General features: G+C 34.7%; 10 protein-coding genes, 3 long non-coding RNA genes and 1 other non-coding gene across 17 annotated transcripts in view; 4 read left to right on the top strand and 10 right to left on the bottom strand.

Annotated features, from left to right (window-relative positions):
• LOC142606520 (uncharacterized) overlaps positions 1–9,738 on the bottom strand; it is a 9,847-nt gene extending 109 nt beyond the window's left edge. The window contains exons 1-4 of the mRNA XM_075777853.1: positions 8,597–9,738; positions 8,425–8,470; positions 373–1,610; positions 1–212 (exon numbers count right to left, since the gene is read on the bottom strand). The exon at positions 1–212 is cut by the window's left edge and continues 109 nt beyond it. Of these exons, the coding sequence (XP_075633968.1) occupies positions 399–1,610; positions 8,425–8,470; positions 8,597–9,666 (2,328 nt within the window). The 5' untranslated portion in view covers positions 9,667–9,738 and the 3' untranslated portion in view covers positions 1–212; positions 373–398. The remainder of the gene's footprint in view (positions 213–372; positions 1,611–8,424; positions 8,471–8,596) is intronic.
• A 5,418-nt stretch (positions 9,739–15,156) lies between these two features.
• LOC142605671 (uncharacterized) lies at positions 15,157–17,474 on the bottom strand. The gene is made up of 3 exons (XR_012839102.1): positions 17,122–17,474; positions 15,978–16,053; positions 15,157–15,794 (listed from the first exon to the last, which is right to left on the bottom strand). It is a non-coding gene; the product is annotated as an uncharacterized LOC142605671 (long non-coding RNA).
• A 305-nt stretch (positions 17,475–17,779) lies between these two features.
• Positions 17,780–18,490, top strand: LOC142606521 (uncharacterized protein At4g02000-like). Its single transcript, XM_075777854.1, has one exon. The coding sequence runs from the start codon at positions 17,780–17,782 to the stop codon at positions 18,488–18,490; it is 711 nt and encodes a 236-aa protein (XP_075633969.1).
• A 5,489-nt stretch (positions 18,491–23,979) lies between these two features.
• On the bottom strand, positions 23,980–25,366 carry LOC142607308 (uncharacterized). Its single transcript, XM_075778750.1, has one exon. The coding sequence runs from the start codon at positions 25,273–25,275 to the stop codon at positions 24,319–24,321; it is 957 nt and encodes a 318-aa protein (XP_075634865.1). The 5' UTR covers positions 25,276–25,366; the 3' UTR covers positions 23,980–24,318.
• A 3,273-nt stretch (positions 25,367–28,639) lies between these two features.
• On the top strand, positions 28,640–30,507 carry LOC142608138 (uncharacterized). Its single transcript, XR_012839432.1, has 2 exons — positions 28,640–29,051; positions 30,103–30,507. It is a non-coding gene; the product is annotated as an uncharacterized LOC142608138 (long non-coding RNA).
• An 876-nt stretch (positions 30,508–31,383) lies between these two features.
• Positions 31,384–31,879, bottom strand: LOC142608445 (uncharacterized). The gene is made up of 3 exons (XR_012839497.1): positions 31,858–31,879; positions 31,697–31,782; positions 31,384–31,523 (listed from the first exon to the last, which is right to left on the bottom strand). It is a non-coding gene; the product is annotated as an uncharacterized LOC142608445 (long non-coding RNA).
• A 3,188-nt stretch (positions 31,880–35,067) lies between these two features.
• Positions 35,068–36,856, top strand: LOC142606522 (uncharacterized). Its single transcript, XM_075777855.1, has 4 exons — positions 35,068–35,225; positions 35,650–35,880; positions 35,953–36,085; positions 36,596–36,856. The coding sequence occupies exons 1-4, from the start codon at positions 35,068–35,070 to the stop codon at positions 36,854–36,856; spliced, it is 783 nt and encodes a 260-aa protein (XP_075633970.1).
• Positions 36,857–42,806: 5,950 nt separating this feature from the next.
• On the bottom strand, positions 42,807–44,186 carry LOC142607307 (uncharacterized). Its single transcript, XM_075778749.1, has 2 exons — positions 43,119–44,186; positions 42,807–42,996 (listed from the first exon to the last, which is right to left on the bottom strand). The coding sequence occupies exon 1, from the start codon at positions 44,099–44,101 to the stop codon at positions 43,145–43,147; it is 957 nt and encodes a 318-aa protein (XP_075634864.1). The 5' UTR covers positions 44,102–44,186; the 3' UTR covers positions 42,807–42,996; positions 43,119–43,144.
• A 2,765-nt stretch (positions 44,187–46,951) lies between these two features.
• Positions 46,952–60,327, bottom strand: LOC142607334 (xanthine dehydrogenase 1-like). The gene is given in 14 exon segments (XM_075778782.1): positions 46,952–47,434; positions 48,559–48,732; positions 49,146–49,382; positions 49,641–49,775; positions 50,475–50,636; positions 51,483–51,704; positions 51,845–52,129; positions 53,324–53,563; positions 54,813–55,127; positions 55,271–55,513; positions 55,896–57,398; positions 58,172–58,280; positions 58,412–58,511; positions 59,930–60,327. Coding segments are annotated over 14 exon segments (4,098 nt in total). The 5' UTR covers positions 60,060–60,327; the 3' UTR covers positions 46,952–47,191.
• Positions 60,328–65,852: 5,525 nt separating this feature from the next.
• LOC142608146 (1-acyl-sn-glycerol-3-phosphate acyltransferase 2-like) lies at positions 65,853–72,243 on the bottom strand. The gene is made up of 11 exons (XM_075779857.1): positions 72,022–72,243; positions 71,026–71,148; positions 70,214–70,253; positions 70,029–70,102; positions 69,421–69,480; positions 68,356–68,433; positions 68,117–68,275; positions 67,657–67,782; positions 67,236–67,328; positions 66,641–66,727; positions 65,853–66,557 (listed from the first exon to the last, which is right to left on the bottom strand). Exons 1-11 carry the CDS (start codon positions 72,100–72,102, stop codon positions 66,336–66,338), a joined length of 1,143 nt encoding a protein of 380 aa, XP_075635972.1. The 5' UTR covers positions 72,103–72,243; the 3' UTR covers positions 65,853–66,335.
• A 4,750-nt stretch (positions 72,244–76,993) lies between these two features.
• On the top strand, positions 76,994–82,620 carry LOC142608032 (polyadenylate-binding protein RBP47B'). 3 transcript variants are annotated; one of them, XM_075779734.1, is made up of 8 exons: positions 76,994–77,290; positions 79,133–79,613; positions 79,815–79,888; positions 79,964–80,094; positions 80,482–80,578; positions 81,071–81,229; positions 81,821–81,921; positions 82,024–82,620. In XM_075779734.1, the coding sequence occupies exons 1-8, from the start codon at positions 77,093–77,095 to the stop codon at positions 82,112–82,114; spliced, it is 1,332 nt and encodes a 443-aa protein (XP_075635849.1). In that variant the 5' UTR covers positions 76,994–77,092; the 3' UTR covers positions 82,115–82,620. The 3 variants fall into 3 exon arrangements, with proteins under 3 accessions (XP_075635849.1, XP_075635850.1, XP_075635851.1); XM_075779735.1 differs by having other exon boundaries at positions 76,995–77,290; positions 79,824–79,888; XM_075779736.1 differs by having other exon boundaries at positions 76,995–77,290; positions 79,830–79,888.
• A 732-nt stretch (positions 82,621–83,352) lies between these two features.
• LOC142606866 (origin of replication complex subunit 1-like) lies at positions 83,353–91,607 on the bottom strand. Its single transcript, XM_075778229.1, has 16 exons — positions 90,694–91,607; positions 90,440–90,575; positions 89,700–89,849; positions 89,461–89,604; positions 89,225–89,376; positions 89,042–89,141; positions 88,797–88,919; positions 88,554–88,715; positions 88,391–88,448; positions 88,039–88,217; positions 87,769–87,883; positions 86,481–86,551; positions 85,796–85,891; positions 85,187–85,263; positions 84,659–84,742; positions 83,353–83,703 (listed from the first exon to the last, which is right to left on the bottom strand). The coding sequence occupies exons 1-16, from the start codon at positions 91,500–91,502 to the stop codon at positions 83,640–83,642; spliced, it is 2,520 nt and encodes an 839-aa protein (XP_075634344.1). The 5' UTR covers positions 91,503–91,607; the 3' UTR covers positions 83,353–83,639.
• Positions 89,715–89,792, bottom strand: LOC142608502 (small nucleolar RNA snoR28). Its single transcript, XR_012839531.1, has one exon. It is a non-coding gene; the product is annotated as a small nucleolar RNA snoR28 (small nucleolar RNA).
• A 3,463-nt stretch (positions 91,608–95,070) lies between the features above and the next one.
• Positions 95,071–101,040, bottom strand: LOC142607911 (aldehyde dehydrogenase family 3 member F1-like). 2 transcript variants are annotated; one of them, XM_075779579.1, is made up of 10 exons: positions 100,795–101,040; positions 99,941–100,009; positions 98,082–98,178; positions 97,466–97,672; positions 97,084–97,208; positions 96,851–96,955; positions 96,575–96,747; positions 96,095–96,185; positions 95,784–95,933; positions 95,071–95,599 (listed from the first exon to the last, which is right to left on the bottom strand). In XM_075779579.1, exons 1-10 carry the CDS (start codon positions 100,990–100,992, stop codon positions 95,351–95,353), a joined length of 1,464 nt encoding a protein of 487 aa, XP_075635694.1. In that variant the 5' UTR covers positions 100,993–101,040; the 3' UTR covers positions 95,071–95,350. The 2 variants fall into 2 exon arrangements, with proteins under 2 accessions (XP_075635694.1, XP_075635695.1); XM_075779580.1 differs by lacking the exon at positions 99,941–100,009.
• Positions 101,041–105,721: the final 4,681 nt, after the last annotated feature.

The raw sequence follows: 105,721 nt of genomic DNA on the forward strand, positions 1-105,721 counted from the left end.
CAACTCATTAAAATTAAATCATATATATATTTTGCTCAAGAACATGCCAAAGCATCAATGTCCATCAAATTCAGCCTTTGTTTTATTCCCTCTTGTCTCAACTGGGTTGCCTTGATTGACACCAAACCAAAGTACATAATAATAAACCAAACCCGACGACAGTATTTGATTACTTCAACAGAAATTATTCTTTTTTTTTAACAATTTATAATCTGCAAAACAAAATGGAACAAATTATTATTATAAATTAATGATGCGAGAAAGTAAAAGTAAAATTAAAAGAAAGAAAAAAGAGTTAAGGTAAAAAGTTAGAAATGAAAATAAAAGAGGGCTTCCATCTAATATACTTACGTAAACCTCTAATATACTTACGTAAACCTCTAGCTAGTATACTTGAACTAGTAACCAGTGGGAGGTGGTGGAGATTTGTAGTAGTAGGAATGTGGTGGTGGTGGGGATGGTGGTGGAGGTGACTTGTAAACATAAGGAGGAGGAGGTGATGGGGAAGGTGGTGGAGGTGACTTATAAACGTAAGGAGGAGGAGGTAAAGGGGATGGAGGAGGTGGTGATGGAGATGGGGGTGGTGGAGATTTGTAGACATAAGGAGGGGGAGGTGAGGGTGATGGTGGGGGTGGTGACTTATAGACATAAGGAGGTGGGGGTGAGGGCGATGGTGGTGGTGGTGACTTGTAAACGTATGGAGGAGGAGGAGATGGAGATGGTGGTGGTGGTGATTTATAAATGTAAGGAGGAGGTGGTGAGGGTGATGGGGGAGGTGGGGACTTGTATACATAAGGAGGAGGAGGGGATGGTGAGGGAGGTGGAGGTGACTTGTAAATATAAGGAGGAGGAGGTGATGGTGATGGAGGAGGTGGGGACTTGTATATGTAAGGAGGTGGGGGTGATGGAGATGGGGGAGGTGGTGACTTGTAGACGTAGGGAGGAGGTGGTGAGGGTGATGGTGGTGGTGGTGACTTGTAGACGTAAGGAGGTGGGGATGAAGGAGATGGGGGAGGTGGTGACTTGTAGACATAGGGAGGAGGAGGTGAGGGTGATGGTGGTGGTGGTGACTTGTAAACGTATGGAGGAGGAGGAGATGGAGATGGTGGTGGTGGTGATTTATAAACATAGGGAGGAGGTGGTGAGGGTGATGGAGGAGGTGGGGACTTGTATATGTAAGGAGGAGGAGGTGAAGGTGATGGAGGTGGAGGTGACTTGTAGATATAAGGAGGAGGAGGGGATGGTGAGGGTGGTGGAGGAGATTTATAGATGTAAGGAGGAGGAGGTGATGGTGATGGAGGAGGTGGGGACTTGTAGACGTAAGGAGGGGGAGGTGATGGAGATGGGGGAGGTGGAGACTTGTAAATATAAGGTGGAGGAGGTGATGGTGAAGGCGGTGGTGGTGATTTATAGTAGTAAGGAGGTGGTGGAGGAGATGTATAAACATAGGGCGGTGGAGGTGGAGGTGGAGAAGCATAAATGTAAGGCTTGTGATCGTCGGCAGCTACATTGGTAGCTAATAAGATTAGTGCCAATGCATAGACTAGGTGAGGCCAAAGATTGGCCATTTTTTGAGCAACACTAGAGAAGTCACAACGCTTTGGTGACTTCTATGGCTTAGAAAAGATTTAAGACTAGTTTGTGAGTGAACACTGAGGCAAGGCTCACACTTTATATTGCCATCCCTTCAATGAGTAATTCATTTGTTTAATAATATATGATGCTTCCAGTCTAACTAATCATGAATTAACCCATTAATATAATTTTGAAAGTTTCGTACCTTTTTTGTAATTGAAAATAGAGGCCAATGGATCCCACTATCCCAGTAGCTTCTAAATCTATCTGTACCTGTGCTCTGAAATAGTCCAGACGAACAATAAGGGAAAAAAAAAAAAAACGACTATATTACTATTTGATCTGGTTTTAGAAGAAACTTTCTACTGTTGTTAAAGTCTTCGGTTGGTCTTTTAATGAAAATTACACTGAAGATTGGGACCATTTAGACTAATTAAATATTGGCATTGATCTTGGACTTTTGAACATTCTCTTATTTGTGTTGCAGAAAGGGTCATATATGATCGTTTCAGACCAAGCGCAAGCAAAAACTCAGTGGCAAACTATCCTAGCAATATTAATTGCCTGGTCCATGCATGTTATTATAATTAGCACCAATATAACGCGTCGACCATATGTAAATGATGTCTACTATACGTTATTGATCAATTTCTGGACAGCTTCTTCTTCTTAATTAATTCATTTTTTTATAATAAAATTTTCATTATTTTTTTAAAAACTAATTAATGGTTTGTATCATTGTAAATGTATGTTGGCCAATTCTTATGGGTGCTCATTTGAGCCGATTACTAACATCATTTTTTTCACTTACCAATAATAACTCACCACATCAACAATTTGTAAAAAAAATTGTAAAATATTTTTTATCTCTAGCATTTTCCATAAGTTTTTGGTCAAAGATAATTAAGCTATGAAATTAATGGAATGAAAATAGATGTATATTTGATGAGAAATTTAAACCCTGGTTTATAGAATTAACAAGTTTTAAAGTCAAGTTGTAAATTAGATCTATTATAAATCTTTCTTGATTAAATAAACAAATATCAATATTATTCATAGTGGAGATAGTAAATAAGATAAGATATGAGGATTCAATAAAACTAAGGAAACAAACTAGTATCACAATAAAAAACTTAGGAGAAAACCCTCCCAAAAAACAATCCACTATAATAAATTAAAAGAAGTTTAAAATCCATTACAAAACCTTTTTCCCTAAACTCTACAATCTCAGTAGATGAACTTATAGTAGAATTAAACTTTCTACCACTTCAAGACCTCTGAACTCTCTAATATATGAACGCTCCACCCACAATCACAATTGAAACCTCCAATTGACTTCAAGAACCTCTTGAAGGTTTTCTTCACATGTATATGATGGCTGCTATAACTTCAGCTTCTTCACCAATGTATATATTTTCAGATTTTCTTTGAAACTTTTAGGTATAGTGAAATAGAGAAATTGGTTACAAAACCCTAGTCACATAAATAGAGTGCTTCTCTCTCTCTAAAAAAGTCTTTTAATAGATGACTTCTAATGTCCTTTAAATATCAATTCAAACAGATCTCAATTCGGGTTTCAAAAAATAAGTTATGGGTTTTCTCGTGTTGTTGATTTTTGCAGATCTGCAAAGCTCGATGTATTGAGGTAGTATCGAGCTTGTATTGAGGAGACAGTAGGTTTTGAGGAGGTATCGAGCTTCTATCAAGATACATGCTGAAAATGTGCTGAAAATGTGCTGAAAAATCACTTTTCTTGAGCAAATTTTGCATCTTCAATTACAATTTTAAGATATATCAAAACTCAATAAAAGACATATAATTTGGCATAGTTTGATAATATCAAAACACATAACCCTAACAATGTTAAAAACTATTATTACTTAGATTTGATGTATATTAAAAAATATTATTACTTAGATTTGAATTCTAAGTTTAAAACGAAAATGCTATCAGTGATAGTAAAGCTAATTTCATATATTCACTTAAATGAATGTTTAATCAAAATTTAAAATAAATTATTATACATTTTACAAAAATATTTCAACATTACGTAAATTAGACACTGAAATCTTTGAGATTAATTAAAATAATTAGATTCGTTATACTTGATCTTCGAGAAAATACACAACACCCTCAAATTATCTAAATAAATAAATAACACTATAATCCCTTTGGCCCCTCATGATATACGACGTCAAAATTCGTCAATATGCTATGAGGATCGTAGTAGGCCATTTAGGTTGTGGATTTGCCGACCATAGTTAGGTATATATGGTTGAAAACTGAAGGGCTATGAAGTATGTATGAATGATAACTTTGTGGTTTTGTTTTTATATATGGATATATGAGCGGTGATAGTGTGGAATAGTGAGTGTATTTGGATTTTGAATAGGTCTCGAATGGGTTGGATTCAGCTTTATGTGGTTGTTAGCACAAGGAATATGATCATATATATGACAGAGAACCCTTTGGCTATGGAGGTAGCATTGCTTTGTCATTTGTGTAGATGTGTGATCACTAGAGTGCATATATGTTTACTAGTCCCTTTGGCTATGAGAACATTGAGAAGATGTGAGTTTTTTTTTTTTTTTGGGACCATTTGGTTACAATTTACTTTATAAATTTTAAACTCATGTAGTCATGTGACCTACCTGAGTTAAGGTATTAAAATGTGTTTTTACCTCTCTCTTTTTTTTTTTTTTTAATTTGGAATATCACTAAGAAAAGATATATTTCTTTTCTTGTGTTGACTTCAATCATCAAAAGAAGGGCAAAGGGGGAGTATTAATTATTTTGATAATTTGGGGCACAATGAAAATCAAGTAGAACTCGTTTAGTTTTGTAGTAGACTTTAGAAGTCTAAATGTAATTTATACTTAAACATTTTATAGATGAAATAATTATTAATTTCTAATCATTTTTCAATTTTGCATGGGACATAAGAAAACAATATACCTAATATATTAAAAAATCATATCCAATAGAAAATAATTGTATTAATATTAGCATTGACAAAAGTTACATTAATTAGATAAATCTTGAGCCCATCTTGAATATTTTCTATCAAACAAAAAAAGTATTCACACTTAAAGGTACATGTACAATTACCACCGCATACTTTTAGTCAATGATTATTCCACAAGTATAAGTGCTTGTGGAGTGTGGAGGGACAAGGGCCGAGGTTCAAGTCTTCAGGAGAGAGTTTCACACACATATACATTTAGATTAGACCAAAGTAAAATTTTTATCTTGTAAAAAAAAAATACATATAACAATTGTAATTAATCATATTAAATACACAGTTTTACTCTCTCTCTCTCTCTCTCTCTCTCTCTCTCTCTCTCTCTCTCTCTCTCTCTCTCTCTCTCTCTCTCTCTCTCTCTCATATCAGTTGTGCATAACAAAAGTTTTGACATAGACCTTGTAGAAGCAGTGGATTTTAAGATATCATTCAAATACTAACAAGAGCTTAACGGTGATTAAAATATTGCTAATCATTTATAATAATATGCATGAAATTTTGGAAAACGATAGTGAGACCGAGATTTTTTGTTTCATTTCTTGCCGGTGGATAACTTAAAGATTAATGTTAATGTATATGGTTCTCAACTTGTCATGATATATTATTGGAGGCCAGTGTTCACATCACAATCAGTTAGATATATGTACCCTTCATTAATCAGTACTTGAAGTTGAAGACGAAAGGCTAGTTGAGAAAGAAAAAAAAAAAAACATTTTGATTATTGATGAATTTGATAAAGACAACTACATATGGTGTCTAACTGGCGAAGGTTTTGGAGTACTTGTTGGTCTTGGTCAAATTATGAAAAACAAGCTGGTAGGTCAAGTTTAATTTAAATTTTATGGTACTTGTCCCACAACGTATTTAAGCAATTTAAGAGCTACTTGCTTCCTTTATCCAATTCTGAATGTACGTGGTCCATTATTTTAAAAAAATAAGAGCATATGAGGGCAGGAGGATCTTTCTATTTACTTGTGCTAAACTAATATCCAATAATTCAGCTAATTTTCTGTAAAAATTCAACTAAACTTTGTAAACGAATTCAAAATTGTTTTGAGAACATGGAATCACACGAGAAAATCATAAAAATATGCATCATTAACAAATAGACATATGTGAATCATGAGATAGCTTGACTTGAATGGATTTGGGTTGGATAGGAATGCATGAGTGTGTTTTAAGGGCATGCGATGAGTCTCAAATTAGGTGTTTAGCAAGTAGAAATGAACTATATAAATAATTATAAGGAGCCTTAATTAAATTTTAACTTGACTACTCTATTTTTTAAGTATAGCGCATGCAAATTAAGGCCTACATTCACGTACAATACTAACAAAAATCTATTATTAATTACTTATTAGTATTACAAGTTACCACTAGTGCTCTCATACTAACACAATAGTCTATGCCTACATTCATATATAGGTATTAGGTAACACCAACAAAAATCAACCATACTTAACAGAGTCAAAATCAGATTTACACTTTGAACCCTTCAGACATTATCCAAAGCTTGATCCTAAGCTACTTTTGGACTGCATTCCCATTCCCTACATAAATTATATTGTTTGGGCTCAATTTGGAGAATAAAGCATCATTGTTCTTAGTGGGCTTGAACTATCACATTTTGAGTACTTACAACTATAATGTAACAATTTCAAAATAAAATAACTCGTAGAAGGAAATTATAAAACTTCATGGAATTGAGTTTTTTTTTTTTTTTTTTTTTTTGTCGATAATTTTCAAGTTCACTTTTTATTAAATTTTGTTTAATTTAAGTTTTTTAATAACCTCCTAAAAAAACTTCTAGAGTCATCACTGATACCTAGCATTTTTTTTAAGACAAAGTAGCTTTCTTTCTTTCTTTCTTTCTTTTAATTTCAAGTTATAGAATCATCTCTCTCTCTCTCTCTCATTGATTTGAGCAACTCAACACAAATCTTTGATGTTGTTTAGAAGAACTCTAAAATGTCTCTTTTGATTGACCTCAATTCCAGCACAGTCGTTATCAACACAAATTAATCACAACATATGGGTTCAAAGTAGATTTGTTGCTTAACACACCAAGCATGTGAGGAGGAAGACTGCCAACACATTTTTCACACACGTTTTTTTATTGATACTCTTAGAGTCCATTTGGATACAGCTGAAAACCGAAATACAAATTTTGTGTGTTGCTTGAAGAAAGAGCGGAATTAAGACAAATACAAATCAAATTAAAGATATTAAGCATAACAAACTTTTTTTTTCTTTGTTCCTAAAGATATTTGTATTTATTTTGACTGAGTAATTATAATCTCTTTTTTTCTTTGAATTAACCCAATAAAAAATCCTTCAATTCTCAAACCAAAAGAGAATAGAAAAAAAAAAACCATTATTTCTTACAATATCTTAATTGAATTGTATGTAAAGATCAATAAATGACATTTAATTCTCTATTCAAATGTCATTCCACAAGTATAAGTGTTTGTGGGGTGTGGAGGGCAAGGGCCAAGGTTCAAGTCTCCAAAAGGGAGCTACACACATATATACTTAGATTATGCTAAAGTAGAAATTATATCTTGTATAAAAAAATAAAAAATAAAAAAATTTACATGATACATTGAGACAATCATTTTGAATATTGAATGATTCCTAAAAGTGGATTCATTCCCTTTTTCCCTATTTGTATTTGCAGTTATTTTATTAATTTATTTGGTAATAATAATAAAGATAATAAAATAACAAATAGAATAGAAATTAATTAATTTTAATAGCCTGAATCATGTATCAATAGTCAATAATCATTAATGTTAGATTTATGTATTTTGGGTGTGAATTTTTCTGAGATTTTTCCTTCTCTTTGTTCAAGCTCATTAGCCGCCGAAGGCTCAGCCGTCCACCCAAATGTGGGGTGTGGACAGTTTTGTCCGATTGGTTAGTTGTCATGCTATCAATAAAATTCTTAGGGATAAGGTTTTTGAAATCGAATCAATCTAATTTGAAATCAATGGATATATTGGATTTGCTCACGTTATTAGTGAGTTAAATAGATGCTATATGGTAATGAATAATGTTACATCCATAATAAATCCTACAAATTGTTACGGATTATAATTTAAGCAAACTAGTCATTTAGGATTTGTTGTAATATTTTTGTAAAAATATCATAAACATAGCATTTTTCAAATTAAAATAGCTAAAATTTGTTAAATGTTGACAATGAGTCAAAATCCGATCCACTTAATGCAATATGAATGGATATGATTTTATAAGCTCTCTGTGTAGTTCTACTAAAAACTCTAGAGAATCTTAGTACATATTTTTTTTTTATTAAAGTTTGTAACCTAAAATATTTATAAACTGCTGACATGGTCAGTAGTTATTGGTAAATGAAAAAATTATGTTAGTGGTGAACCAAGATGAGAATCAGTAAAAATTTTCTATTACAATAATTTGTCAAAATATTGTAAAATAATTTGTGATTGTAGTATTACTTATAACATTTTTTAAGTCAAGAATAACCATCCCTCATTCCCTGGGACTATGCTCATGTTTCCCAAGTTCATACATCTTATTGATCTTGATTACGATTATAGCAATTGTCCATTGCCTAAAATAGTAAAAATATGAAAGAGAGAGAGAGAGAGAGAGTCAACCACAAATGGAATGGAAGAACATGATCCAATTATAGAAAAAGAATTACAAGAGACATTATTATTCATACGTGCATGGAACTCGTGTCCAATTAAAGAAATCACAAACTTATATATTATTAGCTCATTACAATAAAATTATATATTTTTGCATAAGAACGTGCTAAAGCGTCAATGTCCTTCGAATTCAACCTTTGTTTTATTCCCACTTGTCTCAACTAGGTCGCCTTGATTGACACTGGACCAAAGTACATAATAATAAACCAAACCTAATGACAGTATCTGATTACTTCAACAGCAATTATTCTCTTTTAACAAATTATAATCTGCAAAACAAAACATTACAAATCATGATTACTTTAACTAGTAACCAGTGGGAGGTGGTGGAGATTTGTAATAGTAGGGATGTGGTGGTGGTGGGGATGGTGGTGGAGGTGACTTGTAAACGTAAGGAGGAGGAGGTGATGGGGAAGGTGGTGGAGGTGACTTATAAACGTAAGGAGGAGGAGGTGAAGGAGATGGAGGAGGTGGTGACTTGTAAACGTATGGAGGAGGTGGTGATGGAGATGGGGGTGGGGGAGATTTGTAGACGTAAGGAGGGGGAGGTGAGGGTGATGGTGGGGGTGGTGACTTGTAAACGTAAGGAGGTGGGGGAGAAGGAGATGGAGGAGGTGGGGACTTGTAGACATAAGGAGGTGGGGGTGATGGAGATGGGGGTGGTGGGGACTTGTAGACATAGGGAGGAGGTGGTGAAGGTGACGGGGGTGGTGGTGACTTATAGACATAAGGAGGTGGGGGTGAAGGAGATGGGGGAGGTGGTGACTTGTAGATATAAGGAGGAGGAGGTGAGGGTGATGGTGGTGGTGGAGACTTGTAAACGTATGGAGGAGGAGGAGATGGAGATGGTGGTGGTGGTGATTTATAAACGTATGGAGGAGGTGGGGATGGTGATGGGGGAGGTGGTGACTTGTATACGTATGGAGGAGGAGGGGATGGTGATGGGGGAGGTGGGGATTTATAAACGTAGGGAGGAGGTGGTGAGGGTGATGGAGGTGGAGGTGACTTGTAGACATATGGAGGGGGAGGTGATGGAGATGGGGGTGGTGGGGACTTGTAGACGTAAGGAGGAGGTGGAGATGGAGAAGGAGGGGGTGGGGACTTATAATGGTAAGGTGGAGGAGGTGATGGTGAAGGTGGTGGTGGTGATTTGTAGTAGTAAGGAGGTGGTGATTCGTGGTGTGGAGGTGGTGGTGGTGATTTGTAGTGGTAGGGAGGTGGTGATTTGTGGTGTAGAGGTGGTGGTGGCGATTTGTAAACGTAAGGTGGTGGAGGTGGAGAAGCGTAAATGTAAGGCTTGTGATCATCGGCAGCTACATTGGTAGCTAATAAGATTAGTGCCAATGCATAGACGAGGTGAGGCCAAAGATTGGCCATTTTTTGAGCAACACTAGAGAAGTCCCAACGCGTCGGTGACTTCTATGGCTTAGAATAGATTTAGACTAGTTTGTGAGTGAACACTGAGGCAAGCCTGACACTTTATATAGCCATCCCTTCAATGAGTAAATCATTTTTTTAATAATATATGATGCTTTCTAGCCTAACTGATTATGAATTAGTCCATTAATATAATATAATTTTGAAAGTTCTGTACCTTTTTTTGTAATTAAAAATAGAGGCCAGTGGGACCCCAGTAAACTCTAAATACATTTTGTACTCTCTGAAATAGTCCAGATGAACAATAAGATTAAAAAAAATATACCGGTAGATTACTATGTGATCTAGTTTTGGAAGAAACTTTCTACTGTTGTTAAAGTCTTTGGTTGGTATTTTAATGAAAACTACACTGAAGATTGGGACCATTTAAACTAATTAAATAGTAGCATCAATCTTGGACTTTTGAACATTCTCGTATTTGCATGTGTTGCAGAAAGAGTCATATATGATTGTTTCAGACCAAGCAAAAATTTCATTTGCAAACTATATATCCTAGTAATATTAATTGCCCGGTCCATGTTATTATAATTAGTACGCGTAGCCCATATGTAAATGATGTCGGCTATGCATTATTGATCAATTTCTTGACAGCTTCTTTTAATTAATTCTTTTTTTTTAATGTGGTAAAGTAGGTTTCAATCCACGTGTATATTATTCCACAACAAGAGATTTTAAGTTTTTGAAACTAATTAATGGTTTGTATCATTGTAAATGTGTGTAGGCCAATTTCTTTTTTCTTTTTTATTTTTTCTTTTGAATGGAATTATTGGCCAATTTCTTGACACATTTAGTTTTTGAAAATAATTAATTTTTTGTATCATTGTAAATGTGTGTTGGCCAATTTTTTTTTTCTTTTTTTGAATGGATCTATTGGAAAATTTCTTGACAACGTTAGTTTTTGAAATAGTTAATGGTTTCAATCATTGTCATTACCTAATTATCTGCTTCTCTTCTTCTTTTTTCTTTTTTTTTATTGAAAATCTTATTTATCTAACCCCACTGCAAGGTTGTCAAGTTGATGGCCTAACGTACAGCTCCTACTCATAATGCACTGGGGTCTACGTACAAATCACACTTCCGACAAAGGTTAACATTGACAATGTGGTTTTTATAATTAATTAATATAAGGCCCAGTTCATATTAAAACAAATTTGTGGGGACTAGAACAGCGTGGTTAGGTGTGAAAACCTTGAAATCCACGTCCATTTAGTTATACAATATTTTTTTTTGATAATCCCATTTAGTTATACATTATTCTGCACATTACGTTTTTTGAGTTTATTGCCAATTGCATCTCATTCTTATTTTCATGTGGAAAATTCCAAGTGATGGTCAAGTACAGTCTGTAGTTTTGATTTGCCGCCTAAGCTGACTCCAGTACATAGGACATTTTGTTGGCTTGCTCATAATAGATTGCATTATCTACCTTTCATAGAAGTGTGCATAGATCGGGTTGAGTCAGATTAAAGAGATTTTTTGACCCAATCCATCATGGTGGGTTAAAAAAAATTCAACCCAACCCAACCCATCACATAAGTTCAACCCAATCCATATGGGTCGGGTTGAACCTATGGGTTGTACCAATTTTTATTATTATTATTATTAAATTGAGTAGAAAAAAATATAAATATAAATATATTTAAAAAACTTAAAGATTAGTATCAATGTAATTCCTTAAAGGCAAACAACACTAATGACTAAACAATAATAGTAATTTACTAGGATTTGTGTAAATTAATTAGCTTTTATATAAGATAGGAAGAACTAATTATTTTAAAAATTTTATTAAATATATGGGTGGGTCGGGTCGGGTCGGGTTTGAAATTTTATGACCCAAACCCAACCCGACTCACTATGAAAATAAATAAAAAAAATTAGTAACCCAACCCAACCCACCAAGCCCTAAAAACCAACCTAACCCAGCGAGTTGAGTTGGGTCGAGTCGGTTTTGGCGAGTTAGTGGGTTCGCTGCACACTCCTAACATCTCAAATGAAATGGTCAATTGTGCGACATACAAGGCATTTTCTAAACATTTGGTTAAGCCAAATTGGGAAAATTTATTAGCCAGTTTTTGCCTCTTAGATACAAGATCAAAGTTGGTTAGAAAATCTCAAGGAACTCTCAGAGTATTAGCGAAATAGTGCTCCCTCTTTTCACAATCATGGTGAATCACAACACGAATTTAATGAGTAGACCTCACTATACATACGAAAAGAAAGAGCATCATTCATTGTGTGCAAAGAGTGTCTAAGAATTACTCGTGTTGGTAGAGTTTGGTGTTAATTATGCAGAGATTATGGATTTGAGAGTGTTTTGAAATTAAATGCTTGAAAGAGTTATACATTCTCGATTCCAATAGTCATGCAATTTTGGGAAAGGATTCCTAAATCCTAATGCGCACACACTTCAATAATTTCTAACAGTCTTTGAGAGAGAGAGAGAGAGAGAGAGAGAGAGAGAGAGAGAGAGAGAGAGAGAGAGAGAGATTTCTGATGGCCTGAATATGACTTATTTTATAAATGAGAGACAAAACTCGAAAAAAAGGCATGGGTGAAGATGTATTGTAACTTTTCTTTTCAAAGTTTCATCCTTTAGATTTCTTTTTTCGTTCTTTATCCGCATACATTGCATATGTTTTATTAATATATTCTCCAAATAATTGTTAGGTAATTGCTTTATTTTGTCCGTATTTCCAACCATGGAACTTTGATTTTTTGCCTTCTTGATTTCTTAGGTTACACACCTGTGGGATTTGAAAGAAAATTTACTTAATTAAATAAAGGCAAAAAGTCAGTAAAAATCATTGGATAGCTAACACCCTAGGAATTAGCATTTGAGTTAAAAACTTATTGTTAAAGTTTGATTTTAAGTCATTGTACATGGATCATTGAAAGTTTAAAACCATGAAGATTAGTTAGTCAATCGGTAATTATATCCTGTCAATTTTGAATATGATGTAAAAAGTTTCGTGAAAATGAAATTTCAATGATTCCATATTAAACAGAGTAAATGCATAACATTTAGCACCAACTAAAATAAAAAAAATTCAGTGTTGTTGAGTCATCCCACATCAGCAAGGTGTGATATTGAGAAGGAGTTTATCACTTGCTCCGCGACACTAACTGTCGCATTCAGTGCAATTTTGGTATTGATATATGACTGCATTTTCCTATCTCATCTCTCTTCTCCTATATGTGTGTTTTTCAAATTAAAAAACTAAAGTCAAAAAAGAACAAAGACAAGCAATAAATACATTTGACTCTGTACAAGGAAGCATTGTAATGCTTTTCTTGTTTCATATCAATATCGTGGCCGATTAAATGTCTCACCAATTCAAGCCTCTCTTCACTGCAATCATGATGTAATTTGCTTGAGACAATTTGCTTGAAAGATTCCAAGTAGAGCTAATTTTGAACACTATTTAGTGACAAGAGAGAATTTCTACCAACTTAAACTGCCCCCTCCTTGACAATTCTCATGATGTCATGCCATTGTGTCCTTTTGTCCGGAGCTCGTTTGTGAGAATTTATTTGCATTGAATTATTGGACTAGAAAAACAAGTTTAAGCCAAAATATAGTTTTACTTTGAAAAAGTAGAAGTTTTAAGAAGTTGTATATAAACTAGATAAGTTGAATGAAATTTTGCAGTGTTTTAACTGGTCAAAAAAAAAAAAGACTGCTTGAAATTACATTTTACTTGTAAGTACATCTTGTACCTTATACTAAACAATGGGATTTATATCCCGTGCAATACTCTAGGTATTGCACGGGGTGCAATAGCTTAAATCATAACCTTCCATTAAATCTAATGGCTCTAAAATAACTCTACGTCATCAATTCGCGTCACTTAGAAAAAAAAGAACAAAGTTTCTTTACAAACTTTTTGTATATCTCTATATTAAGTGTGAATTTTGAAAATTTAACCGTTAAATTGCATGTTTTTATTATATTCTTCATGCATGTAAAATTTTAAGAAGATCAAAGATCAATTGTTATCTCATCAAACAAATGTTAAGATAACAAATTTTTATGATCTAAAATTATGTATAAAAAATAAGTGTTTTGATCAAATTGTAAATAATATCCAATTTGAACGAAATTTGATATGCATGTTAAGAACATAAGGAACATAATATTCAACGATTAGATTTTCAAAATTTACAAAAAAAAAAAAAAAAAAAAAGATATACGAGGAGTTTGTAGAGTTTATCTCCAAACTAATTTGGAGAGAAACTTTGTTGGAAAAAAAATCTAATTCACTCTCTCTCTCTCTTCCTGTTCATTCCTTTCTCTCTCCAACTCTGCACTCCTCATAGTCCTCTCCTCTATTCTCTCTAATTTTCAAAAAATCCCGATGTTGCTGTTGCCGCTTCCGCTCTAGCGCCAAACCACCGTCATCATACGACCAAGTCTCGAACCAGCCACCATTGCGCCACCCACCGGCCAGCATTTTTCTCCTCCAACGATCTATCAACCCTTGCTACACCTTTGCCGGCTCCACTGCTTAGCATCTCCAAACTGCACCGCCAGCCCAATCAATTCCCAGTAAGTTCTCTCTCTCTAACTTTTCATTGGGAACACGAAAGAAAATAAATTGACATTGGAATTTTTTTGAATTTTTTTAGTTAATTTTGAGATTAACGATTGAAATTAGATGGTGGGTTTTTTTGGCTGTGGGATTTATGGGTTCTTTTAATTTGGGTCTTTTTCTTTTCTTTTCTTTTTTTATAAAGTTGTGATTTTTAAAAAAAAAAAAAAAAATTCATTCTCATGGTGGTGATTTGTACCAAGACCCAAGAAATTGTTGATGGGTAAATTGTTTTGCTCGGTATTATGGGTTGGATTATTTATCTATTTTTGTTTAAGTTTCACTTGTTGGTTTTTCTATTTGATGGTGTGGGTTAGGATGGAAAAAAATGAAGAATTTAGTTTGTAGTTGATGTCACTGGTAATACCAATTAGAAAATTTTGTTTTGATTTTCTACATGTTGCTCTCATAATTTCTTCAAGAGAAGATCACTATAATTTGAGTGTTTGGGTTCTTGGTTTTCCTTTGAAAAACTTGTCTTCTGAGTTTTCTTATTAATTTCACCCATTAATTTGTTAATAGTTCTATCATTTTAACTAACTCCTAATAACACTCAAATTCAATCTAATGAGGAAGGCTTCATATATGTGCATGCATCACACTTGGTCTTGATTTTGCCAAGGATGTGCTCATAGACAAGGCTGTTTCTTCTATTAATTCTGTTCAACTACCCGATATTGTGAAGTTTGTGAAAACCCCCCATTTGTTGGCAAAGAGGATATTTTTCGTCCAAATATTAGAATTTCTCATCTTAATATTGCCTCCTTAGGTCTTTAGATGTTAATAATGGAGAGATATGCATTGTCTTAGTTGCTTCGGGTGCCACTACAAATTTGAGCATGAGTTGGCAGTTTTCTTACATCACTTGCTTGGTTCAAATTTCAATTACAAATGATGGGGGTGCATTTGTTCAAGTATACAGCAACTAGGCTAAAATTTGCCAATCCAGTTCTATTTTTGTATTCCAGTGCAGAATGAAATGATCATGAAATGCCATGTCAACAATACCATAAGCAGACTTGGATGGTAAATTGCAATGCGTGCAAACCGAAGGGCAATAATTTTGAGATCTCTCGAGGCACAATTTTGGTTTTATAAGTCTGTGGAATACGCAGAAGGCAATAAAGGATAAGCCTTGCAGTTTGCCACCATTTCTTCACGCCAGTACAGATTTTTAATACTTTGTCTATTTTTTTGCATATGCGATCAACATTGGATTCTGTTGGGTTATCTTGAGACCTTGGAGTGCCTGCATCGCAACTGTAGATTGCATCTCATCTGTTTACTCCACAAAGGCAATTCTTGCTTTGTTTCCACCATTCTAACTTCCTTAAAACCATGATATTGGTGGAAGAGCATTTGCAGCATCATAGGGGTTGTCTCATGGGGAAGATTCTGCACGAACAGTATGTTGTTTGGTGGAGCAAGTGCCTCTGGTACCAAAGACTTTACACCACCCGGATAGGGTATTTGAGATAGCTGCACCATTTTGGAGAGAGAGTGAGAGAGAGCAACATGATAAGGATTGAATTACAAAATATAGAGTAGTGACACGCCCATATGAAAGCATATAGAGCACAAAGGATTAAGAAAAATGACTAAAACATGAAACTACATATCAAATGAACTTAGAAGTGGTCCCAAAAAAGAAAGCATGCTTACTGGAGGCGCAGCTCAGCATAAGCAGGATTCAGACCCAATCCAGCTTAAGCATCATGTTGTTCTTTTTTCTTCTTTCCTGCAACAATAGGAAACATGTAAATCTCAGTAAAACAAAAAACAAGTCATAAGAAAACCAGGTGTAGGCCTTACATTTGCCACTCTAGCTAAAAGAAACAAACAAGGGAGTGTCCAGTACTTCTTATATACTCCAAGATAAGCATCCAATACTTAAAATTTTATTTTAAAAATAAAAATTTTAATGTTCTGAACATGTGGAATAACTTCTTGCATCGGCCTGAACATGTAACATTAGGACATGACCTTCAGTTTAAAGGAACATAATTACAAGTTAAAACATGAGAAAGGTTTAAAACATATGTTCTGACCAATGTACAAAGAAGGGATGCTTGTCTGATTAATATAAAACAATAAGTTATTATGTTAAGCATTGTATCAATGTCCAGTTCATCCTACTTATGGAATTTTCACATCAAAATATCTATATCTTACTGAATCCAAATCCTGAATCCACATCAATGCTTCATAGTCAACACTTGATTTACCCTAAGAACCATGACAAAAACTTCAAAAAACTGCCAAATAATATATAGTGAAAAACTTCATACAACAACAATAACAACAAAAAAGCTTAGTCCTAAAAATCAGAGAGAGACAATAACAAAATTTTCTAATTGGTATTACCAGTGACAACCCTTATTTCAACAATAACAACATTTATTGTTTTCTAATTGGTATTATTGGTGACATCAACTATAGACTAAATTCTTCATTTTTTTTCCATCCTAACCCACACCATCAAATAGAAAAACCAACAAGTAAAACTTAAACAAAAATAGATAAATAATCCAACCCATAATACCGAGCAAAACAATATACCCATCATCAATTTCTTGGGTCTTGGTACAAATCACCACCATGAGAATGACTTTTTTTTTTAAATCACAACTTTATAACAACAACAACAACAAAAAGACCCAGATTAAAAGAACCCATAAATCCCACAGCCAAAAAAACCCACCATCTAATTTCAATCCCACTAACTAAAAAAAATTCAAAAAAAAATTCTAATGTCAATTTATTTTCTTTCGTGTTCCCAATGAAAGTTTAGAGAGAGAGAACTTACTGGGAAGTGATTGGACTGGCGGTGTAGTTTGGAGATGCTAAGCAGTGGAGTCGGCAAAGGCATAGCAGGGGTTGATAGATCGTTGGTGGCGAGAAACGCTGGCCGGTGGGTGGTGCAATGGTGGCTGGTTCGAGACTTGGTCATACGATGACGGTGGTTTGTTGCAGGAGCAAAAGCGGCAACAGCATCATCGGGATTTTTTGAAAATTAGAGAGAACAGAGGGGAGGACTATGAGCAGTAAAGAATTGGAGAGAGAAAGGTATGAACAGGAGAGAGAGAGAGAGAGAGAGAGAGAGAGAAGGAATGAAGTGAATTAGATTTAGAAAGCGTGAGCATGTGATCATCATGGTCCATGACCAATAATACTGAATTGCTAATAAGAGTTTTTTTTTTTTTTTTTTTTGTGTAAGAAGAATAAGAAAAGCTAGGCCAATGGAGCGCTCTGTCTCTCTCTCTAGGGAAGAGCGAGAGGAATTAATACATAGCAATAAGAAGTTAAAAGATGTAAACCATGCAAGATTTTAGGAAGGACAGGATTCATTTTCGTCATCACCGAGCCATGATTTTAGCTCATGGCATCGTGTAACATCCTTTAAGGATAAATTGATTAGAGAGATCCCAGGAGCCTTTACACAAGCCTTTAGTTTCAAAGACTTCATGGAAGATGACGTGGAGTCAGATGATGAGATAGAGGCTCTTCGAGAAGGTCTGGTGGCGGTTATGTTCTCGAAGGGTTTCAAACAGCAGATTAGAAGGCTGTGGGCACGAGCGCTTATTGTAAAGGTGTATGGACATTCGTTTGGGTTTAACTATCTTCAGAATAGGTTGTTGTCATTATGGAGGCCTACTAGGAGGTTAGATTGCGTGGACTTAAGGCATGGCTTTTTCCTCACTCGTTTCTCATTACGAGAGGATTATGAAGCCATGCTAAAGAAGGGGCCATGGTTCATTGGGGAGCACTTTTTATCAATCAGACCTTGGGAACTAGACTTCCGCCCGGTGATGGCAAATATATCCTCCATTGCAGTATGGATAAGATTGAATGAACTTCCGATTGAGTATTATAACGAAGGAGCTTTACACCAAATCAGAAAGATGATTGGTAATATCCTAAGGGTGGATACGCACACCACTTCTGAAGCGAGAGGGAGGTTTGCTAGGCTTTGTGTCCAAGTTGACGTGAATAAACCTCTTGTTACAACCATATTGATCGGAAAGTTCGAACGGCCTATCTATTATGAGGGCATTCAAAAGCTATGTTTCGGGTGTGGAAGAATGGGGCATAAACATGAGCATTGTCCGTACATTATCCGACATGATTTGCCACTGAGGACAGCAAAAACAATTGTAGAAGGTGAGCTGGTTTAGCGATCATGCGAAGAGTGTGACACGGATAAGGACAAGCGTGGGAGGGGGACCACAGAGAGCGTGCCTGATAGTGAGCATGAGGTTGCAACGGGCAGGGGATATGGACCATAGGTAGTGGTTAACCGAAAGAAAAATGGGACAAGAAACCAGAAGAGTGGTGGGCCCTCTGCTGCTCAGGAAGTTGGGCAACCACAACAAGCTTAGGGGAGAAATGGGAGTGCGCTAAAGACAAATGTGGTTCGTGCACAAGATGATTCCAATAGCGATTCTGCTAGAGAGACTAAAAGGAAGTTGCCACCACAAAGGGCCGCAAATGGGCCTTTATTCGCTAAGACTATTTAGCACATAGGGAAGGAGCATAGCCAACGGGCCCATAGTATCTCAAAAGGCAGCCATATTTTTCCTAGTCCAGAATTTGTAGAAACACAGGTTAGGTTAGAGGCAAATAAGCCCAAGCCCAACCGTAAGGATTCAATTAGGGGTAAGAAGGCATTGGCTCGACTTAGGGTAGCTTAGGTTTCGTTATTGAGCACCATTGGAGATACTAAGTCAGGAATAGCAGCGCTTCTGCACATCACCTCCCACGAACAAGCCGAGCACACCGTTCACAGTAAAGACATAAGCCACAAGAAAAATGGAGACCAACAACTGAGAGCTTATACTAAACTTCAATCCACAACTATGCCACTACCAAATATGGGTTTTGAGTTTAGAGGGGCATGTAGTCAAGGTTCCAGAAGTAGTGCTTGCCAAAATTTAAGCGAATCCGAACCATGTCTTGGGATGACACAACGAGAAGCTCAAGAAAGCAGGGGAATTTATTTTCCTGTTGACGGAGGTGAGTGCAAGGATGGGCAATCTACCATTATCGGACCCAGCGTGGATGGAGGCCAAAAATCCTTGGTGGCAACTTCCGATGGATGCGCAGATAGAGGCACCAGTCCCTGTGTTATGTGAAGTAAACTCGAGAGAATGTCTAGTAAAGAGGAGGTTGGAATGGTAACCAATTTCCACACTCCTCATGGGGAACAAACTCAGTATGAAGCTAATTCAAGGGCTCCAACCAACCAAGGTTTTCAATTTGCTAGTGGCTTCACAGGAGATGGAGATGGGTGTGTTTCAACACAATTTGATAATGTTGTCGAGCGAAGGTCAGATGAGGGATATGTTGAGGCAAATCGGATGGAGTTTGAGGAAGGAGGCGAAGCCACTGCTACTTGTTGATGAATGCCTCTCCTTAAACCACAATCTTATCATGAATATAATAGTATGGAATTGCAAGAATGTCCGCAAATTGGTTCACAACCATAATCTAGCGATCTTAGTGGTGATGGAAACCCATATTAGGGGTGAAAGGGTGAAGGAGATTACTGATCAATTGCCTTTTGATGGAGTTGTTCATACGAAGACTATTGGTTATGCAGGTGGGCTCCGGATGCTCTGGAAATTGGAGAGAGTGGAGGTCACTCCGCTATCCAACACGGAGTAGGAAGTACATGTTATAGTTAAGGTACGTAATTCTGATGCTAGCTGGATGTTTACTGCTATTTATGCTAGCCTAGGACTACTGAAAGACTTATATTATGGAATAATTTAATTAAAGTTTCAGAGCTGCATAACATGCCTTGCTTTTTAAAGAGTGTTCGGATAAATGTAGTACGATAGATATTAGGTTTTCTAGACCTCAGTTCACTTGGACTACCAAAAGAGACATCCAAGCACTTATCCAAGAAAGGATAGACCGGTTTTTTGTTAACCCCAGCTGGTACCTTTTGTATCCAGAAGCAAGAGTGGTTCACCTCACTAGGTGCCACTTAGACCATTGCCTTGTATTGATGGAAATGCACCCTAGGAGGGGTGCTGGGAGGAACAGACCTTTTAAGTTCCAAACATGCTGGCTTTCGAACCCATCGTTCCCCAACAAAAATCAACCATACTTAACAGAGTCAAAATCAGATTTACACTTTTAAAATTTTCAAGTAATCGAATAGGTGGTGGATCTAATAAAAATTTACCCGACCAACCCAATCAGGCCATTTAGGACACCTAGTAGGGGCGGCAACACTTGTTGTCTAGAGGTTCAACCCGTTGACTTCAAAAAAAAAATTTGAGTTTATTTTACCCTCAAATATTTTTTACACTTTGATAACAGATCTATCCAGTCCAAAATCAAACAATAATTAAACACTAAGTGTATGTTAGTGATTCAAGAAAAAAAATTATAAAGTTAGTGATAATTCGAGCATTTGATTGGTGAAGTAAACATTTAATGTAATATTTATATATGGGTAAGTGTAGCTATGTAGGTCAATAAATAATATAATGCTAGTAGGTTGCATTTTGTCATTTAATTTAACATATTTTTATAAAAATAATAGCAATTGCATAAAAAATGTTATACAAACTTAATAAAATAAAATGGTCATGCCTATCCACATTGACAACTAGTAATGACTTTTGTAGGGGGTCCAAGGACCGAAGATAATTGGAATACGAAATGTCTTGTATAGTAAAAGGGTGTATGACCCAAAGACATCACCAACCCAAGGATGTGAGGGAATACAGAATGCAGAGTAGAACTACGAGAGGGCTTATGGAGAAGAGAAAGAACCATAAAGGGGGGGGGGGGTAAAGATGATGGGAGGAAGCTTCCTGGAGAGTATACATTCCCCCTCCGCATTGAATACCCTGCAACAATCTTATCAACTGTATTAATGAAAAAATGACACCTGGACAGTAACTTCACAGCTAGCAGCTCCTTCTACCACCTTCAATAGGATTATGATGGGACAAGTATTCTAAGAAAAGCCCTGAAGCATACAGATGGAGGGTTAGGATGCAAGAGAGAATGATACATAAGGAAGGGAAATCTCCAAATTAAGGGGTTGGAACATGTTCTACTAGAAGAGGAAAGAAAGAAAGGAGAATAGGGAAAAAGAGAAGGCAAACTTAGAACATTTGTGTTTAAGTAACCAATTCTTGGGCAAGTTCGAGGAGAGTATCACTGGTAAACAATTTCTTAAGGGGATTTCAATAACACTTTGAACTCTTCAGACATTAACCAAAGCTTGATCCTAAGCTACTTTTGGACTGTCTTCCCATTCTCTACATAAATTCTATTGTTTGGGCTCAATTTGGAGAATAAGGCATCACTGTTCTTTGTGGGCTTGAACTATCACATTTTGAGTACTTACAACTATAATGTAACAATTTCAAAATAGAATAACTCATAGAAGGAAATTATAAAACTTCATGGAATTGAGTTTTTTTTTTTTTTTTTTTTTTTGATAATTTGATAAATTCAAGTTCACTTTTTATTAAATTTTTTTAATTTAAGTTTCTTAATAACCTCCTAAAAAAACTTCTACAGTCATCATTGATACCTAGCATTTTTTTTAAGACAAAGTAGCTTTCTTTCTTTCTTTCTTTTTTTAATTTCAAGTTATAGAATCATCTCTCTCTCTCTCTCTCTCTCTCTCTCTCTCTCTCTCATTGATTTGAGCAACTCAACACAAATCTTTGATGTTGTTTAGAAGAACTCTGAAATGTCTCTTTTGATTGACCTCGATTCCAGCACAGTCGTTATCAGCACAAATTAATCACAACATACGGATTCAAAGTAGATTTGTTGCTTAACACACCAAGCATGTGAGGAGGAAGACTGCCAACACATTTTTCACACACATTTTTTCATTGATACTCTTAGCTTGAGGACTTGTAGTGTGCGTTTGGGAGGGGCTGAAATGCCCAGCGTCTGCGTTTCAGCCCCTTCCCTTTTCTTTTTCTTTTTTTTCTTCACTGGGACGCGCATTGTGTACTGTTCATTGGCCATGAACAGTGATTTTAGGCCAATGAACAGTAATTTTAAGCGTGACCAATGTTTTTTATACATTAAAAAATTATTTTACTACAGTGTTTTTCAATTTTCAGTTTCAGTTACATCCAAATGGACCCGTTATACAAATTTTGTGTGTTGCTTGAAGAAATAGTAGAATTAAGACAAATACAGATCAATTTAAAGATATCAAGCATAACAAACATTTTTTTCTTTGTTCCTAAAGATATTTGTATTTATTTTGATTGAGTAATTATAATCTCTTTTTTTTCTTTGAATTAACCCAATAAAAAACCTTCAATTCTCAAACCAAAAGAGAATAGGAAAAAAAAAACCATTATTTCTTACTATATCTTAATTGAATTGTATGTAATGATCAATAAATGACATTTAATTCTCTATCTAAATGTTTCAAAATCCTCATTTTAAAGAATTTACATGATACCACCGCGCACCCTTGGTACGGTGGTCACTCTACAAGTAAAAATGCTTGTAGGGTGTGGGGGACAAAGGCCGGGGTTTAAGTCTCCAGAAGAGAATTTCATACATATATACACTTAATTTAGACTAAAGTAGAAATTATATTTTGTGTCAAAAAAAAAAATTACATGATACATTGAGACAATCATTTTGAATATTGAATGATTCCTAAAAGCGGATTCATTCCCTTTTTCCCTATTTGTATTTGCAGTCATTTTATTTATTTATTTGGTAATAATAATAAATATAATAAAATAACAAATAGAATAGAAATTAATTAATTTTAGTAGCCTAAATCATGTATCAATTGCCAATAATCATTAATGTTAGATTTATGTATTTTGTATGTGGATTTTTCTGAGATTTTTTCTTCTCTTTGTTCAACCTCATTAGCCGCCTAAGGCTTAGCCGTCCACCCAAATGTGGGGTGTGGACAGTTTTGTCCGATTGGTTAGTTGTCATGCTATCAATAAAATTCTTAGGGATAAGGTTTCTGAAATCGAATCAATCTAATTTGAAATCAATGGATATATTGGATTTGCTCAGGTTATTAGTGAGTTAAATAGATGCTATATGGTAATGAATAATGTTACATCAACAATAAATCCTACAAATTGTTTTACGGATTATAATTTAAGCCAACTAGTCATTTAGGATTTGTTGTAATATTTTTGTAAAAATGTTGTAAACATAGCATTTTTTAAATTTTAATAGCTAAAATTTATTAAATGTTGACAATGAGTCAAAATCCGACCCACTTAATGCAAAATGAATGGATAGGATTTTATAAGCTCTACTGTGTAGTTATACTAAAACCTCTAGAGAATCTTAGTACATAATTCTTTTGTATTAAAATTTATAAACTAAAATATTTACAAACTGTTGATGTGGTAAGTAGTTATTGATAAGTAAAAAAGTGATGTTAGTGGTGAACCTAAATGAGAATCAGTACAAATTTGCTACTACAACAATTTGTTAAAATATTATAAAATAATTTGTGATTGTAGTATTACTTATAACATTTTTTAAGTCAAGAATAATCATCCCCCTTCCCTGGGATTATGCTCATGTTTCCAAAGTTCATACATCTTATTGATCTTGATTACGATTATAGCAATTGTCCATTGCCTAAAATAGTATAAATATGAAAGAGAGAGAGAGAGTCAACCACAAATGGAATGGAATAACATGATCCAATTATAGAAAAAGAATTACAAGAGACATTATTATTCATACGTGCATGGAACTCGTGTCCAATTAAAGAAATCACAAACTTATATGTTATCTGTTCATTACAATAAAATTATATATTTTTGCCTAAGAACGCGCTAAAGCGTCAATGTCCTTCGAATTCAACCTTTGTTTTAACTGGGTCGCCTTGATTGACACTGAACCAAAGTATATAATAATAAACCAAACCTAATGACAGTATCTGATTACTTCAACAGCAATTATTCTCTTTTAACAAATTATAATCTGCAAAACAAAACATTACAAATCATGATTACTTTAACTAGTAACCAGTGGGGGGTGGTGGAGATTTGTAATAGTAGCGATCTCGTGGTGGTGGGGATGGTGGTGGAGGTGACTTGTAAACGTAAGGAGGAGGAGGTGATGGGGAAGGTGGTGGAGGTGACTTATAAACGTAAGGAGGAGGAGGTGAAGGAGATGGAGGAGGTGGTGACTTGTAAACGTATGGAGGAGGTGGTGATGGAGATGGGGGTGGGGGAGATTTGTAGAGGTAAGGCGGGGGAGGTGACTTGTAGACGTAGGGAGGTGGGGGAGAAGGAGATGGAGGTGGTGGGGACTTGTAGACGTAAGGAGGTGGGGGTGAAGGAGATGGGGGAGGTGGTGACTTGTAGATATAAGGAGGAGGAGGTGAGGGTGATGGTGGTGGTGGAGACTTGTAAACGTATGGAGGAGGAGGAGATGGAGATGGTGGTGGTGGTGGTGATTTATAAACGTATGGAGGAGGTGGGGATGGTGATGGGGGAGGTGGTGACTTGTATACATAGGGAGGAGGCGGTGATGGTGATGGGGGAGGTGGGGATTTATAAACGTAGGGAGGAGGTGGTGAGGGTGATGGAGGTGGAGGTGACTTGTAGACATATGGAGGGGGAGGTGATGGAGATGGGGGTGGTGGGGACTTGTAGACGTAAGGAGGAGGTGGAGATGGAGAAGGAGGGGGTGGGGACTTATAATGGTAAGGTGGAGGAGGTGATGGTGAAGGTGGTGGTGGTGATTTGTAGTAGTAAGGAGGTGGTGATTCGTGGTGTGGAGGTGGTGGTGGTGATTTGTAGTGGTAGGGAGGTGGTGATTTGTGGTGTAGAGGTGGTGGTGGCGATTTGTAAACGTAAGGTGGTGGAGGTGGAGAAGCGTAAATGTAAGGCTTGTGATCATCGGCAGCTACATTGGTAGCTAATAAGATTAGTGCCAATGCATAGACAAGGTGAGGCCAAAGATTGGCCATTTTTTGAGCAACACTAGAGAATTAAGTCCCACAGCTTCGGTGACTTCTGTGGCTTAGAATAAATTTAGACTAGTTTGTGAGTGAACACTGAGGCAAGGCTGACACTTTATATAGCCATCCCTTCATTGAGTAGAACATTTTTTTAATAAAATATGATGCTTCCAGCCTAACTGATTATGAATTAGCCCATTAATATAATATAATTTTGAACGTTCTGTACCTTTTTTTGTAATTAAAAATAGAGGCCAGTTGGATCCCAGTAAACTCTAAATACATCTTGTACGTATGCTCTGAAATAGTCCAGATGAACAATAAGATTAAAAAAAAAAAACTAGTATATTACAATGTGATCTGGTTTTGGAAGAAACTTTCTACTGTTGTTAAAGTTTTTGGTTGGTATTTTAATGAAAACTACACTGAAGATTAGGACCATTTAAACTAATTAAATAGTAGCATTAATCTTGGACTTTTGAACATTCTCGTATTTGCATGTGTTGCAGAAAGAGTCATATATGATTGTTTCAGACCAAGCAAAAATTCATTTGCAAACTATATATCCTAGTAATATTAATTGCCTGGTCCATGTTATTATAATTAGTACGCGTAGCCCATATGTAAATGATGTCTGCTATACATTATTGATCAATTTCTTGACAGCTTCTTTTAATTAATTCATTTTTTTTTTAATGTGGTAAAGTAGGTTTCACACCACGTGTATATTATTCCACAACAAGAGATTTTAAGTTTTTGAAACTAACTAATGGTTTGTATCATTGTAAACGTGTGTTGGCCAAATTCTTTTTTCTTTTTTTCGAATGGAATTATTGGCCAATTTCTTGACAAATTTAGTTTTTGAAAATAATTAATTTTTCGTATCATTGCAAATATGTATTGGCCAATTTTTTTTCATTTTTTGAATGTAACTATAGGAAAATTTCTTGACAACGTTAGTTTTTAAAATAAATAGGATATGTTTGGCATGTGAGTTTTAACATTACAACTCACATTTTAAAAAATATTACACATATTTTTACATGTATATTAAAAATACCCTAATAATATCACTCAAACTACTCTACCAAACACTTTTAATGGTGTCAATCACTGTCATGACCTAATTATCTGCTTCTTTCTCTTCTTTTTTCTTTTTCTTCTTTTTTTTTTTTATTGAAAACCTGATTTATCTAACCCCACTGCAAGGTTGTCAAGTTGATGGCCTAACACACAGCTCCTACGTCTCGTAATGCACTGGGGTCTACGTACAAATCACACTTCCGACAAAGGTTAACATTGACAATTTGGTTTTTGTAATTAATTAATATTAGGCCCAGTTCACATTAAAACAAATTTGTGGGGACTAGAACCGCGTGGTTAGGTGTGAATACCTTGAAATCCACGTCCATTTAGTTATACATTATTCTGTACATTACGTTTTTTGAGTTGATTGCCAATTGCATCTCATTTTCATGAGGAAAATTCCGAGTGGTGGTGAAGTACAGTCTATAGTTTTGATTTGCCGCCTAAGCTGACTCCAGCATATAGGACATTTTGTTGGCTTGCTCAGAATAGATTGCATCATCTACATCTCAAATGAAATGGTCAATTGTGTGACATACAAGGCATTTTCTAGACATTTGGTTAAGCCAAATTGGGAAAATTTATTAGCCAGGTTTTACCTCTTACATATAAGATCAAAGTTGGTTAGAAAATCTCTAGGTACTCTCGGAGTATTGGCGAAATAGTACTTTCTTTTTTCACAATCATGGTGAATCATACCACAAATTTAATAAGTAAACTTCACTAAGAATATAAAAGGAAAAAGCATTATTTATTGTGCACCGAGAGTACCTAAGAATTGCTCGTGTTGGTAGAGCTTGGTGTTAATTATGCAAAGATTATGGATTTAAGGTTGTTTTGAAATTAAATGCTTGAAAGAGTTATACATTCTCATTTGGATAGTCATGCTTTTGGGAAAGGATTCCAAAATCCTAATGCACACACACTTCAATAATTTCTAATGGTCTTTGAGAGAGAGAGAGAGAGAGAGAGAGAGATTTCTGATGGCTTGAATATGACTTATTTTATAAATGAGAGACAAAACTCGAAAAAAGGCATGGATGAAGATGTATTGTAACTTTTCTTTTCAAAGTTTTCATCCTTTAGATTTCTTTTTTCGTTCTTTATCCACGTACATTGCATATGTTTTATTAATATATTCTCCAAATAATTGTTAGGTAATTGCTTTATTTTGTCCATATACCCCACCATGGAACTTTGATTTTTTGCCTTCTTGATTTCTTAGGTTACACACCTGTGGGATTTGAAACCATTAACTAACTTTTTTTTTTTATTATTCTATGAAGAGGGAATTTACTTAATTAAATAAAGGCAAAAAGTCAGTAAAAATCATTGGATAGCTAACACCCTAGGAATTAGCATTTGAGTTAAAAACTTATTGTTAAAGTTTGATTTTAAGTAATTGTACATGGATCATTGAAAGTTTGAAACTATGAAGATTAGCTAGTCAATCAGTAATTATATTTTGTCAATTTTGAATATGATGCAAAAGGTTTCGTGAAAATGAAATTTCATTGATTCCATATTAAACAAAGTAAACGCATAACATTTATCACTTGCTTCGCGATACTAACTGTCGCATGTAGTACAGTTTTGGTGTTGGCGTGTGAGTGTATTCCCTTATCTCATCCCCTTCTCCTATATGTATGTGTGTTTCTCAAATAAAAAAACTAATGCTAGAGAACAAAGACAAGCAATAAATACATTTAACTTAGTACAAAGAAGCATTGTAATGCTTTTCTTGTTTCATATCAATATCGTGGCCGATTAAATGTCTCACCAATTCAAGCCTCTCTTGACTGCAACGGTGCAACCATGATGTAATTTGCTTGAAATATTCTTAAATAGAGCCATTGAAAGCAATTTAGTGACAATAGACGATTTGCTTGAAAGATTCCAAGTAGAGCTAATTTTGAACACTATTTAGCGACAAGAGAGAATTTCTACCAACTTCAACTGCCCCCTCCTTGACAATTCTCATGATGTCATGCCATTGTGTCCTTTTGTCCGGAGCTCGTTTGTGAGAATTTATTTTCATTGAATTACTGAATTAGAAAAACAAGTTTAAGCCAAAATATAGTTTTACTTTGAAAAAGTTGAAGTTTTAAGAAGTTGTATATAAACTAGATAAGTTGAATAAAATTTTGCACTGTTTTGACTGGTCAGAAAAAAATGACTACTTGTAGTTACATTTTGCACTTATAAGTACATTTTGTACCATATTCTAGTCAATGGGATTCATATCCCGTGCAATACTTAAGGCATTGCACAGGGTGCAATAGCTGAAATCCTAACCTCTTCCATTAAATCTAATGGCTCTAAAATAACTCTACGTCATCAATCCACGTCACTTAGAAAAAAAATCTAATTCACTCACATTCCTTCTCTCTCTCTCTCTCTCTCTCTCTCTCTCTCTCTCTCTCTCTCTCTCTCTCTCTCCTTTCTCTCTCCAACTCTGCACTCCTCATAGTCCTCTCCTCTATTCTCTCTAATTTTCAAAAAATCCCGATGTTGCTGTTGCCGCTTCCGCTCTTGCGCCAAACCACCGTCATCATACGACCAAGTCTCGAACCAGCCACCATTGCACCACCCACCGGCCAGCGTTTCTCTCCTCCAACAATCTATCAACCCTTGCTACGCCTTTGCCAGCTCCACTGCTTAGCATCTCCAAACTGCACCGCCAGCCCAATCATTTCCCAGTAAGTTCTCTCTCTTTGAATTTTCATTGGGAACACGAAAGAAAATAAATTGACATTGGAATTTTTTTTAGTTAATTTTGAGATTAACGATTGAAATTAGATGGTGGGTTTTTTTGGCTGTGGGATTTATGGGTTCTTTTAATCTGGGTCTTTTTCTTTTTCTTTTTTTGTAAAGTTGTGATTTACAACAACAACAACAAAAAAAAAAAAAAATTCATTCTCATGGTGGTGATTTGTACCAAGACCCAAGAAATTGTTGATGGGTAAATTGTTTTGCTCGGTATTATGGGTTGGATTATTTATCTATTTTTGTTTAAGTTTCACTTGTTGGTTTTTCTATTTGATGGTGTATAATTTGAGTGTTTGGATTCTTGGTTTTCCTTTGAACAACTTGTCTTCTGAGTTTTCTTATTAATTTCACCCATTAATTTGTTAATAGTTCTATCATTTTAACTAACTCCTAATAACACTCAAATTCAATCTAATGAGGAAGGCTTCATATATGTGCATGCATCACACTTGGTCTTGATTTTGCCAAGGATGTGCTCATAGACAAGGCTGTTTCTTCTATTAATTCTGTTCAACTACCCGATATTGTGAAGTTTGTGAAAACCCCCCATTTGTTGGCAAAGAGGATATTTTTCGTCCAAATATTAGAATTTATCATCTTAATATTGCCTCCTTAGTTCTTTAGATGTTAATAATGGAGAGATATGCATTGTCTTAGTTGCTTCGGGTGCCACTAGAAATTTGAGCATGAGTTGGCAGTTTTCTTACATCACTTGGTTGGTTCAAATTGCAATTACAAATTATGGGGGTGTATTTGTTCAAGTATACAGCATCTAGGCTAACTTTTGCTCTAATTGCAGTAAATTATAGATAATTTTTGTGAATTATGGTATATGTAGTTTTTCTTCTGTTGGGTTGTCTTTGTCATGGAAATTTCTGTCTGTTTTAGCCAAGCTTTAAATAAAGGTTGTTCTAATTTCAAAAGGTGTGGGCTGTTATTGTTGAAATAAGTCATTTTCATTGTGATTTCTGCTTTTATCAGGAGATTGCTATGATGGAGGAAGAATTAAAGGTAAAGACTGAGATTATCAAGAAGCAGGAGAAACCGATCCAAGGATGGAGAAAAGAGCTGAAAGACCAGTTGGACAAGCACAATGCCGAGTTGGAGAGGGTATAGAGTGTGGTTTTTGAGCAATAAGCTTGTAGTGATTCTTCCAATTGGTGGCTAACTTTTCTTGGTGCATCATGCTCCTGGAACTTCTGATGGCATTTTTTAAAAGATCTTGTTGCCTGTGTTACTTGTAAATGTGAATTAGAAACATTTCTTGAATCCCTAACAATTTTAAACTCGAAGTTTTGCAAGCTGTAGCGTTCTATGCAGCGCAATGTATGTGATTTGCCTTTAATGAGCAAAAAAGTGAACGGTCATCTTTAAAGACTAATTTTCCTAACATTCTTCATTATACATTGGCCAATTGACAATTTCAATTGGCACCTGTTGGAGTTTCCATCGCGTCCTTTCTCCTTTGTATATATTGAAAAAAAAAAAAAAAAACAATCAACAACAAAATTTGCCAATCTAGTTCTATTTTAGTATTCCAGTGCAAAATGAAATGATCATGAAATGCCATGTCAACAATACCATAAGCAGACCTGGCTGGTAAATTGCAACTGTACAAGCCCAAGGGCAATAATTTTGAGATCTCTCGAGGCACAATTTTGGCTTTATAAGTTTGTGGAATACGCAGAAGGCAATAAAGGATAAGCCTTGCAGTTTGCCACCATTTCTTCACGCCAGTACAGATTTTCAATATATGGTTAAAAGTTAAAACCATCATCGTGTTCCAAACAGTTAAGATGTCACTAAATTTCAAGGCACATGAGAGGCAAAACGGAAATGAAACTTAAAGGGGGTTGATAACTCAAAAAGGAGTCAGATAAGCTACTTCATTCTTTTTCAAAGGGGTAGAACAACAATGAAAAGATTACAATTACAATGATACACAATCACTTCTAAAGGCTACTTTTGAAAAATGAGAATGTAACGAAGATAACTAGCAAATGAGAAGATATCACATCTAATTCAATAGGTAATATCCTAGTTGAAAATGCATTTCAGCCTTCCCCCATGTGGATAGAAAAGGTAAAACCTAATTTGTCTATATCATTGCATACATGATCAACATTGGATTCTGTTGGGTTATCTTGAAACCTTGGAGTGCCTGCATCGCAACTGTTGATTGCATCTCATCTGTATACTCCACAAAGGCAATTCCTAGCTTTGTTTCCACCATTCTAACTTCCTTAAAACCATGATATTGGTGGAAGAGAATTTGCAGCATCATAGGAGTTGTCTCATGGGGAGGATTCTGCACGAACAATATGTTGTTTGGTGGAGCAGGTGCCTCTGGTACCAAAGACTTTACACCACCCGGATAGGGTATTTGAGATAGCTGCACCATTCTGGAGAGAGAGTGAGAGAGAGCAACATGATAAGGATTGAATTACAAAATATAAAGTATTAACACACCCATATGAAAGCATATAGAGCACAAGGGATTAAGAAAAATGACTAAAACATGAAACCACATTTCAAATGAACTCAGAAGTGGTCCCAAAAAAGAAAGCATGCTTACTGGAGGCGCAACTCCATAAGCTCCAGCATAAGCAGGATTCAGACCCAATCCAGCTTGAGCATCATGTTGTTCTTTTTTCTTCTTTCCTGCAACAATAAGGAAACATGTAAATCTCAGTAAAACAAAAAACAAGTCATAAGAAAACCAGATCTAGGCCATACATTTGCCACTCTAGCTAAAAGAAACAAACAAGGGAGTGTCCAGTACTTCTTATATACTCCAAGATAAGCATCCAATACTTAAAATTTTATTTTAAAAATAAAAATTTTAATGTTCTGAACATGTGAAATAACTTCTTGCATCATCCTGAACATGTAACATTAGGACATGACCTTCAGTTTAAAGGAACATAATTACAAGTTAAAGCATGAGAAAGGTTTAAAACATATGTTCTGACCAATGTACAAAGAAGGGATGCTTGTCTGATATTTTCACATTAAAATATCTATATCATACTGAATCCAAATCCTGAATCCACATCAATGCTTCATAGTTAACACTTGATTTACCCTTAGAACCATGACAAAAACTTCAAAAAACTGCCAAATAATATATAGTGAAAACTACATACAACAACAATAACAACAAAAAAGCTTAGTCTTAAAAATCAGAGAGAGACAATAACAAAATTTTCTAATTGGTATTACCAATGACAGCCCTTATTTCAACAATAACAACATTTATTGTTTTCTAATTGGTATTACCAGTGACATCAACTACATACTAAATTCTTCATTTTTTTTTCCATCCTAACCCACACCATCAAATAGAAAAACCAACAAGTAAAACTTTTAAAAAAAAATAGATAAATAATCCAACCCATTATACCAAGCAAAAAAATATACCCATCAACAATTTCTTGGGTCTTGGTACAAATCACCACCATGAGAATGAAATTTTTTTTTTTTTTTTAAATCACAACTTCACCAAAAAAAAAAAAAAGAAAAAAAAAGACCTGAATTAAAAGAACCCATAAATCCCATAGCCAAAAAAACCCACCATCTAATTTCAATCCCACTAACTAAAAAAATTCAAAAAAATTCCAATGTCAATTTATTTTCTTTCGTGTTAAGGGTTTGTTTGGATAGAACTTATTGCTGAAAACTGAAAACACTGTAGCAAAATAATTTTTAAATGTGTGAATAGTGCTATGGGACCCATTTTTAATGAAAAAGTTGCTGAAAAGTGAAATTTGTGGGTGGAATTAGTCAACAACTACGGCTTGAAAAAAAAAAAAAAACTGAAAACGCTGAAACGCAAAACGCAGCTGGGATAAGTTGAATCCAAACGCCCTCTAAGTCAGAGAGAGAGAACTTACTGGGAAGTGATTGAGCTAGCGGTGCAGTTTGGAGATGCTAAGCAGTGGAGCCGGCAAATGCGTAGCAGGGGTTGATAGATCGTTGGTGGAGAGAAACACTAGCTGGTGGGTGGCGCAATGCTGGCTAGTTCGAGACTTGGTCATACGATGACGGTGGTTTGGAGAAGAGCGGAAGTGGCAACAGCAACATCGGGATTTTTTGAAAATTAGAGAGAATAGAGGAGAGGACTACGAGGAGTGAAGAGTTGGAAAGAGAAAGGTCTGAATAGGGAAAAAAAAAAAGAGAGAGAAAGAAGGAATGAGGTGAATTAGATTTAGAAAGCGTGAGCATGTGATCATCATGGTCCATGACCAATAATACTGAATTGCTAATAAGAGTTTTTTTTTTTTTTTTTGTAAGAAGAATAAGAAAAGCTAGGCCGATGGAGCGCTCTGTCTCTCTCTCTAGGGAAGAACAAGAAGTATTAATACGTAGCATTAAGAAGTTAAAAGATGTAAACCATGCAGGATTTCAGGAAGGACAGGATTCATTTCCGTCATCACCGAGCCATGATTTCAGCTTATGGAATCGTGTAACATCCTTCAAGGATAAATTGATTAGAGAGATCCCAGGAGCCTTTACACAGGCCTTTAGTTTCGGAGGCTTCATGGAAGATGACGTGGAGTTGGATGATGAAATAAAGGCTCTCCGAGAAGGTCTGGTGGTGGTTAAGCTCTCGAAGGGTTTCGAACAGCAAATTAGAAGGCTGTGGGCGCGAGTGCTTATTGTAAAGGTGTATGGACGTTCGTTTGGGTTTAACTATCTTCATAATAGGCTGCTATCGTTATGGAGGCCTGTTGGGAGGTTAGATTGTGTGGACTTAGGGCATGGCTTTTTCCTCACTCGTTTCTCATTGCGAGAGGACTATGAAGCCACGTTGAAGAGGGGACCATGGTTCATTAGGAAGCACTTTTTATCAATCAGACCTTGGGAACCAGACTTTCGCCCGGCAACGGCAAATATATCCTCCATTGCAGTATGGATATGATTGAATGAACTTCCGATTGAGTATTATAACGCAGAAGCTTTACACCAAATTAGTAAGATGATTGGTAATGTCCTAAGGGTAGATATGCACACCGAATTTGAAGCGAGAGGGAGGTTTGCTAGGCTTTGTGTCCAAGTTGACATGAATAAACCTCTTGTAACAGCCATATTGATTGGAAAGTTTGAACACCTGACTGTTATGAGGGCATTCAAAAGCAATGTTTCAGGTGTGGAAGAATGGGGCATAAACGTGAGCACTGTCCGTACATTATCTAGCATGATTTTCCACTGAGGATGGCGAAAACGATTGTAGAAGGTGAGTTGGTTAAGCAATCATGCGAAGAGTGTGACACAAATAAGGACAAGGCTAGGAGGGGGACCACGAAGAGCGTGCCTGTCAGTGAGCATGTGGTTGCAACGGGCAGGGGATATGAACCATGGGTAGTGGTTAACCAGAAGAAAAATGGGACAAGAAACCAGAAGAGTGGTGGGCCCTCTGCTGCTCAAGACGTTGGGCAGCCACAACAAGATCAAGGGAGAAGTGGGAGTGTGCTAAAGACAAATGTGGTTCGCGGGCAAGATGATTCCAGTAGCGATTCTGCTAGAGAGACTAAAAGGAAGTTGCCACCACAAAGGGCCGTAAATAGGCCTTTATTCACTGAGACTATTCAACACACAGGGAAGGAGCATAGCCAACGGGCCCATAGTATCTTAGAAGGCAACCATATTTTGCCTGGTCCAGAATTTGTAGAAACACGGGTTGGGTTAGAAGCAAATAAGCCCAAGCCCAATCGTAAGGATTCAATTAGGGGTAAGAAGACATTGGCTCGACTTAAGGTAGCTCAAGTTTTGTTATTGAACGTTGTTGGAGATACTAAGTCAGGAACAGCAATACCTCTGCACATCACCTCCCATGGACAAGCCGAGCAAACCATTCACGGTAAAGAGATAAGCCGCAGGAAAAATGGAGACCAGCAGCTGAGAGCATCTGCTAAACTTCAATCCATAACTATGTAGCTACCAGATATGGGTTTTGAGTTTAAAGGGGTTTGTAGTCAAGGTTCCAAAAGTAGTGCTTGCCGAAATTTGAGTGAATCCAAACCATGTCTTGGGATGACGCAACGAGAAGTTCAAGAAAGCAGGGGAATTTATTTTCCCATTGACAGAGGTGAGCGCAAGGATAGGTAATCTACCACTATTGGACCCAGCGTGGATGGAGGCTAAAATTCCTTGGTGGCAACTTCCGATGGATGCGTTGATAGAGGCACCGGTCCCTATGTTGTGCGAAGTAAACTCGATAGAATGTCTGGTAAAGAGGAGGAGGTTGGAATGGTAACCAATTTCCACACTCCTCATGGGGAACAAACTGAAGCTAATTCAAGGGCTCCAACCAACCAAGGTTTTTAATTTACTAGTGGCTTCGCAAGAGATGGAGATGGGTGTGTTTCAACACAATTTGATAATGTTGCCGGGCAAAGGTCAGACGAGGGATATGTTGAGGTGGATCAGATGGAGTTTGAGAAATGAGGTAAAGCCACTACCACTTGTTGATGAATGCCTCACCCCAAACCACAATCTTATCATGAATATAATATTATGGAATTGCAGAGGCGCTTTGAAGCCCTCTTTCCAAAAGCATGTCTGCGAGTTGGTTCACAACCATAATCCAGCAATCTTAGTGGTGATGGAAACCCGTATTGTGGGTGAAAGGGCGAAGGAGATTACTAATCGATTGCCTTTTGATGGAGTTGTTCATACGGAGACTATTGGTTATGCTGGTGGGCTCTGGATGCTCTGGAATTCAAAGAGAGTGGAGGTTACTCCGCTATCCAACACAGAGTAAGAAGTACATGCTATAGTTAAGGTACGTAATTCTGATGCTAGCTGGATGTTTACTGCTATTTATGCTAGCCCTAAGACTGCTAGGAGACTTATATTATGGAATAATTTAAGTAAAGTTTCAGAGCTGCATAACATGCCCTGGGTTTTAGCTGGGGATTTTAATGAACCCCTTATGGGGGAAGATAAGTTTGGGGGAAGAGCAGTGAGTGCAAATAGGTCCTTGCTTTTTAAAGAGTGTTTGGATAAATGTAGTATGATAGATATTGGGTTTTCTAGACCTCGGTTCACTTGGACCAACAAAAGAGACATCCAAGCGCTTATCCAAGAAAGGATAGACCGGTTTTTTGTTAACCCCAGTTGGTGCCTTTTGTATCCGGAAGCAAGAGTGGTTCACGTCACTAGGTGCCACTCAAACCATCACCCTGTATTGATGGAAATGTAGCCTAGGAAGGGCGCTTGGAGGAACAAACCTTTTAAGTTCCAAACATGCTGGCTTTCAAACCCATCGTTCCCCAGCATTGTTACTCAGGCTTGGAGACAACTTGTGATGTTGGTGGATGCTATAGGCAAATTCACAGAGAAAGCAACAATGTGGAATAGAATGCAGTTTGGGAATGTGTTCAATAGGAAAAAGAATCTCATGCCTAGATTGAATGGTGTTCAGTAGGCCCTATCTATTAGATCTTCCTCTTTTCTCATCAATCTTAAAAAGGAGCTGCTTAAGGATCTTGATGTTGTGCTTAATCAAGAGGAAGAGATTTGGGCTTTGAAATCTCGGGTTAATTGGATGGTGCAAGGAGATAGAAATATCGCTTTTTACCATGTTTCAACTTTGGTGCGTAGGAAAAGGAATCGGATTATGGCGATAAGAAATGCAGTAGGGGAGTGGATTTATGAGGAAAATGCAATTAAGGAATTCATTAGGAGCGGGTTCAACTGGGTGTACACTTCTTCCTTCTCTTGTGTGTCCTGAACAGCCCCTTCCATGTCTCCATGGCAAATCAGCCTAACTAAATAGGAGAAACAGAGTATTGGTGGGGCAGTTTTGGAGGAAAAGATAAAAGCAACTCTTTGGTCCTTAATGACCTTTAAAGCCCCAGGACCGGATGGGCTTCATGCAGGGTTTTTTCACAGATTTTGGTTGATTATTGGAAGTTTTGTGGTGAGTGTAGTGAAAAGGGTGTTTACCGAAAAGAAAGTTCCAGAATTTTTAAACAAAACTCACATTGCCCTTATCCCTAAGATTCAAGGGCTAGAAACCTTAGCCAATTATAGGTCGATTAGTCTTTGTAACACTGTGTACAAAATTATAACTAAGATTATTGTGGCTAGATTGAGGCCTAACTTAGATAAGCTTGTCTCTCCTCTTCAAGCGGCTTTCGTTCCAGGAAGGAAGGATGTTGATAACACTATCATAGTGCAAGAAATTGTTCATACTCTTAGTAAGAAAAAAGGGAGGGTGGGATATATGGCGATAAAGATTGATCTAGAGAAGGCTTATGATAAATTGGAATGGAATTTCATAAGGGATACGCTCATTGGAGCAAACTTGCCAACTGATTTGATTGACATTATCATGAGTTGCATCTCTTCAGTTTCCACATCCATTTTGTTTAATGGAGAGGCTCTTGAGCCGATTTACCCTTCAAGAGGGATAAGGCAGGGAGAGCCACTATCACCATATATTTTTATTCTATGCATGGAGTATTTGGGTCAATTCATTGATAAAAAATGCAATGCCCACCTTTGGCAGCCTGCTAAGGCTTCTCGGAGTTGTCCGACCTTTTCACATTTGTTTTTTGCGGATAATTTAGTTTTATTTGCCAGAGCTAATGGTAATAATTGTTCCACCATTAGAGACATTCTTGATGATTTTCGTAGCATATCCGGGCAAACGATTAGTGATACAAAATCGAGAGTTTATTTCTCGCCTAATGTGAATAGGGATACTAGGGAGTCTTTAAGTGATATCCTTGGTTTTGTATCCACCCATTCGCTTGGAAAATATCTTGGGTTCTCTATTAAACATTCGGGTTCATCTCCTCATGATTTTAATTTCATTTTGGAAAGGGTGAAACAAAAGCTAGCAGGGTGGAAGGCTAACATGTTATCCTTGGCTGGTCGGACTATTCTTATTCAAGCTTCATCGGCGGCAATCCCATCTTATATTATGCAGTGTAACTATATTCCTAGGAGAATCTTGGATGGGATTGATCGGGTTAATCGGAATTTCTTATGGGGTTCCTCGAAAAATACAAGGAAAATCCATTGGGTTGGATGGCAAAAAGTAACCAAGCCTAAGGAAGATGGGGGGCTGGGTTTGCAGACTGCAAAAGGCAGAAATACAGCCCTTCTTGCTAAGCTAAACTGGCGGCTGCACACAGAAAAGGAAGCTCTATAGGCTCAAGTCTTGTGGCGGAAATATTGTAATGATAGAAGATTAAAAGCTTTTAATGCTGACAGGCTGCCATGCTCTCAGATTTGGGCAGCAATGAAAAAGGGAAGAGAGACATTTCAAAAAGGCAGCATGATGATGATAAGTAGAGATGGCAACATCAGTTTTTGGAGGGGCAACTGGATGAGTAAAGGATCTCTCCGTCAGCTAATTCAAGGACCCTTAACTCAAGAGGCAACGCAAATGGAAATCAAGGATGTGTTAAGAATTGGAACCGAATTCCTTTTGATTTGCCTTTAGACATTAGAGCAATGATTCAAGCCACACCTATCTCAATTACTAGCAAAGGAAGGGATAGATTTCCTTGGATGGGAAATTCGAGAGGTACTTTTGATTTAAAGAGTGCCTATGGGATTGCTATGGACAAGGAATCTAATGTGGTTACTATTAGTGCTGATTGGATCTAGAAGTTAAAGACGCTGCCTCATATTAAAACTTTCTTGTGGATGTGTATTCATGGAAGCATAGGAGTTAAAGAATGTCTTGTGAGGAGAGAAGTTGTTGAGGAGGATATGTGCCCCATCTACCAAAGGGAGTCGGAATCAATTTTACATGCTTTGAGGAACTGCCAAAGGGTTAAGGGAATATGGAGGCAGCTAGGAGTTAAGGTGACAGATTTGGGGTTTTGGGTGAGCAGCTTACAGGAATGGTTATTCATAAATGGGAAAGACAACAAGAGCCGTATCTAAAGGAAGCCCCCGTGGAGTACTATGTTTTCCTTTCTTGTTTGGAATGTGTGGAAGAGCAGAAATATGACTGTTTCAACAGAAAAGATTAGAATCCAAAGCTTTCATTGGAGATTAAAAACCAAGTTATGGAATTTATATATTATGTAGTTTCTCCAAGAAATCCATCCCGTAGCGTGGTCAGAGGTATCAAATAGGAGAAGCCAAGGATGTGTTAATAGATACAGGGTGGAATTGGAACCGAATTCCTTTTGATTTGCCTTTAGACATTAGAGCAATGATTCAAGCCACACCTATCTCAATTACTAGTAGAGGAAGGGATAGATTTTCTTAGATGGGAAATCCGAGAGGTACTTTTGCTTTAAAAAGTGCCTATGGGATTGCTATGGACAAGGAATCTGATGTGGCTATTATTAGTGCTGATTGGATCTGGAAGTTAAAGACGCTGCCTCATATTAAAACTTTCTTGTGGACGTGTATTCATGGAAGCATAGGAGTTAAAGAATGTCTTGTGAGGAGAAAAGTTGTTGAGGAGGATATGTGCCCCATCTGCCAAAGGGAGTCGGAATCAATTTTACATGCTTTGAGGGACTGCCAAAGGGTTAAGGGAATATGGAGGTAGCTAGCAGTTAAGGTGACAGATTTGGGGTTTTGGGTGTGCAGCTTACAGGAATGGTTATTCATAAATGGGAAAGACAACAAGAGCCGTATCCAAGGGAAGCCCCCGTGGAGTACTATGTTTTCCTTTGCTGTTTGGAATGTGTGGAAGAGCAGAAATATGGCTGTTTTCAACAGAAAAGATCAGAATGCGAAGCTTTCATTGGAGATTGAAAACCAAGTTATGGAATTTATATGTTATGTAGCTTCTCCAAGAAATCCATCCCGTAGCGTGGTCAAAGGTATCAAATGGGAGAAGCCATTAGCTGGTTGGAAGAAATTGAATACAGATGGCTCATGTGTAGGTAGAACGGGTCAAGCTAGATGTGGAGGTGTTATAAGAGATGAACATGGGGATTGGGTAGTAGGATTTGCGAGACATATTGGGGCAACAAACAGCTTTGTTGCCGAGTTATGGGGGTTGAGGGAGGGTCTCATGCTTTGCTGCTCACTTAATATTCCATGTGTCATTGCTAAGTTGGATGCTAAAGTGGTGGTGGATGTCTTACAAAATGCAAACTATGTTAATAATGTTGTCTCTCCCTTACTGGATGATTGTAGGCATCCTGTGGCTTGGTTCCAGCAAGTGCAGATTAGACATTGCTATCGTCAAGCTAATTGGTATGCTGATTTGTTGGCAAGGATGGGCGTGGAGCAAGAGGCAAATTTTGTTTCTTTTCATAGTCCGCCTGTGGACATTTTGAATGTTTTTCATTTTGATAAGAATGATTTGTATGTTAACAGAGTATGCCCTAAATTGGTTATAGCTGTGTAGTTTGTTAATGCATCATCCTTTTTACCAAAAAAAAGAAGTGAATTAGATTTTTTTTCTAAGTGACGCAGATTGATGACGTGGAGTTATTTTAGAGCCAATAGATTGAATGGAAGGTTAGGATTTGAGCTATTGCACCCCATACAATACCCTAGGTATTGCACAGGATATCCCTAAACAATGAGAATACCATTATTTAACTTACAAAAAGCGTGTTCCCCTTCCTCTCCTCTGACTGCCAAGTTAGTTTATTTTATTTTGAGGAGGAAGCATTGTTAAAGACATGTAAATTTTACAAAGTGAGAATTTTAAGATATGCTAAAAATGAAACATGACTAGTGTATCAAACACTGAGCTTAGGGTGGAAATCAGAGCTGATGAATGGTGTGGTGAACTCATCCAAACAAGCCATCCGGATGCCTTCGGGTGTTGCAGGATTATCCAGAGGAAACCAGTCATTACAACCCACTTCTGCTCTTGCAGCTGTAATGGCATCTTTGATGGCAAAAAAGACAGCTGAGGCCAAAAAAAATGGAGGCTCAACAACAGCTTTAGATGAATGGATGGCCTTCACATTTGGATGACCCTGTCAATTGACACAGAAACACATGAGCCAGGGAAGTAAAATGTAAGCTAGTATAGATTTAAGTGAATACCAACAGCAAACTCTAGAAAAGCAACGGAAGACAATAACTTACTGTTGGCATAAAAATAACAATACAAAAGGTTAAATCCCTAATAAGTTACAGCCAAAGTTAATGTCTTAATATTATATACTTAATTTACCTAATGGGAGTCATCATTATAATGGAGGCAACGCAAACATGGTTTGAAGGCTAGGTAACAAGCAGTCTAGCATTCACTTGGTTTATTGGATTATGGTCTTTGGTTTAAGAATATGGTCTTCTATAGTCTATCTAGGGTTTTCTTATAAATAACTGATGTTCATAATATAACAAGGGAGTGCTTTTTTGAGGTTCAATTCAAAACAATTTACTATGGATTGTAGTTCCATACTTGTTAAATAATTGATGTAGGAGCACAACTAGAAATTATTTCAACATTTTATTTTGGATTTTCATTGGATTATTTCAAACTTTAAGTTTTTACTTTTTAATTATTTAGTTTTGAGTTATGATAACGCCCAAGGGTTACCATGTGACTATTCTAGATGGTGAAGCTAAATCAATAACTAGATTAATCATTTCCTAACAACTTAAACTTTAGGTACAAGTGATAATTTATAAATGTTTAAATTGAATCGTTAATAAATTTGAGTGTTACTCTTCTTATTCTTCTTTTTTCTATTGCAATCTTGCTCCATTGATTTTGGACGAAAGTGGTATTTTGCCATTTTGATTGAATTGGCAGTCATTTTATTTATCTATTTGGTAATAATAATAAAGATAATAAAATAACAAATAGAATAGAAATAAATTAATTAATTTTAATAGCCTGAATCATGTATCAATAGCCAATAATCATTAATGTTAGATTTATGTATTTTGGGTGTGGATTTTTATGAGATTTTTTCTTCTCTTTGTTCAAGCTCATGAGCCGCCTAAGGCTCAGCCGTCCACCCAAATGTGGGGTGTGGACAGTTTTGTCCGATTGGTTAGCTGTCATGCTATCAATAAAATTCTTAAGGATAAGGTTTCTGAAATCGAATCAATCTATTTTGAAATCAATGGATATATTGGATTTGCTCACGTTATTAGTGAGTTAAATAGATGTTATATGGCAATTTAAGCCAACCAGTCATTTAGGAATTATTGTAATATTTTTGTAAAAATATTAGAAACATAGCATTTCTCAAATTGTTATAACTAAAATTTGGTAAATGTTGATAATGAGTCAAAATCTAATCCACTTAATGCAAAATGAATAGATAGGATTTTATAAGCTCTATCGTGTAGTTATACTAAAAACTCTAGAGAATCTTAGTACATAATTTTTTTTATTAAAATTTACAAACTAAAATGTTTTTGAGTAGTTATTGGTAAATGAAAAAGTACTGTTAGTAGTGGATCCAAATGAGAATCTGTAAAAAATTTGTCACTATTGTGATTGTAGTATTACTTATAACATTTTTTTAAGTCAAGAATAATCATCCCCTCTTCCCTGGGATTATGCTAATGTTTCCCAAGTTCATACATCTTATTGATCTTGATTACGATTATGGCAATTGTCCATTGCCTAAAATAGTATAAATATGAGAGAGAGAGTCAACCACAAATGGAATGGAAGAACACGATCCAATTATAGAAAAAGAATTATTATTCATACGTGCATGGAACTCGTGTCCAATTAAAGAAATCACAAACTTATATATTATTAGCTCATTACAATAAAATTATATATTTTTTTGCTTAAGAACGTGCGAAAGCGTCAATGTCCTTCAAATTCAGCCTTTGTTTTATTCCCACTTGTCTCAACCGGGTCGCCTTGATTGATACCGAACCAAAGTACATAATAATAAACCAAACCCGACGACAGTATCTGATTACTTCAATAGCAATTATTTTCTTTTAACAAATTATAATCTGCAAAAAAAAACATTACAAATCATGATTATAAGTTAATGATGAGAGAAAATAAAAGTAAAAGAAAAAAATGTCAAATGTTAGAAATAAAAATAAAAATGGCTTCCATGTAATATACTTACGTAAACCTCTAGCTAGTATACTTTAACTAGTAACCAGTGGGAGGTGGTGGAGATTTGTAGTAGTAGGGATGTGGTGGTGGTGGGGATGGTGGTGGAGGTGACTTGTAAACGTAAGGAGGAGGAGGTGATGGGGAAGGTGGTGGAGGTGACTTATAAACGTAAGGAGGTGGAGGTGAAGGAGATGGAGGAGGTGGTGACTTGTAAACGTATGGAGGAGGAGGTGATGGGGAAGGTGGTGGAGGTGACTTATAAACGTAAGGAGGTGGTGGTGATGGTGACGGGGGTGGTGGTGACTTATAGACGTAAGGAGGTGGGGGTGAAGGAGATGGGGGAGGTGGTGACTTGTAGACATAAGGAGGAGGAGGTGAGGGTGATGGTGGTGGTGGTGACTTGTAAATGTATGGAGGAGGAGGAGATGGAGATGGTGGTGGTGGTGATTTATAAACGTATGGAGGAGGTGGGGATGGTGATGGGGGAGGTGGGGACTTGTAAATGTAAGGAGGGGGAGGTGAAGGAGACGGGGGTGGTGGAGACTTGTAGACGTAAGGAGGAGGTGGAGATGGAGATGGAGGGGGTGGGGACTTATAAACGTAAGGTGGAGGAGGTGATGGTGAAGGTGGTGGTGGTGATTTATAGTAGTAAGGAGGTGGCGATTCGTGGTGTGGAGGTGGCGATTCGTGGTGTGGAGGTGGTGGTGGTGATTTGTAGTGGTAAGGAGGTGGTGATTTATAGTAGTAAGGAGGTGGTGATTCGTGGTTTGGAGGTGGTGGTGGTGATTTGTAGTGGTAAGGAGGTGGTGATTTGTGGTGAAGAGGTGGTGGTGGTGATTTGTAAATGTAAGGAGGTGGTGGAGGAGATGTATAAACGTAAGGTGGTGGAGGTGGAGAAGCGTAAATGTAAGGCTTGTGATCATCGGCAGCTACATTGGTAGCTAATAAGATTAGTGCCAATGCATAGACAAGGTGAGGCCAAAGATTGGCCATTTTTTGAGCAACACTAGAGTAGTCCCAAGGCTTCGGTGACTTCTCTGGCTTAGAATAGATTTAGACTAGTTTGTGAGTGAACACTGAGGCAAGGCTGACACTTTATATAGCCATCCCTTCAATGAGTAGATCACATTGTAGTCCATTAATATAATATAATTTTGAAAGTTCTGTACCTTCTTTTGTAATTAAAAATAGAGGCCAATGGGATCCCATTAAAGTCTACGTACATCATGTACTTATGCTCTGAAATAGTCCAGATGAACCATAAGATTAAAAATATATATATATACTAGTAGATTACAATGTGATCTAGTTTTGGAAGAAACTTTCTAGTTTTGTTAAAGTCTTTGGTTGATATTTTAATGAAAACTATACTGAAGATTGGGACCATTAAAACTAATTAAATAGTAGCATCAATCTTGGACTTTTGAACATTTTCGTATTTGCATGTGTTGCAGAAAGAGTCATATATGATTGTTTCAGACCAAGCAAAAACTCAGTGGCAAACTTTCTTAGCAATATTAATTGCCTGGTACTCCTTGTTATTATAATTAGCAACAACATCACGCGTAGACCATATGTAAATGATGTCTGCTATACATTATTGATCAATTTCTTAAGAGCTTCTTTTAATTAATTCTTTTTTTTTTAATGTGGCAAAGTAGGTTTCAAACCACGTGTATATTATTCCACAACAAGAGATTTTAAGTTTTTGAAACTAATTAATGGTTTGTATCATTGTAAATGTGTGTTGGCCAATTTCTTTTTCTTTTCTTTTTTTTTTTGAATGGAATTATTGGCCAATTTCTTGAAAATTTTAGTTTCTGAAAAAAATTAATGGTTTATATCATTGTAATTGGCCAATTTTTTTTTCTTTTTTTGAACGGATTTAATGGAAAATTTCTTGACAATTTAGTTTTTGAAATAATTATTGGTTTCAATCATTGTCATAACCTAATTATCTGCTTCTTCTTCTTCTTCTTCTTCTTTTTTTTTCTTTTATTGAAAATCTTATTTATCTAACCCCACTGCAAGGTTGTCAAGTTGATGGCCTAACAGCTCCTACTCATAATGCACTGAGGTCTACGTACAAATAACACTTCTGACAAACGTTAACATTGACAATGTGGTTTTTGTAATTAATTAATATAAGGCCCAGTTCATATTAAAACAAATTTGTGGGGACTAGAACCGCGTGGTTAGGTGTGAAAACCTAGAAATCCTCGTCCATTTATACATTATACATTATTCTGTACATTACGTTTTTTGACTTTATTGCCAATTGCATCTCATTTTCATGTGGAAAATTCCAAGTAATGGTGAAGTACAGTATAGTTTTGATTTGCCGCCTAAGCTGACTCCAGCACATAGGACATTTTGTTGGCTTGCTCAGAATAGATTGCATTATCAACATCTCAAATGAAATGGTCAATTATGTGACATACGAGGCATTTAATGGTCAATAGTGCTGCCTCTTTTTACAATTATGGTAAATTTCACCACATATTTAATGAGTAAATCTCACTATAAATGTGAAAGAAAAAAAATCATTCATGGTACATCAAGAGTACCTAAGAATTACTTGTGCCTATAGAGTTTAGTGTTAATTATGCAGAGATTATGGATTTAAGGGTGTTCTGAAATAAAATGCTTGAAAGAGTTATACATTCTCATCTTTTCCGCTATTCATGCAACTTTGGGAAAGGATTCCTAAATCCTAATGCAAACACACTTCAATAATTTCTAATGGTCCTTGAGCAAAAAGAGAGAGAGATAGAGAGAGTTCTGATGGCCTGAATATGACTTCTTTTATAAATAAGAGTCAAAACTCAAAAAAAGGCATGGATGAAGATATATTGTAACTTTTCTTTTCAAAGTTTTCATCCTTTAGATTTCTTTTTTCATTCTTTATCCACATACATTGCATATTGTTTTATTAATATATTCTCCAAATAATTGTTAGGTAATTGCTTTATTTTGTCCATATTTCGAACCATGGAACTTTGATTTTTTGCCTTCTTGATTTCTTAGGTTACACACCTGTGGGATTTGAAACCATTAACTCACTTTTTTTTTTCTTCTATGAAGAGGGAATTTACTTAATTCTATAAAGGCAAAAAGTCAGTAAAAATCATTGGATAGCTAACACCCTAGGAATTAGCATTTGAGTTAAAAACTTATTGTTAAGTTTGATTTTAAGTAATTATACATGGATCATTGAAAGTTTGAAACCATGAAGATTAGCTAGTTAATCGGTAATTATATCCTGTCAATTTTGAATATGATATAAAAGGTTTCGTGAAAATGAAATTTCATTTATTTCATTATTAAACAAAGTAAACGCATAACATTTAGCTCCAACTAGAGTCAGAGAACAAAGACAGACAATAAATACATTTGACTCAGTACAAGGAAGCATTGTAATGCTTTTCTTGTTTCATATCAATATCGTGGCCGATTAAATGTCTTACCAATTCAAGCCTCTCTGGACTGCAACCATGATGTAATTTGCTTGAAATATTCGAAAATAGAGCCATTGAAAGCAATTTAGTGACAATAGACAATTTGCTTGAAAGATTCCAAGTAGAGCTAATTTTGAACACAATTTAGTGACGAGAGAATTTCTACCAACTTCAACTGCCCCCTCCTTGACAATTCTCATGATGACATGCCATTGTGTCCTTTTGTCCGGAGCTCGTTTGTGAGAATTTATTTGCATTGAATTATTGGATTAGAAAAACAAGTTTAAGCCAAAATATAGTTTTACTTTGAAAAAGTAAAAGTTTTAAGAAGTTGTATATAAACTAGATAAGTTGAATAAAATTTTGCACTGTTCTGACCGGTCAAAAAAAAAAATGACTGCTTGTAATTACATTTTGCACTTGTAAGTACATCTAGTACCATATACTAAACAATGAGAATACCATTATTTAACTTACAAAAAGGGTGTTCCCCTTGCTCTCCCCTGACTACCAAGTCAGTTTATTTTATTTTATTTTACTTTGAGGAGGAAGCATTGTTAAAGACATGTAAACTGTACAAAGTGAGAATTTTAAGATATGCTAAAAATGAAACATGACTAGTGCATCAAACACTGAGCTTAGGGTGGAAATCAGAGCTGATAAATGGTGCGGTGAACTCATCCAAACAAGCCATCCGGATGCGTTCGGGTGTTGCAGGATTATCCAGAGGAAACCAGTCATTACAACCCACTTCTGCTCTTGCAGCTGTTATGGCATCTTTGATGGCAAAAAAGACAGCTGAGGCCAGAAAAAATGGAGGCTCACCAACAGCTTTAGATGAATGGATGGCCTTCACGTTTGGATGACCCTGTCAATTGACACAGAAACACATAAGCCAGGGAAGTAAAATGTAAGCTGGTATAGATTTAAGTGAATACCAACAGCAAACTCTAGAAAAGCAACGGAAGACAATAATTTACTTTTGACATAAAAATAACAATACAAAAGGTTAAATCCCTAATAAGTTACAGCCAAAGTTAATAGCTTAACATTATATACTTAATTTACCAAATGGGAGTCATCATTATAATGGAGGCAAAGCAAACATGGTTTGATGGCTAGGTAACAAGCAGTCTGGCATTCACTTGATTTATTGGATTATGGTCTTTGGTTTAAGAAAATGGTCTTCTATAGTCTATCTAGGGTTTTCTTATAAATAACTGATGTTCATAATAGAACAAGGGAGTGTTTTCTTCAGGTTCAATTCAAAACAATTTACCATGGATTCAGTAGTTCCATACTGGTTAAATAATTGATTAGGAGCACAACTAGAAATTATTTCAATATTTTATTTTGGATTTTCATTGGATTATTTCAAACTTTAAGTTTTTACTTTTTAATTATTTAGTTTTGAGTTATGATAACGCCCAAGGGTTACCATGTGACTGTTCTAGATGGTGAAGCTGCATCAATAACTAGATTCATCCTTTCCTAACAATTTAAACTTTTGGTACAAGTGAAAATTTATAAATGTTTAAGTTGAATCGTTAATAAATTTGAGTGTTACTCTTCTTGTTCTTCTTTTATCTATTGCAATCTTGCTCCATTGATTCTAAAAGATCCAACACAATAGATTAATCAAAACGACATCACAAAATCATAGTTCTACAACCTTCCCTTGGACACCTTATCCATTTCTAAAGTGAAAGATAAGACATGCCCTAATAGCATCTCATCTTCTTTCAACACCTTTTTTGTGTCATTCACATCATGTAAATAACTATGAGCATTCTCATGTCTCAACTCATTTTTAAATCAAAATATCATTTCTTGTTAAATTTTTAACATTCATCCAAATCTCTATGTTCAAATGGGTTCTTCATTATAGAGGTGATTCTAAATCCGATAAAAAATAAAAAACACAACCCAGCCTCCTCCCAACTCCCTAACTTCATTCCCAAAGGCATTTGAGAAGCAATTAGTTGAGTGTACCTTCAGAAGTGAAACATTGAATTTGAAGGGGACATCATTCATAGAAGGAATTTTGTAACTTCCAGGTCCGCATGTGTAAAGGCATCCCGGTGGGATCCACTTATGAGCTGCATCTCCCCACTTTAGCTCTTCTAGGGCTACCCAACCTAAACCTTGTATAAAGGCTCCTTCAATCTGTTAGAAAAATCAAAGCATACACCAACTCATCAGAATATAAATTAAGACCATATTGGTTTCAAGTGTAACAAACTCCAACAGAAGAAAGGTTCAAGATGCAAATAATGATCATGAAAATGTCCACACACCAGACAGAATGTACGAATAATATCAGCAACAATCAAATAAATGGCACTGGAGTTCAAACATCAGTTTCCCAAGTTTACAAGACTATAACGTATGAAGCAGGACTGGCATTCACCTCGAAGTCCAGAACAAAAGGATTTCAGTACATATATTTAAATTACTTAAGTATTAGGAGGCTGAGGAACCGATATATATACAATTTAAAATATAATCTAGGAGAAAATGGAAAAAGGCAATTAATTACAAAAAGAAAAGAAAAGATGAGTCTGTCCAAGGAAAAGCACCTGTCCAACATCAATTGCTGGATTGAGAGAATATCCAAGATCCAAGATGACATTTGCCGCCCTTGTGTGAAAATCTCCAGTCAATGTGTCAATTTCAACCTCAGCAAATGCAGCACCATATGTGTAATACTTGAATGGGTTTCCTTTACCAGTCTTCCAATCAAAGTCAAGTTCAGGGGTGATATAAAATCCATGTGCTGAAAGGTCTATTCGTGCCATATAGCATGCATTCGCCAGCTGAGAATAAATGAAAACACCACATAATTTTCTCATCAGACTGCCCATGAGAACAAAGGCTCTCAATAGCAAAGAACATTTATAAATATAAAATAGCATTCATGTTAAATAACATATACTCCTCTTTAAAAATTTGTTTGTTTCCTTTAAAGAAAATATAGAACTCATTCAATCTGTAAAACAAATAGATCATAGATTTGATGATTTGATCATCCAAAGGATTAATACAGTTATACAAAACTATGAAAACAAAGGTACCTTGGCAAATGAGTCAAAATTATGTTCTGAAGCAATAGGTGCCATACGTGCCTTTATTTGCTCGCATGCATCCAAAACTGCTGATCCATATATATCAGAACTTGCAGAAGCAGCTGTTGGTGATGAATTAGGGACCTGATTTGGCAGCACAACAAAAACAACACACATATATGTTTATAACTTTATACTGTATATGCATATATGTATGCAAGTACACATTTATGTATGAAGAATAAGATGATTCAATACCATCATTTAATATAAAAGCAATCCGTGATCTATTTCTAGTTTTCACACAGAATCTTTAATGGTTTCATTTCCACTTTAATGTTAAGAAATGTTACCATTCCATGATTCTAATGGAGACTGATGAGAGAAAACATTCCAGGTTGAACTACTGGCAATTTAGAGAGTTTAAGAATCAATTAGAAAGGCCAAGCACTTCATTTTCTTTTTTTTTCTTTTTTTTGAATTATTTGGAAAAGGAAAAACAGAACAAGTGGAAGGGGCTACTCCTCTCTAAATATGGGTTGCAGAAGATATTTTATGATGCTTGTTACTGATACAGCTGTCACACATCAGATAAGTAACTACGCGGAAATCACATTTGTTTGATTCCCTTTTCATCTCACATTAGTCAATGGTTTTTAAAAAAAAATACAAGGACAAGTATTTTACAAAACTTCCATTTTATTCATTTTTTCTAGCACTTTCGATAAAAGGTACAACCATGCGAAGTCCCACCAGTGATACCAATGATTATTTTCTGCTGAACATGGTCTGGAGTAAATAACTAAACAAGACGTAAACCTTTAACAAAACATCGCTTATTACCTTGTCAGTACTTGTCTCAGATATAAAGACAGAACTGAGAGGGATATTGAAGGCAGAAGCAGCAATCTGAGCAACTTTTGTGTGTAAACCTTGCCCCATCTCAACACCTCCATGTGTAACTAATACAGTTCCATCGGTATAAACATGAACAAGAGCACCAGCCTACGGTCATTAGGCAGATTTACATAATCAGGATCTGATGACATGATTCTAGAATAAACATAAAATGCAAACCTCATAGCCCAAAAGTAAGAATGTCATAACAAATTCAACCAGTAATAATAGTTCGGCAATCTATAAATTTTCAAAACTGATGGAGTACCATGAAAGAAACTACTATAGACATATATATAGGGCATCCCAAAACAAATTCTAATATCCAAGCATTAATTTGGCACATGTCAGATAATGCCAAGGGTACTTCAGTTTGGGCTCAGTAGTAATTTAGTCATCTATATATATGGATGTAATGCTTTCTATTCAAAGGAAAAGAGTAATTTTTCTAATTTTCAGAAACAGAGAAGCTTTCTATTCAAGGGTAAAAAGTTAGTTTCAATTAATCCCAAATGTTTTCTACCAAAAAAAAATCCTAATTGTGCCACCTCATGCACAACTACTATCATTTATGTAGTTCAAGCAGCTAGGAATAACTGAAACAAAGGGGAGAATAAAAATGTAGAAAGGAATTCACAGTGCGTCACCCTCTGTGGGGAGAGAATATTGAAGCAAAATTTTGGAGCAGTAGCTACTCGTCTCCCAGTTCATATCCAAGGGAGTTTAATCTTGTTGAGCTGGCAGAGGTTACATAAACTAAGTTACAAATATTGGAACTTCACTCCAGATTTATCCCTGTAAACCACTCCCCTCCTCCCTTGCAGCAGTAACATAATCTCCCAAGTTCATTACTTCTTTCAGAGCACAAACCAAAATGATCCTCAAAATGCCAGTAAAGTCCATATAGGCTAATCAATTTTGTAGAATAAATTACACATACAGAAAACATGTTACCTGGTTCATGAATTTTGCCGTAAAGGATATGCCAAATTTGGTCGGAACAATAGCAATTCCACGCTTCCTCCACCGGTTATTAACATTGAACTGGTTTACTTCTTTACGAGCATTCAGAAAGTCACAAGATATTTTCAATTCATTCTAGACCTGGGACAACGTACAGTGTAGAAGTTGTTGGCCATAGTGCAGCACTGAACCTTCTCCTTGAAAATTAATTTCCTAAAAATAATTTCAAATGATGAATTTAATAGGAAGAACAATAACAACAGCATGGGTAGTGATAATAAACTGCATGGGTAGTGATAATAAAGTGAAGCCATAACAAAAGAACATCAAGTTGAGAAGATAGTGTAACTCACCTTTATCTCTTCTGGGCTTTTCTTGAGTTCTACTGCAATTCTTTGAATCCAATTTTCAGCAATAATCATACCTTGAGGACCACCAAATCCTCTAAAGGCAGTGTTACTGGGGTAATTAGTGAAGCAAACCCTTCCAACAATCCTCATATTTGGTATCTCATAGACATTATCTGAGTGAAACATAGCACGTTCGAGGACAGCAAGAGAAAGGTCCATTGAATTTCCAGCATTATTGTAAATTTCAAGATCCAGTGCAAGCACTTTCCCCTCATTTGTGAACCCAACCTAAGCCAAGTAATGAACTTTCATCATTTTTTTCTTCCATCACATAAACTTTCAAGGAAAGGTTGATGAGTGCAATCACAAAAAACCCATTAAATCAACGGGAAAATTTTATAAGACAACTATACCACCAGCTATGCCATGGTATTAAAGACTGGAATACAAAGAAGCAAAACTTCATAAAATGAGTGTAGCAAAAAACAAGAACTCAGATGAGTGGAAACTATAGATACTTTTTTTTTTTAGTGGAAACTAGAGATACTTAAAAAGATAAGTTGATGCTGGAAAGTATGTCACTTAACAAAAACTTAAGACAAAATCACAGAATTAATTTCTTGGAGTAAATCAAGGGATTGAAAGAATCAATTATGTTGATATGAAATTCAAATTCAAAATACATGAAATAACTTGATAATTGACCTAATTTCAAACTCTATAAATCCCATTATAAGTCTAGGTTCCATTGAAATGTGCTATCAATCAATCAAGCTCTTAGGCGTTTGGTGTTGGGGACATAGGTCTTAGTGACTGGTCCACTTTAATATCTTCAATCTTCCATTCTCATCTTCTCTTTATGTTTCATAACATTTCAAAATTTGACAATAAAAATAAGAATGAAGTTGTGAACCCCTAAGGTGAAAATAAATAATATGGAAGATTTACTTAAGATGGTTTGTATGGGTAAAAGTAAAACAAAGACCAAAAGGTGGCAGTGAGAACGGGTAGAAGGAAGCTTAAAACAACATGAGTAAAAATGTTGAAAAAAGTGCTAAGGAGGTTGCAAACAGTATGCTATTGCAAAGCCTAAAAAGACAGAGAAACTTTCATTTTCCAAACCCAGTTTGGTTGAAAATAATCCTTAGTTTCATTGAGATAATTACCTTAATGAAAAGGTTTTTCAAAAAAAAACAAAAAATACCATGGAAAAAAATAAAAAACTGAACAAAATTGGAGTAACAAAAGTGTATCATAAATTGAAGAAGTGAAGGAGGTAAAGCCTTTCTTTACTTCCCTCTTCTTCTCCACTCTCTTCCCTTGAACCTAAAAAACTAAAACAAAACTGAAAATTTCAGCACATTTCTTGCTCAAAAGGCACCTTAAACATTATATCAAGTGGACTCGTGGCAATATAACTAAATTGCCAAACTAAAGTATACTGAAATATAGCTAATCCAATTAGAGTACCAAATATAATACCTTGTACTTTCCAAGAAAGCTATGCCGCTGTCCAGTTATCATCATGTCTATATCCCTGTCTAACGTTATTTTCACAGGTCGATTCAACAGATATGATGGAACAGAAGCTGCAGCAGCAAGGAAAGCTGATCTTGTCTCCTTCCCACCAAACCCACCACCAATTCTCTTGGTTTTACAAACCACTTTTGACATTGGAAGATCAAGAACATGAGCAATGTACTTCTGATGCTTCTGAGGGGCCTGCACAAAGCGTCACATTGTAATCTTTGAATAGAAAAATGTCATGCCATAAGACTAACAAGCATCTAGGCAGTGAAGTTTGCAACTGATAGGTCACCATTTGTTTCAAAAGCTTGAGCATTGTTATAATACCATGATAGATTACCACTTATCCCAAAAGCTTAAGCAAATAGAAAATTGTAAAAAATGGATTAGTCAACCCAGTCTACAAATCTATTCTAGTTTTCAACTAATTCCTCAAATTTTAAGTGAAATGGGGATTGTAATTCTTTTCTTTTCTTTTCTTTTTTTATATGTAACAAAAATATATTATAAAAAGTACTTTGTCCCTGAACAGTATACAGTGAAATGGGGATTGTAATTCTTTCTACCTGTCTATTATAATGACATGTCAAGGGGCCCAACTAGAAGGAATTGTCAGAGAAATTTATGTTATATATGGAAATTTTTCATATATATAAATCATGATATAAAACTATACTAAAAATATTGTACCCAGAGCACAAAGCTACCATTTCTGTGGGGTCTGGTAAATCTCAATGTTAGGTAGACTTACCCCCAAATTTCATTTTAGAGGGGTAGATTCCAAGACAACATACGGAACTTAACTATTTGTGTAAAAGGGGGGAGAGTGAGAGGATTTCTACTCTGACTTTCCAACGTTAGTTAATACATGCAGATGAATTTTTAGTCCCCACGTATTTACAGATATATGAATATTCAAGTAACTGCAGTACAGAACAGACATGAGAGATGTTTTCATTTTAAAATGATAACTAAGAGCAGTAAACAGTACGGCACCCAGTAAGATTAAGGGAGATATCAGATGGATGTATACAGAAAAAAGGATTGGACCAACAAAGACCATTACATCAACCCATGTTAAACTGACACCAAATTATGATTCACCACATGCATTGCAAAGAAAATTCTGTTGTGCCCAATTAGTCCAACTCACAAATTCAGTAAACGCAATTTTGAAATCTTATATATTCTTCACATATCCGATCATAAATAAAAAAACCTCATCTCATATAAAATCCCTTACTTTCCATAAGAACCATAAATATTCCCAATGGCTAAATATATCCAAAATTTTATAATAAAAAAAAGCAGCTAAAAAACAGTAAAAAGTGGCTGAATTCATATTCTATTTCACTTTACATTCAATACTCCTATTAAATCTAAATTGGTGTGGAGAAGCCCATGGCTAGGATAAGCATGCAGGAGAGGTGACAAGCTAACTTACTTGAGTGGATGAGATCATATGAACCTCATTGCCACAATCCATTGTCCATATCAAGCTGCTATTTGGCTCCAAGTAAAAGTGTTCCTGACCTCCCACTTGAACCTCCCCCTCCAAGATCTTGTCACATTGCCCTGATTGAAAACAAAGATCCACATTCCCTTTTCCCAAACACTTCTCTGTGTTAGGATGGAAACTTTTAGCATTAATGGCATCCTGTATTGATAATATGGCTGGGAGCTCTTCATAGTCAATATGGACTTTCCTGGCTGCTAATTTTGCATTTTCATGTGTATCACCAACAACCACTCCTATAACCTGAATAAATTATATACGCATAATTCCATGGATTAAGAAGGAAAAGAGTGAGGAGAACTGAAACATCCCACAGAAGGAAAAAGGGCAAGCATGCCAATGAAAAAAAATATTGTAGATTAAAAATTTTACAGTAAACTTCATACCTGACCCACACAAGTGACAAATTCTGTAGCAAATAGCTCCTCATCTACAACAACTGGTCCAATTTTATTATCACCAGGCACATCTTTGGCTAGAAATATGCCTGCAAACCCAGGTGAAGCTTTGGCTTCCGAGTCATCTATTGAAAGTATACGGGCATGAGCTTTTCTGCTCAATATTAATGCAGCATGCAAACCGCTAGGAGGAATTGGTACGTCATCAGTGTATTCTGCCTCTCCTGTAACCTAGAAACAGTCATGATATTAACAATAATATCATGTTGATACTCTTGGGGACCAAAAACAACTAGGAATAAGCATACAACAAATTACAATAAACAAGTTCAACATTTTAAACATATTGAAGATTAAGATGACTGCAGCCAATTAACATTTGAGAATATAATCTCCACATACACAGTCCAAATGTCCATTAGTGATATGGGAAGATAGCAAAGTAAAATTTATGCTACCTAACAACAACAAGAACAACAAAGCTATAGTCCCAAAAGCTATGCTACCTTGATAACTTTAAATTTCTAATATAAAATCCAAAAAACAATGCATATAATTTTATATATCAGCAAGGATAAAACTCAGTCAACTGTTACTCTTCCTATGTAAATACCTGAAGTCTTGCCGAAAGATGAACCTCAGGAGAACCCACAGCAGTCCCATGTTTTATAACTTCATAATCTTGGCTTCCTATAACAGGTGGGCGGTGGAATGATTGTATAGCAGATAGATGTGATAATCCTATGCTCTCAACAGATTTCTTCCCATCCATTTGATGAGAAACCCATAGGAAAAATTTGAAGAAGAAACTAAGAGTTAAAGATTTCCGAAATTCAACCATCCCACCAGGAGCATCTTCCTTTATGATGATATCCTTTTGTAAGATTTTCAGAGCATCCTGCAACAGCTCTTGGTTCCAACACTTCCCAATGAGAAACTCTTTCGTTTTAAGTGCAGAAAGAGAGAGTGGAGCAACCCCACCATAAACAATGGATGCATCTGAAATCACCCACTTTTCACCTTTTTCCTCAAGATGAACACGCATTCCAGCATTTACTAATGCAATATCATCATCTCGACGGTGAGCCTGCTTAAATTCTTTCACAAACTCAAAGGACCTAGTCCACGGTAAGAATACAGAAAGTAAGATTTCACCCTGTGTGAGATCCACCTTACGGTAACCCAGGAAGAAATTTTCAGCCAGGACTGTTCTGATGTTCCCTTTGCAATTAATAATTTGAAACTTTGCACCAGCAGCCATCCAGAGAGGGTTCAAGTCTGATATTGGACTTGCAGTACATATATTCCCACCAACAGATGCAACATTTTTAATCTGTGTTCCAGCAAACCACTTCAACTGTTCAATGAAGGCCTTACAAGAATAAGTTTCATCAACGCCACGCTCTTTTACAATCCTTCTAAGAAAATTCAAGAGTTCGGAGAGCTTTACCGCAGAACCTATCTCTAAGCCATCATCCTTCACACTCAAAACATTAAGTTCAGGCACATGTGTAATAGAGATCAAAACCTTATATTGCATTCTCTTCAACCGCATTTCAATTCCTACCTCGGTATTGCCGACCAATAACTTAGCATCTGAATATTTCATTTTTAACTCTAGGACTTGTTGAAGTCTTAAAGGTCGATACCATTTAAGCCCACCAAAACCACTCAATTTTAAATAAGTTGATTTTCTCAATAACAGCTCAGGGGGGAAAATAAGTTCTTTGTCTGTATATCTGCTTCCATCTACCTCACTGTAAGAGACAGGTTCATACCTATCCCCACAAGTGACACTTTGTTTGTTGGTGTCTCTATCACTTAGACTTTTTGATCCACATGAACATGGCTTCCCAGTTGAAGGACAAATAGAATCACCTCCTTGAAGGCTTAGTGAAGAGTCAGTGTACAGAACATCATTTGTTTTGGCAAAGACACGAAATGCATCAACAATTGGTCTGTATCCTGTGCATCGACACAAATTTCCTGCAAGGCATTCTTCAATCAGCTCTTCACTAGGTGGTGTTTGACATGACCTCAGCAAGGCATACATGGACATGATAAAACCCGGAGTACAAAACCCACATTGCGAGCCATGAGATTGTGCCAATGATTCCTGCAGAACATTTTGGAAACATACTTGAGGACCACAGTTAGACAAACTCAGCTCCACAGAAAGTGGCTATAATAAACACAAGTAAACTACTGCAATCTCCAAAGCAGAGCAGATTGATCAACTAAAATATTAGCTGATAGGCTTTCCTTTTTTATTATCTGGATCTAGCTACTAGGTTTACAAGATCTGAATAACTTGATCCAGAGAAGAATAATTGTCCATTGCTGTGAAGGTTTTGCAGTTATATCAAAGATGAATTGTGAAATTTATAATATCTTTAGCTAAACTTTATAAGCATTACATTCCATTTTGATAATAATCATGCACATATATACTCAGTAACATATATACTTAGTTACTGCACGTATTCAGATTTAATTCCACACGAATAGGGGAAAAAATGATATATTTTCACAGTATCTTATTTGTTTAGAGAACATTGAAAAAAGGGAAGTTCTAGACTATATCTAAAAAGATTAAGCTGATTGCTGGAATGTAAAGAACAAGTTGCGCAAAGCCACATTAGATATTAAGGGGAGAATTTTTTTTTTTTTTTTTTTTTTTGCAATTATTATAGACAAGAAAAAGATTTGCCTTCCAAAAGGTAATCAAAACAGGAAAAAAAAAAACAAGTGTTGACACCCATGGTAGGACGTATAGATACTTCCCTGCCCCTCCAAACTTATTTTTGAAATTTACCACAAGAACCACGGCCGTAATATTACTAACAAACTCAACAAATTACTAGAACCATAAAAAGCAAAATATATTACTTGAATTGGGTGCAAGCCATGTCTGCGGTTCCCTACTCCCTCCACTGTAATTACATGCATCCCTTCTACAGAATAAAGAGGAGCCAAGCATGCATTGATAGCGTAGTGCCTGAAAGAGGTTTGTCAGAGCTACATTTAAATTTCTGACAATTTTATGGGACACGCCTCAGAGGAAGGAGGAAGGAGGAAGCAAGAAGCACTCATGAAGAAGTAGAGAGTAAACAAGAGAAAGAGACTCACATGCATTTCTTCAAATTTTTATCATAATGAGAAACCATAACAGTGCAAGCTCCACAACCACCTTCCCCGCAGCCAAGCTTTGTCCCCGTCAGACCAATATCTTTATTACCAAAATGACAAAAGTATATTAGATCAGAATTTTCCCATAAGGGATGAGGAAGTAGATACTCAAACATTTTGGCCAATAACAAACCAATGTATCTTCAAGAAATTTAAAGGAACAACAAACAATCAAGGGTTAAGAGAGGAAAAGACCAAGCAATTAAGGGATGAGAGAGATCCAAAAACGATTTTTTTTTTAAAAAAAAAAAGACAAAACAAAAAACATTTAAGAAAATCTAATATTTAACATATCCACTGCCAAAAACCTTTAACTCAACATTTGAAAGGCATTTGACACAATGAGCTTAAGCCAGAACAATCAGACATGAAATTCAATGATACTAGAAAAAAATCTCCTTCAAAAGAAAGACTGGTCACCATTATGAACAAATTCTTGTGGAAATGCAATTTCAGCTACAAAATTTTAAGATTTGTACCTCAATCTAGTAGGAAATTAAAGACAAAAGAACACAATACATTAAAAATGGTTACATGATTATAACAAATGGACATGGTTTGGGTCCAGTGATCTGGCACACTAGACCCAAGCTTGCCCATAACAAATATCATTAAAAAAATATCGAAACAAAAAATAACGGAAACTATTAATGACATGTTCCTTATCTTATATTAATAATTTGCTAGTCTATTGTGGATAAGTTGTAGGAAAAGGAGAAGATTGTTAAATCCAAAATATATACTTTTTTTAGTATTGATGCATTGTGATTCAAAATTTCTTTTTTATTTAACTCCCTTCTTTTATCTTGCCAGAAACTAGAGGCAAACAAATCAACAACAAATTTATAAAAATAAAATAAAAAGGTCCTTTTCTCAGATTTCTTAGCAACCAAAAAAAATAAGACTTACAGTTAACTTACTGGAGATGAGTTATCATTCTGAATTAAATTCTGAAGAACAGAAAAGGCAGAGGTTTAAGTTCACCAATAATAAACAGAACCCAGAAACAAATATCACTAACCCTTTTTGGTAGCTAATAAATGATGGGGAAAGATTGGAGAACAAAATATTTAAGCTTAGCCCACATAATGGGGGGTTTTGTGGGAGCTTCAAGAATGTCTTTCCCTCTCATTACTCTCTCCAATTTTCTTGGCAACAAAACAAACCAACTTCCAAGAACCCAATTCAAACCACAAAGAATTGAGTAATAAAGATAAAATCAACAATAATAATATTAAGCCTAGTTAAAGTTGGGTCAAGCTTCAAATTTTCTCTTCCTCTATCTCTTCAGTTTCATTTTTTTCTGGGCAACCAAATAAAAAAACTTCAAACTCGCATTTTATCAGGTTTCCTCTAATTTCTAAAGCAACCAAGCAAACTAAACAAAACCCATATCACAAAAAGTGTCAGAGAAAAAACCAAACCATCATAGATAGAGAAAAACCACGTCGTTTGTACCTCTGAGATACTCAAGAAGAGTCATGTGGGCCAAGCCATCAGGCAAAACTTTACGAATTCCATTGACATACAGTATCGCCTCCTCTACCACCGGTTCCAGCTCTTCCTCTTGGTTTTTCAACGATCCCATTTGCTATATTCGAATTTCAATCACTATCACTGTGATTGTTATGCGATTGTCAAAGCTAATCAAGAACAACCTTAAAAAGTAAAAAGAAAAAAATTCTTTCTATTTTAGTCTCTGGGTATAAAATAAAAACTTGAAATGGAAGGGTTTGGAGGAGCTTGAATTAAATATACAGTATTATTTTATCGATTCGGTTCCTTGACTATCTTTGCTTCTATTTATCTACTTGCACCATTTTCGTACTTTCATTTTCAAGACTTTTCGTGAACTCTATTAAGATTTTCAAGTCGGTGTAATATTTGAAGTGTTCGTTACCCTGAGATTCTGTAAAAGTAAGGGGTGTTTGGACTAGTAGTTGGAGATAGGATTTTTATAGTTTAAGATGACATTTTTGTAGTTTTTTAAAATATATATGAGTAAAAGTGTGTATAATATTATTTAAAATATAAAAATGTGAGTTTGACCTGGGACCAAACGGACCCTAAAAGTTTCAAGATTTTCCCGTATTCATGTTCATTTTCATTTCCCAAAACAAACCTTTTTTTTATGAACCCCAAAAGTAAGTTTTTTTTTTTTTCAAAATTATATTGATTTTAAAACAATTTTGTTAGTTATAAAGTTTTTAAAATTATTTAGGAAACTAATATGTCAAGTATAATAAACTCGAGTTCGTCAGACTCATTTTTTGTCAAATTAAAATCAAGCCTTACAGACTCAATTTAGGTACTCACTCAACAACGAATAAAAAAAATAAAAACAACAAAGAGAAACAACCAAAAAATCTTCTTCTCAAACAATCAAACACAACAACCCATTTCCAAAAACTCTTCTTCTCCAACAATCAAACACAACAACCAAAGAGAAACAACGAAATCAACAAACACAAGCAAACCCAAGACCCACCTGGGGTTTTGCTCAGATTGGATCGGACCTGGGTTTTGCTGGAGTTGTTGGGATCGGGTCAGAATTGTGAGAAAGGTTTTGCTAGAGTTGATTGGATCGGATCGGTGGTTCTCTCTCACTTTGTCCTGTTCCATATCTCTCGATTCCCACCGAAACTCACTTGGGTTTTGCTAGGGTTGAGTTTTGCAGGAGTTTGTTGAAGGTAAGAACTGAAGTTGAATTTTGAAATTTAAATGAAATTGAGTCCAATAGGCTCAAGTTCTACGATGGTTTAATGTTGAAATCGAGTTCATTGTACTCGATTTAAAACACCAAAATTGAGTTTATTGCACTCAAGATGTTAGTTTCTTAAATAGTTTTGAAAACGTGCTAACCAACAAAATTGTTTAAAAATCAATGTTATTTTGAAGAAAAAAAAATCTCCCAAGACAAACCTTTTTTATTCCATATTCTATATTTAGGTATCTCTATATATGTGTTATAACTTTTACCTTTTTATTACAAGAAATCTATATTAAGATTATTTGTGTGAGTAACTTTTATCACATTTTGATATAGTCGATCGCTTTCAAATGGACTCACAATTTTCTCTTCACCATTCAAAACGCTAGCAAATGTGATTTCAAAACTAAATCTATATTAAGAATATTTGTGTCGTAATTTTTATCACAATTTTGACATAGTCGGTCACTTTCGGATGGACTTACAATTTTTTCTCTACCACTCAAAATGTTATTCAATGTGATTCCAAAATTAGAGCAAGTATTAAGTCCTGGATTCATATTATTTTCTGCTTATTAGGAGGCAACATTATTTGACATGATCCGTGGACACGACACAAAGTTAGCTAGTTAGGATTTAGGTCTTAACAGGTTAATGTCAATATGAATTGACTTGTTTAATAAATAGTTTAATTTGAGGACCCTTAATTGTAACTAGACTAGGTTTTTTGTAGTGTAGTGTATATGTGGTTAGCACTTCTCTCAATTCATATGGAATATTTACTAGGTAGGATTCTTGTACTACAAATATGAAAATAGTAAACTATAACTCAAATAGCTCTTCCTCCTACAATAATAGGATGAACTGTGAAGTTGTGGGTTTAAGACTCCTTAAGTGCGTGTGTAATTTTAAAATAGAAAAAGAAAAGGAGTGAATATGTTTGTAATCTATATATATAATCGAAATCTCTACTGGCACCACAATTTTTAACATAAGCACAACACAATATTTAAAAAATAAAAAAATAAAATTGAAAACACTATTTTTCTCTCCAAAACCCAATACTTATCTGCAATAAAAAGGCAAGTATCGGGTTTATTGCAATAAACCCAAAAACAAAGTTAATTAGGTTATATTTGGTAATAGTTTTTGTTTTCTATTTTCAAAAACTTGTTTTTTGGAAATATAAAGAAAAAACAATTTTCTTGTATTTTTTAAATCAAAAACATGTTTGATTAGTTGAAATTTAAAAAAAAAATAGTTTTTTGAAGAAAAAAAAAAGAAAATACTAAAATATGTTGTTATTAGAATTTGTATTTTAATGCTAACTCATTAAATGAGACAGATTTATTAAATTAAATGCTTGTTTTCATTGACTTTTGAAAATTAGAAACTGAAAACAACCTTTTGCATGTTTTCAGTTTCCTTTCCAAATTGAGTTTTGAAAACAGTTTTTATTTTTTTTCTATTTTGAGTTGCCAAACAAGTTTTTTAGTCTCAAAAATATAAAATTGTTTTTGAAAATAGAAAATAAGGAGAAAAAACACGTACCAAACATACCTTTAATTTTTAAAAAACCCTACAACCAAACTTCTTGAACTCTATGTTATAGAATATAATTTTTTTTATTTCAAAATCTTTTGATTATGCGTTAATTTAGTTTTTGCTATTATATATTAGATAACAACAAAAAATTAAATATATATCACCATATGTCACACCCACACATACCATTGTGTCTTGGTGCTATTCAAACTCATAAATTTATTTGGGACTCTAATTCTATAGTTTAATTTTTTAAAATAATATAATTTTCTATTAGATATATATATATATATATATATATATATATATATATATATATATATTTCAAACTATTCCTCTACCGTCAACTTTTTATCTTCAACAGCATTCAAAATAATTTACAATGATCTCTTTTTATTTATTATGTCAATTGATAAAAAGTTACTGCAATTTTTATAAAGAGTCCTTACTTATTATTATTCCTTTTTTAAATATTATTCTTTTATTATTTTTCATGTGAGAGAGTCCTTTTACCTTATGTTACCTACTACGGTTGGTACTAGAAAACCGGCACTTTCATAGAAAATATATATGCAACTCAGAAACCGTAAGAAAATCAACGCAAGACTCAACAACAAAAGTGATTTTGTTGTTAAATTGGAGGATGTATTATGAACAAGATGCACTGTGGACAAAAGTGAGTTTTTCAACCTATCGAATTGCAAATCAAGGAAAGGAAGAAGTCACGCAATTCCATGGACAGTGGATATGGAAGGTGGACATTTTGCCAAGGATTACAAATTTTCTCTGGTTGTGTTTACATTACATGTTAGTATTCCAGTTAAGGGAGTGTTAGCGGAAAGAGGTATTAATTGTGACAAGGTTTGCCCATTATGTAGAGATCATGATGAATCCATTGTCCACCTTCTCCGTGAGTGTGTTATTGCTCGTGATCTGTGGAGCAAGTTGGAAGTCCCTCCATCCCACATGAATTCCTTTGCTGTCAGCCTTAAGGCGTGGCTGGAAAACAATAGTCTGAGTAATGTGAGGTACAAAGGGTCCATCCCTTGGTGTTTCCTCTTTTTGTTTGCTATTTGGAATCTATAGAAAAATAGAAACAGAGTTGTGTTTGATAACTCTATCCCAAATCCCACACTTGATAAGGTATGTCTTAGCCAAGCTAAAGAATATTACTACTGTGTAAGTAAGGCCAAGCAGGTAGCTTCTAGAGCTGTTATTGTTGTCAAATGGGCCAAACCTCCTCCGGGTTGGCATAAACTTAACACAGATGGAGTCTCGCTTGGAAATCCGGGCAAGGCAGGTGGTGGACGCTTAATTAGAAATAGTGAAGGGGGATGGATTAAGGGGTACTCAAGGTCAATTGGGTACACTACAAGTGTAATGGCTGAATTATGGGCATTGAGAGATGGATTAACTCTTGCCAACCAGCTGAGAATTAATTACTTGGAAGTTGAGCTTGATGCTAAGGTTATCGTGGAGATGTTAAATAAGGCTGAAACCTCTAACAAATTATTTGCTCCCCTGCTTCTTGATTGCAGATCCCTCGTAGCAAGGCTCACCCAGGTGCTGGTAGCTCATGTTTTTAGAGAGGCAAACATGGGTGCTGATTTTTTGGCTAAAAAAGGATGTTGTATGAGGGAGGATTTTGTAGTTTTTTATTTTTCCCCCCCAGATCAACTAAATAGACTACTTGTATCTAATAGTAATGGCATGAATTATTATAGGCAGGTTGCTACTTCCCTGGCCTCTGTGACTAGCTTGTAACTATTTCCTTTTAGTTTAATATAAAGCCTGTTAACCAAAAAAAAAAAAACAACAACAACAACCAATGTTTAAAAAAAAATGAAACAAAGTTAATTAACTTTTTAAAAATCCAACAACCATGCCACAATAATGTGAAACTCAAAAACCCTAGCCAAACCAAAAGTCTTTGAATTAACATGAAACTCAACAACAAACGTAAAACCCAAAAATCCAAAAACCCTACACTAACAATCCAAAAACGGCAACAACATCTTCTCTGTCGCTATTACCTAGCCACCCATGTGTGAGCCACACTAATAGTAGCTCCACTATTGCTATAGTTTTTTAGGGTAACCCATTGTTCTATTATATTTTTCTATAGTGTAATCATTTTTTTTTTTTAATGTTTCAATAATTTCTTAGCTCTTAATCTATTCTTCAATTTTTGGAAGTTTTAACATTTGAATTTTTGGATTAATTTTTTGCACTATTTGAATTTGTTTACCAGATTTCAACTATTATAACCTTGAACTATTTTTTTGAAGGCATCTTTCTCTTATATCTTAGTTTTTTTCTTTTTATAATTTGTAAGCTCTAAATCTTTTAAATCTTTAATATTTTTTTTTCTTTTGAAAGTTTTAAAATTTGTAGCAGATTTCAATAGAAGGTGACCAAATTTTCTCTTATATTTCTCTATTTTGTATCCACATATATTTTAGCATCTGAATTTTTTAGTTTTTTTTTTTTTTTTTTGGCATGTGTTTTCAGAAAATTTCAATAGCTTTAGCCATGAATTATTCTTTTGAGAATAACTTGCATTTCTCTTATATTTCCCTATTGTGTAGTAATATATATATGTTTTTGTAATAATTGAAACTGTCTTGGAGATTTCAGCAACTATAGCTATGCATTATTCTTTTGAGGGTAGCTCATCTTTCTTTATATATATAGGCTCTGAATAATTTGATTCTTTAATTTTATTTGTTGGCATTTTGAAAGTTTTAACATCTACATTTTTGTATTAATTATTGCAATATCTTAACATGTTTAGCAGATTTCAATAGTTATACCATGAATTATATATTCTTTTAAAGATAACCTATTTTTCTCTTATATTTCTCTATTGTGTAGTCATATATATATATATTGTTTCAAAAATTTTGAGGCAGTGAATCGTCTGATTCTATAATATTTTTTGGCCTTTCAAAAATTTTAATATTTGAAACCAATTGATAGATTTTTCACAAGATATTACATGTTCAACCAATGACTTTTTTTTTATTATCAAATCGTAACAAAAATTGAAGTGAAATAGGAGAAATTCATGTAAGGGTATAGTTTCATAATCAATTTAAGATTTTATATATTATTTTAGTCTACCACACAAACAGGTAGGTTCTCATGCGTAGCACAGGTTTGCGACTAATTGGAATAAAAAGCCAACGCTAATTATACAACCTGAAAAAGGCATATTGTAAGCAAACTCATATGTAAGCAATGCACAATTATATATGCAACAGTGGAATCTGCCCTAATCCAAGGAAAGTCAAAAGAAGATCTCAAAGAACTTGCTAGGCAAATAATGTTCCAAGTCACCCAAATGAGAGATGATCAAGACAATGCTTCTCCGGCTTCTTCAGAAGCATCCTACTCCAGTAAACAAGCCAAAAGAACTGAGCCCAACCCATATCTCAATTCACTATATACCACACTTTCTAAGCAGCATAATAAGCTATGCACATATTCTACATTTTCCAATCCAGTTAACTAATGAGGGTATAGGTAAAATTGTTGATTTCATGGACGATATCAGAAGATATTTATGATCACAGATGGACTAGACACCAATTACTGCTAAATCTTGAATTATTTCTGAAGAAGCTGCTCCTCCATTGGATCTTGTGTCAATATATTGACAGGTGTAGAACGCTCTGACTCTGAAGATTGGATGAGAATGTGCATAAGAAATGTAACAAGCACCAAGAAGATCACTAAAAATGCAATGCCTTCCAATGAGGATAGGAGAGAAGACCATTGAAAGAATTTGATGAGGCCATAGACAATAAGACATAGCCAACAAATGACAACCTGCGTGTAGAACAGAGGGAGACTACAGATGAGAAAAAGGATAGTACATTAACTTTGTTCAAATTATTAGAATGTTGTCTTACAAACAAAGACTTCTTTGGTCGACCAATGTCTTTCTTCTGTAGGTCACTGAATGAGCCCTTATATAAGTATTTCTCCAACAAAGCATCCTGGTTGGTTAGAGAAATAAATAAATAAATTATATGCATCAATTAAAAGGAACAAAAAACTGAAGGCTGACTATGATTACAATAAATGCATCTTCTTATAAAGGCATGATGAATGGGAGTTGGAATATTACCAAGTAATGCAAAATATGTGCTAAATAAAACATATACAAGGACTCTAGTAAAACAACTTGTCCAAAACTTCTTGTAGCTCTCTACATTATTTCTAGATTAACTTCATCTCTCTCTCGCTCTCTCTCTCTCTCTCTCTTCAATTTGATAGTGGGGTGGGCTGGCTTAGGAGCTTTCTCAAGTGTAAAGAAGCTAGTTATCTTCGCATCTACATGGATATTGGCAATTTATGTTGAGCGCATAATCTTGAATGTGTTAATTGTATTTGGCAAATATATGTTTTTTATCGGTTAATCGAATACAAGAATTTTCCAGCAGCCCCTCAAAAGTTATCAGGCACTTCTTCTTAGCAATTATATTGAGACATCAATACACATACCTTCGTAACAAATGCATCTTTACACCATTGTGAGATGCCGTCAGCTGTTTCTGGCAATTCCAGCATTGAGTGCCTCCTGATGTGCACCTTTACCTGTATAGTAAGAAACAATGACGCCCATTACTGATTTTGTGACAATAGCATTACTCCTATATATCAAGAACATACATTGGCCTCATTTTCATTCAAAAATAATATTCATCCGGATTCTGGCCTGTACTAGTAGCTGGAAACAGACTCAGTTTGTTCTTGTCAGTTTACAGGAATTTCTTCTGGTTTCTATTGGGTTCAAATAAGCATAAACACTAAAACATTTCTCATACAAGATTAGGATTTCAGACTCAGTAAAATCAATCATTGCAATACTATCAACTAAAAAATTAAGCTGTTAAATGAAGTGGTCAGGGTTTTGTTTTCCTACCACAGAAGATTTCCCTCTAAGTATTCTCAACATCGTAGGTGGAGGTTGATCTTTTGGAACAGCCACCGTACAGTCATAAATTGCTGGAACAAATGAGCGCATATGACTTACTGCTGAAACAAAACCCTGAGAGCAATTTAAATCAATATCAAGGTTATGTACATCGGACAACAAGAAAAATTAAAAATATATACATGTATATAGATATATTGGGAAAAATCCATATGCTATTGATATGGCAATAAATTGTTTAGCAGTAATCAGATAGCCTCTACTATCCCATATAAGTTTATGCCTCAATCAAAAACTGAGATGGTTTTTATTTGAAAATTAAAGCACTTTCCCCACTCAAAACTGAAAGAAAATCCCCTTAAAAACTTTCAAACAGGAAACAACGTGCACTAATATGACCAAAAATAGGATAGTATGAAAATCTTAGGAAAATTTCAACTAAATTCACCTTAGTACGAGGAATCAAAACGTTCCTAGGAACAGGCAACCCTTTTGAAGCAGCATACTTCTGAGCTGCAAGAAGCTTTGCCTCTGTAAAGCGAGTTCCCTCCACAAAAAGCGCCAGCCAAAAAGGAAATGGAAAATCCTCTAGCTGTCGAAAACCTGACTGCAGCACAGAACCACATTCGTGATAAAAATAATTAAACTATGAAGCATTCATGTTTCTTTAAATGCATTAAAGGTTACCTTCAATGTGCTTTCATCCTTGGCCCAATTTCTTTCCACAAAAACATAACCAGAAAACCACATCGACCAACCTATGACCTGCGTAAATTTACCATATTCTTTATCTCTTTATCTTCATAAAAATGTCAAATCTGACCTACAACTAAAAACAAGAAACTTAGACAAAAAATGACATAAGCAAATCCCAGATGGAAAGAATTTCCAACACTCAAACTGGACTGTGAAGGTAATTTTTAAGCAGCCTATCACTAGTAATTCCATTGAAAATTTTCCACTAGTGACAGTCTAGTTTACTGATGTGATTTTTCACAACAATAGCAACGACAGTGATGATGATAATGAAGGTCATGATGATTCTAACATTTAGAAGAACTTGGTGAAGAGCGAGCAAACATGTCAAAGCTAGCAATGGTAAAGAAATCTTTCAGAAATTTGAAAAGAAGCCAAATGTCTTGCATTGGATAAGGAATAGTAAATAAGTGAGAGAAAGTGAAGCATACATAAAAATACTATCAGTGGCATAGTAAAGTGTAAAAGGGCTGTAGAATACATAAATAAGGGAAAAACTTAAAGCTGTACTTTATTGCTTAGAAAACATACAGAGATAAAAGGGAAATTAAATAACTTGGTATATTTATTCTTTCAGCCTCCAGAAAAGGGAGTTCAACTGAGCTAAGCCAAATAATTCACTTATGCTTAATTGGACTTCAGTGTAGGTTTTAGGTTCCACAGGTTGCAACTACTAAAAACTTGAAGATGCAATTCTTTCAAATCAATTTGATTAATAACATCAATATGTCAAGAATAAATTGGTTTTCTCTTTTACTTCAACAATTATGTCTGATCATACTTTCCATTAGGTATTCCTACTAAAATATAAAATTGTAAGGCTTGAAACTCTTGCATTGACCATCTTGAGTGCTACGACCTTTGTCAATGAAGCTGGAGTTGCAAATTGCCAGGGCTACTCCACTAAAAACCTTGGATATAGCATTTAACTAATAAATAAATCAATGACTCGTCCCATTTTACAACAGAAGAATATTGGTTAGATTTAAAACTTACAGGAAGGCTTTTTACTGCTTTCTTCATGATGGCTAGTGTACTACCAAGGCAATCCAAGCGCTGTCATAGGTAAGACCAACCAGATAAAAGAAGCAATAAGCCAAGTGTTTAGGAAAAAACACATTTTTTATATGAAAACAAAGCCTATTAATGAATTTAATTATAGCAATACACAATTATGTGCACTGTACTATAGAGTATACAACATGCACATTTAAGTTTATGAGCATTGATGTACACCCAATGGTTTTAAATGCTCACCAGCTATTAAATTCAGGTTCAGCATGAAGAACCAAACAAGATGAAGGTACTTAGCTCAAATAGATAAAGCTAACTTTACCTGCCCTTGTGCTTCTTCAGACAAATGGAGAGCGTGGGAGTAATTTTCGAGAAAAGTGATTTCATTGTGAACAAAATTTAGTTAGGATATGCAGACAAAAGGTTACACAGTTCTCAGCAGATCGCCTGAGCAGAAACTCGAAAGTTTATTCATAAATTCAGATAATTCATGACAGTCTTTTTATGAAAAATGTTAATCTTAAAAGGTATGGACACACACAACACTGTATGAGAACTGCCTCTAAATTAGAGTTTACAAAGGTAAGCACCTGAGCCAGGACCCATCCAACAAGCCAATCAATGTCACTCCTATGATTGCATATGAAAAGTGCATGTTCTTTGCCTGAAAATATCTCAAATAAGATAATTTGATATATGTTAGATTCATAAGTGTTTTCAAGACTAATATCTTAAAACTTTACTATTAGCAAAAAGGAAACCAAAAATCGATTACCCATCAACTGAAAGGTTTCTAAATCTGTGTACAGCTCAATCTGCAGCCAGAAGGTCTAACTAGTCAGACTGCAATGTGGATACAAAAATCCAGGTACACACGCATTTTCAAGGAATGCTAAGCATGTCACTGGGTCAATATGTGAAAAACTAACCACAATTATGTCAAACAATTCAAAAACAAACTAGTGTTAATAGAGAATACAAACAGAGTTTGTATACAAAAACAAAACAGTATATGAATTCCACAGCATACTTACCTTCAACATATTGGCAAATTAACAAGTACAAGAGACAAAAAAAAATGTTCTTTTTTTGGTATATATCCTCTCTTTTCTTATGATTGTTGGCAGGGCCCATCAAAATTTCCTTGAATCTGTCTTTTTGCAGAAACCCTAAAATTTCCTCTCTTATCTTTTCCCCCTATATCCTTGGATTTAAGGAGCTTGCAGACTCCATTTTCACATTTAGGGATTTTCTCGCCTCTCCTACCTCAAGCCATGAAACCCATTTACAATTTATAGGATTACTTTTTTTAAAGTATGGAATATTCTCAATTGGCTAGGAATGCTCACCTCTGCAAGATGTGGTAGCATGTTGAATATTAGCAAACTATTTACTTATTCATGACAATTATGGAAGAGGATTTTAGCTTTTTTTTATTCATAACTATTTTAGTACCATACCATACACCAAACAAGATTATAACTTTTTTTATATAAGCAAACAAGATTATAACTTTGAAAACAGATCCTTGAAAGATGCAAACAAACAAGCAATTGAAAATACAGTTTTACAAAACAAATTCATCACCTTGACACCAGCCCACCAATCAACAAGACATATAAGCTCCAACCACAGTAATTCTGCAACTGCTTTGTTGATCCTTCTGTACATATTTTTTGACAGTGGACGAACAAGGATGAAGAAAACTGCCTGAGAAAAGAAAATATGTGTAACAGTCGGACAAATGTATTCCATAAAGTAAAGCAAAAGTAGAAATATATCCAAGTGAGATAGTTCATTTGGAATAAAAGAAATTTTTTAGTGAAGCAGTAGGTGTAGGCTACAATCTACTTGATGGATGACGGCCATTTCTCAACCCATGTGTTTAACTCAAAACCACAGTATTAAAAGGGAGAGATACCAAAAAGCTACAATGGTTGGTGATAACATTACAAGTTTCTAATAAGTAAACAAAATCCCATTGAAAATAACCAGCTAGGGAACTAAAGTCAGAGGCTTTGTATTATAGTATCCCCCTAAAATTACAGCAAAAAATGTAGAAGGTCCAAAACATCCAGCAAAGACAGTGGACGATTGTTATCCTTAGACACAATGGCTCCACATTGCCTAGACAATAGCTTCAATTCTAATTGTTTCTTCTTGTTTTTTTTTAGTAATGCCATGGAAATTTCACAGTTTTTTTTCACATTCCCTCGACAATTTATGATTAGAGTAGCATCACTTTTACATGGATCAACTGCTGACACAATTTTTATTAGCATCAATCACAACATGCCAACTCAACATTTGTAAAAAAGATTGCAATCAATTTTTATTCAACAACCATTTTGTCTTACTTACAATAATAATAATTTGAATTTAGCAATTAGCAAACAACATAAAAAATAAGAAAATTGGTTCTTCAAAAGAAACCCAAAAGGCAAGAAGCTGAAGCCAAAAGCATGGCCAAAGACTAGCATTGAAACATTGTTTGAAAAAAAGTATTGGAACCAAATTGATATTATATTATATATATCCAATAAATAAATAAATAAAGACCAAATGGATTTGGTAACCAAATACCTGAATGAGATTGACAATAAGGCCTGAGAGAATGAAAAGTATGCCCACAGGAACTACAACAAGTACAGCCGGGATCCCCATGGCAAGCTAGCTTTTCTAACCAGCAATGGTGTATGCACGTAGAAAATAATGAAAAAGAAAAAAAAGGCAGAGACAGTTGCAATGTGTATTGGAAGATGGAAAGAACTAACAAGAGACTGTTGCAGAGAGAGAGAGAGAGAGAGAGAGAGAGAGAGAGAGGGTTTTGGGGGCTGTCAATGAAAACAATGCGTGTATGTTGGTGGGCCGTACGCTAGCTATGAGACCGATTTGAGCGGGATTTAACGTTGCAAATGTTGCAGTTGCACGAACAGCTTTTTTTTTTTTTTTTTTTTTTTTGAGAAAACTAACAGCTTGTTTGTCATTGCATAACATCATGGTTATTTTAGTAGAGAAAAGCATAATGTTATTGGACGATATGAATGGGCAAAAAAGTTCTTTAAATTGTGAATTCAAATTAGAAACTAGAACAACTTACCATATATGATTTTTTGTATAAGTGTTGTAAAAATATTGTGAATGTAACATTTCTATTATTAGTTTCCCATGATATTAGGATCCTAAGATCTTACATCCCTAAAATGTCTTAGATTTCACTAGGATTTCTACTAAAACAAAATATGTGTGGGATCTCGATCTAAATTTAGGATTTTAGAGGATGTAGTGATACTAAAGTTCCTGTACTATAAAGGGAAATTCAAAAAAAAAAATCTTATTTCAAGGCTCCAAAATGAAGCCCAAATGCCACAAACTAGTAAAAAAACAAATTGATTAAAAAATCATATAAAAAAACACAAAAATAAAACTCTAAGGCTCGCATCTGTAGTTAATCGTCACCTTAACCTAATAAACAAAATCATAGAAGACAAAAGGAAAAAAGAGACTAGACTACTAAAGAGTAGAAGGTGAGTGCAAGAAGTTGAGAAATTCGACAATGACACCACTTTGAGAGAGACCATTGACAACAAAGGTGGTTTTTTTTGGTAATTCCGCTTACAATGACAAGAATTTTGTTTATACTGATCAACCATACTTTGAGAAACTCATCTAAGATAACCAAAACTTTAGTCTTGATGACTAAGTGTGTTTGTGGTGTTGTTTGAAACATTGTTGTTTGTTGTGTTGTTTATGTGAGACATTAGGTATTGACATTTTATTTGCTTTAAATTGTTTATGTGAGACATTATGTATGTTTTGAGTTGTTCAACTTAGAACTTTGTATTTATGATTTGTAACTTTTTCACTTTATTTAGGTATTTGTAATTTGGTACTTTGCCTTTTATTAGTAATTTCATTAATTTTTGTAAAAAATTACTTTTTTTCAACAGTCTCTTTAATATATATTATGAATTATAATTATAGGCATTTTTATTTTTTTTTTAATTGAAAAGTAGGGTCTTATGATTCTTGTGCCAATTCTACGATCCAATCTCCAAACCCTCTCACCAATCCCATGTAGAATTAGAATTGTGAACATTCTTTGAAAAAAATATGTACCTTAAATGTACAAAGTTATCTACATTTTTAAATGTGTACATTCTTTGAAAAATTATGTACGTCGAATATATAGAATTATGTACATTCTTTAAAATTTTGTGTGTCAAATGTACATAATTGTATACACTCTATGAAAATTGTGTATGTTGAATGTAGAGATTTGCGTATATTATTGTATGTTGAATATACATAATTGTATATGTAAGGGCACGTTTTGGATCCTAACTCCAAGAAGTAACAGGATTAGGGCCCAGAGAGTCCAACACAATGAATTTGTAGAAAATGAGCTTAAAAACTAGGCTTCAATGGATTGAATAACGCTCACATTGGATTAGAGATAATAAGAAAGCAAAGAAAAACAAGCTTTATGCAAAGAAATCATTCCTCAGCAAAATCCGAGAAGAGTAATTCTTGAATATATTTCTTCAGACTTGGTTACAATTTCAGTTCTTGTTGCTACAATGTCTTCTTCCACAATTTTTAGATGCCTTTTTTTTCCTGGAGGGTTTCTTATGTTATATAGCCTCTTTCCGTTGATTTTGACCCTCCATTTGTTGATCATATAGGCCACCACCTGAGTGCTTGTCTCATCAGACGTTTCTCCAAATCTTCTGTGAGTCGCAGCAACCAAGACAGCAATGTTTAGGGGTCTTCTCTACATAAATGGGGCCAAACGGTTTGGTAGGGTGCAATTAAAACGGTGGTAACTTCCATCCCTTCAGACACAACCAGACTAACTCACTCTTTGAAGCCGTTTCTCTACGATGTGACCTCCTCAAGTAGTGTGCCATTGACGTAGTCAAGGCTCGCCTCCCTGGCCTTGCCATTTGAGGGTAGGGTCTTCTTGGCATCAACGTGGCCTCCTCGGCCTCAAATATGACACGTGGCACTATTACCTTATTAAATTTTTGCATCCCACAGTATACATTCTTCAAAAAAATGTGACGTTAATTGTACAAAATTGTCTACATTCTTTAAAAAATTGTATACGTTTAATGTATAAAATTGTGTATATCATTTGAAAAATGTGTATATTAAATGTATAGAATTGTTCTTCGTTTTTTTGAAAAATATGTACATTAAATGTATTAAATTGTGTACATTATTTGAAAAATTGTGTACATTATTTGAAAAATTGTGTACGTTGAATGTATACAATTGGATACATTCATTGAAAAATTGTATACGTTGAATGTAAAAAATCGTGTGCATTTTTTTTAAAATATGTTCATTTTGAATGTACATAATTGTGTACATTATTTGAAAAAACTGCATGTTGAATATATAGAATTATGTACATTATTTGAAAATTTATGTACATTTAATCTATATAATTGTGTACATTCCTTGAAAAATTGTGTATATTAAATTTACAAAATTATGTATTTTTTTTTAAGAAAAAATTGTGTGTGTTGAATGTACATATATGTGTACATTCTTTTGGAAAATGTTTACATTGAATGTACATGGTTGTGTACCCTCTTGAAAAATTATGAATGTTGATTGTATAAAATTGTGTATATTATATAAAAATTGTGTAGGTTGAATGTACACCATCGTGTACATTCTTTTGAAAAATGTGTACATCGTGTACATTCTTTTGAAAAATGTGTACATTGAATGTAAATGATTGTGCACACTACTCTTTGAAAAATTGTATACCTTATTTGAAAAATGTGTATGTTGAATGTACAAAATTATGTACATTGTTAGAAAATTTGTATATATTAAATCTACAAAATTGTGTACATTGTTTAAAAAATGTGTACGTTGAATTTATAAAATTTTGTATAATTCTTTGAAATTTGTGTATATTCTTTGAAAATTGTGTGTGTTAAATGCACATAATTATGTACATTATTTGAACATTTTGTGCACATTGTTTGAAAAATGTGTGTAAAATCTTCATAATCGTGTACATTTAAAAAAAAAAAAAAAGTGTACATAGAATGTACAAAATTGTAAACATGCTTTGAAAAAATATATTAAATTCTATAAGGATGTGGTGTAAAACTCAAGTTTTACTACTTCAATCCCAACACGCTACATAATCATATTACATATTAAAGAATAGTCACAATCGCACTCAATCAATTCCAACACCTATTTTATTTTCCAACTTAACTGTATTCTTTTGAAAATCAATTCTAATATCTATGTGTAGAATGTTGAATGTACCAAATTATATTCCTTGATTGAAAAATTGTGTATGTTGAATGCAAATAATTGCAAACGCAACTCCACATTAAGACCAGGGTGGTCACAAGACACCCTGATTTGGAAAAAAATTATTATTATATACAAATTTAAAAAATTTTGTGACCACTCTAAATTTTTTTAAGCCCAACATAATTAAACTTTGACAAATTTTGGCAAAAAACTTGGTTATAAACTAAGATTAAAACTCCATTCAATATTTTTTTATTAGATGTGAATTTTGACAAATCTACCGTTGAATTAGAGTTTCTTCTTATATCCTCCATACTTACAAAATTTCAAGAAGATCAAAGATCAATTGCTATGTCATCAATCAAATTTTTGAATTTTGAGTTTTTGTAGTCTAAAAATATATATATAAAAAATAAATTTATAGATTGAATAGTAAATAATATTCGATTGACATAAAATTTGACATATGTTTTAAGAACATAAAAAATATGTAATTCAAAAGTTAAATTTTCAATATACGTAGTCTTGTTAATTTTTTTTTAGTGAGAATTGTAGTTTTAGGCTACAACTAAGTTTGCAAACCTTGTCCTTAAACTTTGGTTCTCTTAACAATATCTTAGGTCCTTAAAAACATAAAGAAAAGGCCCACGAAAAAATTTATTTAACTAAAATTTTGAAAGAGATATGGTTTGCAGCATTGATAATATGATTATCATATAACGGTTTTAAAATAAGAAAATTCGTAGAAGGAAATTATAAAAAGTATATATTTGCATGTGTTTATCTTTATTTATTTATTTATTTATTTTTAGTCAATATATGAAGTTATATTTTTATTAGATTTTGTATAATTTAAGTTTTTTAATAACCATCCTATAAAAAATTCTTGAAACTGCTACTAATTATAATTGGATAAATTCATTAAAAATTTTTGTGTAAGATGAATGTACAGAATTATATATATTATTTGAAAGACATACTTATTTTAGAGATAGTTTTTTCTTATGGTATTCGCACATGATAATTGTATTTTATCATCAAACCAAAACATGACTAATTTTGTTGTGTATACCAGAATGGAACTCCAAATCTCATATAGCCTTAATTTTTTCTTTTTTGAATAAACATATTTCAACGAGTACTATCTGTTGTTAAAAAAAAAAAAAAGACTATTTATCCGGGGAGAGAGCCAAAAAATAATAATAATAAAAAATATAAGAAGGGTGGAAGTGGAACAAAACAATACAAGAGCTTTACACACACAATAACAAGAACGACAGCGTTGTGGCGTCACTGTGTTCACTGAAGCTTCACCCTTTTCAGAACAGAAGCTTTGAGAGAGAGAGAGAGAGAGAGAGAGAGAATAATGCAGTGGGTGACGAGCGCGCAAGCACAAGTGCATGTACAAGACGCATCGACAACACCGACGATGATGACGACGTCGTCTCAGCCCAGCTACCATCAGCCTACTTCCGTCGAAGAAGTCCGTACTCTCTGGATTGGCGATTTGCAGTACTGGGTCGACGAGAACTACCTCCATAATTGTTTTGCTCACACCGGCGAGGTCCTCTCTCTCTCTCTCTCTCTCTCTCTCTATGTATTTGTGTGTGTGAATTTGTTTATTTATGTGTTATATGTGTGTCGAGTTTGGTAATTGTTTTCAAATTCAGAGACCCAATGGAAGTTTGAAAGTGAAAGTTTCGATTTTGAGTTGCTTGTTATCATCTCTGTCGATTTCCTGATGTGGGTTTTTTTGGGTTTCTATTTTTTTTTTAATGTATCCATGTGTATGTGCATGTATTTGTGTGTCAAATTTGGTAATTGTCTTCAAATTCAGAGACCCAATTGAAGTGTGAAAGTGAAATTCTATTTCTTGATGTGGTTTTTTTGGGGTTTATAATGCTGTTTTGAGTAGGTGATGTTTATGAGTGATAGTAAGTGTAAGAGTGCTCTGATTGTAGAATTTTCTCAGTGGCCTATTAGGTGTTCAATCATGCCTTGTTAAGATTGGTGTTTGAATTTTCTTTTTTTAGTGTGGAGAAGGGAGCTTCATTGTCGTGGTTGTTCAGGGTTATGTTTGAGAATTTGAGTGTTTGTAGAATATGAAACCAATTGATTAGGCTAGTCTATAAATTCATAATTGGGGTATGTGAATTATGTTTTTTAGATGAGTTGTGAATGTGTTATGGGGTGGCTTTGCTCTGCTTATAGGGTGTGTGAGCTTGATTCGAATTTGGAGTGCATCTATTCTTTGTCTGATCATGAAGAAACATTGTCAATAGAAGAAGAGAGAAGGTTTTTTTACTTTTATGTTGTCATTGACTTAGAAGAAGGTGGGGGGGATCTTCGGTTAAAGTTTTTTTAAATTGATTATGGCTGATTGCTGCCATTTGTATTTGTATGTTATAAATATACTTAGATTCTACTTTTTCTTACAATTTAAACACCTCTATTCTGAAAACTGACGGAGTTCACAACAAGAGAGATTTGTTGGTTTGAATGATTTTGGGAATATATTGAGTGTAAAATTATGACTGGAGCTTCATCCCCATACAAAAATTAATAAATAAATTGTTAGGGCAAGGTAAAGATATATATATATATATATATATATATATATTTTTTTTTTTTTTGGCTTTAATGTGGAGATACCAAAATCACTATATCAAGTTGGTGCTTTCATGGCATCTAGAAGGGAGAAGAAGTATCAGAGTTTGAGTTCTTATCATACACATATGTATATTGAAGATCACTCGCATGATTCTTATTTTTGAAACATTATAAATAAGGTGATGCAGCTTGACATTTGGGTACCATTGGAGAGGGAGTCTGACGTTGGAATATTAGCTTCACATAAACTGTTCAAGATTTTGAGAGTTAGAGGCAGTTGGCTTTTGCACAATTTGTTCTTATATTCTAATTTGCCTTCCAGTAGTGGAGATGACAAGATGTGGTGGTGGAGCATGGTGACTCATGAATTTCTTATATTCTAAGTATTTGCTGGTTTTAATGTGAATTAAGCTTCATTTTGGTTAACAGTGGGTCGGTATAGCATAGTGAATTGTGAGTTGCAAACAAGAACAATGAGTCATTGTTAAACACTTGCTAAATTTCCCGCCTCCTCAGGTCTTTAAGTCTGTTAATGCTAGATTATGGGGTGTTGAACTCTGACAATGTGGTAGTTTCTCATTCAAGCTTGTAGTTCTGTGAATTGTGAGTTGCAAACATGAACAATGAGTCATTGTTAAACACCTGCTAAATTGCCTGCTTCCTCAGGTCTTTAAGTCTGTTAATGCTAGATTATGGGGTGTTTAACTCTGACAATGTGGTAGTTTCTCATTCAAGCTTGTAGTTCTGTGCTGAAACAGACGTTATTAACTTTTTAAATGGACACTTCTCTCTACAGGTTATTTCAATAAAGATTATACGTAACAAGATCACTGGCCAGCCTGAGGGTTACGGGTTTGTTGAGTTTGTTTCCCATGCAGCAGCTGAAAGGATTCTGCAGTCTCACAATGGCGCTCAAATGCCTGGAACTGAACAAACTTTCAGGTTGAATTGGGCTTCTTTTGGCATAGGGGAAAGACGTCCTGACGCTGGGCCTGAACATTCTATTTTTGTGGGTGATTTAGCTCCTGATGTTACTGATTATCTGTTACAAGAGACCTTTCGTGTTAATTATCCGTCTGTTAGAGGTGCCAAGGTTGTGACTGATCCAAATACTGGACACTCAAAGGGATATGGATTTGTCAAATTTTCTGATGAGGCCGAAAGAAATCGTGCTATGACTGAAATGAATGGTTTATATTGTTCAACGAGGCCAATGCGTATTAGTGCAGCTATACCAAAGAAGATCACTGCGTTTCAACCATATGCTACACCCAAAGGTTATTTATATCTTATTAACTGTTATGGAACTAATGTCATGTTATGGACTCAGATAAGTCTTTCTTATTGTCTAGAAAAGCCATTGAGATAAGAGACTTCAAATTCCTGATTAACATTCTTTAGTCTTCATGCTGAAATTAGTTTCTGATACTGTTTTAGCCTTAATAAGAGATCTTATGCATGGACTTTTCTGACAACAGTATATTCAGTTGCAGCATATCCCACAACAGCGCCTGCTGTGCTTCCAGCAGAGTATGATGTAAATTATACTACGGTAAGTCAGACAGACTAAAGTCTTATTGTGTTCATTTATCTCATCTCTTATTCTTCTTCTTTTTATCTGCTGCAGATTTTTGTTCGGAACTTGGATCCTAATGTCACAGAAGAGGAGCTAAAGCAAACCTTTTTACAGTTTGGTGAAATTGCCTACGTCAAGATTCCTGTGGGCAAAGGATGCGGTTTTGTACAGTTTGGGACAAGGTTTGTCATTTGCTTGCATGTGAAATATTTATTCGATTTTCCTGATATTTAATAGTGAATCTAAAACTTCTCCCATAATTTTTGTTTTGGTAAAAATGTCTCATAAAGATAGTGATCATTTTTTCTCTTTTTTCCTTCTTCCTTTTACCTTCTTTTAGAAAAGCATTGATTGTTGTACTAGAATGTTGACATTTTATGGCCCATACTAATTTTTGCATTGACAAAATGAATCATAAAAAAATGAAAGCATGGAAGAATGCAAGAAAAACCTGTAGTCCAAAAAGGGCAACTCCTTATTATACAATGTTTTTGTCAAGTCTTTATATCACTTTACCTTTTTTGGTGTCCATGGGTTCCTGATTTCTTTTATTATAATTGTCTATATAGAGCATCTGCTGAAGAAGCCATCCAAAAGATGCAGGGAAAGATGATTGGCCAACAAATTGTCCGCATTTCTTGGGGTAGGAGTCCAACAGCTAAACAGGTGATTTCTTTTAACTCATCTCTATCATATGCTCACTTTAATATAGTGATAAAGATATTGTTTTCCATTTGTGCTTCCAATGTGATGTTCTATTTCAAAGCCAGGAACACCCGATTAGACAATTGAAGTCTGATGAACCTCTGGTGGAATGGTGGTAAATTAGCTATATTTTGTCTTAGTAGTATGTATGAACAAAGAGTGAACTTGAAGGGTTTTTATCAAAGAACTCACTGACAGTCATACTGAATTTTAAACACATTGTTTTTTTGCTCACCTACCTGTTAAGGCATGGTTGATAGGTTGAGATGAACACAACATCTCTGCTCACCTACCTGTTTTGTACTTGAATTTCCTTATATACCTAATTTTCTAGATACATTAATCTAGATATGGTTACCCATTTGTATTGATACTGGAATTTTTCATTATATGGTTAACTTTCTAGATACAACAATCTAGCCTTACAAATTTTTTGATACCGGCTTATTGTAGGACGTACCTGGTAGCTGGGGTCAGCAAGTAGATCCAAGTCAATGGAGTGTTTATTATGGTTATGGACAAGGCTATGATGCCTATACTTATGGGGCTACTCAGGATCCATCATTATATGCATACAACTCATATGGTGGTTACGCAAATTACCCACAGCAGGTAAATTGTTTGGACGTTAGTAACACTTGTTGGCACTGATGCTATTCCTAAGCAATCTTTATTTCGCGAGATGGATGCTGTATTAGTCAACAGAAATAGAGCCACTGTTTCCTTTTTTCTTCGGCCTTGTGAGCAATTGTTTCTAGTATCAACTACGTAAATATCATGTGGGAATAACACATGTTGAGCACTGAATTTCTCAGTAATTTTTAGAAGATTTAATGAGACTTTTGATATTGGAAAAAAGAAGAAGTTTTTTACTCCAAAATGGGGGTTTTCAAATGTGTGAACTCATATATTATTATTACCCTTCCAACACACAACAATCGGGCTTATTTGTAGATATGAAAAGCCATGCATCATTTTTACTCTTCTACGTTTGCACCCAACAGAGAGAGCAAACATACAGAAGGTGCTTGAACTCTTCTAGATATGTTTGAGCATTGTAATTTGAAAGTTTGATTGTAATTCTCACTGAGTGCGCCCCCGGTGTACTTGGTTTGGTTTTCTTTTAATAAAAATATTTGTTTCTTTTCAAAAAAAACAAAAGGTGCTTGAAAATAATTCTATACCTAGATGGTTCATTTACAGGTTGAAGGTGTTCAGGACATGGCAGCTATGACAAGAGCCGTGCCTGCTATAGATCAAAGGGAGGAGTTATATGATCCCTTGGCTACACCTGATGTTGATAAGTAAACTCTCTTCTTCTCACTTCTTGCAATGTAATTTAGGACCCAAACTACCCAAGCCATATATTGATTTCTTTTTTATTTGTTTTAAATGTTGATTTCTAGGTTAAATGCTGCTTATCTCTCCATTCATGGAAGTGCCATTTTAGGACGACCCTTATGGCAGAAAACCTCATCACTCTCACAGCAAACTTAGGCATCTCCAGCATAACTTGGTTGATATTCTGTTATTGATCCATGCTTTCTGGAGCTCTACTAGATTAAAGTGTTCATGAAGTTATGCGATGAGCATGCAGTCTGGAGAAAAAGCATCAAATATATGTTTCACATTGGTACACCATGGCCACAGTTGGACTATGATATTACAATCTGGAGTAAAAACATTCAGGATGCTCTTCAGCGTACCATGCTCTAGTGGAATTTAAGAATTTTCTTTTCATTTACGCAGTTTTTGTAATTTTTTTTTTTAAACTTTCATATTATGTAGGCTGTGGATGTCAATACAGGAGACTGCCCATTGGCAAAGTTTTCAAGTACAGATATACTTTGAGCCACATTTTAGACTGTTGCTTGTTGTATGTTAGCAATTGCAGATTAATCGACACCTTTTCTGCCTAAAGTTGTCCATTGTATCTTTCCAAGTAGCTAACATGTAGCTAACATGAAAATACAAGCTACGATTCCAAGCTTTTTTTTAAATTATACAGATGCTTCATATATTCTTTTTCCTGGCACCTATTGCACGATTAATGTGCCATTCCCTTGTTAGAAAATTGAAAGCATCAGGTCGCAACATCATCGATAGAACAAATAATACTTGCACCATTGCAATTGCATGATTATGTATATTTGCTCTTATGGCAACCAAGTCAAAGATTTAAGTGCAAACCATAATTCCAATCCTTCTCCAAATTCAAGGTAAATCGTTATTCATTTAGTTTTTGTTGCTTTGGAAGTTGGAACTCATGCAGCTTGTAAACCAGAACTAAGGAATTTGGACAAGTTTGCATTTTGGTTGGTCAATATTCAATCTATGTATGAGGGGGAAAAAAGGAGTTGCGGAGTAACTACCAACCATCATGCTTCAGAGAACTTATAGTCAATTGGTAGAATCTCGCAAGATTATCATATTACTGAGATTTGGTAAAATAACTACAATACACCAAATCTATGCATTCCTTGCAATATGGTTGCAATGTTGGTTATGTACTTCTGTCGTTCACAAAACCATCACTAACACCGGGACTCCTAAGCCAGTGGATATAGTGCGTCTAGAACTTCAGGATTTTATTCCTATTGCCCAAAACTCTAATCAAACCAAAAATTTCTCCAGATGTCCCCTTCACGTTGTCCTTTATCAGCTCACCAAAGTAGTAATGTGGTGAGGAATGATAGGACATGTTTAAAATAGTACAGATTGACAAATGTTCCTCAGATTCTAATTTTGTACTTCTCACTTATTAGGGAAGAAAAAAGAGATACAATTTAAGTTTCTTTGTCTCAAAGTTTATAATAGAAAAACAACAGGGCCTCAGGAACAAGATACAAGTTCTCCAAATGAACTCAAAGTTTATAATAAAGGAACAAAGGAAAGGAAAAATGAGGTATCCATGTCTGTAAAGAACATAAATCAATGGGAATTTAGAATTTAAAAAAATTGAGAGCAAGTAAAAATTTGTTGTTCTGAACTAAATATTGAATGTGATTGTATGAGTCTTGAATTATAGATACTTGGCCAACCAGGGAACCTCCTTGCTGTCTTTCAATGCAAATGACACATCATCGCTGCCACAGAACATAATAAAATTATTCAAATTAGGATACTGTCAAAACTTTCTGATACTAACTTGGATGGCTAAATGAAAAATTTTATAAATCATACATTGGCCATTATACATATCTGACATTGAAACCGGGGATTATTACCTACAACATTACATTTTACAACAAAATGTAGTTTTAAGAATATAGAGGATGCAGTAATGGTTATTAGCTATTACTGCTGTTATTTGTTTTTATAAGTTGATGACAAAGTTATGGTGCTGTAATGGTAAAATCTCACGTGCCAATTGACATCGTGAGGATTTGAATTTTAGTGGCTACTTCATGAAAAAGAAGTTAAAGGGTAGAACTATATCAAGCCATCCTCCCAAGACCTCGCTTTTACCAGGGCTAGCACTGGGTAATGAATCTTTTTTATGACAAGTTATGAGGCTAGAAAGAGACTCACTCTTTTGTCTACTGTAAATGTAATAAAAATCCTAATTAACCAAGGTTCATGCCCCTGTGGTCTTCAAAACTTCTACTCAATAAATCCACACACCACGTGCACTATGGTGGCAATGGCAATCCCAATAGTAAAAACAGTGTCTAGAAGGTTAACGAATTTTTAGGGATTGGACAGAATCCTGCAGGACTAGCTTAGACATCAACAAGAACCCTGTCTTGTCCTAGTAATTTCGAAATAGAGATGCAAAATTTTAAGGACCAATTTAGGATAGACTTTGGCAAATCATTTTGGACCATTTGAGTAGACCATATTTGCTATTTACAGTCACATATACTAGTGGCTCTTGCATGTGCAAATATATAGAGAACACCAAGAGAGTCATGCTTGGCATTAGAGTTCAAATACAATACACTTTGCAGTCTCCTATAGTTAAATTGCTGTAATTGAGATCAAATGCCAAAGTCAACTGGGTCCAATCAACTATGGCAGTGGGCTTGTTAATGAACTAACCTTGGAAAATTGAGCTGCAACTTTTGCAACCTGTGTTTAGAGCCTGGCTCACATACAAGAATTCTGCATTCACCAAGCTTACAGCTGCAGAAAAAGAAAAGAAAAAGAAAGTTCAGTTTTTCACCTTAACACAGACTTTATTAGCATCAATTCAACTAAATGAGCTTCATATAATTTTATAAGTAACAGAAAGGGTCATCGCTAATATGGTCAGAAAATCATCCTGAAATGCAAAGAGAAAAAAGGAAGAATATGGTTTCACAAACTATCATAAAATAAAGCAGGTAGCAAAACATTTCACACATAAGGAGATGCATACATAATGTGTGTGTGTGTGTATATTATTTTCACCACGGTTTCGATATTCCATGGCAGCAAATAGGGCTTGGACTTTATTTTTGGTCCTAAGTGCAACCCATGCCTTTGACACCCTAATAGTTCATTGAAGAAAGGCCTCTGAAGTGTATGTCAAACTGAGACCATGTCTCCCATTGATGTCTATAAAATAAATAGTAGAAAAAATCTTACCCAACTTTCAAGAGTGTGTCATATCCAGGAAATGCTTCTCCATTGCTTGTACAGAGACATGAGACCGTCATTGCCAACTGCAATAAAATAAAATTTCAAGATAAATATTTATACACATGTATTCTTAACATTAAATTTCTTGCACCATTAAGAAGTTTTTTGTAGTTCTGGAGAACTAAAATTGTCCTCCTTCAGTTATTACCAGCTGAGGATTTCACTTAATATTTTCATGTTTGCAAAGTCCTCTAGCTGAGCTATAATGCAATGAAGAAGCAAAATAAAGTACAAAGAAATCTTTAAGTATTCAGCAATTAATTCCTGCCCACACTTTATGTGAAAGATTCTGGATTCAGTCCTTGCCATCTTCCATCAAGGAATCATTTGTGGGTGCCCACTGTGCAATTGGCCCGAAAAGAATTACAGAACCCCAAAAAAAAAAAAAAAAAACTTCAAGATTTCCGCTAGTGGGCATATTTGATGAGTTAAAAAGGTTTCTTAGTTTGTAATTGACAAAACGTTTGTCAAATGCCAAAAACGCAAAGAAATCTAAATATCACCAAACCAACAAGAAAGAACACAGGGATTAAGAGAGCAGCTTAAGAAGCTGACCTTTTCAAAGGTGGTTTCACCCATTCCTGTTTTATATAGCTCATGCACCATAGCCGTCAAGAATATTTTACTTAGTTTGGAAAAACTTTTCATTACCTGGAGGAAAAAAAAAAGATTATGAAGACATATTCCAACATCAAAACAAAATAGTTTGTCATTGTGCAAGATGTACAATATCTGAACAGACATTCTTGTCACCCATGTAAGAATGATAATTGCTGAAGCTAGTGACTAGACACTGAATCTTGTTTGTACACAGATGTAGCAGAAAAAAACATGCAAACAGTGGCGGTTATTCAATATTTGTGCTCTCTGATAGTGTGGTCCTGTAAGAGTAGTTGTATTGTTGTGAGTTACAGGCCTTAATCAGGGAAGCACTTATATTAGCTCATAAAAACTCTGAGTGACATCATGTTTCACAGTTCCAGAACAAAAGAGTCAGCTCCCCAAATAGAATTCTGTTATCTCAACAGCTTCTTCTCTCAGCATAGTACTGTTTAGATAGTCCGTTTATCCACATATAATTTGCCTTGTAGCAGGACATAACAATCAAAATATTACATGCCTCATTTATCAATTTGATATCTTCTTCCAACATGTTTTCATTCAAACAAATGGAGTAAAAGAGTCAATAACAATTTAATCATAATTCAATGTTAACATATAAACTAAATTTTAAACTCACCTGAATATGAGGTGCCTGGAACATTTCTTGAATGGCTGCTTCAACCTCAGCCATACCAACAAGCGATTTTCCTAGAAAGCAAAGATTTATTCAATTAAATTAGTGAGAAGAAAAAACAAATGCTACTTCTCATGATGTAAGGTCTTACTTTAAGGCTACTAGTGAGGCAAGGTTCCACCTTACATTGGATGCATAATAAGGACTGATTACGAGTGATGGTTTAGATAGTTTGCCTAGTCCTAAACTCACTCTTTAGATTAGGGCCCTGGTCTAAGGATGATGATTCTGACCTATCAACATAAGTTTTATGACACAGAACAGCCCTAAGTTTCAAATTCTGTAGAACTCAACAGTGTATGACATTTAAAAAAAAAAAAGAAAAAAAAAAGAAAAAAAGAAAAAGCAAGACTGCAAAACATACTTTAATGTTTTTGTCATTATTTTGAAGAAATACAATGTGGTGACATGTTCCTATGTAGCAAAAAAGGGTTTGCAACTTTTTGCAGCATTTCTTTGAAGTGAAATGCAAAATTTAACACCAAACATCATGAGGCCTTTTTCTACAAGTGTGTTTATGAGTCCTTGGCCTTCATAGCTTTTAACCATAAACATTCTTTTTATTCTTTTTTTTTTATTCATTATTTTCCAGCTTCTAGGCAATTGATAGTTAAAATAAGCATATTTCAGTTGTTATGCCTGCATGATTCACTAAAAGGCTGTAACAAGAATAAGTTAGACAAACACCATTGAGCAGTGAATAATATATCGTGGGTGAAAGTACCATATAACATTTCAAATATCACCATTATGTTCAAAAAAATAAAGATATCAACCTGGACCGAGCTGAAAGCATGCAATCATTTGAATAGCTGCAAATGTTGCAAACATGGGTTTAAAAAAAATTAAATTAAATTAAGGATGTGATACCCCGTTGTCCCCGTCACAGGGCGGTCCTAGGCACACCCTTCTTCACACAGATTTACTAGTCCAATCAAATACTGAATATTTAAAATATCTAGGCAAAAGAAGAAAAAAGGGGAAAAAGAGAGGAATTTATTTATAAAAATATGAAATCAAATAGAGATACATATATGTGCCCTAAATAATTTCAACACCAGACATATCAGATGTGGTATAATATTTTACATGCGTGCATGGACACAACGGATACAAAAACAAAACATTAACCAACGAATAAAAGTACAACCAAGTTTCCACTTCTCAAGGGATCTTCCACTGATTTTTTTTTTCATTGTTTCAATATGTGAATAAATTAATGTGCACATACCTGAACAAACAGACTTAGGAGCTGATTTTAGTCTCTTGATATGATAATCTTTTATTTCTGCCGCACGCCTGCATATCTCTAGTGCACGTCGTGCATCTCCTGATATTGCTGCAACCTAAAGGTATGTACAGAATGTTAATATTGAGTTTGAAAAATTGGAAAAAAAAAAAAAATTCAGATTGGAGTGTTTATCACGTGCAACCAATTTAGCAGATGAGAAATTATAGAGGCAATCAAGTTTCATGATGAAAAAAAGAGAAAAATGCTGACCTTTCTTGAAGCAAATTCTATAGCTTGTTTTTCAAATGCATCGATTCCTTTAAGGCGACTTGAAATAATTTCTTGAAGTTGCTGATAATTATAAGGGCCAAAGCAAAGCCTTTGCATACCCATACGGCTTGCAATACGAGGAAGCAACTTTTCTGGAAGATCCATGGTATTTGCTATACCTGAATTTATGTTCATTACAAGGAATAACATCAGTCATCAACATTGTCATCAGTATATTTAATTAAATAGATTGCCTTGGCATCTTATTGTGACAGATAATATCATTTATTTGCTAATTTTGTGATGAAAAATCTGTCAGCTGGGAAGAGGCCTGATCAACATAAAACCATACCTATCACAATTATTTTGGAATTTGGCCTAGTAGGCCAATCAAGAATGTTGTATAGAACCTGTGACAAAAAGGGTATGAATATTCAACTTTCTATACTTCACAAAAATCTAGAGCATATGAACTTAAAATATTTGAAATTATTATCACAAATTGAACCAGTTACCGACTGATTTCTGGTTACAAGAAGATCAAGTTCGTCTATGAGCAGAATACAAGGCCGATCATCCTGTTTACCAACTTTCTCTCCATCTGAAAATCGTTCATTCAACAAGTGGAGAGCCTTTTTCCAACTGACTCTATGCCCACTTAATGCTTCATATATAACCTGAAAGAACATAGAGTATACTATGGGGAAACCAGAGAATGCAATCACAAAAGGAGAATAGGATCAGCTTGTCATCTTTACCCTGTATATATTCTCTGGTGACGCCAACTTTAGACCATTAATCTCCACAAAACAGTATGGTCTTATACTTCCTGCATCAACTTCTGACCTCAGATTTCTCATTACCCCTAGTACACTCATTGTCTGCAGTTTCATAAGAATAAGAAGATCAAATCTTGTTTATGCATAGAGAAGATTAGAAGAGATCAGAAGCATGTCTCAAGTAACAGAGCTCTATTTTACTCATTACAGCCAACAGATCCTACCTTGCCAGTTCCAGGAACACCATGAATGTACAGGCAACGTCCCAAACATTGATCATCACAGATTGCACCTTTGATGAATGCATTTATCTCCTCCATTTCTCTGAAAAAACATGTGAACTTCATTAGAAAGGACAGAAGAAAGGCACATCAAAGAAAACCTATAAAATTTCAATTTTCACATACTTGTTCCTGCAAGGCGGAGATTTGGGTAATGATGCCAGCAGAAGTGTTGCCTTTGCTCTTTCAAGTTCAGTCTGTTTGTGGCATCTTACATGCTCTGGGATTTTCTTTGTCCCTATCTTCTGAAGTCCAAAAAACTGTCCCTTCCTTGAGTTCTGTATTAGTTACACACAGACTAATTTAATTTGGGCAATCACAAGCCAAAAGCCACAAGTTTGTAGTAAAGAATAGTGTCATACTGCAGCCAACTCATGAGCTGAGGATTGCTTGGTTGGTAAACTTTTTATGTTCTTATCATCATATTCAATGTCTTCATCTGTATCAGAATTTGTATCCTTGCCAAGTTTCCAATCTTCATCACTGTCATCATCTTCTTCACCATCCTACCAAATGGCAATAAACCCATAATTTTAAAAGTAACTCAATTTTGACACTATAATGACCACCAAATACTGCCTCTATTATGTGAAATGCTTACCTCTTCACCATTATCAATCTCTGCAAGACGCTTGAAACTGTGCCAATGAATATCATATTCATACTCACAAAGAAAAACATCATCTCCATAATTGGCCTTGGCATATTCTTTAGGGATCATCACATAGCAATGTCTAAGAACAGATTCCATCTGCAGCAATTTACACGAGCATTATTAAAGACTTAGGGATGACAAGCAAGAATGAATGGAGACTATAGACACGTGCAGCTATCTTTAAAATCTACTTCAAAAAATTAAGGCAACTTTGGAGTTTTACACTACTTTCCAAAATTGTAGAATAAAACTGACCACTTAACATAATTGCTTGGTGGACTGTGAATGTCAAAAGCAATCATAAAAGGGAATGGTAAAAAAAATTGACACATCACGTGTTTATATGCTTGTAGGGGTGAAATCAACTAACCTGCCAATTGAAACAATCGGAACAATTTTGATGAAAGTTCTACCCTCAGTTTGGAAAAGGTGAGGTATTTCTATTGATTGTAATGAAAAATCTATATATAAGGCTTAACCAAATTGGCTTGTTAGAAAAATACTAGGGAATGTTAAAGTAGAGAATTTGGGCTGCCCTTCGAGTGCTAAATCACAATATCTAAATGCATAAAATTCACATCCACATTTCATTTCCTCTCATATACTTTTTTTTTTTTTTTTTAAATTTCCCACCATAAAATTTGTGTACATATAGCTCAATGTCAAACTGCTATAGCAATATATACCTCGATGTCAGCAAAATCATTAGTACGATATAGCTCCCTCCTCAAATTATGAGGCTGTCTTCCAGCAGCAGTCTCTTCCGGGATCATATACCAACGTACCCGACACCAATAGATACCATCCACTTCTTTCCATATACTGCAATCCCACACACACACATTAAAACAAACACAACAACAGCAACAATTACAAAAATTTAGGTAATTCAGATCAATCTAAACAACGAAAAGGAAGTTAATATTTGGGGTATCACTACCTCTCAATATGTGCAGCCCACAAATCACTCGAAAGCAGCCTCTCCCTCATCGTCCTCGCCAGCTTCTTCCCCTCCGGCGGCACTGGAAATTCAACCTCCTTGCCAGATTTCAGAGCCTCGCAAAACCCGCATACCCAATCCCCTTCCGGAACCACCTTCAACGGCGGTTTCAAGCACTTCAAATGAAACCCACCTAAGCAATCATCACACTCAATCATCACAGCCTTCCCAGCCTTAAAGCACACTCTACACTCCTCAATTTCCGGCACCTCATCGTCGGAACTCTCGTCTTCTCTCCTCTTCACATACACATCATCCCCTACGTCAAACTCCCCTCCATCGTACACAACTTTCTTGTAATACACTCGCCTTTTCGGCACCGATACTGCCGACTTAGCTCTCGTGACCACTTTTTTGCTCTCTTCTTGCCTCTTTCTCTTCCTCTTCGACTCCAGTTGCTCCGGCGACGCCGGAGAAAAAGACGAGACATCGACTTTCACCGAATCTTCCTTATCTTTCCGATTCAATTTCGGTAACTTTTCCGCCGAATCTCGGGGAGTGTTCGGATCGGAAGTGCGGCTCGATTTCTTGCCTTTTCTTGGGGTTTCCTTTGGTTCTTCGATCGGGATTGGCGGATCGAAAGGTGGAGAGTTTAGGCGAGAGGATCTGCGAGGGGTTAGGGTTTGGGTTTGAGGAGTTACAGGAGTGAAAGGCGAGGGCGAAGGCGAAGAAGGTTTTGGAGTCGATTTCGCTTGGTGTTTGGAGCTCCTCGGCGACTTGAGTAGGTGCTTCTTCGGAGTCTCCGCCATGGATGTACGGAAAACACAATGCGATGGAGATGGCGGTGGCGGTGGTGGTGGTGGTGGTGCTAGGGTTTCGAGCACGGAGAGAGAGAAAGAGAATGAGAAAGAGAGTTAGTTTTTGTAAGAGAGAGAAAATTGGCGGGAAAATTTCCCTCGCATTTTTGGAGACCTTTTTGAACCGTTGAACAACGTATATACAATAAGTCCTTTTTGGGGTTTCGTTAAAAATGTTTTAACGGTTAAATTTCTTTTTCCTTTCCAATAATTTATTAGTATTGTTTCCTTTTTTAAAACATTCTTTTTACTTTTTTTTTTTTTTTTTTTTTTTTTTTTTTTTTTTTTTTTTTTTTTTTTTTTTTTTTTTTTTTTTTTAAGGAAGTTTTAACATATAGCTTCAATTTGCGTGGAGACAGAGATTGAGCTAAATGAAACCTACATTTTTTTTTTTTTTTGTATTGATTGAAGATTGATCTTCATTTTCTTTAATAAAGTTTGCTTCCTAAAGTATCTTAGGATTGTAAAAGGTTTTCTTTTGTAACTATCAAAAATATATAACATAAGAAGAAAACTTATTAGTGTCATATTTTAATTGGTTAACACTTTTTAGTATTTTGAAATAAGACGTTCGGGGTAATAGTAAGACACACCATTTGATCACATTGTCTCTTTTTTCTTTTTCTTTTTTCTTTTTTTTGTTGTTGAAATTTTAAACTAATTCAAAGATTGTACAAGGTTAATTGTAATTATCCATCCTAAACTAACGACATATTTGTAAAGCACACCATAAAATATAAAAATTTTCAATTGAAACCCTAATTCAAGATTAATTTGTTATATCTGCACCATCATTCAAGTCAGTGTCTTAATTAATTGATTAGTATATATTTATCTACTATAAACCATTCGAGTATTTATAATGATGACTTTTTTTTTGGGGGAAAAACTTCACCATGACAATTTAAACTAAAAAAATCTCTGCAATTGATACTTGATTTGAGATTAATTTGGTATTTAGACACTCATTTGGAAGTTGATAAACACTACAAATATTGAATTGGGGGTGATGGTTGCAAAATTTTGTAATTTAGAGTGCATATTGTAAATACACCATAATTTAGAGTGGATAACTACAATTAATTATTATAGATATATACACAAATTTAGATTTGGTGCAATAGCAAATTAGCAACTACAGGACATTTGTCTTTCAAGGTCTAAGATTACAAGTTAAAAAGTTCTTTTTTAATCTCAGCTCCTGTATTATAAATTTTTTTTAACCTTTAAACTTTTTACTTTTTTAACTTTTTTCTCTCATATCAAAGGTACAAGTCAGCTAATGTAATAAGTAATAAATGTCCCTCGTCCCCCAAAAATAAAAATCCTATACTCATATTCCTTTTGTAATGTTCCCCGACAGGGAGAGTGTGGGTTCAATACCTATGATTAGACTCCTTAAATATATATATTTGTAGTGAAAAAAAATAATTAAAACAAATTTTAATAATTGGTATTTTGGGATGTCTGTTCCAACTATAGCTCACCAAATTGCCAAATGTCTTGTGACTTAATGATATTGTCCAATCTCCCCCGTGAAGTGAACTTTTTATTTTAATGTTTCTTTAGATAAGTAGATAGTGGAGAAGGGAGATGTGGGGTTGAAACCACATAACTAAAGCACTACAAGTCTATAAATAATGTCATTATCATTGGACTATCACTTGACCTCCATGAAATGAACTTGAGTTCATAGACACACACAGAGAAAAATAAATAGGAATAACTGAGTGATACTTGGCTCAATACTGAGACAGTACACAACAAAACTTCTTAATTGGAAGTTATAACCTTAGAATTTTAAATAGAGTAAAGAATAAAACATACTCCTAATATATAAAATAAAACATAATTGTATTCTATTAGTAATACAAACTTTTAGCCCTCATAAGAAATTCTTGCTAATTCACAAGGGGAAGCATATTTGTTGGGGAAAAAAAAAACATAGTTTGCATCATATACAAAATATATGCAACGGAAAATTAACGGATCTACTTCATTCGCAATTGATAACATGTACTATGTAAATTTTAGAATTTAAGAATAAGAGAGCATACCTTGGTGCAGTGAAATTCAAAACTAAAGATTAGAAGAACTTGGGAACACTTTTAATCTTCACTCTAATTCCACTTATGTCCAATAAGTGTGGTCTCTCAATTAGTTTATACGTATGTATTCAAAGGAAAATAAGAGAGTGTCTTACACTCATATACACACCATTTTATCTGTTACAAAATTCTGTATGTTTATCTCCTTATATATAATTGATTATCTAATTGGGCTAACTTTTTAGGCCATTCCAATTGAGCTTTAATATGTGGCTTGGAGTGGGATCAAAATGGACAAATAAAACTTTAGCTCCAATGGATTTTGGATATTTTTGTCAACTCTTGACAAGTCCAAAATTACCATTAATTATATTTAATACCACTTATATAAATATAATTGCATTTTAGACCTTATTAATAAATTATATCCCAAAATTTTATTATATATTCAGCCGCTTCATTAAAATATGCATAGTAATACAAAATCATGAATGTTGACTACCACTTTGAAGATTACTACATCTTAATCCTTGAGTACTCGGTTTAATCCTTTAAGTTATTCATCATATATTTATAAAATCCAATTTCATAGATGATAATGCACATAAAATCAGTAGGTTGAATGCTCTGGGCTTCAATGGGCTAGTGGTTGTTTGGAAAGCCTGAAAAAAAAGAAACGCAAGCTCAAAGGTGACCGGGGTGAACCGGCCAAGTTTCCACCATTCCTAAAGTTGGAATTCTTGAGTTTTTGAGAGAAAAACCAACTTAAGCATCAGTGGGTTCTTGGCCGGTTCACCTCGATCACCTTTGATTTGGCATTTCTTTCTTTTCAGGCTTTCTAAACAACCACTAGCCCATTGAAGCTTGGAGCATTCAGCCTACTAATTTTTTGTGTATTATCAATAGATATATACTTTAGTAACTTCTTACTAAAGTGGTTAAGGCTAACACTCTGAATAACCAAATCCATTAAACTTATCTCAAGAGAATATTTTATATCTCCGTTAAGAGATTATGAATTTCATCTTAAAAATATATGTTCCTTCAACACTAAATGCGGCTGCCCAACATATTGAGATTTTGATCGTGATTTTAGATCTCATTCATGATATATCAAAACAAGCTACACTTTATGATCAGGTTCATTATTCTCTTAATATTGTTCATATAAATAGAAGTCGTGAAATTTATTATTCATTTGACAGTCGTTAATAGAATAATAAATCTTACAGCGGTCCAGTTCATTATGTCTTAACAACATATCAACTAGAAGTCTCCACTTTCATTATCAAAACAAATTATTTAGTTGATATGTTATAGTCTTCGCAGATGAAATGCCTAATTTTATTACCGACTACAAACTAAAATTCTGAATTTACAAAGAACTTGTGATTTATATCTTCTATGACTAAATCAGATACTATGCATTTTATGGACTATATGATAATGTTCAAATATTCATGTTACCATTATTTTAAATAATAATAAAACAAATTTATTAATCACAACATAATATCATACATAATGTCATACATAGCATCATACTATATAATTTAAATGATACATATCCTAACAATATCCTCAAAGCTCCCATTGCTTTTATTTGCTAAATTTAGAGCGCAACAATTTGCACAGTTGTTATTGATACTATAAATAATAACACTTTCAAGTAAATATCTGAATGTGATTCCTCTTTCTCTCTCTTCCATTTGGATGAGCAATGTACTTTTGATAAAAGTTGCTATATGTCACCTAATCCCTGCCTATAACTCTTAAGCCAAGTATGACAAGGACTAATCCAAGATAATCGTAATTGAAACTGGCCGCCAAGAGTTGAAACTTGTGATTGTTCCAGGGAGGAAATCTAAACCAAAATTCAGTAAGGAAACTTCTTCTTGCAATGGCCTTCTCATGGCTGAATGTGTCAAATGAGAACTTTCCATGGTACCTACCAAATCCACTTCCACCAACTCCTCCAAATGGGAGGGTATCAGCTGCATACTACACATAGCCAAATGCAAGCCTTCAGACTGAGAATTTAGAAGCTATAAGCATTGAGGACTATTATACTGTTTTTTGGCCTTTGTAATGTAGTTTAATATTCACTCATTAAGTACAGATTAGACAGTTTAGTTTACTTGAGAAACTAAAAGTAGTGCAAACAATTGACTTATTGATAACATACTTGAATAATTGTATCGTTGAATGTCACGCTTCCAGATGATGTTTCAGAAATCATCCTTCTTTGGAGTGTTTTATTTTTGGTGAAGCAATATAAAGCCAGTGCTTTAGGCTTTGAATTTATGAATTGTATACTGTCTTCAATCTTCTCTAGCTGTCAAACCAAGAAAAGAATCACTATAAATGTACAACATGCCTTATCTGCGACTGAGCACTCAGCTTTCTTGAGCTACAACCACATTCATATATGCACTGCCCATTAAGGCCAGTAAAGAAACCTATTATATAATACATATATCTGCATGTGTGCCTTACTGTAATTATTGGAAGCAATGGACCAAAGATCTCATCTGTCATAATTTCTGCTTGGAGAGGGGGATCCACCAAGATTGTTGGCTCAACGAACCTGGATGGAGATCAACAACAATCATATTAAAACTAATACTTTTGAAACATACAAAGTAAAGAACAAGACAAGCTGTCAAAGAAAATTGTTCTAATGATAAAAGTGGGGTTAAGAACAGAAGCTCAACTTTCTCTTATATACCAAGCATTTGTCTCTTTTCAAATCCTTAAAATATCACAATGGAATAATTTAATATAGGATTAATCCCATATAAAAACCAATTTATTGAATATGAACGCTATGAATTCATATATAACCAAAACTTCTTTAACAAAAAAGGAAAATGGAGGGGGGGGGGGGGGTTAAAGAGAGAGAGAGAGAGAGAGAGAGAGAGAGAGCTTAAACCATAAGGTCCATATTCACAAAAGAGATCAAATAATGTCATTTACAAGTTATCTTCATCCACTGAACCACCGTAAACAGTAGAGTCTTCAACATGTGGATCCTTAAGAAGATTCTTAAGTCGTAAGAGATGTTGTTTATTTATTATCCTTGCAATGCTGTGTGATTCCTTTGGATTTTCTCCAAACATTTCCTTGATCATGCTCTTCATCAACTCCACCTGAAATAGAGTATCATTATTTCAAAATGTTGTTGCATTACAAACAAACCCCCAAAAACTTAAAAACTCATATAAGATTTAGCATAAACTACTACTTTCATACCACAGTGCGGGTAAATTTCTTTTCAACAAGGATGTAGTCTATTGCTATGCATGCTTGACCAGCACAGCAACCAAATTTCCCATAAACAATTCGTTTTACTGCCACCTTGAGATTAGACAGCATAAAAGAACTCAACTTAGCATATTGTCATAACATAGACCAGAAATGCATGTGTGTAGGCCAATTCTGTGACTATAAAATATTATAGTGTAACACACTAAGGCCAAAGTTACCTTTACGTCCCAAGAACTAGAAAGGGAATCAAGAACGGCAGGGCATTTTCCACCCAACTCTAGAGTAACAGGTGTTAGATGCTTCACAGCAGCAGACATGACAATCCTTCCAACATGTGCACTTCCTAAGCATTGAGATTAAGATTGAATTACATAATCTTTTAAAACCAATGGTTAGAATAATGATTAGGTGAATAAAATTCATTATTGCATATCAGTCTTAAGCTTTTGGATCAAGTGTTAGTTTATCATAATGTTAGAGTGAGTGATCATAAGTTTGAACCATGTATTCACCTTATTTCTCATTTAAAAAGTTATATTGAGCATGAGTCTGGATCCACGTGCGAGGGGAAGTGTTAGAAAGATGAGAGACTGATTTTACCTGTAAAGAAGATCTTGTCCCATCTCTGCTGTAGGAGTTGTTCACCCACAGATGGTCCACCTTGGATAACCTTGACAGCTTTGTTGTCCAAGTAAGTGGAAATTGCAGTTGCTAGAAGAGAAGCACTAGCAGGAGCCAATTCAGAGGGCTTTAGAACCACTGTATTTCCTGCTGCTAATGCCCCTATCATTGGTTCCAAGGACAGTCCTATATTTTGTAACAAAATGACAACAATTCAATCATTATTAAGGATATGGGAGAAGAAAAAAGAAGCAAACTATTATATTTTTTTTCCTAGTTGTGTTAGAATAATGGTTTAATGATTGAATTCATCATTTACTAACCATTTAAGTTTTTGGGACAATCAATAATTTATCATGATACCAAAAGTTATGATATTGAGTTTGAACTCTCTCTCTCCACTCTAGCTACCTCCCATTTAAAAAATTAAAAACTCCCCATGCTAGGTCTCACTTGTTAAAGGGAGTTTGGGCCAAACATAAAGGAAAGTCTTAGAATAATGATTAAATGAATAAATTCATCATTTCTTAAGATTTTAAACTTTGGAAACAGTCAATAATTTATCATGTTCTAAAAGGTATAATAATTTACTTACCAAAGGGAAAATTCCAAGATGAAATAATGAGGACAAGGCCAAGAGGCTCGGGAACAATTTCTGCACTAGTGAGCAAAGCAATTTGCGGCAGTTTAGCCTGTAAACCATACATTAACGAGAATTGTTAGTATATGTTGCCTCAATTTACTACGTGAATATGTTTCTCCAAAAAAAAAAAAACATTCTTGAATACTATTAGCACGTGACTAAATCAACATGGTGGTTTATGTATAAACTTTAACTTCTTTGCTTACTAGAAAGCAGGACAATTATAGAAGGTTCTACAAACTTTTTTTTTCCATGCAAAATCCCAATAAAATATTATTACACCAATTTTTTTATTAAATTACACTTTGATCCTTAAAGTTTGAGATTGTCTTAATTTTGACCCACTAAGTTTGATTAAGTTTTTAAAATAATCAATATTTCATCTTTTGTCAAGACTAATTTAGCTGTTAAGTGTCAACAAAACAGCATTATTTCTCTTTTAAAAAAAGAATAAAAAAATTTACCCTCTCTCCCTTAATGACCACAGGAGTCACAGACATAGACATAAGGACCAAATGAAATCATACTTGGTAGACTAAAATGAAAAATCTCAAACTTAAGAGACCAAAATGAAAAAAAAAAAAAAAACCAAAATTCAAGAGTTAAAAATATAATTTAGTCTTTTTGGGGGGGTTTATTTTTATGAAATATACAAATAATTCGTTTCTTCTTTCTTTTTTCTATTAATGATTATTATTACTAGTTGCTAACTTGTGCTATGCACGGGAACCTACATATTTGTGAGGTAAACTAAAATAATTTTATAAAATCTTAAATTGATTAAGAAATTACACCATTGCATGATTTGCTCTTGTATGACTTCAATTTGTGTAACAATTTGATGAATAAGTCATTGCTTGAACATGTAATGACTTACAAAAAATTTGTCAGAAAATTTCAAATATTGTAAAAAAATAACTCAAAAATTCAGATATTAAAACTTCTAAAAGACCAAAAAATATTAAAGAATCAGATGATTCACTGCTAAGAAATTATTAAAACAAAACAAAATATATATGACTAAACAATAGAGAAATATAAAAGAAAGATGAGTTACATTCAAAAGAATAATTTCAATTATTGCAAGTTTTTTTATCTTGTAATTAAAAACAGTTAAAAAGAGTTTGGTGGTTTATGTACGAAAATTACTTTTTAAAGAAGTTGTAGTAGAATCGTTCTATTATCCAAAGAAGTTGAACTTTATCAATAGTTGATGATTTTTATATTTAAACAAATAAAGCTACGTTTAGGATAATCTTAATATAGGATTTATTCAAGTTTTTTTTAATTAACGTTTGAATTTGAGTTTAAGTTAGACTTGTTAGAGAGATAAAATTTCACTCTTTGTTAAGTTTGAACTAAACAAAAATAATTTTGTTTAAAAAAATGATAATGATGAGTTTGAGTTTAAATTGGACTTATTAGAGAGATAGAGTTTTACTCCTTGTTAAACTTAGACTAAACAAAAATAATTTTATTTAAAAAAGTGATAAAAAAAATAATGGGTTTGAGTTTGAGTTGGACTTGTTAGAGAGAGATAGAGTTTTACTCCTTGTTAAGTTTAGACTAAACAAAAATAATTTTATTTAAATAAAATGATAATTTTATTTATATATTATGCTGACGTGGAAAATTGTGGGAGTTTCAAAGGTTTCGGTTATATATATATATATATATATATATATATATATATATATATATATTATCATTGTTATTATTATTATTATTATTATTATTATTAATGCCATGTAACGTCTAGTGGTTGAACTTACCTTTCTTCCTTTTTTTTTTTTTTTTGAAAGGGAACTTACCTTTCTTCCTGACATCCATTCTCTTAAAGAATCCAATGCCAAATTCAGTGTCTTAATCAAGGTTCCTATCTGCAAACAAGGACAATTTATCCATAACAAAAGCAAGAGTCAAACTCTCAATCTCTCCTACATCTTAAAAACGAATCCAATAGTCTTTACCACTATTTACATCCTTGTAAAAAGATGTTCACAAATTCCTCATGATTGTGATTATTATTTAACCTGTTTTCAAATTCTATTCATGTTCCTTTTCCCTTGTGAGGGTAGTGAATAATTAAACAAATTTCTTGTAATTTTGGCTAAGAACAGTTGTGCAATATTACTTCTAAACCCATTTTATGTGATAAATAATATTAGACCCTACCAAATGAAGGTGATGAATTTGTGTGTTCAAATCCCTATTGGATGCATGTGTAATTTATCAAGGGAGTTTTTATTATTAGAAAGAGGACAGCCGCAAAAACATGCACTCAAACAAGTTATTATGACTACTATAAAAAAAAGTTATTATGACTCTTATTTTTTAGAGGGTAATCCATATATGTGTGAACATAAAGAAAAAAAAGTTATTATGACTCTTAGTAACCTCTCAAACAGGTTATTATGACTACTTAAAAAAAAAAAGAAGAAGTTATTATGACTCTTATTTTTTAGAGGGTAATCCATATATGTGTGTACATATAGAAAAAAAGAAGTTATTATGACTTTTAGTAACCTCTGTCCTCTCAAACAGGTTATTATGACTACTATAAAAAAAAAGAAGTTATTATGACTCTTATTTTTTAGAGGGTAATCCATATATGTGTGTACATATAGATAATTAAAAAATGGAACAAGATATATAGTTTGTATACCTCATCTCTAAAAGTCTCAACCTGATGCTTTCCCAAGTCTTGCATAAGAGCATTAAGGATATCACTCTCTTTCTCCTTTAGCAGAGTAAGCAATCCTTTGAGCTGTGACTTTCTCCAAGATGCTTCTTTAGTCTTTCCTTGACTGTAATACTCTCTCAACTCCCCCAGATCACTTTCAAACTCTCTCAAAGTCTCCATGGCTTAAAGGAAGAAAAAAAAAAGTGCACTAAACTCTTCATTTACACAGCTTAATTTAACTTGTCTTCTTTGCTGACTAGTTGGGTTCATTAATTAAAGCTTCTCCTCGTGCAGTCTACGTTACCAGTCTATTGTAAATATGTGGTGTCAAGAGAGGGTTAGTTAAGTGTCAGCTTCCACCTTTCAGAACAGATGTACATTTATTATTAATTTTTTTTTAAAAGTAATTTATTATTAATTTTTGTACAATCTTATTTGATTATTTTTATGGAACCATATTTTTAACGTTATTTTATTTATGGTACCATATGACTTTTCTTTTTTTGATGGAATGAGACTATATGACTTATTATTTTATTAAGTAATAAAATTCATCTATGTGGCCTAGAATGTAGCAAATCCAAATGGAATTATATGGCTTATTAATTTATCAGACAGTGCGAAAGTGATTGTAGACCTGACTAAGTCTAACACCAGTGCTAAAATAGAATATACTCCCCTCTTCTTAATGATGGCAGGTGTTTGTTAGGGAGCTTTCACCAAGTCAGAGTGGAGAACGTATTCCGGGATGGGAATAAATGTGCCGACTCACTTGCAAAAAGGGGTTGTTCTATGCCGGAGCCAACTCTGACATTTCCTCTCTTGTTAATATGGATGCTTCTAGTCTGTATTATGCATATTCCATTTAACCTAAAAAAGAAAAAGAAAATAGAAGAGTTTATCAAACAGTATTCTTCTTTCGTGTATAGTTATAAGATCACATGTAGTGAAATATGGGCAACTTGATTTGCTTTTTTAAGTTGTTTTGTTCTTGGCTCTGTTTTATCAACTTTTTTTGATGTATTAGTTCTTGAGTAGGCTAAGATTTAGTTTTTTGTCTATAGTTTATGGTTCCTTTGTTAATATTTTTTTATTTTGAGAAACTTATTAATAAATTTGTTGATTATCAAAAAAAAAGTTATAAGACCACATGTAGAATTTTTTTTTTTTTTTGAGAAGGTGTAGAATTTAATTAGAAAAACTAAAGTTTAGCACCTAATTAAAAATTGTACAGTACCTAAAATCTAAATTTTACCTTATTTAGAAAACAGTAGCATATTGTGGGGAGTAAAAAGACCCTGATGAAGATGTGGGCCTTTGGGCTATGCTAGGGAAGGCCGACCTGCTCTTGGTTTTAGTACTTGTTAGTACTACGAGTCGGCCCATACGCCGAGGATCCGAGGATCCAGCCGAGGGTGAATTTCTCTTCGGACGGACACCGGAGAACCCGGGACTTCATGATAAAGGTTAGAGAATGACACGTTCAAGACCGATGGTTAAAGGGGGGAAACCCTTGAATGTCCAAGAAGTACCGATGTTAGAGAAATACCAAAAATAAAGGCTGCCACCTCCACATTAAAGACCCTGCACCTACCACCCTGGCCGCATTAATGGGGAAGTGACACCTGAACAGTGGAAGGGAAACTTCTGGTTACTATTCAAAGGCACTAAGAAAAGAAATATCTAGGCTAAGGGGGAGTTTGGGGCAACACGTGTACAAAGTATTAAAAAGAAGAGTATTTAAGGAGCAACCTAGAACAGAAATGGAGATCCCCCTTCTTTGTAATCTAAAAAGAAAAAGAAAAAAGAGAAAGAGATAATATAAGAACTGTTCTCGGCTTACGTCCGAGCAGGTTGATTTACAGTATTCCTTGTTGTTTTCAAGTGTTTACAATCTTTGGCTTGTCATTTAATCTTCAAACACTTCTAACCTGGGTTTCAAGCCCACACTCTACAAATTATATTGTTTAAGGCTCATTGGGCCTGAGCCCGTAACTGTTCTTGGGGCCAAGTGCAATTGTGCGCTTACACATATGCTTTTGCATTTTTTTTATGGGTCCAGTTATTATATGTCGGGCATACATTAATCATCTATTTTAAAAAACGTTTTATGAAAAATTGAAAAAGAATAATATTAGAGATAGTGGTGGGCCTTTTGTGTTTTGGGCTTGATTTCTCCTACTGTACCACTTGGCCCGTGATTTTGAGGTAGGAGAGGTGGAATTGGCCTAACTGAAACACACTTTAGGCCAGCTTGTGTGCAAATTGGGTCATCTCCATGTAGACGTGCATTGACAGGAACCTTAAATGTACAACATGCTCATAGCAGCAAGAATGACTGTTGTAGATATTACAGCAAAAAACACGATATGGCAAGATAGTTAAAACATCTCTAAATAATAATAACGCGTAATAACACAACAAAGGAGAGTAACGAGGTTTGCAGAATTATACAATCATGAATAACAAAATTGCAGCAAACAGTTCAGAAATAAGGCTACAAGTTAGTCATTTGTTAGCCAAAAATGAGATTCGTTTGCTGAAAGAAAGGGCTTAGCTTTTCGCCTTTTTAGCAAACATAAGTCCAAAAAGGGAGCCAATCTCCAATGTGGGTAACCTTAAAGAAGGCTCCTGCCGTGAAGATTACACGCTTTGGAATAAATACCTAGATGGCTTAAACTTGAATTCTTAACTTATCAGAGAATGAGTCTATTGAGAGAGAGAGAGAATTGAGTAGCCTATTGATGCATGCCTTTTTTCCTATCACTCATGTTTTTCTGGGATTTTTGTTTCCTTTCTTTTTTTCTTTTGCTCTTTTTCTTCTTTGTTCTAACTCTATTTCTCGCCGTTATTCCCCCCTTTCTTCATTGTTCATAACTATGGCCTTCATACTGCTTGCCGTGACAGGATTTACCATTTTCACCCATTAACCACTTTTGGCTCATTACTGGCATCCTTCCAAGACTGTCCAGCCACTACCATTACACTATGTTGGCTACACCATGCCTCTTTCCCAGACAAAGTGGTTTTGTCTTGTCTCTTACCTCTATTTGTTTTCAATATTCTCATTTGGATAAGGGTTAAACCTCTCCCTCACCTTCCTCTATGGCATGCATCTAGTGATAAGGATATCACCCTCTTTCTGCTTCGTTTTGTTTTGGGTTTGTAAAATTCATGACATAATTTTTGTTGCTATGTGTATGTTCATCAGTACTAGGTTCATGCTCTGTGTTAATTTTGAGTGCTTTTGTTTGTATTTTTATGGATTAGTTAAAGAATTGTGTGTCTATGCTTGTTGATCACAAAAGACTTTGAATTTGGACTAGTTTGAGAGAGTTTGGACTTTGGATAGCCACAATGCCCAATTTTTTTTTTTTGTTTTGGATAGATTAGAAAAATTTTAATTGAAAAAAAAGGCTACTTCATGCAAAAAGACCATGAAGCAGTGGAGAAAGAAAATATGACCTCAAATTCACATGCATTAAAACATAGAGAAAGAAAATATGACTCATAATTTTTAACTTGAATTTAATAATATGATACTTTTTTTTTTTGTAGGGAACTTAAGTAATAATAACTGTGGGGGGTAAAAATGCTTAAAGGCACGTTTGGGCCTTGGGCCTGGTTAGTTGGTGTAAGTCTGTTCAATCAGAGTCTTCTGGGCCCACAGGTTAGTCCACACTGCAATGGTCCGAGGAGTAGTCCGAGGTGGAGTATCTCCTCAGACAGGCCCATTAAAGGCCATGGGACTTGCTAAAGGGTTTAGAGACTGAATTCTAGAAGGTCTGTTGGGTAAAGGCGTGATCCAAGCACCCGTTAGAAGTAGGAACGTGGGAGAAATATCTAAGGAAAAAGCTGCTATCACCGCATTAAAGGCCCTGCATCTACCTCACTGGCCGCATTAATGAAGAAATAACCTCTGAACAGTAGTATTCAGCCTTTCAGCTATTATTTGAAGACTTTAAGAAGGTGGTGGATGGGACAAGTATCTGAAAAAAATATCTGTGTTACACGTGGATGAAACAGGGAAGAAGAAGAAGGATATAAGAAGACAAGAGAGGAAAGAAAAGGGGAGGTCCCTTTTTTGGAAGCTAAAAAATTGTAATATTTTGTTTAGAAAAAGAAAGGCTATACAAATTGTCCTCGGCTAACGCCCGAGGAGGGTTTTTTGCCACATCCATCTATTACTTGCATAGACTGCGGCATTCTAGCCTGTTTAACAAACTTTCCAATATCTCTAATCTAGGTTTCAAACCCATACTCTACAAATTTCATTGTATAAGGCTCTTTGGGCCTGAGCCCATCACTCGTTTGGGTCCGAGTACAAATTGTGCACTTACAATAACTAATAAGGAACCTAATTCAAAACTTTATCCAAAGGGAGAATTGGATTAGCCCAAAATTTTAAAAGAATCAAGCCTCCCATCCATTTATTGTTAAATTTTTTTTCAAGCCGCACTTTTAATTTTTTAATTTGCCATGTCAATACTATATCTTCCATTTATGCAATTTCTTAAAGGCTTAGAAGGATGGGACGGAAATTTTGATATTTTTCAAATTTTTTTAGATTGAAACTGAAACTTTTAAAATTTGGGGTATCCAAAAGAAAAAAAAAATTAAAGCTAACAAAAAATTGGGCCATGAGTCATTTGCATTACAAGCCCCTCCAACTCTAAAATGCCGACAAGGTGTTTGTAGACGACTAATTTTCTTAGTTCGAAATAAATCAAACAAGTAAAATAGTTTCACAAATGCGAATTTGTATTGATGAATATGTGGTACAATTCTCTGTAATTATAAAAGAGTGATTCTCTTATTCGATCTCCTTGAAAGATTTGTTGATTGGAATTGTGGTAATGTGATTTTGATTCGAACACCGAATGTACTTCAATTTAGCTGAAGAATGGAT

Source organism: Castanea sativa, chromosome 8 (genome assembly GCF_040712315.1).
Source record: "Castanea sativa cultivar Marrone di Chiusa Pesio chromosome 8, ASM4071231v1".
NCBI lineage: Eukaryota > Viridiplantae > Streptophyta > Magnoliopsida > Fagales > Fagaceae > Castanea > Castanea sativa.

Bases quoted from the DNA above. Each gene is read 5' to 3' on its own strand.
- LOC142606521 (XM_075777854.1), top strand. From the start codon at position 17,780: ATGGAAGATGACGTGGAGTCAGATGATGAGATAGAGGCTCTTCGAGAA.
- LOC142607308 (XM_075778750.1), bottom strand. From the start codon at position 25,275: ATGGCCAATCTTTGGCCTCACCTTGTCTATGCATTGGCACTAATCTTA.
- LOC142606522 (XM_075777855.1), top strand. From the start codon at position 35,068: ATGGGTTTTGAGTTTAAAGGGGTTTGTAGTCAAGGTTCCAAAAGTAGT. The intron at 35,226-35,649 runs GTAATCTACCAC...ATGGAATTGCAG, and splicing joins AGAGGTGAGCGCAAGGATAG to AGGCGCTTTGAAGCCCTCTT. The intron at 36,086-36,595 runs GTGAGTGCAAAT...AATCTTAAAAAG, and splicing joins ATAAGTTTGGGGGAAGAGCA to GAGCTGCTTAAGGATCTTGA.
- LOC142607307 (XM_075778749.1), bottom strand. From the start codon at position 44,101: ATGGCCAATCTTTGGCCTCACCTTGTCTATGCATTGGCACTAATCTTA.
- LOC142608146 (XM_075779857.1), bottom strand. From the start codon at position 72,102: ATGGGGATCCCGGCTGTACTTGTTGTAGTTCCTGTGGGCATACTTTTC. The intron at 70,103-70,213 runs GTAATCGATTTT...AGATATTTTCAG, and splicing joins AGAAACCTTTCAGTTGATGG to GCAAAGAACATGCACTTTTC. The intron at 67,329-67,656 runs GTAGGAAAACAA...CTTACTATACAG, and splicing joins TTAGAGGGAAATCTTCTGTG to GTAAAGGTGCACATCAGGAG.
- LOC142608032 (XM_075779734.1), top strand. From the start codon at position 77,093: ATGCAGTGGGTGACGAGCGCGCAAGCACAAGTGCATGTACAAGACGCA. The intron at 77,291-79,132 runs GTCCTCTCTCTC...TTCTCTCTACAG, and splicing joins GTTTTGCTCACACCGGCGAG to GTTATTTCAATAAAGATTAT. The intron at 79,614-79,814 runs GTTATTTATATC...TTCTGACAACAG, and splicing joins ACCATATGCTACACCCAAAG to TATATTCAGTTGCAGCATAT.
- LOC142606866 (XM_075778229.1), bottom strand. From the start codon at position 91,502: ATGGCGGAGACTCCGAAGAAGCACCTACTCAAGTCGCCGAGGAGCTCC. The intron at 90,576-90,693 runs GTAGTGATACCC...GTGGGATTGCAG, and splicing joins TGGGCTGCACATATTGAGAG to TATATGGAAAGAAGTGGATG. The intron at 85,264-85,795 runs GTCAGCTTCTTA...ATTTTATTGCAG, and splicing joins GTGAAACCACCTTTGAAAAG to TTGGCAATGACGGTCTCATG.
- LOC142607911 (XM_075779579.1), bottom strand. From the start codon at position 100,992: ATGGAGACTTTGAGAGAGTTTGAAAGTGATCTGGGGGAGTTGAGAGAG. The intron at 97,209-97,465 runs GTAAAATCAGTC...CTCAATGCTTAG, and splicing joins GGACAAGATCTTCTTTACAG to GAAGTGCACATGTTGGAAGG. The intron at 96,956-97,083 runs GTAACTTTGGCC...TCTAATCTCAAG, and splicing joins CTAGTTCTTGGGACGTAAAG to GTGGCAGTAAAACGAATTGT.